Source organism: Lottia gigantea, assembly GCF_000327385.1.
Source record: "Lottia gigantea unplaced genomic scaffold LOTGIsca_183, whole genome shotgun sequence".
Lineage (NCBI taxonomy): Eukaryota > Metazoa > Mollusca > Gastropoda > Lottiidae > Lottia > Lottia gigantea.
This window is the reverse complement of record NW_008708332.1, coordinates 100,301-244,479: the sequence shown is the minus strand read 5'-3', so window position 1 is coordinate 244,479 and position 144,179 is coordinate 100,301. Positions and strand designations below refer to the sequence as shown.

The 144,179-nt window shown below is 34.4% G+C and overlaps 18 protein-coding genes across 18 annotated transcripts in view; 8 read left to right on the top strand and 10 right to left on the bottom strand.

Annotated features, from left to right (window-relative positions):
- Nucleotides 1–2,733, bottom strand: part of LOTGIDRAFT_174147 (hypothetical protein) — a gene marked incomplete at both ends in the record, with an annotated part of 3,949 nt that extends 1,216 nt beyond the window's left edge. Inside the window, one exon of the mRNA XM_009052473.1 lies at nucleotides 2,636–2,733. Coding sequence (XP_009050721.1) covers nucleotides 2,636–2,733 — 98 coding nt within the window. The remainder of the gene's footprint in view (nucleotides 1–2,635) is intronic.
- Nucleotides 2,734–12,554: 9,821 nt separating this feature from the next.
- On the bottom strand, nucleotides 12,555–18,487 carry LOTGIDRAFT_174145 (hypothetical protein; the record flags this gene model as incomplete). The annotated part of the gene is made up of 3 exons (XM_009052472.1): nucleotides 12,555–12,644; nucleotides 16,445–16,593; nucleotides 18,172–18,487. 3 exons carry the CDS (start codon nucleotides 18,485–18,487, stop codon nucleotides 12,555–12,557), a joined length of 555 nt encoding a protein of 184 aa, XP_009050720.1.
- Nucleotides 18,488–22,018: 3,531 nt separating this feature from the next.
- On the bottom strand, nucleotides 22,019–22,693 carry LOTGIDRAFT_174143 (hypothetical protein; the record flags this gene model as incomplete). The annotated part of the gene is made up of 2 exons (XM_009052471.1): nucleotides 22,019–22,443; nucleotides 22,549–22,693. The coding sequence occupies 2 exons, from the start codon at nucleotides 22,691–22,693 to the stop codon at nucleotides 22,019–22,021; spliced, it is 570 nt and encodes a 189-aa protein (XP_009050719.1).
- Nucleotides 22,694–27,406: 4,713 nt separating this feature from the next.
- Nucleotides 27,407–30,408, bottom strand: LOTGIDRAFT_174142 (hypothetical protein; the record flags this gene model as incomplete). The annotated part of the gene is made up of 4 exons (XM_009052470.1): nucleotides 27,407–27,418; nucleotides 27,881–28,032; nucleotides 28,770–28,967; nucleotides 30,117–30,408. 4 exons carry the CDS (start codon nucleotides 30,406–30,408, stop codon nucleotides 27,407–27,409), a joined length of 654 nt encoding a protein of 217 aa, XP_009050718.1.
- Nucleotides 30,409–33,536: 3,128 nt separating this feature from the next.
- On the bottom strand, nucleotides 33,537–35,528 carry LOTGIDRAFT_174141 (hypothetical protein; the record flags this gene model as incomplete). Its single annotated transcript, XM_009052469.1, has 4 exons — nucleotides 33,537–33,587; nucleotides 33,731–33,945; nucleotides 35,006–35,218; nucleotides 35,483–35,528. 4 exons carry the CDS (start codon nucleotides 35,526–35,528, stop codon nucleotides 33,537–33,539), a joined length of 525 nt encoding a protein of 174 aa, XP_009050717.1.
- A 3,421-nt stretch (nucleotides 35,529–38,949) lies between these two features.
- Nucleotides 38,950–39,813, top strand: LOTGIDRAFT_174140 (hypothetical protein; the record flags this gene model as incomplete). Its single annotated transcript, XM_009052468.1, has 1 exon — nucleotides 38,950–39,813. One exon carries the CDS (start codon nucleotides 38,950–38,952, stop codon nucleotides 39,811–39,813), a length of 864 nt encoding a protein of 287 aa, XP_009050716.1.
- Nucleotides 39,814–40,357: 544 nt separating this feature from the next.
- Nucleotides 40,358–43,394, top strand: LOTGIDRAFT_174139 (hypothetical protein; the record flags this gene model as incomplete). Its single annotated transcript, XM_009052467.1, has 2 exons — nucleotides 40,358–40,719; nucleotides 42,743–43,394. 2 exons carry the CDS (start codon nucleotides 40,358–40,360, stop codon nucleotides 43,392–43,394), a joined length of 1,014 nt encoding a protein of 337 aa, XP_009050715.1.
- An 11,677-nt stretch (nucleotides 43,395–55,071) lies between these two features.
- LOTGIDRAFT_174137 (hypothetical protein) lies at nucleotides 55,072–58,781 on the top strand (the record flags this gene model as incomplete). The annotated part of the gene is made up of 3 exons (XM_009052466.1): nucleotides 55,072–56,293; nucleotides 56,659–56,918; nucleotides 58,698–58,781. The coding sequence occupies 3 exons, from the start codon at nucleotides 55,072–55,074 to the stop codon at nucleotides 58,779–58,781; spliced, it is 1,566 nt and encodes a 521-aa protein (XP_009050714.1).
- Nucleotides 58,782–62,563: 3,782 nt separating this feature from the next.
- LOTGIDRAFT_174136 (hypothetical protein) lies at nucleotides 62,564–63,656 on the top strand (the record flags this gene model as incomplete). Its single annotated transcript, XM_009052465.1, has 4 exons — nucleotides 62,564–62,668; nucleotides 62,860–62,985; nucleotides 63,205–63,346; nucleotides 63,496–63,656. The coding sequence occupies 4 exons, from the start codon at nucleotides 62,564–62,566 to the stop codon at nucleotides 63,654–63,656; spliced, it is 534 nt and encodes a 177-aa protein (XP_009050713.1).
- A 9,234-nt stretch (nucleotides 63,657–72,890) lies between these two features.
- On the bottom strand, nucleotides 72,891–80,168 carry LOTGIDRAFT_174135 (hypothetical protein; the record flags this gene model as incomplete). Its single annotated transcript, XM_009052464.1, has 6 exons — nucleotides 72,891–72,916; nucleotides 74,655–74,897; nucleotides 75,309–75,455; nucleotides 77,879–77,906; nucleotides 78,579–78,794; nucleotides 80,130–80,168. The coding sequence occupies 6 exons, from the start codon at nucleotides 80,166–80,168 to the stop codon at nucleotides 72,891–72,893; spliced, it is 699 nt and encodes a 232-aa protein (XP_009050712.1).
- Nucleotides 80,169–92,166: 11,998 nt separating this feature from the next.
- Nucleotides 92,167–93,840, bottom strand: LOTGIDRAFT_239006 (hypothetical protein). The gene is made up of 3 exons (XM_009052463.1): nucleotides 93,748–93,840; nucleotides 92,685–92,857; nucleotides 92,167–92,467 (listed from the first exon to the last, which is right to left on the bottom strand). Exons 1-3 carry the CDS (start codon nucleotides 93,790–93,792, stop codon nucleotides 92,200–92,202), a joined length of 486 nt encoding a protein of 161 aa, XP_009050711.1. The 5' UTR covers nucleotides 93,793–93,840; the 3' UTR covers nucleotides 92,167–92,199.
- A 1,630-nt stretch (nucleotides 93,841–95,470) lies between these two features.
- On the bottom strand, nucleotides 95,471–98,530 carry LOTGIDRAFT_239005 (hypothetical protein). The gene is made up of 3 exons (XM_009052462.1): nucleotides 98,425–98,530; nucleotides 96,548–96,720; nucleotides 95,471–95,793 (listed from the first exon to the last, which is right to left on the bottom strand). Exons 1-3 carry the CDS (start codon nucleotides 98,467–98,469, stop codon nucleotides 95,526–95,528), a joined length of 486 nt encoding a protein of 161 aa, XP_009050710.1. The 5' UTR covers nucleotides 98,470–98,530; the 3' UTR covers nucleotides 95,471–95,525.
- Nucleotides 98,531–103,686: 5,156 nt separating this feature from the next.
- LOTGIDRAFT_201580 (hypothetical protein) lies at nucleotides 103,687–105,106 on the bottom strand. The gene is made up of 3 exons (XM_009052461.1): nucleotides 104,939–105,106; nucleotides 104,306–104,378; nucleotides 103,687–103,912 (listed from the first exon to the last, which is right to left on the bottom strand). The coding sequence occupies exons 1-3, from the start codon at nucleotides 105,005–105,007 to the stop codon at nucleotides 103,875–103,877; spliced, it is 180 nt and encodes a 59-aa protein (XP_009050709.1). The 5' UTR covers nucleotides 105,008–105,106; the 3' UTR covers nucleotides 103,687–103,874.
- A 226-nt stretch (nucleotides 105,107–105,332) lies between these two features.
- LOTGIDRAFT_239003 (hypothetical protein) lies at nucleotides 105,333–118,315 on the top strand. The gene is made up of 9 exons (XM_009052460.1): nucleotides 105,333–105,390; nucleotides 105,508–105,670; nucleotides 109,451–109,563; nucleotides 109,873–110,086; nucleotides 110,686–110,877; nucleotides 111,284–111,450; nucleotides 113,413–113,659; nucleotides 114,376–114,555; nucleotides 114,938–118,315. Exons 2-9 carry the CDS (start codon nucleotides 105,634–105,636, stop codon nucleotides 115,084–115,086), a joined length of 1,299 nt encoding a protein of 432 aa, XP_009050708.1. The 5' UTR covers nucleotides 105,333–105,390; nucleotides 105,508–105,633; the 3' UTR covers nucleotides 115,087–118,315.
- A 2,990-nt stretch (nucleotides 118,316–121,305) lies between these two features.
- LOTGIDRAFT_174130 (hypothetical protein) lies at nucleotides 121,306–122,914 on the top strand (the record flags this gene model as incomplete). The annotated part of the gene is made up of 2 exons (XM_009052459.1): nucleotides 121,306–121,530; nucleotides 122,315–122,914. The coding sequence occupies 2 exons, from the start codon at nucleotides 121,306–121,308 to the stop codon at nucleotides 122,912–122,914; spliced, it is 825 nt and encodes a 274-aa protein (XP_009050707.1).
- A 1,406-nt stretch (nucleotides 122,915–124,320) lies between these two features.
- On the top strand, nucleotides 124,321–125,568 carry LOTGIDRAFT_174129 (hypothetical protein; the record flags this gene model as incomplete). Its single annotated transcript, XM_009052458.1, has 1 exon — nucleotides 124,321–125,568. One exon carries the CDS (start codon nucleotides 124,321–124,323, stop codon nucleotides 125,566–125,568), a length of 1,248 nt encoding a protein of 415 aa, XP_009050706.1.
- Nucleotides 125,569–131,938: 6,370 nt separating this feature from the next.
- Nucleotides 131,939–132,634, bottom strand: LOTGIDRAFT_174128 (hypothetical protein; the record flags this gene model as incomplete). Its single annotated transcript, XM_009052457.1, has 1 exon — nucleotides 131,939–132,634. One exon carries the CDS (start codon nucleotides 132,632–132,634, stop codon nucleotides 131,939–131,941), a length of 696 nt encoding a protein of 231 aa, XP_009050705.1.
- A 5,015-nt stretch (nucleotides 132,635–137,649) lies between these two features.
- The window catches only part of LOTGIDRAFT_174127 (hypothetical protein), a gene marked incomplete at both ends in the record, with an annotated part of 8,883 nt that continues 2,353 nt past the window's right edge, over nucleotides 137,650–144,179 (top strand). The window contains 3 exons of the mRNA XM_009052456.1: nucleotides 137,650–137,725; nucleotides 141,976–142,195; nucleotides 143,183–143,298. Coding sequence (XP_009050704.1) covers nucleotides 137,650–137,725; nucleotides 141,976–142,195; nucleotides 143,183–143,298 — 412 coding nt within the window. The remainder of the gene's footprint in view (nucleotides 137,726–141,975; nucleotides 142,196–143,182; nucleotides 143,299–144,179) is intronic.

Sequence of the window (144,179 nt, the reverse complement as noted above, 5' to 3'; positions counted from 1 at the left end):
GTCTTTACTAGTGCGTAACATCTATCTACGCCACTATGACCATTATCGTCATGATATTGTTTGATGACCTTTTCTGTCAAGTGTGTCGGAATATAAAGTCGTAAATTAGGTTCACCATCCGGATCGGAAATATAATATACAATATCGTCTACCAGTAAATATCTATTATTTATTGTGGATTTCACTGTCCCCCTTTGTAAATCAGTTTTGAGCTTTTGTAATTGATCATCCTTCATTTGTTCGGCTATCATATCTAAATCTAACTGAAAGTCCTCATTGTCAGATGTATCGTCATGGTTATTAAGTTCACAGTCAGCATATTTACTAGTCTCAATCTGATTTGAATTTATAGCGTTTATCTCAAGTGAGTTATTATTTATACGGGGCTCAATTTCGTCATCATCTTCATTTAAATCGTCAAATGTTGCTTTTGGAACTCGCGATAAAAGATCAGCCATTGAATTTTTCTTACCCGGTATATATTCTATCTTAAAATTATAGCCTGAAATTCCTAATGCCCATAATTGAATTTGCTTATTCTGAATGGGTGACTCTAATAAATATTTTAATGATTGATGGTCTGTCCTAATTATGAATTCTGCATTATGCAAATAATAGTCGAGTTTTTGCAAACTGTAATGAATTGCAAAACATTCTTTTAGTACTGTCGAATATTTGACTTGTGTAGAATTCAATCTATGACTCAAAAAGTAAATAGGTGTTTCGACACCTTCAATAACTTGTGCTAAACATGCACCAATGCAAGTATCGCTTGCATCAGTGTAAAGTACATATGGTAAATTAGAATTTGGGTAGCCTAAAAATGGTATTGTCGTTAGACTTTCTTTTAAGAAATCAAACGCTCGTTGACACTCCTGTGTCCAATTAAACCTTGCAAATTTCTTCGTCAAATTAATAAGAGGCTCAGCAATTTTACTAAAATTAGGTATGAGTCTTCTATAGTAACTCATTCCACCAATGAATGAACGAGTTTCAGTGACAGTTGTAGGCGGAGTCATCGCCTTTAATGCTCTAACCTTATCCGGATCAGCTGATACACCCTGTGGTGATATGGTGAAACCTAAGTACTTAGTTTCCCTTGTCATAAAAGAACATTTACTGGCTTTTAACTTTAAATTGTGTTGTCTTAACCTATCAAATACTTGTTGCAAATGTTTTAGATGTTCTTCTTTTGTTCTAGAAAATATCAAAATGTCATCAAGATATGCTACAGCAAATTCGCTTAAACCTTGTAAGACTTGACCAACCAATTGCATAAAAACACCTGGTGCATTTACTAAACCGAACGGCATCACATTGAAATGAAACACTCTGTGACATACAAATGCAGTTTTCTCCTTGTCATCTGCATGCATCTGCACCTGCCAGTAACCTGCACGGAGATCAATTAGGCTATAGTAGGAAATTGCATTCAATTGTGCCAATAAATCATCAATCAAAGGAAGTGGATATGAGTTGATTTTGGTGATTTTATTGAGGGCACGATAGTCTACACAAAATCTCTTGGAACCATCTTTTTTATCCACAACTTCGATTGGAAAACTAAAGGGACTCGTAGAAGGTGCAATTATATCTGCACCTAGCATGTCATCAATAGCTTTGTCAACAATCTGCCTTTTGTTTAGTGGTGTTAGGTAAGGTCGTAGTTTTATAGGTGAGTGATCACCTATGTCAATTTTCATCTTAACAGTGTCCGTTTGTCCTAATTCCATATCATTTGTAGCAAATATGTCTCTATAATAAGTCAATATATCTATAACCTTTGACCTATGTATGTCTGGGACATCTATATCTTTAAAACAGTCGTCATTGTTAGTATACACTTTTGACACATTATTATTGCCAATAGAAACCTCTGAGATATTTTTAGTGGGTGGAGTTAAATCATGTACCTCATCATGTTCCACAGGCTCCACCTTTCCTACTAAACAACCCTTGTTTAACCTTATAGTTTGGTTAGTATTGTTAACAAATGAAATGGTATGACAAAGTGTTGTCGATATCCCCTTTTTGCGATCCAATGCTGGTGGTCCCCGTCCGTAAATAAGTTGAATAACAGTTTTCAAATATCTTTATATAAATATCAGACTTCACGTTGTGTTCTTAAAGTTGACATTCAATAGAATAACATCAAGAGAATAGCATCAAGAGAATAATTTAAAGTGTATTTCTAGTCGAGAATAATTTCGAATGCCTACTAGTCTTAAAGGTAGCCAAAGATAAGAATTTATGAGTAATAACGTTTCCTGTTAAGTACTGAAGACAGAGAGTAGTCTTCTCATATTTATACTCTCGACTGTATACGTCATATCGACAGGAATGATAATCTGTTAATCTTTTAATGTTGGTACTTAAAAAAAATTAGCCATTAAATTGTACCTTTTTGAATATGAATGACCATTATATAACGGCCACGAGTCCTACCACGAGTCCTAATTCATGGGCTATTAATTTCTATACCAATTTCATGATCCAAAACGCCGTAGGCAATAACACATTAACCTACTAACAAAAATCTGAATACGGGCGGATCTCAGTTTTGTTACATTCCTCCCTTTGCAGAGGGTCATGAAATTGGGGTACCAAAAGAAAACAGTTAAATCTATCCTCACACCTGTCGATTCTTAACACCATAATTATTAATAATACAAGTTGAAAAATACACATTATAAAAAACAATTCTTCAATATAATCAGAAATGACACAAGGCATGATTGTAAGTCTATATTGTTTATATGCACTACTACAAGCTACTACATCCACCATAAAAAGTTATATCCACCATTAAAGTTTCTTAAGGTGCTTGGGTTTGCGGTTGTCGATTCTACCATTTGGTGAGTAGGTTTCTCAGGTTACATCGTTTAATTCGCCATAGGTTATGAGATATTTTTAGTGGGTGGAGTTAAATCATGTACCTCATCATGTTCCACAGGCTCCACCTTTCCTACTAAACAACCCTTGTTTAACCTTATAGTTTGGTTAGTATTGTTAACGAATGAAATGGTATGACAAAGTGTTGTCGATATCCCCTTTTTGCGAACCAATGCTGGTGGTCCCCGTCCGTAAATAAGTTGAATAACAGTTTTCAAATATCTTTATATAAATATCAGACTTCACGTTGTGTTCTTAAAGTTGACATTCAATAGAATAACATCAAGAAAATAGCGTTAAGAGAATAATTTAAAGTGTATTTCTAGTCGAGAATAATTTCGAATGCCTACTAGTCTTAAAGGTAGCCAAAGATAAGACTTTATGAGTAATAAAGTTTCCTGTTAAGTACTGAAGACAGAGAGTAGTCTTCTCATATTTATACTCTCGACTGTATACGTCATATCGACAGGAATGATAATCTGTTAATCTTTTAATGTTGGTACTTAAAAAAATTAGCCATTAAATTGTACCTTTTTGAATATGAATGACCATTATATAACGGCCACGAGTCCTAATTCATGGGCTATTAATTTCTATACCAATTTCATGATCCAAAGCGCCGTAGGCAATAACACATTAACCTACTAACAAAAATCTGAATACGGGCGGATCTCAGTTTCCAGAATCCATACCTTGTACCTGCAGCATAGGTGCAGTCAGGCTGAAATGAAGTTGATGTGTAGTGAACTGTTGGTGATGGGTTGTTCTAGTGGGGTTACTATTTTCCCAGAGTTTCTCCAGTCAACCAACTTGTTGACTGGTCTCTCTACAATTTGGTATCTGATCTCTAATTCCCACTATTGTTTCCTTTTCTTTCCAAATAACTCAAAGTACTTGTGATATTCCACTTTCTTTATTCTTGGTCGGGGGTTGAAGCCAGCAATCCTTACTCCTTACTCACTACGATGTAAAGGTAAACCCAAAGATGATTTCCTCAATAATAACAGGGATATATATACCCTGGCTCACAAGCGTACATAAATATCATTAAATGGATATTCATGTACACTTGGTTAACCGGTCATGTTATTTGTGTATACTTAGTTTATAAGACAATAGCTAATAGGACTATACGTCAACTAAACATGACAGGTCACCTACTGAGTTAAGGGTTACATCCCTTAAGTACCCTATTAATTTATGTCTGACTTCAAACCCCTAAAATTAACATGATAAAATACAGATCTACAATTCATTAATAACAATACTACAAATATGTTCCCTCCCCAACGAAAAAAAAAAAAAACCAAAAATAGATAGATATATATGCTTTTTACAAAGATAGATAGATATAGATTTTTTTTTTTTTTTTTTTTTTTGATATATATATATATATATTATGGATATATATAAAGAAATTGTTCCTTTTCACAAAGTCACCATAATGTCACTCAATACTCAGGAAATTATTTCCACTGCCCGCATAAATAATGGGTCCACTGCAGTTGGTGGTGCGTCATCATCATCATCTATATCGTCTCTGTGTGGTTTTTCTCTTCGTTTTGGAATGGGTGGGGCTGAAATTGTTACTGTGTCATTTCTATAACTTATATTTGCCAACCTTTTCCTTTGTTTATAAAATTTTTTAAAACCTAATATAGGAGGAACAATTAACACAATTACAGCTACCAATGTAATTAAAATATAGTATACCCAATGGGTTTTAGAAGTAAAAGGGTTTGATAACATTGGGTTTTGAAATTTTATGTCCTGAATCTCTTTTATTAATTTTGACATTTTAGTTTTATTTGGCATGTTCGGAATATCCGAAATTAAATTGAATGTTGGAATCGAATTTGGTAAGCTTAAAGATTTTTGTTTTGTTAAATTAAACAAAAATTGTGAGATATCAATCATCTTCTTACTGGTTTGTCTTATAGTATATTTCCTTTCTTCTTGTAAATAATATGGTATGCTAAATGCAGCATTGTGGCCCGAACAACCACTTGGTAGATTTAAAATAGTGACTCCCACATTAATATCAATATTATGAAGCATATTTTTAGACGGATCCAAACACACAAGATCTAAAGTAGTCTGTATAGGACTAAATAAAAGCCAATGTCTCTTTGTAAGAGATTCCACAATTGGGAATTTTGGAACTTTAGAAATTTTGATTTTACATGTCTCAGAGACTAATTTGGAATTTCGTAAGAACAAAGAAGATACACATGGTGGTGCAAAATTACATGACAAAATAGGCTTATTAATAGAACAAAATGAAAAATCTGATTTATGACATAACTGACCTTCATGATCGGATAATAACATATAAACATTTCTATCTGGGGAAATTGCTAAAAATGAATGTGATATTTCATAATCTAATACCATAGAAGTATTTAACAAAGAAGGGACATGAACAATTTTATATAATTCAAAAATAGACGATTTCTTAATTAATGGAATAACAACTAAAATATGAAATGAATTTCTATCTGGAATAAGTGTAACTCTTAAAATTTCGTAATACTTGCGAAGCTCATGCTTAAATAATGGCAATGGCAATTCCAATGTGGCTGGAAGTTGTTGTTGTACTTCCTGTAATGCGCTCATCAATTGATCATCAGAAATCAAATCCGATGTCAAATGACCTTGAATTGCTTCAATAATTTGATTATGCAAAAATGAAATGGAATTTTGAAGATTATAAAAGGTTGAATGAATAATATTAAATACACCCGATAACTTCTGGGCTACTTGTAAAAATTGAATTTGAGGCTCAATACCATTTTGCAAATTATTGTACATTTTTGTCATCCATGTGGATAAGGCATTAGTTGAATTTACAAGTAGCTTAATTGAATTTCTATTTATGGCCACATTTTTATTAGTTGCGTTTAAAACGGTGAAGCCTTCTTCGACAACATGTATAATTCTTTCTTGAGATTTCTTGAGGAAATCCACTTTTTGTTTTAGTTTATCTACCGTCTCTTCGCTTACTGTTCCAAACAGAAAAGACATCAGACCACCTAACAGTAATAAACTTCTTTTTGACCGTTCTTTGGAAGACAAGGTGACTTGAAAAATTAAATTACCATATGTATTTTTAAGTTTTTTAAATTGATGGTCAAGAAGATCATATTCTGTGTTTAATACCTTATGCAAATTTTGATTTAGGGTTAAAAATGTTGGCCATGAGGAATAGTTTTTACCAGACTTAGATATCGTAGAAATTGACTTAACATCATTTGTATTAAAACCTTTTAACGAATTTCTAAATAAGCCAATTGATTTTTCCAATTCCTGAACTTGAATTGAAAATGGTTCCAAGTCTAAATTAAAATTCAGCAACCAAGTACTTATGAGGCATAAAATCGATTCTGCAGTACAAATTGGACATTGTGATTCTTAGGTTGGACTAGGAGGAGAAACCAACTTTAAAGCACACCAAAACCAATCAAACCCATGGCCTGAAAGTAGACACAAGGAACGAAAATTACCAAGAATTAAAAAACTTAAAAGAAAATAAATTAATATACATAATAAATTACACCATGACCTCTAGAACTAAGATCCTAAAATATAAACTATATAATCAATGTATTCAATCTATCCAATAACCAATTTACAACAGTGACTATTCAACTGTGCAAGATTCTCACTTACAAGATCCAATTGGTACAATATTCTATCAAAAGAACATAACATATTAACAAACTCGCTTACTCTGTGATATAAATCGTAATAATGATATACAAAAGTTAACACTAGGAAGATAACTGCCATTGTCATCACCTTACAACTATGCATCTAACTCAATCTTTTACTCTTCACACGACATATACTCCTCATCAGAAGTATTATCCAATCCAATCCAATTGTACTCTAAAACATTGTTAGTAGGTGGCAACATAGCCAAAGGGATATCATCCTCTGAATCAAAACTATCTGAACTGATATCATCACCCGAACCTTCCAAGTGACTAACTCTTTTAGTGACACCTTTATGAACGGCTTTAGTAGATCTAAAGGGCTGTCTGCGATACTCTTCTGCCGCGTCCTTGGCATCTTTAACCTTGTTTAAAATGTGGTCATGTCTTTCCCGATACTCATCCCAAGAAATGTTGGGATCTGCCAACCGTAAATTATCACTATGAACATTTTTGGTTTTTCCAGTCAATTGATGCTTGATTTTAAAGTTAACAGGGGAAAATTGTTCTATGATTCTAAAGTATGGTTTCCAATGATTCGTTAACTTGGATGAAGTTGCCAATTTTTAGTTGTCGGATCATAGTAATATACACTATCACCCACTTCATAATGATTTTTAACAATTTTATTATTTACTAGATCTCTATTTCGTTTGCGACTTTCTATCATGTTTTCTTTGACTTCCATATATGTTTTATGTAGCCGTTGTAATGTAGTTGGTACATACTCTTCTCCAAAGTATTTCAATTTGGGACCTAGCAAGGTATCCATTGGGAGGCAAATATCTCTACCATAATTGATAAAAAATGGTGAAAATTTTGAACTGCCATGCACTGAAGAACGATATGCCATGCAAATACCAGGAAGATATTCGTCCCAATTGCCTTGATCGCTGCGAATTAGTTTTGCCAGACTATTGTTTAGGAAACCATGAATATTCTCGGTTTTCCCATTTGATGCTGGATGGTAACTACTGGTTTTTTTATGATTAATGTTCATTTGTTTGGTTAACTGTCTTAATACATCCGAGTTATACTCCATACCTCTATCACTAATCATCAGCCTGGGGCAACCAAATCTAGGGATTATTTCTGTTAATAGAACTTTTGCAACTAATGCTGTGGTTTTGTTAGGTAAGGCAAAGAGTTCTACCCAAGAGCTAAAATGGTCGACTATTGATAAAATATATCGATTTCCATTATCTGAAATGGGCAATGGTCCCACGTGATCTATCCCAATAATTTCAAAAGGATATTCAGCTTGTGGCATGTCTTGGATTTCTGCTCGTTGCTTTTTAAGTTTTCTGGTTTTACATGTGACACAATTTTGTACATAATTAACTACATCCTTATACATATTTTTCCAAAAGTAACGGGTTCTATTCCAGTATGCGATCCAAATTGAGAGTCATGAAAATCATATAAAATTGTATCGGTAAAAGAATGTGGGACAACAAGTTGCAGACGATGTGTTTTGTCATTCTGGACGGGTTTAGCTATATGATACACAACTCCTGATAATAAAACATAATCCTCAGTTGCTTTATCTTGACTATTGTTCTCAAGGGCTGTTTTTAAATTGACTATTTCAGGATCTTGTTTTTGTAAGTGGCGTGGAAATTGTAGATTTAATCTAACTGATCTGTCATCATGTTCATCATCTGTATCAAACTCTGATTCTAAGGTGGATAAATGATCTATGACTTCATCTTGAAGATTTTTATCAGTATCTATTACTATTAGATCGTTAGTATCTTTTTCTGAATTCAATGGTTTACTTTTAATCCTAGAAAGAAAGTCTGCCTGACCATTTTGATTACCTGGAGTATATTGTATTTCACATTGCATTTCTTCGAGCATAATGCTCCAACGTTGAATTCTTGGGTTTTTATTTTCAGCGGTAAAGAGAGATTTTAATGGTTTATGATCAGTATAGATGGTGAATTTGGCTCCTACTAAATAATGTCGCAACTTATTAAGACAATGTATTATGCCTAACCCTTCTTTTTCAATAACTGGATAGTTTAATTGCGAGGAATTTAATTGCAGTGAAACATACTGAATGACCCTTTCTCCTTCGGGAAATTCCTGGGTCAACACACCACCCACAGCATATTTGGATGCATCCGTATACAACTTATATGGTCTATTTGGATCTGGATATGCCAAAATAGGAGCACTTATTAGTTTCTCTTTTAAAGTTTCAAAAGATTCTTGAGCTGTACCATCCCACTTAAACACAGCATTCTTTTTAGTTAATCTTAATAATGGTTGTGCTATTTCTGAGAAATTTTGTATAAATTTTCTATAATATGAAGCCATTCCTATAAAAGATCTAATTTGTTTGACATTTTTGGGTGGAAGCATATTTTGTATGGCACTGATCTTATCCGGATTAGGTCGAATTCCATCTTTTGATATTATATGTCCAAGATACACCACTTCTGGTTTTAAGAAATTACATTTGGATGGTTTCAATTTTAGACCTGCTTTTCTTAATCTATTGAACACTTCTTGAATATGCTGTAAATGTTCCTCAAACGTTTTAGAATGTATCATAATATCATCTATAAAAACTTTGACGAATTTATTTAACAAACCTGCCATAACGTTATCCATAGTATTTTGAAATATCCCTGGCGAATTACACAGACCAAATGGCAACCTATTAAATTCGAATAGTCCTTTGTAGCATGTAAATGCCGTTTTATGTTTTGATTCTTCATCGATTTCAATTGCCAATATCCACTTTTTAAATCAAGACATGTAAAATATTTGCAATCACCCATTGATGAGATCAAATCGTCCATATTTGGCAAAGGGTATGAGTTTTTTATTAACTGATTATTTAATTTTCTATAATCGATACAAAATCTATATGTATTATCGGACTTTGGAATTAAGACTATCGGGGATGCATATTGGCTTGTACTTGGTCTGATAACCCCGGCTTGCAGCATATCATTTACTTGCTCTTCCACAATTTGTTTTTGTAGAATTGGTAAGCGGTATGGTTTTTGTCTAACAGGTGGATTTGTACCTGTGTCTAGTTTTGCCTTAACCACATCGGTTTTTCCTAATGAAAAGTCATCTTTTGCAAATAAATCCTCATTTTGTTTCAATACTGTAAGCAGATTATATCTCTGACCAGGTTCAATATGTTCTAAAGATTTAGAGTCAAATAGGGGTTCATCTTTACGTCCTGGACTTAGTACTTTCTTAATAGAGCAAATTTCTTTGGTGGTTTCCATAACAATGTCATCTTCCGAGATGACTTCACCTACAGCTAAAATTTGTTTCTTTCGTATTTTAAAAGCAGTTCCTGTGTGATTAACTAAGCCTACTTTAACAGTTGCCGCTTTAGGACAGTGAATGCTGCTAGACATCAAGAGACCAGGTTGGTCAAAAAATACATTGCTATTATCTAAAGGTGAAATTAAAATACATTTATTTTTCATAACATTGGGAATTTTTAATTCAATTGAATTTACTGAACCAGGTGGAATGTGAACTGTTTTTTTAAGTGTTAATAAATGGACTTTCTTATACCCTACATTATGGTCTTTGGTATATAAAGGAATAAGTTCATTTTGAACGCGCATAGTATGTGCTTGGAAGTCTAATAGTACTCCATATGCCTGAAAGAAATCATTCCCTAATATCATTTCTTTTCCTAAGTTTTCTATCACATGGAACTGAAAACGACGATAAGACCTGCCAATTTTTAACTTTATGTTACATTTACCTTTGACTGATAATGCTGTTCCTGTTACACCTACCATTTTATGTAACATAGTTTGATCAGTTATATAATTAGATACAAATTGTTTAGGTAACTGTTTAAAACTATCAAAATCTATTGCTGAACCTTCAGCACCAGAGTCATTAAGTGCATAAATAGACATATTAAAAAATTGAATCTTACAAAAAGTGTTTCCTATTCTACTTTTGTTACTTTCACAACTATTGATACTCTTTTTATCAAGATAGATTGGTTTTCCATTGTTACCCAGGCTAGGCCTTTTAATATCTTGCACTACCCTGGGGCTACCTAGTTTTTTGAATACCTGTTTACACGGTGAAAATTTTGCTTACGACAAGTAAGTCGAGTATGTCCAGGTGTTGAGCAATTATAACAAATTGGACTACCATCAGGCGTCCATTGATAATGCCTTGCCTGAGGCTGTGAATAGGGTTGTCTGCTTTTAGGAACATGAGAGTTTGAATGTGTTTGAAAATTAGCTCCACTTGAATATTTATTATATCCTTTCCTATAATCCTTAGTATTATTCTTTGGTGGTTCCGTTTGTGCAATTGCTAAAACTTGGTCAATTTTCTGGCATAATTCCTTCATGGCATCCTTACTTTGAATGGCATCAACTTCCATCGGAACTTCCTCCCTACCTCGCCTTATGTCAAAAGTTTTGCCAACTTGTTGCTCGAATGCAGCAACTTTAATTGCCTCTTCAATCGTGTCTGGCTTATTTCGTATTAAACGCCTAGCTACTTTATCATCCGATAAGCCGTCCATAAAAATATCCACTAATTGAGATTGTATAAATGTGTTAGCAAATTCTTCATGAGAGTAAACTTCCTCAGCGAGCATGATTATTCTGTCTCCAAAAGCCTGCACCGACTCCTTAAGAAGCTGCTTGGTTTTTCTTAATTTCTGTAGAGCATATTGGCGACAAGAGCTATCACTGAACCTATTTGTCAAAATCTCCTTTAATGCCCTCCATGTAATAGTAGGATTTTCTTTAATTTTCCTCAATACAAAATTGCCTGCAACTCCAGAGCAAGTTTGCAATGCCAAACCAACTAGCCTACTATCATCTGCACTGACAAGCAAACCAGCCTTCTCAACATCCCTAAGCCACTCAGTAAACCTCCTATCACCTTCCCCCGAAAAAATTCCTAATTTGCTGAGGCAACCCTTGAGATCTTAACTCTAATTGAAGTTGTTGAAAATTTTCCGTTAAAACTTGAAATGCCATTTCGGAATTCATCTTAGGAAATGGAATACCAAAAATATTTTTTTTTTTTTTTTTTTGAGAGATTAAGTCAATTCTACTTTGAAATATAGATAACCGACTTATAACTTGTGATTGATGTCTTAAAATTAAACTCAATAAACTTGAGAAACTTGAAATTTAGATTGGTATCGCGATATTCTACTATTGTTAAACTACTAATTAAATGTGAGACAAACCAGTAATTTATTTCTTATTAGTGCTGTTAATTGTTTAATACTAAATGTGGTTGGCAAATATTTAATAGAAATGACTCACCCTTTTATATCCTCTGTTATTGTCTTATTTTCCTAACACGTATCTGCTTCTGTTTCTGCTTTGTTTTTTCCTTTGTTTATCCTCTTCTTCTGTGACTTAACTATCCTCTTCTTCTGTGGTTTAACTATCCTCTTCTTAAACAATTTCTAGCTTTCTATTGTTTGCTGCTTTAAACTTTTCGGACTTCCTTGTTGTGTTGTGATGTGACGACCTCTAATCAAAGATTTTGCAGGTTCGGCTAGTTCTCGGCACCAGTGAAATGAAGTTGATGTGTAGTGAACTGTTGGTGATGGGTTGTTCTGGTGGGGTTACTATTTTCCCAGAGTTTCTCCAGTCAACCAACTTGTTGACTGGTCTCTCTACAATTTGGTATCTGATCTCTAATTCCCACTATTGTTTCCTTTTCTTTCCAAATAACTCAAAGTACTTGTGATATTCCACTTTCTTTATTCTTGGTCGGGGGTTGAAGCCAGCAATCCTTACTCCTTACTCACTACGATGTAAAGGTAAACCCAAAGATGATTTCCTCAATAATAACAGGGATATATATACCCTGGCTCACAAGCGTACATAAATATCATTAAATGGATATTCATGTACACTTGGTTAACCGGTCATGTTATTTGTGTATACTTAGTTTATAAGACAATAGCTAATAGGACTATACGTCAACTAAACATGACAGGTCACCTACTGAGTTAAGGGTTACATCCCTTAAGTACCCTATTAATTTATGTCTGACTTCAAACCCCTAAAATTAACATGATAAAATACAGATCTACAATTCATTAATAACAATACTACAATACTAAAGGGAAATCTTAACGGACTGCTTACTAAATTGCCTAGACGATGGATACCTTCACCAAGAAGGGTATCTCTCTCTCCTGTAGTCTACATCCGGGAAGATCTTGTTAGCTTTTCTCTGCCCCTTTATCTTAAAGGAGAACAAAGGCCACATCCATCATTTGTGATGTACTATACACCCTTTGGGCACTTGTCTACTATATACTTGTCTTATAGGAACAATAAATGGCCCCATACAGCCACTACCTTATTAATGGCTATAGTGCTGTAATACTTGTCAGGTAGATTTATATGTTATGACCACTAATGTCATTTCATGAAAGATTGTGTTCTAAGGCAATTTAGCAGCATTCCTCATGACATCACTTTTATTAATCTTTAGCAAGATTACAACATTTTTATACTCTTAAAATGTTCAATAGTATTTCGCATAGAACTTCCATTTGCGGAATGGTCATGGTTTTCAAAAGTGCCACTCTTTGACTGTCAGATTTCTTTACAGTTAGAAATTTTAAAAATGTACTATGACGGTAGAGTCGAATCATACTGGTTGATAGATCGTTAGTGTTTCAAAGGGAAAAATATTTGTTCTCAACTGATAGGCCGTCTTTCCGTGTGGACTGAGGTCGACGAATAAATATCCGTATGGCGCAGATGTGGACTGAGCTCGACGAATGAATATCCGTATGACGCAGATGTTGCTTTCTCGTAGGAACTTAAAAAATAACTCAATCGACCAGGATACTTTTGTCATCCGATCGTCTTAATCCGTCTCGTCTGTTGAGAAAGAATACCATATAATGTGCGTTTAAAGAAATCGTTATAGCAACACAAATTAAAAAAAAAACACAAACGAGTGTAAGCGCCGGTTAACCGAGGCTGAATTTACTGATTCGTAACAGACGAACCATGGCCACGGTTTCTTGTCATTGACAGTAGTGACCCTGAAAGGTCTTTATCATCCTTATCGCCATTTGCAATCGCAAAAGATTTACAGGTCTTGCAAGTGAGCCCAAATCTACGAAAAAGCTGCGTAACGGCTCCTTGTTAGTTAAATGTGCTCGCAGAATTCATTCTGAACTCTTCCAAAGGGGTCATTCGACATCCAGAACTCTATGGATGTTCTGCTGAGGAATCCTGCTAATTACCGCCCTGTTGCATTAGCCAGCTGCATTTGTAAAACCATGGAACGAATGATCAATCGAAGGCTCGTTTGGCAACTTGAGTCAAACAATCTTCTAACCAACCTCCAATGTGGATTTCGGTCCCAAAGGAGCACTCTTGATCATCTCGTTAGATTTGAATCGTTTGTCAGGGATGCCTTCATCCAAAATCACCATTTAGTAGCCATATTCTTTGATTTGGAGAAGGCTTATGACACCACTTGGAGATATGGCATTCTTCGTGATCTCTTTGACTTGGATTTGGAGAAGGCTTTAATAAAATGTTTAATAAAATCCATTGTCTGATTTAAAAATGAGAAAGTTCTTAATTCAATATGATTGAGTCGGCAACTCCAGTGCGGCCCAGGAGTCGACTCTCGTTGTTTTCGTCGTGTGAACAACTGCCCCCGAGCCAACCCTTGGGAATTTCAAATGTGTGTAGCCAATGTTCCACAGCAAAATTAATTGTTTAGCCTTCATTGGTAAATATAACACCATAATTTATTCGATGTCGAACATGGCAATGAAGTTGTTGAAGGAGGTTAAAGAATACTATAGTTGATAAAATCCATGCACTGAATTTGCCTAGAAAAAAGGAAATTACTAGAGCCACACGTGGCACAGAGTGGGACTTTGCAAATGTAGCAAATTGCAAAAGACCATGAAAAAATCAACCTTCTACGATAATTACATCACGTGCAAAAACAGTCTAAAGTTGAGAAGTTTTGATTCTTTGGAAGATTGTTATACCGGAAGTAGACAGACCTCACCAATGAAAGTATCAGAAGATAGCCAAGGTCAATGACATTTGACATTAAAAAGGAGACGGTCCACAAAGGTCAAGGTTACGAGATAAAAGTCCTCAAAATTTAAAATATATACGGCTATAAAACCGGAAGTTGAGATAAGACAGCAAATATAAAAGTATAAAAAAAATAGCCAATGTGAATGACCTTTGATCCTACAAAAGTCAGGGTCAAAAAAGGTCAAAAATTGAACATTTTGAATTTTCAAAACCTGTTCCTTTTTTTGAACTATAGAGCTGAAACAATCGAACTTCTAAGACAACGTGGCTCAACAGATGAAATAAATGTATGCAAAGTTACATTTTGAACAAATGTATAATTTGTGAGTTTTGCCCCTGGCCAAAAATGTCAATAATGAGTAATTTAACCCGGATTTGCCACTCCCACCTCAATTCTTTGGCATAAGTTAATTGATATTCTGATTGTTATGTTGTGTTCCAAATTCAAAGCTTCTACATCATACAGGTCAAACGATATAGGTTAACAAATGTCAATAAAGGTCAAAATAGAAAATTGAAAATATGGAAATTACAAAACCCGTTCCTTTTTTTGAACTATAAAGCTGAAACAATTGACCTATTAACACAAACTGGCCAAAATAATGAGGTAATTGTGTGCAAAGTTCCTTTTTGAACAAACGTATCCTATGCGAGTTATGCCCCTTCCCCAAAATGTAAACAATTAGTTTCAAATTCAACCCGAATGTGCCACGCCCACCTCAACTTTGTTGTCATAGGTTAATTCATATTCAAATTATCTTGTTGTGTTTCAATGTTCTACATCAAATCAAGCTACACTAATGTTTGGTTATAAAGTACCATTAGACAAAGCAGTATTGGCATCAGGCGTCAATATAGAAATGTAGGAATTGTGGCCAAGCAGTAAGTACGCTGAGCAATTGTCACCCTTTAGAATTTGGTGTAGTTTCCATACATGAAAATATGGTACTTTTAGTGTCTGAGGAATTATTTAGGGTTTATGAGTGATGGTACTTACTACTTGGAAATTTGGCCAATTCAAAGATAAGGATGGAAAACATGAAAGAGATAACCGCAAATTGCTAATGAGTGATGGGTGGGTAATTGTCCAATGTGTGGGACAATGCCTTAAATTAATAATTGAAAATATAACACATTGTGAACCATTTGTAAATTCGAGAAGTATTTGAGTCTCTGCTCTTATTGACCTAAAGAATTTTGAAACTAGTATAATTAAATTAGAATTGCTAAAATGAATGTAAAAATGGGGAGTTGATCAGAAAATTGAATCGGGGAATTTTGTGTTTTTGGAGCCAAAGTAGTGAGAGGCTTATAAACTAAAGATGGTAATTCCTCCATAACATTGCCATTTGCTTTTAGAAGGAGCATCATCATTGCTGATAAAGTTCGGCATTTACACAGTAATAAAATGAAGACGATTAAGGATAAAACGGACAAAATCAAAGATATGATAATCAATAAAAAAAAAATGGATGTCATAAATTGAAAAATTGGAAGTTGTGATCTGATCATCATATAATAATTCAGATAGCGTTTTAAAAATAACTTTATCTTGTTTCGTCTGTTCTATGATCGTTTTTAAACTTAATGCTTAACTTTATCAACAGCGATTATTTTAGAAAATTTATGAGAATAAAATTTGAATTGTGGACTATTAGAAATATTTAATGGAGATTTGAAAATAAAATTGCCTGCAATAGCGGCAAGATCTTTTTCAGCAAAAAAATGTTGCACTAATGCCAAATTTATTGGATGTAGTTTTGTAATTTTACTGACCTGGCCATGTGCCTGACATGATCCTAGTGATCGAGGTACAACGATATCATCATTAAATATAGTACATTGGCATGGAATATTAACAAAATTACATCCTTCAATGACTTTCTCTTTATTTTCACAGTTAAATTCTATCTTAGATACATTACCTATTAAAAGAGAATTCTTTGTAAGTTGTTTAATATTTCGGATAAATTGAAAATTACATATTTAATTTGGTCTTTTACTTAAAAAAATAAAGCAGTTTCACATGTAAAAACTTTAATAGATCTGAAAGGTAATTTATAGAAGCATTGGTAATGAATTGAATTTAATTTAACATAATATTTATTTGACTTACTGACAGCTAAATATTTGTCTAAGTCCAATAATTGGGTGGTATGTTGTGAAGCATTATTAATAGGTACAGGAACAGTGTCAATTTTATATAATTTTATATATCTTGTAATAGGGAATTTTTATAGATAAATAGATTTATTAGATTTTCTTTGAACAATAAATTTAGCATGAGAATAATAATATGATTAGTATATAAGATTTTGAAAGTAGGATAATGTCCATCAATTAGAAAGCTCATATACTACTTCCATCTAATAATTTTTGAATACTATATATGGTACTCAATAGTCTTTTATGTGAAAGAATTAAAGGTGAAAGGGTATTTTCAGTTAACTGCTGTAAGCAAATTATAAAATCAGTTAACTGATGTTCGATCAAGGCTGAAATTTGAATTTGTTGTGATATTAATTTAGTCAAAGTCATAAATGTATCCTCTAGACTATCAAATGTTGATTCTAGGTTTTTTGAAGCAAGAATAATTGTTTTGTGGTTTTCTTTGATGCCATTAAGAGCGTTATTCATTCTTTCGTTAATTTTATTGGCAAAAGGAGAAAAATGGTCTGAATGTTTCACCAAGACATTTGATAATTTGCGATCTTCCTTGGTTAGTGCATTTATGTGCTTTGCCAGCAGATTGATATCATCTTCTGTAGCAGTGCCAAAAAGTGATTTAGCAAAAGAGCCAATGAAAGGTAATTATGAACGTTTAGATCTGCTTTCTAAATTAATTTTTCTCAAAGGAAATAAATGTTTGATAAAATCTATTATCTGATTTAAAAATGGGGAAGTTCTTTGTAGATGTTTCGAATAAATTGACACGTTTGATTATTAAAATTACAATGAACAATCTTATTTAATGGTTTTGTATTTGGTAATGCAATTTCGAATGTGTGAAGCCAATGTTCCACACCGAAATTTATAGTTTGACCTTCGTTAGTAAATATAACACCATAATTAATTCGTTGTCGTACGTCATGGCAATGAAGTTGTTGAACGAAGCTAAAGAATATTATGGTCGATAGGATCCATGTACTGAAATTGCCTATAAGAGAATGAAAATAAGATGTATGAGTAGCTTAGCGGGTTGAGTAATGGTTGGTTCCTAACCAAATACTTCTAGCACTAAAATTCAGTGAATAATTCACTTACAAATTTTGCCTTACTGACTGATATTATTTTTGATTAATTATATAATCAAATAATTTATAAAGAAATGGTTTTGAAAAATGTTTTCGTAATTGGACTTTTTCGTTTTCTTCCTGATTTTGTTTTTGATACATGATATGCAGTTTTGATATCTAGAGGTACTTGATCAAAAGATACCCATGATCTAGATTTATCTGACCATTGAACATAATATTCTTTATCCTTGTTAACGACAAACTTACATTTTATAATTTTCATAATTTTTACTTCATTTTCATCTGGCATATTTTGAGAACCAGCTAACTTTTTACTTTGTATGTTCTTATCGTTGTCATGCTTATCTTTCTTATTTGTATCTACATTATCATCACAGGTTTTATTATCAAGTTTATCATCATTATTATTTACATTATTATTTACATTATCAACATCATTTACATTATCATCTGCATCAGTAGTAGGTAGAACATAGTGTTTTAATTTCGATGCATTTATTAATGATTTACTAGTGATTTTATCTACACAACCTTGTAGTTTGTGTGTATATTTTGGTCCCATTTCGATTATTTCGTATGGGCCTTCATATTTAAGTTGCAGTTGAAATTTTAGCATATTCTTTATTTTTATTTTGCATGCTTTTAATATTTTCGGTAGCAATCTCTGCTGATACTTTAAGATTATCTATCAAATGTTGTAAATACACTTGTGTATTTTTACCTACCGTTTCCTTTGGGATTATTGAGGTATCAAATGGTAAATTCATGTCTCCTGAAAACAATAGTTTATATTGTGAAGATTGTGACACCGTCATCATTAAACGTCATCATTAAACGTCATCATAATTGAAGACAAGATGTCTGGCCAATTAGTTTGAGCTTTGTTGCAATAGGCTCGTAAAGCTTGCTCTATGGTAGCATTGCGTCTTTCATAAGTAGCATTAGTTTATGGGTGATAAGAACTTGTACAGTGATGCTTGACTTCAAATAACTCACAAATAGCTTTCACTAATTGTGACATAAAGGCTACACCTCCATCTGTAACTATAGTTCTTGTGGAAATCTGATGATACAATGCATTGCCTACTTCTTTGGCTTCTTGTGTCTTCGTTGGTATGGCTTCTGGCCATCCAGAAAACGAGTCACCATTCAACAATATATGTTTATAACCTTCTGGGCTTGTAGGGAGAGGACCCAAGAAATCCAAATGAATTCTTGAAAATGCCGTCTCAACTGGTAATGGACATAAAGGAACTTTACCTGGGTGTACTACATCGCAGTGAAGTATATAGTTTTTCACCTCTTGGTAAAGTCCTGGCCACCAGTATTTTTGTAAAAGTGCCTCACGAGTGGCGTCTCTACCTTTTTGACAACCACCTGCCATTGAATCATGATATGCTCTTAAAGCTTCCTTACGGCGGATCTTTGGTAATGCTAATTGCCTTACCTGGTCCGTTTGAAATGACCCATGCCTACGTCTAGGCTGATACATATGATAGAGAACTCCATCTAACATGTCATATTCGTAGCTTGCTTTATAAACTAGAGCTTTGGATTCCTTATCCGTTAATTCGTTTGGAATCTTATCATCTTCAATGTACTGAATTATGTTTTTAAAATCTGGACACTTTCTTTGCTCTTCAGCGATGGTTGGTAAATCATCGGCTTTTGTATCTAGAGCTAATATTTCAGTAACAATAGGAGGTTTCACATCACCTTCATAACAAAATGTTTTTTCTAGTGTTACTGAATCATTTGAACTGACCATGAATACAGAGGGAAGTTCGGCACTGTCTTCCAGTGTTGGTTGTTCTCTATAAACCGTACGTGATAAACAGTCAGCATTGGTATTTTTCTTACCTGGGCGATGTTCAATTTCAAAATCGTATTCTTGAACTAGGAGAGCCCAGCAAATTAACCTGCTTGTTGTATGCTTAACTGTTTTCAACCAAGTTAATGCTTTATGGTCAGTAAATACTTTAAATTTTGAATTAGCTAAATAAACTCTGAAATTTGTAATGCCTTCTATTACTGCAATACATTCTTGTTCAGTAACTGTCAATTTACGCTCAAAAGTATGTAATGAACGTCCTCTATAGTGGATTACTCTTTCCCTGTTCTTCTCATCTAATTGTGAAAGAATATAGCCAATTGAAAATCCTGAAGCATCTGAAGATAAAAGGTTTGTTAAACTTTGGATATGCCAATATTGGTGGTGAGGTCAAATGTAATTTTAAATCCTCAAATGATTTTTGACAATCTTCAGTCCAAGTGAATTTTTGATCTTTTTGTAACAACTGATTCAATGAATGAGCAATTTTTGAAAAAATTTGAACAAATTTTCTGTAATAATTACACAAGCCAAGAAATTGTCGAACTTCTTGTTGTGTTTTTGGAGGTTTCATTTCCTGAACAGCTTTTGTTTTAGTATTATCGGCTTGAATTCCGTCCTTCGTAAATACATGACCTAAATAATTAACTTGTTTAGCGGCCAATTTACACTTACTTGGTTTAAGAGTTATTCCATCATTTTTAAGTTTTTGGAACACATTATGGAGATGCTGTAGATGTTCTTTGAAATTTTTGCTAAATATGATTATTTCATCTACATACACTAAGGCATATTTCCAGTACATTTCTGTATAAATGTCAGTCATGACCAGTTGAAATGGCATTGGAGCATTCCTGAATCAAAATGGCATCCGGTTCCACTCAAAAATACCGTCTTGTGTGATAAAAGCAGATTTATGCTGAGTACGCTTATCCATTCCAAACTGCCAGAATCCTGAAGCACAGTCTAAGACTGTAAAGATCTGAGCATGACTTTCTCCAACTGAATCAATCACATCTTCCAGACGAATTAATGGAAAAAAGGTTGGTTTGGTGATCTGATTCAATTTTCTGTAATCAACTGCAAATCTCCAGTCACATGTTTTCTTTTTGACAAGAGCGCGAGCGCCAGTCTGATGTGCTGTGTTGAATAATATTTCATCAACAAGTCCTTTTGTTATTTTGTGCGTTTCAGGATTTTGTCTGTAATGAGACATTCTGATTTATTATCACCAGTATCTATATAATGCTCATAGCGATTTGTAGTTCCTAATTCTTTAAGATTAGTAGCAAAAACACTACGGTGATTGTTTAGAAAGGTAATTAATTTATCTTTCTCCTCATTAGACAAATCTGAATCACTTAAATCAAAATCTAATTTGTTGTTATCATTTGTACTTGTCGATGTTGACATAATGTTAACATTATTTAACGAGGACTCATTATCATTTATATCAACAGTTTTAGTGTTATCATCAATCTTTTGTGCTGTTGCTAATATTGCCCTATTAGGTATTCTTATTTCAACATTTGTAGGGTTTAATAATTGATATATAGCTTTAATTTTTACTAATCGTTTTGCACCTAATAAGTTTAAATTCTTAAGAAATTTACTTGGTTCTAATAATGCCGTGATATCTTGTGGAGTTTTACTTATTCTAACAGGAATTTCAGCATGAGATTTTGCTTTTATTTTTATTGATTTTGTTGACCTAACAAAACCTATGTCTTGTGTTATTAACATGACTTCAGCTAATCTGTCTTGTAAATTAACTATTCCTTGTCCAATATCTATTTGTACATTATATTGTTTCATAAAATCTAAAGCTATTATTAATGGGTAATGTAAATAGGGAATAACATGAAATTAAATTGAAATGTAAGTCCTTGAATTTTTATTGGCAATGATACAGTTCCTAATATTTTATGATATTGAAGCACCTGTATCTAATAAAGTATTAACCAATTTATTCCGAATTTTAACCAAAATAATATTTTTCTCAATAGTGGTTGATAAATTAATTTGTGGTATTTTTTTTTTCATAATCTTCTTCTTATCTTTTTCAGTTGGTTGCATGTTCAAAGATTTATTTGAAGCAGGCGCAACGTGCTAATGTGATTTGTTCCAATGGTTTGGTCTACTTGAAAAATTTTGTTTAGCCTGATTATTTCTATAAAAACACCTGTCTGCTGTATGGTTTGACCTTTTGCAAATTTGACAAACAATTTGTCCAGCTTGATAAGAACGATTATTTTGAAAGTACTAGTTGTTTCTTGTTCTGTAATGTGTAGGTCTGTAGTCTGAAGATCTGTAGTCAGTAGGTCTGTATTCAGTAGGTCTAGTTGCTTTGTCCAACATATTTATTTCTGCACTTTTCAATGCTAAAGCTGTAGCTTGTTCTGCAGCTTTTGATGCAATATCAGATATGGTTTTGGCATCTAATGCAGTTCCAGCTGTAGTTGTTTTAGGTATTGCTGATATCTTCTTTGATAGGAGTAAAACCTCTTTCAGGGTTGTTAAATCTTCCGGAGCTTTACTTAAAACAGTGATTCGAGTTTCTGGTAGCATACCTTGTATTGTTATGTCTACCAGCTGCTTTTCTGGAAGTTCTTTCAGTGCAGCCAAGGAACTTTGATTTATTTTGTAAATCAAATTGTCGATTGTGTCCGTTGTTTGTTGTTTAACGGCTGCCATGAATTCAGATAAGTCAAATTTGTAATGGAATGCACGTTTGAGACTGTCTGATAAAGCCTTAAAGTCATTTTTCACCTCTTAGTCTAGTGTGGCATTACCTTCCAAAAGGTGAGCTAGACAAGCTGCCTGTTGTTGCTTGTCGGTCACGTGTTGAATTATTAGATAGTTGTTGAATTCATCCAAATATTGACTAACAACTTCCGTGTTGCTGCCGAGGAATTTCTGCATAGTAATTCTTTGCATTTTGTAGGTTGTCTTTTGTAGTTGTTGTGTTGTTTTCTTCTGTATATTTTGATGGTTTGATGTTTTCTTCTGTAGTTGATTTTCTGGACACTTCTGCGCAGTATCGACTAGTCAGTAGTATCGACGGGGGTGATCGATACTGAACCGAAGATGTAGCAACGACTTGGAATAAGAGGGTTTCGCCTGTGTGGCTCTGGGGGTTGAAATGGTTTTCTAAGCCGAAGTGTCAGGACTGTCCTTGATGCTTGAGTTCGGGTTTTGGATTTAGCTTGTAAATAATAAGATCTGAAATGTTGTACAAGGTAATATGAATTAGTGACGACTGATGTTTGCTGGTCATATTTATATTGGTCATTGCATCATAGGCCTCAGGGATGTTTTTATCAGTCGCCATTCAATTCATATACATTGGGTAACTTAATGAGCTAACTATTTATATTAGCTGTCATATTATCTAAGATTATCAAAAACATGAAACACAGTTGATTAGCATTACTATATAATTGATATTCTTAGACAATATTACATGTTGTTATATAGGCTATTATAATATATTTACATTTCTACTATCACTCCCTTCAATAAACAAGTTAGCCAAACCGGCGTTTATTTTCCAATAACTGTAGTTTGTCACGTGACAATAAGGCGTATGAATACATCGAAAACGAAAACAAGGATTGACCAAAGTTTTTTTACCTAGAGTCTAATCTAATTTTACAATTTATTTAATTTTACAATTGTTGTTAATATTTCAATGGAATATTAAATATTTGATAATTCTATCATCCAAATAAGACTGTCTATTTATAGAACTATATTGTTAGGGGCGGATCGGTGAACTTGATTGACAGATATCGGTGAATTAAGCAACAACGGTTTCGGGTATTTTAACAATTAAAAAATAGAACATTTTAGCGTATTTTATCACAAAAGATAAACCAATGTAAATATAAGGAATGAATGTGGATCTTGTTATCGTTATGGGGAAATAAACGCCGGTTTATCATGTGACAAGACAAATGACCCGGCGAAATATACCGTTCGTGATAAACAGTCAGCATGGGTATGTTTCTTACCTGGGCGATGTTCACTATCAAAATCGTATTTCTGAACAATGAGAGCCCAGCGAATTAGCCTGCTATTTGTGTGCTTGACAGTTTTCAACCAAATTAATGCTTTATGGTCAGTAAATACTTGAATTTTGAATTGGCTATATTAACTCTGAAATTGTTTATTCCTTCCTCTACTGCAACACATTTCTGCACGGTTACTGTCCATTTACGTGCAAAAGTATGTAATGAACGTCCTCCGTAGTGGATTACTCTTTCTCTATTCATATCATCTAATTGTGAAAGAATATACCCGCTAGAAAATCCCGCAGCGTAGTAGTAGTTATAATAAAAGGTTTAAATGAAGCTTTCAAGTTTCAAATGATTTTTGACATTCTTCAGTCCAAGTGAATTTTTGATCTTTTTGTAACAATTGATTTAAAGGATGAGCAATTTTTTAACAAATTTCCTATAATAATTACATAAGCCAAGAAATTGTCTTACTTCTTGTTGTGTTTTTGCAGTATTGGCTTGAATTCCGTCTTTTGTACAAGCATGACCTAAATTATTTCGATGCAAATCTACAATTATTTGGATTAAGGGTTATTCCAGCACTTTTGAGTTTAAGGAATACATTTTTGAGATGCTGTAAATGATCTTTGAAATTATTGCAAAATGTAAATATATCATCTACATACTCCAAGGTATATTTCCAGTGCATTTCTGTCTAAATGTCAGTCATGACCAGTTGAAATGACATTGGGGCATTCCTGAATCCAAATGGCATCCGGTTCCACTCAAAAATACCGTCTTCTGTGATAAAGATTTATGCTGAGTACGCTTATCCATTCCGAATTGCCAGAATCCTGAAGCACAATCCAAAACTGTAAATATTTGAGCATGACTTTCTCTACCTGAATCAATCACACCTTCGATGCGGATTGATGGAAAGATGGTTGGTTTGGTGATCTGATTCAATTTTCTATAGTCAACTGCAAATCTCCAGTCACCTGATTTCTTCTTGACAAGAATAATCGGCGACCGCCATTTCATCCTTTAGTAATTTTACGTGTTTCTGGATTTTGTCTCTAATGAGGCATTATAATAGGTTTTATATCACCAGTGTCTATATAATGCTCATAGCGATTTGTAGTTCCTAAATCGATAAGATTAGTAGCAAATACACTACGGTGATTATTTAAGATACGTAATTGATCTTTTTCCTCATTAGACATATCATTATCAGTTAAATCAAAATCTAATTTGTTTTTATATGTGTCACTTGTTGATGTTGACATAATGTTAACACAAATCATTATCAGTTAAATCTACAATTTTTGTTAAATCATCAATTTGTTGTGCTGTAATACTGACCCGTTTCGGATTTGTATTTCAGTATTTGTTGGATTAAGCAATTGATAAATAGCTCTATAATTTTTTGTTTGAACTAGACACTCTGTGCTGAGTACCAGCCACATATTGTGTTTTTGCAAGTCGGTGAAACTGATATTACTAATAAAGGTATGTCAGAACAAAGAATAGCCTCTGATATTTTGAGCTTGGCATCATTTGTTGTGCAAGGGTTTGGTGACACCAACGGATTTTTTTTCTAGTCCTCTTGATTTATTATGACGACGGAGTCCATTTAAATGTTGTAGGACACCGAAAAAGTTTTTTTTCAAAAATATTCGTTTAGCTTTGAAAAAACATGTGAGAGAATTAATTCATCGATTGAGTGGTCTGGTTTTCTAGTTCAGAGATTATGACCCATGAGGTCAGGTCTAATGTAATGATACAAAGCCGAACTTATGGGTGAAGTCTATTGGTACGGTCAATATTTAGTAGTTCAAGGTTATGGGGAAGAGTTATCGTTGTAATATACGCCTATGTCAAGTAGTCAACGGCCATGGTGGAAAGTTTTCGTTGTAATTATATGCCAGCACTAAGTCAACTGGTCAGTATAATTAGTGTAAACCCTTCGACCGAATTCTTATATTTATATCTGGGGCTTTTAGTACTCACGTTCTTTCCATTATGAAAGTATAATATTGATGACACTCAGTTCATTGTGGGCAGATTGAAATATTTCAAACTTTGTGGCAAAATCTTGCATATCCCCACTCAAATTATTATTTGTAAATAATTTGTTTGCAAAATTATTGTTCAGTTGGTTGACATGTGTCCTATAGTTCCATTTTCATGTTTACACAGTTTATCGTCTAGGTCTTTTAATTAATGAATTTGATATATACATTAGATTAAGATAATAACATATAAAATTGCATTTGTTAAATATCACATTCTTGCTTTATTGTTACCGCGGAAAATTAATTTAATATTCAGTTTTACAATATAGTAGTTATGTTTTTTTTTGAACATTTACTTATGTATCACATTGATTTTCTTATTAATAAAGTGGTGACCATTTTCAATTCAAATCTGTTTTGGAGATGGTAATGGATTTATGGTGAGAATGGGTGTGAACAAGTACTCGCAGTACTGCTGCAGATGAATTTGATGCCTGTATATATGCTGTTTGATATCATACGTCCAGAGTGCGTTACGTCAACGAACGAAACTTACACGGAATGGGACGGTGATTATAATTGATTGGTAACTTCGGTTTGCTATATCTATCTGTGTACAAGGACTAGATGTCCCGGAAGGAAATATTTGTAGTGTCGGAACTTCCTCTCTTAGGTGCGAACTTTATGTATGTGATCAATAGAGACATTCATTGTTTATCAATTTTTTTTTTATATTTATCTTTGTTAATTTATTTTTGTATATATAAATGTGTTAACAACCTTTTTTTGTTTTCCTATTTGAGGGGGGAAATTAGGATCCGCTCATCTAGCTTGTGACAGTCATTCTCTATTGTTGTATTTACTAACTTAAATTTTCTGTAGCTGTGGCTAAATTTACTAAGACCGGACTAAGACTGTCGTTGCGTGTGGATCGCAGGTTTTCTCAGACCACCCAATTGTTGCATCCAGTCCAGATGGTTTGGTCAGGGGTAATTCCACTCTGGAGGTGAATTATCATGTAAGCCGAATGACCAAACCATATCCCCATTGTGTGTGTCATATTTAACCGGGGGTGATAATGAGAGGCCAAACTTGTTATTTTGGAGTGTTCACATAAATTGACATTAAAAAATTATGTGAACAATTAACAAAATTAAACAGACTATTTTCGAAGGAAAAAGTCTGGCATTGACGATTACAGTCCATTAGACTTGTCCCAAATATTAATAACATCACACATTTACATTGTTGGATTCACTCAATTATAAAGCAGAAGAAAAACGTATCTTACGGTGTGTTGCCTAAGAAATATAATCATCTGGCTGATAATGCAAGAGGAATTACACGGCGTCCACTGTTCTATACGAATGACGATAACCCACTTTCTTGCTAAACTCTGGGGAACGCGTGGCCACTCCTATTCGAATATTTAAGAGAGGACGACATCCTTCATTCGCAATATAATTTCAACAAAGTAATGTTTTTGCGTGCCGAAGTTGAAGGTTTACAAAATCAAGGGCCATAACTGCAAAAGATTCATCCGATACTAAGTTTTATCAGCATAAAAATTGGAACAAGTCATATGGAAGCATTTACACTCAATCAAGAGCAATGTCACATCTCAAGGGAGGTAACTGTTAAACATATTCCTGAAATAGGTCAACATCACAGTTCCCATGAGCATTTTAATCAATCGGCATTCTATTCATGTACAATTGTCTTATTATACAAATTTACTGGTACAAATTCATTAGTCTTGCTTCATAATTAACATTAATAATTTATGTTTAATATTGACCTCTTTCCATAGAGAAATTCGCATATGGTTTTAAAACTATAAAAGGTTTGAACACAATAGGTAAAAGTATATCTATGCAAAAAATCATAGATGGAAACAATATCACAGCAATACACCGCACTGTGGCACTAAAACCACAAAATACGAAAAATTAAACAGATAAAACAAATGACTTAAACATAAAACAACTTAACTAGTGTGGGGAGAGGGTATTGTAGTTCTTTGCAAGGTGTCCAAATACCACCATCTCTCTAAACTGCAAGAAATGTCCCGATATTGGACTGATGAATATAAATCTTGAAGTAAAACTGACGTTTGCCTGGTTACACGATGTTATATTGTAAACCTCAAGACTAGTTGGTTCAGTATCTTTGTAACATAACGTGGTTCCATGATACGTTTCTATAGTACATAGTCCAGTGTAGCTCAACCGTAACTCGAAACCTATTATTTGATCCATGTTCACTACAACATAATACAAAGATGACTTAAGACGAAATGTAACTTTATTACAGCTACCATTATAAGTACAGTTTATATATGAAATTCAAAGAAACGTTTACCATCATCATGAATTCAAGGTTGTTGCGGACGTCATTCGTCATATCAATACCATAAATATTATTATTATTATTATTAATGATGCAGCGCATTGAGAAATAATCCGTGAGTAAAACAGAATATTCTAAAACTAGAAGAGTAAATAGCAATCTCAATATAATATATATATATATACAAAATTCTGAAGAAAATATCGGTAAAGTAGACAAATAATACCTTCCTTAAGTGGCATTTAGTAATTGAGGTATGAATATACATTGCTTGATAAAGGCGTAAGTATCATCGTCGAAACGTCGCAAGTTATTTATTAAAGTAATTGTTATCCTTAAAATTGTGTTCATATAACCAATAATACCGTTTAAATAGTATATATTTGATGCCAACATGTTTCAATTACATATTTTCAAGACTATGATAGTAAATATTAACTTTCTTCATTCATATTGATCTACGTTAACTAATCTATCCAAATAAATGCATTCGGGAAAGAACACGCAATATATAAAGCAAGCGCTTGCGAAGAGATCATCAAAAGACTGGATTTCGTCTGAGAGAAAGCGTTAGCTTTACATATAGATTTTGTGTACTAATCCGAATGTATTTGTTTTGATATATATTATCACGAATTCATTGGGTCTTACCTGCGAATCCGTTATATACAAAAATAGACTGAAGATTATATATGCCCTCCATGTCTACACACCACCATTCTAGTGCAGACGATTGTGTTCGGGCGGCTCTAGATTGTGAACCGTCAACTCCTCTACAAGGTGTCCCTAAACCATCTTTACTGCTACTATTAACAGGCTTATGCAAGGCTATGTTCTCGATGAAGGCATCTGGAATAATCCATAATGGAGCTTTAAATAACTAACATAGTTTCTCAAAAGTGGCTCTAAACTTAGTTGCGTTCAGCCCGATACCCACCTGCGATGTCATCGGTCCGAACACAATCGTATCTGTGTACAACCTGTTTTGAATAGGAATAGTCGGCCGACGCGATTCATGGCGTATTATGTGATAACGTCTGTCAGCAAAATCGCGAGTGTGTCTGGTTAAGTTAAATGTGTTGCCGATCATCCGATAAGCGATGCTACGATGGCATCGGGCTTACGATAAATTATGCAACACGAAGGAGATAACAATTTTAATTGGGTCATGACAGGACAGTTGTTGCCCAACTGTTAACATCGATAGTCTTCTGAAAATTATTTCAACTAATGCTCTGATAAACACCTTTAAAAATGATCCGTTCTGAAAACGGAATTGCTGAAATTTGTGTAAGTCAACAGGCAAGTGAGAACTAATCCAATTAGAGTCCACTTTGAGGAGTATCCAATCATGCCTCCCTTATGTGAACTCCTATTGATTCAAAAGGAGCAATGAAGTTGTTTTGTGTCGCTCTCATCTCGGACGTACTTATCACACAACCTGTTATTTTCTCAAACAGTCTGTGAGAATTGCCTCGAGCTTTGTTTAACTCCTAGCTCGTATCTAGGTGTTCTTTAGTCCGTTTGGGTGCTGATGCTCCTTACCACATTTTATTTCATTTCGAGGAGCCGGCGATCTTGGCTTTGGGGAATTCATCACTCTTTAGTGTTCTGTTGCTTAATCCGGGTGACTACATTTAACGTCAAGAAGAATTCAACAGCTAAGTATGCCGAATACATTACAAGAACCAACCCCAAATCACTGTTTGTATCGCGACCTCGGTCGGACTCAGAACGGAACTTTTTAAAGCAGAGGAGTAATTTGGTATGAATATTTACACAATTAGAATATAATTGACTTTTGACCCCTTGTTATACCTTTTTTATTCGTGACTTTTTTTGTGGTTTGGTGCAGATGCACCTTAAAACATTTCATAACTTTTTTTTGCCCAAGGTGTAATTCTTGAGACTTTTTTTGGGGGATTCTAGAGGGTCACTACTTCAGAAAAATACCGGTAGACGATTACCTAATATTAAAGTTACAGTAAAAAGATTTACCTTTGGGTAATAGTGTTACCATTCCAACATCTATAACATTTAACTGTCCCACACAATACAGAATTTTATCATACAAATAACACATCTGTCGCGATGTATGATACGCCACACCAAAGCACTGATCATCAACAAAGCAGGAATAAACACACCCCGCTCGACTTGATACATTCCCGTGACTATAATATGCGGATGAAAGTTTATCTTTAGAATATTGAGTGAATATCGTTGAGGATATTTCAAAACTTTCAGAAATTAACAAAATAAACGAAAATATCTTGAGTGTTTCAAACATTTTGAAAATTACCTTTAAACCTGAAACTTGACAATTACAGTTTCTATCAAACGTTTTAGTCCGTAAATTGAACACAAAATGGTACCTGTAAAATTGAATGGTCGAATGGCACTTTGCTGAATATTGTTGAAAACATGGAAATTGAGAGACACTATCTTTGCTAGATCGTAAAATCACAAACCAATGATGAAAAAATACCACATCAATAGTATCGATTATAAACCAAATATTGATAACGACGTTTCTGTATGTATAGTTCCTTGACTAGGCTTGTCGACTTTATAGCACTCTGTCGAGATTCAATTGACCGAAAGCGTATTCACAAAAGGTTGAAATTGAGATCATAAATTCACTTTGAATAATTAATATCAGATAGAAGTTGAAAAACACAAGTACTAGCCACTTGGGAAATACAAGAAGTACGAATTAGATGCCATGTAATATTATTATTTTACTGTTTCTGCCTTCAGAAAACAACTCCTTAAAATGTACATTAACTTACAGGTCTGAAGGGGTCTATACACTTTCATTAAAACCATCAATATTATTGACTCAATACATTGACATATAAACTATTGATAGAAAATGCCCACTCACGATTCAATAGTGCTGTCATTAATACCATCAATACTTTGATGAGTGTTCATTGAAATTCTGAAAATATTGACACTCGGTCAATAATGTGTTTCAATAATTGACGCTCTATCACTATAATGATGAATCTTTAATAAAATTCAAATGTGAAATGCATAAATTTGCATAACAACCAAGATATATGCCAAATAGCATTCATATTATCTAAACTGGTATCACTCTTATGGGGAAATATGGTTAGAAACCAGTAAAAAATTAATGAATTTGGAGTTCATCGTCGATTTTGCGATTTCTACATTTTCATCATTTTTTCTCTTTATTTTCAAATCCATTCCTCATTATAACAAAACACTACATTTTAAAAATAAAATCACGTTTTTAAAACCCAAACCAAACCCCACCAGTCTTATATCGAGATTCTTGATGATGCTAGTACATGTATACCAAACCAAAGGAGAGGAACCCCACAAGACACGTCTCAACAAGTCCCTAGCTAAGGGAATCAAGGACATCTACAAACGGTTTACGGTTGAGCTGGTGTCGCCAGACAAGATACAGAATCCATGCAAGTCTTTGAACTGATGCATATGAAGTCCAAAGACTCGGTTCGCATCTCTGAAATCGGTAAAGACTGCAGCTGCCATTGTCATCGGGGGGTATAATAAGGGTTGCACCGCCCTTGAAGATGTCATTGATGATTTTGACGAGGGAACAATAAAGGCAGACAAGAAACGTGTATGATGCAGATAAGGGGGACTGGGGAGCAAAAGGTACAAGAGAGTTAAAGAGTACCTTTTGTCTGGCAAAAGAGGCTGATGAACAAAAGAAAAGTTAAGGAGTGACATAGCATAGTGGGCGATTGGAATTGGGGATACTGATGCTGACTCTCATGGTAAATAAGCTTTCTCAGAATGCACTTTTTGTATAGACAATACATTGTCAGCAGCTAATGAACTTTTTACTTGAGGAAGTATATCAATTTCTCCCTTAAAAGTGATATCGGGTGTCTAAAGAGTAAGCATATGTAGTCTGGCGAAATTGCACAAGAAATGCACAAGAGGTGAAAGCAAAACAAATCAGTAGACCGATACAACAAAGTCATAGAAAAAATGTCGAATACTTTGCAATATATTAAGTTAGGTATTAAGGGGTGAAAACCGACACTGGACAGACTTTATCTTACCTGAAGGAGGATTTGAACCGACGGCACCTAATCGCTAGGGTTAACTTACTGCTTTTTGGCAGTATATTAAAATAAATGGATTCACGATATTCTTACTCTTCTAGACATTTGATACCACACCACTTTTCATTATGACATACTTATCCACCTGTGATTGCCTGACAGTGAAACACATTCTGATTGAGTGCAAGTATCTCAAACCTTTGAGATCCCAGCACTACCGTGATGGATCTTTACAATTATTTGCGCAACCTTCTCTAGGTTGTGCCTTTTTTTAAAACAAGCAGGTCTTTATTTTAAATTTTAAATAGATTAGTCATTGTTTGTTTTACATATTTTGTTTGTTTTTAATACCACCATGTGGCATATTACCTGTCATATTGTTTTTAGTGTTTTTTTTGTAGTCATTAAATGACTTTTCCTGTGATAAGGTTTTCTCGTCTTGTTTTGTTCTGTGATTGTTTTTTGTTATATATTGTTTACTGTTTTAGTTTTGCTTTTATGACATGATATTTACACCGTATTCTGGAGTTATATAGCCCGTTTGGTGCTGATGCTCCTAAATGCATTTCATTTCTATTTCATGTCCACCTGTGATTGACATACTTCCTCAACGTTCATTAGCTGCTACTAATGTTTCACCAATAGGTTGTTAGGATTTCGGGTTTCGTTTTGCGGTTCTGATCGTTAGTATTTGCTTTATTTATTCAGAATAAAATAAAAATATAAAGCTAGCAATATTTTTATTAATAACATAAATATATAACAACTTATTTCTAGCATTGGAATTAGAATTGTATTTAAAAATATAATATATATTTCCTATCTAGCCTAGGTACTTTGAATAAAAAGTTTTGAAATTTTGGTATGTTGAACGTAGTTACTAAAACATGAACCGTCCAGGAAACCACTAAAGAAAACGTGAAATGAGCACTTATTTAAAATGGATATTTCTTAAAAATTAATTACTTGTTTGGCCTAATTAGCTTGCTTAAATTAATCTCTAAATAGTTTGAGTGTCGTTTCCTGGTTGTTTTTCTGCTCGATTATTGGTCGTTTCACGTTCTTTGGCCTTTTCATGAATTAGTGAGTACGCTTAATGAAAGTTAATTTGACTAATTAATAACGGAAATAAGTTACAATGCCAGAAAGAGATATATCAAGGCAGTTAGGTTATTAAAAGAGAACCAAGAATGTGCGCCACTCGATTGGCAAGTGCTGAACGTTAGCGATTCATGGAATCAACCAGACATTCAATAAAACCAGATGGAACAGAGTTCAGAACGCATTAATAGTAGATGAAGGCAGAATTCAATATCTCGGAGAAATGGATATAGGACAAATTTGAATGCTACTCGAGTATTTTTGTATTCAATTTATGATCTCCAGCAACAGCATTTTTCTAAAATATAATGAATTAATTTAAATTAGTTTTAACTTGAATTTCTTCTCAAATTTAGAATGCATTCAGAAACAATCAATTCGGTTGCTTGATTGTACTCGTACAAATGCAAAAACCCATATTTAGACAATGCGACCAAATACCACCAACTCCTCCAAGACGACGTAGGATCTTGGACTGATGAATATAAACCTTGAAGAGAAAGTGACGCCTGGATGGTTACACGATGTTATGTTGTACAAGGCAAGACCAATTGGTTCAATATCTTCATAACATAGCGTGGTTCCATGATACGATACTACAGAACATTGTCCATAGTTGCCCAAACGTAACTCGAAACCACTTATTTGATTCATGCCTGAAATATGTACATGGATGATTTGTTTAACAGCATAACATTTAAAGAAATGAAATCTATGCCTTAAGAAGCAGAATACGTTAAAATAATGAAAACAACTAAAACAATAAAACACCGATCAATATCACACAAAGGTCACATAGTGACAAAACAAAAAAACAAAAAAAAAAAAAAACGATAAAAACCATATCACAGAAACAGTCATTTAATGACTACAAAAAAAAACACTAAAAACAATATAACAGGTAATACACCACATGGTGGTATTAAAAACAAACAAAATATTTAAAACAAACAATGTCTAATCTATTTAAAATTTAAAATAAAGACCGGCTTGCATTATCTCATAAAGAGAAGGTTGCGCAAATAATTGATGTAAAGATCCAGCACCGTAGTGCTGGAATATGTAACAAAAAAAACAATATCACGGTAGTGCTGGGATCTCAAAGCTTTAACGTTTAAAGAGACCATCAAATTTGATAATTCATATGAAACATTTACGGCTCTAAAATGTAGAAAATGTAGTAAACGCTCACTAGCAGCTTTGATTTTGAATATAAAGATTTGGCAGTACAGTAACAATGACCAGTATGAAATATTTTCAGTCATACACTTCTTTTGAAATTGTTGTGGTCAAGCTGAACAATATTTGTCAAAATCTGACAAGAATATGCCTTGTGATGTTTACGAGCTAAATATTGAAAGTTCCTTCAAGAAAGAGATCAATAATTCATATAAAACATTTTCCATTGTTTGTTATTTTTGATAGGGTTCTTCCATAGGTGATTACAAACACTCTCACGAAATTTCGTTAGACGTTCACTTCCGACATAGGTCAGTGATGCAGGTCGGAAGGACTGACATCGAAAAGGCGTCTAGTCGTTCGGATGGGACAAAAAGAGCAAAGGCTAATGCCGCCGTCCTAGCAAATTTTCCCTCTTAGCATATTGTCTGGCGTCACCCGTCTTCATTCATCATCATCATCATAAGATGCAGAAAAGTAGGACGCAAACATTCTAATTTTTTAAATTATAATAAGATACTAGATATAGATACTTACTATATATCTCACTATTGCCATTGCTGTATATAACAATCGACTGGTAGATATATATTTTCCCCAGGTCAACACACCACCAATCTACTTGTTCTTCACTCTGTATTAGGATGAAACTATTGAGTGAACCGTCAACACCGTTACATGCTCCCTCTATATTTGAAACACTGCTCATATTAACAGGCTTTTTCAAAGCAATGCTTTGTATGAAGGAACCTGAAAAATCCAGAAGCTAGTATATGGAGCTTTAAATGATGCGATCTCTTTCAATCAAAACGTTGTCGCGTTAGTTAACTTCACATTAAAATGGGATAGGGCAATTACTGCTCAAGTTTCATTGTTGCTAGTCTTGTGATCTAATGGTAAGGGCACAGAAATATGTTTAACGCATTGCGTAGGATTTTGAAATCAAACCAGTTTGATATTTGTCGGTGATTTTTGTCATGCCAACGATTGTTTTCTTCGTGTGACTGCACTCACTGTGAGACAAGACTCCACAGAGTGTCAACATCACATCAAGATTCATTTTACCCTCAATTGCATGATTATCAATTGATTCTCGAGGGAAAATGTGTCAGTTGTTCATATCTCAACGTAATATTTCCCTACAATAAAAGTAAAAAGGTTTACCTTTGATTAAAATAGTTTCCATGCCAACATCTACAGCAGGTGTATCAATACAACTTGGGAATGTATCATAATAGTAACATTTTCGTCGCGATTTATGATACGCCACACCAAAGCACAGATCATCAACAAAGCAGGAATATACACACCCCGTTCGACCTATAAACTCCCCTTGACTATAATATCCGGATAAAAGTTCATCTTTTGAATATTGAGTAAAGATCTTTGAGGATATTTCAAAACTTTCAGAAATGAACAAAATAAAAGCGACTTTCTTGAGTAATTGGAGCATTTTTTGTCCTTTCAAACCCGAGATTTTTTTCATGAAAATCGAAAGTTAAAAGTGTAATATTTTATTCTGGACTTAGTGAGCATGACATTGAGATGGTACTCGTCAAATGCAAATGCTCATTTCTTGCGAACACTTGTCCCGTAAAAATTGTATTAGAGAAATCATCATATCATAAATCCTCAAGACCATTGTAAAAATACACTTTCCACACCCATTGTGTCAATAACGGAATCATATGTGAAAGCGATGTGTCTGAATTTATATTATTTTACTCCTTTCCCTGAATTCATAATTCAACAAGAATTGAAAGTACTTCACAATAATCTGAGATTGAGGTAATGAAAACATTGAATATTTGATACTATGTGGATGTAGAACAAAAACAATTGCTTGTCGCTTGGGAATTATATACTTCAAAAGCACGAAAGCTCATTTAATACAATAGTAGCCCAGTCACACCGGGCGGTGACCGTTTCCGATCTTACGGCGGAAAATGCGAAATATAGTCCCATACAATTGAAAAGTTACATATGGAACCATATTGCGTTCTAATAAAATCTATAGGTTTGATGCACTATAGCGTCCAAGACGTTTGCCTAAAGACATTCTAGATTCCGTGGCGATCCCAACAGCGATTATTGGCGAAAATACAGCCAACCAATATCTGACGTGCTAATACTACGCTTATGGCGACCTTTACCCGATCTTGGTTAATTTTCCGTCTCTGCTGCATCTCAGTAAAGAGGCATTTTCGGTGTGACGGGCCATTATAATTTTTAAATATATATGAAATTAATAATTTTGAAAATTGATATTTCTGAAATATCTAAAAGATCTTGATTATACCAGATTGTTGTTGAAAAGTTGAAAAAATTGCTGGTTAAAATTTGGACAAAAGTAGCAACACATCTTAATTGTTAAGAAAGAGGGGAGGGAGGTTTTCTGCACAGATGATTGCGGACACCCACCTTAAGCACAAGCTACAACAAACCAACATAAATTATAATCATATCATCTGTGCAATAAAACTAAGTACAAGCAAAACAATTCAGTGAATCAAAATCTCGTTCAAAGTATGGCAAATTCAAGATAAATTGTATAAAAGTGGACTCATCCAGAAAAGTACCACCAGGTGTAAGGTACCAATGAATTATTGAAGCACTTTACAAACTAAAATTACAAGATATCATTATGACGGTACTCGAAGTCCCTGGGTACTGAATCGTAGCAAAAAATCGAAATTCCAGATAGACCAATTATGCAGACAAATTTAATTTTATACGCCCACATGGAATTAAATATATAACCTGAACTCCGAAACTTTTCATTCGATTGTTACCAATTTCGAACTTCAATGAGATCTCAGTAATATATATATATGCATATTAAGTTTCATCAAGATCAGATAAAAACTGTAGTCTTTATCGTGCCTACTAGCCAAATTTGACGAGACAAAGGCAACAACTCTGACACTGTTCATCCGATTATTACTAATTACGAACTCGACTGCGATCCCATCATTATATACATTCATACCAATTTTCATCAAGATCGGATGTAACGAGTCGACAAATATGTCCATGTGGTCGTATACAAATTATTGATAAAAGCAATATAAAGGACGAATACCTCAGGTGGTGATAATAAACAATGATAAAACAAAGTAACACCAAAATGTGACATTCAAAAAATTAAACTTTAAAATCAACAATGGAATGGATTGGCTTATTTTCTCTTATTTCATCCCAGAACATGTCTGGTGAACATGAAATATTCTTTTGAAATTTAACACTTGCACTTAAACATTGTGATGTGATGCTAAAGCATCGTCAGGATCTTGAAATCATAATTAGTATTTGTATGAAGTTTTGCATTTCTAATGGAAGAGGTGAAGAGATATTTATTGAAGTGTGAATACCTGACGGGCGTTTTTTTCTTCATTCCTCTTTCCAAACTGGAAAAGGAGATAGAAAAATGTCAACGGATTGCGTGGCAAACACCGTAAGAGAAAAAACTTTTATTTGTGAGTTAACCGGATCCATTACCAGCTAATGCTACAACCTTCGAGATCGAATGTAAGTCGAAGAAAACGAAAATAAAAGCTCTAAACAATTTATAATGGGTTGCTCTTACTAATAGTACAAAGGACGAAAACGTAATAATACCTTTGAAAGTAAAACGAGATCGTAGTGTTCTGAATAGCTCTAATAGTTGTCAATATTTTTCGGTTCAGAATAGTCACGTTATTGCCTAACGTGGATAATATAACTGTGATCAGACCAGGAAGTTAGTAATCCGGCCAATGAGAACAGTTTTTAGTCCATCATCTTTCATTTGCATTCATAGTCGACAGAAAAAAGCACATGTCTTATGTAACAAAATACACTTCTACAGGATCAGTCCAAGGTCCGCCATGGGCTATTAACCTGGTATTTTGTTATTGTCCTTTATTGTTTTAGTATGGTCATAGAAATGATCGAAATATATAATACATCATAATTATATTGACGGACATTGAAAAGATAAAAGGTTTAATTTTTAAGTATCTCCTTAAATTATTTCGGGGGATGTCACACCTATCAATATGAGGTATGCAGCAAATGATATAAATATACATTAACAAATTAGAAGGATTAGTATTCACTTGGAAACTGTGGAACTCAGCCAGAACTAGACATTTGATACTCTCCTAGTTCTTAAAAGATCTTGATATAATTCATTTGCTACTGCCTCTACCTCAACTGTTTTGATGCTGATACTTATACTGTAAAAATACACAACGTGAAGAACTTTATTAATATATTTAAAAACCACTAGACGTTTTGATTTAACAACACGGAGAAAAAGGCCTGTACGTAACAAGAGCTTTGTTACATACCCAGCTTTTATGGTGCCGTGACCAGGATTCTGAACGGGTTACAAGTTAAAGAAGAGGAAACGTTCAAGAGGAAACGTATAGCACAACGAATAGGAGGATTCTCTAAAACAATAAGTTCCTTTTTGTTCATTTTTGTGAGTAATCGAAACAATGGAAGGTGAAAACGAGACTGCATTCTTTCAGACTATGTCAAATCAAATTAGTCGATTGACTAATTCCATTTCCACCAACGGTGTCGCTACAATCATCGAACCCTTCGATGGCGACCCTAAGAAATTCAGAGAATGGACCCGCTCTATTGAAAAGTACTCAATATTGGCTTCAATTACGGGCGACCGAATGAAACTAATTGCATACCAGACGAGTAAGGGTGTCGTTTCAAATTTCATAAGGCGTTACCTAGACGCTAATGGAGAGGCAACGTGGGGGGAGCTTAAGAATGAATTGTCGGCACGCTTCGCTAAGGTGACAGACCTACAATATGCGTTAGCTCTTCTTCGAAAATGTAAGCAAAACACGGGTGAAAATGTACAATGTTTTGGGGTAAGACTATTGGTTTTGGCTAGCGAGGCATACTCAGTGTCAAGTCTGGAAGTCGAAAGGCAACTTGTAGGTTTCTTTATTGACGGGTTAAAAGAAAATTACCTTAAAATGAAAATAATACGGGAAAACCCTACCACATTACAAGATGCGGTAACTAGGGCGATGACTGAACAAAATTTACGAAAAAGATTTGCCTTAAGAAGAAATTCGGAATATAGTCGGTCTTCCCAAAATTTTGACCAAATAGAAGACATGGAAGTCGATCATGTAAGACCCAAGAAATGTACGATATGCTATCGGCATGGTCATAGCTCAAGAGAGTGTCGTAATCGGCGACCAATGAGACATAGGGAAATAAACAGTGCTGAAGCCCATCGTCCACAATCACGACCTCCTTTTAAATGTTGGCGATGTGGTAAACTTGGGCACAGACAGGCCGATTGTAAAGTTCGGCTTTCCTCGGAAAACTAATACCCTCTCCTCGAAATTCGGCTGTCGGGGAGAGATCATTTAGGACAAAGAAAACAAAATATTTTAGAAAAACTTCAATTAAAAAAAAAAAGATATTTTTATAAATTTGGCAGGAAATCCAAGTACTTGTATTATGAGATTGGAGAAACAAAATTATAGATCTTTAATCGATACCGGAGCAGAGGTATCATTTATGCACCGTCGCATATATAATAGTCTTAAGTATAAGCCGAAACTTAGAAGGGAAAATGTCACTCTCCGATCGGTTAGTGGACAAGCATTGACAATTAGTGGCAGTGCTGTTTTTGAATTTAAAATTGGTAACAAAGATATAAAACATAAATTCTTCGTAGTAACTTCGATGAATAGGAATTTGATTTTGGGTAGAGATTTTCTATCCGAGAAAAATGTACGCATTTATTTTGATTTGAAATGTCTGAGGATATATGGAACGTATGTTCCCCTTCAGCAGGATGTTCATATTTCGTCGCTCGTAAGATTGACTGAAAGTGTTGTACTTAATCCTCAAAGTAGTTGTTTAGGCATGGCGAGAATTAAGAACCATAGCCTGACTGCACCTATGCTGCAGGTACAAGGTATGGATTCTGGATACCTTAGCAAACAACCAGGTGTAATGGTTGCTAATGCATTAATTGCGGGAATCCACGTGGAACAAAATAATGGACGTTTGCCCATTTCATTGGTTAACAATACTAACCAAACTATAAGGTTAAACAAGGGTTGTTTAGTAGGAAAGGTGGAGCCTGTTGAACATGATGAGGTACATGATTTAACTCCACCCACTAAAAATATCTCAGAGGTTTCTATTGGCAATAATAATGTGTCAAAAGTGTATACTAACAATGACGACTGTTTTAAAGATATAGATGTCCCAGACATACATAGGTCAAAGGTTATAGATATATTGACTAATTATAGAGACATATTTGCTACAAATGATATGGAATTAGGACAAAGATTGTTGACAAAGCTATTGATGACATGCTAGGTGCAGATATAATTGCACCTTCTACGAGTCCCTTTAGTTTTCCAATCGTAGTTGTGGATAAAAAAGATGGTTCCAAGAGATTTTGTGTAGACTATCGTGCCCTCAATAAAATCACCAAAATCAACTCATATCCACTTCCTTTGATTGATGATTTATTGGCACAATTGAATGCAACTTCCTACTATAGTCTAATTGATCTCCGTGCAGGTTACTGGCAGCTGCAGATGCATGCAGATGACAAGGAGAAAACTGCATTTGTATGTCATAGAGATCTGTTTCATTTCAATGTGATGCCGTTCGGTTTAGTAAATGCACCAGGTGTTTTTATGCAATTGGTTGGTCAAGTCTTACAAGGTTTAAGCGAATTTGCTGTAGCATATCTTGATGACATTTTGATATTTTCTAGAACAAAAGAAGAACATCTAAAACATTTGCAACAAGTATTTGATAGGTTAAGACAACACAATTTAAAGTTAAAAGCCAGTAAATGTTCTTTTATGACAAGGGAAACTAAGTACTTAGGTTTCACCATATCACCACAGGGTGTATCACTGATGCAAGCGATACTTGCATTGGTGCATATTTAGCACAAGTTATTGAAGGTGTCGAAACACCTTTTTACTTTTTGAGTCATAGATTGAATTCTACACAAGTCAAATATTCGACAGTACTAAAAGAATGGTTTGCAATTCATTACAGTTTGCAAAAACTCGACTATTATTTGCATAATGCAGAATTCATAATTAGGACAGACCATCAACCATTAAAATATTTATTAGAGTCACCCATTCAGAATAAGCAAATTCAATTATGGGCATTAGGAATTTCAGGCTATAATTGTAAGATAGAATATATACCGGGTAAGAAAAATTCAATGGCTGATCTTTTATCGCGAGTTCCAAAAGCAACTTTTAACAATTTAAATGAAGATGATGACGAAATTGAGCCCCGTATAAATAATAACTCACTTGAGATAAACGCTATAAATTCAAATCAGATTGAGACTAGTAAATATGCTGACTGTGAACTTAATAACCATGACGATACATCTGACAATGAGGACTTTCAGTTAGATTTAGATATGATAGCCGAACAAATGAAGGATGATCAATTACAAAAGCTCAAAACTGATTTACAAAGGGGGACAGTGAAATCCACAATAAATAATAGATATTTACTGGTAGACGATATTGTATATTATATTTCCGATCCGGATGGTGAACCTAATTTACGACTTTATATTCCGACACACTTGACAGAAAAGGTCATCAAACAATATCACGACGATAATGGTCATAGTGGCGTAGATAGATGTTACGCACTAGTAAAGACAAAATATTACTGGCCAGGTCTTTATAAACAACTCTATAAATATATAGGACAATGTATTTTATGTCAAGCAAGGTCAACTGTTAAGAACAAACCCGATTTAGTTGAGATAGGAATACCTCCTTATCCTATGGCAAAGGTATCTTTTGATTTATCTGGTCCATATCCGACAAGTTTGTCTGGAAACAAATATATTGCCAGTTTTGTCTGCATATACTCTGGCTGGATAGAGGCATTCCCCATTCCTGATAAATCTGCACAAAATGTTGCTCATTTGTTAATTGATGAATTCTTTCCCAGATTTGGTTGTCCTTTAGCTATGGTTACTGATAATGGTACCGAGAATGAGAATAGGGTTATGAAAGAAACTTTCCAAAGTTTAAACATTAAACATATTCTTACTTCTTATTATAGACCACAAAGTAACAGTGATGTCGAGCGAAGTCATCGAACGTTACATGATATTCTGTCTAAACGTCTAACAACGGATGTTACCACTTGGGATGTACACCTCAACCAAAGTCTTGCTGCTTTACGATTCAATGTCAACACTAGCACTAAACGATCTCCATTTACCATGTTGTATTCTAGAGATCCGGTGTTACCGCTTGATAATATTCTTAAGCCGAGACGTAAGTTCATGGGTGAAGGTGATTTCCATCAGGTGGCATTGGAGAATCAATACCGGCCATTCCTCCAAGTACATAAATACATGAAAAAAGCTAAGCAACGACAAGCCAAATACGCTAACAAGAATACTAAAAATATTGATTTTAAGACAGGTGACCCAGTATACTATAAGAATTTCTTACGTAAAAATAAACTAGAAGACAGATGGTCACCATACCATCGAATAGTTGAACAAACCTCACCAGTCTCATTCAAAATTAGGAATCAACTCACTAACAGAGTGATAAAGGCTCATGCTGAGCACTTAAGATTAGCTAATATTGATGAATGGGACATACCTAAAGACACAAATAAATTAAGAAAAGCCCAATATGTTGAACCTCCTTCAGAATCTAGTTCAGAAGGTTCCGATTCTGAGTATTCAGAAGATGACGAATTGCCTCTTAGTGAACTAATTAAGAAATACCATAGGGTACGAGGAAACTCGTCGAGTGAAGATGACATACCACTCATGGAAATGGCGCAACGAATTAGAGTAGAAAATGACAGCGCCAATGATGATGATGCTGGCAATCCAGATGATGCCTCATCAAATGATATGGTGGTTGCCTAGATGACTAAGTGTTGATTGGGTTTGATGGGAAAGGGCCCTTCTCAGATTACCATTACAATCAACTACTTTTAATCGAACGCATTATACCACTTAAAAATATTCTTGATATTTTTCATTAAGAACACATAAACGAGACTATCGTGTGTTGCAAATGAACAGATCAATGATGACCTTCTACGCGTTATTTCGCCGGTCATTATTTTGATCCATAGAAGTCATAGATTTCATAGATTTTATTTTTGTTTTGTTCTAAATAGGATTTTGTTTACAAATTTAGAATAGATTTGGATTAATTGATAGAATGATAGAACAAAGTATGCAATTTTAGATAGGGATGAAACAAAACGATGTGTAACAAAATACCCCTCTACAGGATCAGCCCGTGCTTCGCCCACTTATTAACCTAGTATTTTGTTGTGGTCCCTAATATTTTTGGTGTGGTCATAAAAAGGATCAAAAGTTAATAAACCATACTTGGAATTTAGTGGACCACATATATTACTAGTATATATAATAGTTCATATTTTTAGTGTCGGCTTAAACACAGCAGGACATTGAAAATATGAAAGGTTTCAAATTTAAGTATCTATATTAATATATTTGGATATCACACCTATCGACATGACGTTTGCAGCCAATAATATAAATATACCTTGACTGGTCCTTAGAGAGCAGTGTTCACTTGGAAACTGTGGCTCTCAGACAAAACTAGCTATTTTGGAATCTACTAGTTTAATTTTCACCTTGACTTTGGACCATAATATATTGGCTGCTAACTCACCTCGTATCTCTTATGTTTCCTTGTGAATTTTAATACACAACGTGAAGTAAATAAATTATTATAACCATCGAAAGTACTTTGAATCTATTAGTCACGGAATAGAATACAGACGATCACAGCAAAAAGCATACTACTTTGTAATATACGCTTTTCTGGTGCCGTGACCAGGATTCTTGAACGGGATCAAGTTAGAAGAGGAAAACAGGATTCATTAAGAAGAGGAAAACAACGAGGAGGATTTTCCAATCAGTAAGTTCACTTTATTTTTTCTTTCTTAGGAGTTGATTCGAAAGCATGGATACCGAAGCCGGGGCCACATTTTTTCAGTCGTTGTCAAACCAAATTGGTCAATTGACAAATTCCATTTCAACAAACGGTGTTGCTACTATCATCGAAGCATTCGATGGCGAGCCTAAGAAATTTAGGGAATGGACTCGTTCCATTGAAAAATATTCAATTTTGGCATCTGTTTCGGCTGACAGAATGAACTTGATTGCTTACCAAACGAGCAAGGGTGTAGTGTCTAATTTTATAAGGCGTTATATGGACTTGCATGGAGATGCAACATGGCCGGAACTTAAAAATGAACTTTCGGCTCGGTTTGCTGAGGTAACCGACCCTCAGCATGCTTTTGCGCTCTTGAGAAAATGTAGACAAAATCATGGAGAAAACGTCCAATGTTTCGGGGAACGTCTCTTGGTCCTCGCTAGTGAGGCATACACTGGTGAGGCCAGTTAAGAAATCGAGAGGCAATTGGTAGGGTTTTTCATAGACGGGTTAAAGGAAAATTATCTTAAATTTAAAATAATACGGGATAACCCCACAACATTACAAACTGCCGTAACAACGGCCATGAAAGAACAAAATTTGCGAAAAAGATTTGCTCTTAGGACAGGCCATGAGGTTCCTCGCGCAAATCCAAATTATGACGATGAACCAATGGAAATTGACCATGTCCGTCCTAAACGATGCAAAATTTGTTTCAAACACGGTCATTATGCAAATGAGTGTCGCAGTCAAAGGCACACAAGTAGAAATAGGCAAGTTAATAGTACGGAAAGTTACCCTAGAAATAATAATACAGATAGTTACCATAGAAATAATAATACAGAAGGTTATCGTAAGAGTAATCAAATTAAATGTTGGCGTTGTGGCAAACTTGGTCACAGACAAGCTGACTGTAAGGTTCGATTTTCGGAAAACTAATATCCTCTCCTCGAGGTTCGGCTATCGGGGAGAGTTCTAAATCTATGACTAATAAAAATAAAAAGACTTTTTCAATAAACATGGCAGGTAGTCCGAGCACCTGTTTTATCAAATTAGGAAAACAATATTTTAGAACACTAATTGACACCGGTGCAGAAGTGTCTTTAATGCACCGACGTGTTTATGATAATTTAAAATATAGGCCGAAACTCAGGAATCGAAAATGTCATATTAAGATCAGTAAGTGGACAGGCATTGATAATTAACGGCAGTGCCGAATTTGAATTCAAAATTGGAAATAAGGATGTTAAACATAAATTTTTCGTTGTCTCTTCTATGAATAGAAATTTGATACTTGGTAGAGATTTTTTGGCAGAAAAAAATGTTAGGATATATTTTGATTTGAAGTGCTTGAGGATTTATGGAACGTATGTTCCTCTTCAACAGGATGTTCATATTTCGTCTCTTTTACGGTTGACGGAAAATGTTATTTTGTGTCCTCAGAGCAGTTGTTTGAGCGTAGCTAGAGTCAAACACCTCAACTCTGGTGGCCCCATGCTGCAAGCGCAAGGTACTAATACTGGCTTTCTCAGCAGGCAACCAGGAGTCATGGTAGCTAACGCTTTAATTTCTCTTGTTCAGGTGGAACGAAATAATGGTCGTATGCCCATTACCTTGGTTAATAATACTAACCAAACTTTAAAGTTGAAAAGAGGTTGTTTGGTAGGTCAAGTGGAACCTGTCGAACATGATGACGTACACGAACTGGCTCCTTCTAAAGATTTAGGCGAGGTGTGTCATGTTGATTATGACGATGACTGTTTTAAAGATATTAACGTGCCTAACGTGCACAAGTCACGTGTGACTAACATATTAAATAACTATAGGGATATTTTTGCAGCAAATGACATGGAACTAGGTCAAACAGACACTGTGAAAATGAAAATCGACATAGGTGATCACTCACCTATAAAGTTAAGACCATATAGGACTCCACTTAATAAAAGGAAGATAGTGGATAAAGCTATTGATGACATGTTAGGTGCGGGGATAATTGCACATTCCACATCACCTTTTAGTTTCCCTATTGTGGTCGTAGATAAAAAAGATGGATCCAAAAGGTTTTGTGTTGACTTCCGCGCATTGAACAAAATCACTAAAATTAACTCCTACCCTCTCCCATTAATTGATGACCTATTAGCGCAACTAAATGCAACTTCCTACTACAGCCTCATTGACCTTCGAGCTGGATACTGGCAGGTGCAGATGCATGCAGATGACAAAGAAAAGACGGCATTTGTATGCCATAGAGGTTTGTTCCATTTTAATGTCATGCCCTTCGGTTTAGTAAATGCACCAGGAGTTTTCATGCAACTAGTTGGACGTGTCCTTGAGGGTTTAAGTGATTTTGCCGTTGCATACCTAGATGATATCTTGATATTCTCCAAGACTAAGGAAGACCATTTTAAGCACTTGCAACTCGTCTTTGATAGATTAAGACTGCATAATTTAAAACTTAAGGCAAGTAAATGTTCGTTCGTGCAAAACGAAACAAAATATTTAGGTTTTACTATTACACCTAATGGAGTTTCTGCTGACCCAGATAAAGTCAGGGCATTAAAAGCTATGACGCCTCCAACGACAGTGACAGAAACGAGGTCGTTTATAGGAGGAATGAGTTATTACAGACGCTTAATTCCAAATTTCAGTAAAATTGCGGAACCATTGATTCATTTAACAAAGAAATTCGCAAGGTTCAATTGGACAGATGAATGTCAACAAGCTTTCGACTTCTTAAAAGATAGTCTCACCACGATACCCTTTTTAGGTTATCCTAATTCAAATTTACCATACGTTCTTTATACTGATGCAAGCGATACTTGCATTGGTGCATGTTTAGCCCAAGTCATAGACGGAGTCGAAACTCCAATTTACTTTTTGAGTCATAAATTAAATTCTACACAAACTAAATATTCTACAGTATTGAAAGAATGCTATGCCATTCACTATAGTTTACAGAAATTAGATTATTATTTACATAATGCTGAATTCATAATCAGAACAGATAATCAACCTTTAAAGTATTTATTAGAATCACCTATTCAAAACAAACAAATTCAGCTATGGGCACTAGGGATTTCTGGATATAATTGCAAGATAGAATACATTCCTGGTAAGAGTAATTCAGTAGCTGACCTATTGTCGCGAGTACCTAAAGCAACTTTTGATAACATGACTGAGGACGAGGAAGAGATAGAGCCTCGGATTAATAATAACTCGTTTGAAATAAATGTTATAAACTCAAACAAGCATGACCTAAGTGAGTTTGCCGATTATAAAGAAGGTGATGATGACGGTTCAATAGACATTGAGGACAATCAGGTTGATTTAAATATGATAATAGAACAGGCAAAAGATGACGATTTACAAAAGATTAAGACTGATTTACAAAAAGGATTGTTAAAGCCGGCAACCAATAACAAGTATTTGTTAGTCAATGATGTTTTATATTATATATCTGATCAAGACGGGGATCCTAATTTGAGACTATATATCCCAAAGCATTTGACGGAAAAGGTAATTAGACAATACCATGACGATAATGGACATAGTGGTATAGACAGGTGTTACGCTCTGATTTGCACCAAATACTACTGGAAGGGACTTTATAAACAACTTTATAAATATATAGAAATATGTGTTACATGTCAATCAAGGTCAACAAGTAAGAATAAACCGGATTTAATAGAAACAGGCATACCACCGTACCCAATGGCTAAGATTGCTTTGGATCTTTCAGGTCCATATCCCACAAGCCTGTCAGGTAATAAATATATAGCCAGTTTTGTATGTATATATTCTGGTTGGGTAGAAGCCTTTGCAATTCCGGATAAGTCTGCTCAAAATGTTGCACATTTATTAATTGACGAATTCTTTCCTAGATATGGCTGTCCTTTGGCAATGGTTACTGATAACGGTACTGAAAATGAGAATAAAGTGATGAGAGAAACTCTACAACATTTTAATATTAAACACGCTAGCGCTAGCACAAAACAATCTCCTTTTACAATGCTTTATTCTAGAGATCCAGTGCTGCCGCTTGATAACATCCTCAAGCCAAGACGTAAGTTTTTAGGTGAAGGTGATTTCCATCAAATAGCATTGGAAAATCAGCACCGTTCTTTCTTGCAAGTTCATAAATACAAAACAAAGGCCAAGAAAAGACAAGCCAAGTACGCAAATAGGAAAACTAAGAATGTAGACTTTAAAGTAGGTGACCCAGTATATTATAAAAACTTTTTACGCAAGAATAAATTAGAAGACAGGTGGACACCTTATTATAGAATTGTTAAAAAAACCTCGCCAGTCTCATTTAGAATTCGAAGCCAACTCACAGGCCGATTAACTAAGGCTCATGCTGAGCACTTGCGATTGGCTAATATCGATGAATGGGACATTCCTAAAGATGACAATAAATTAAGGAAAGCCAAGTATGTCGAACCTCTTTCAGATTCTAGTTCAGACAATGATGAATCTGACATAGATGATAATGATTCTGAGTATTCAGAAGATGACGAAGTACCTCTTGCTAAGTTAGTAAAGAAAAATCGTCGAGTAAGGGAAAACTCCTCAAGTGAAAGCGATATACCACTTATGGAAATGGCTCAAAGGCTTAGAGCCCAAGATGAAAGCGCTAATGATAATGTTGATGAAAGCGCTAATGGAACTAATGATGATAATCATGATAAATCATCATTAAGTGACGTGCTGATTGCTTAGTTGAGTATTAGTTATGGGTTTGTTGGGATTGATGAGGAAAGGGCCCTTCTCTGAAATCTGTTGCAACATTCTACAAATTAATCAAAGAACTTTTAGTCACACGCAGTATTTTCATTATGAACACAATAGCGAGGATATCGTGTGTCGGAAATGAATAGATCAATGATGACCTGGTTACGGCGTTACCTTACGCTGGTCATCACTTTTGATCTGAGTATTGGATCCGTTTTTATATAAAGTACATGTACATAAGTCGACTTGGTTTATCTTTTATGTTGGTAAAGGTGTAAATAATTCCTTTATGTTTAATTATAATAATGTATGTTTCAGATACAATGAATCTTTTATTGGTGGTTACGTTCATAGTTATGTGTGAATCGAACAAGATTTTCCAGAATGTTCTGTTTCGCCCAGTGAACCAAATCTCCACCAGTCGTTCGAAATGGTTGTTAACGTTAGTACATGATGTGAATCCATTCTTGAGGTTTACCAGTGACCTCGCTACTGACGTAGGACGAACTCTCCTCGCCGTAGATGACATCATGTCTAACTATACCCATAGAAACGGCAGCACTGAGTACGCAAATACCTTTGGCAAACTAAAATTAGAAGTCACCACGTTAAGAGACGAAATTGAAGATCTCCTTGATGGCGTTAATGATTATAGAGCTTTATCAACGAAACACGATAGGCATAACAATAGGCATAAAAGAGCATTAATACCATTTGTAGGCAAAGCTTTGAGTTGGTTATTTGGCACAGTCAGCTCAGGGGATTTAGATTCAATTCGAAAGAACATTAATTTACTTGCAGCAAATCAGCATGCAATAACGCATGTAGTAGCTGAGAGTTTATCGATTTTGAATGTCTCCAGACTGCAAATATCGGAGAATAGACAACAGATTAATATATTGTCAAACAGTTCACGAAATTTAGATGTAAAAATTCAAACTGCGGTTAAGCAATTTCGAAAGAAACTTGTAAATTTAGAAGGTTTTCTTCATTTATACTTAAGAATGAAGTTAGTTTTAGATGATATCAAACAAATGTTTTTAAGGGCCGATCTCTAGTGTGAAACTTCCAAAAGTCCAAAGAAAAATTTGTTGGCATTATTATCGGTATTTTAACATGCATATCATTTATTGAGGACAATAAAATAATAGTAGTAGTGAATATTCCTCTTTTGGATCATGACGGCATTTTCGAAATTTATAAAATTCATAATTTACCTTTACCAATGACAAATAAAATGATACTTTCAAAATCAAAAGCTACATTTAAAATGGTTGCCTCTTATCGAATTGAAGCCGACGTCATTGCTGTTAATAAAGATAGAACACAATATGCCATTTTAGATTATGACGAAGCAAAAATGTGTTCAAATCCCTTAATTGGATTCTGTCAAATTCGAAGTCCAATTTACCCTATCAATTTGTCTCAACTTTGCGTGATGGTTTTGTTTACGGAAAATAAGAAAAAAATTGCTCAATTGTGCAAAGTATATATTAAACCCAATTGTATTTTGCCTATGGCAACATACATTGCAAACGGTATTTGGATGGTCGTTTCTCAAAGACCAACTCGATTTTCAATTATATGTCATCAAACAAGTTTTTTACACCGATCCGTCATAGTGCAACCACCCATGCAATCCATTCAACTTCCACCCACTTGTAAAGCTCAGAATGACTATTTGGAACTTCCGGCTCATTTTTCGAACGAAAGTACCTATTTTGATACCACATCATTTGATAGTTTAACATTGGCTTTTAATGAGTCAATGCTTGATATTTGGAAACCATTCGTGGATCAATTTCAAAATTATACTCTTACAGAGTTACCTCCAAAATTACAAAATATTGAGAAAATTCCTCTAAATGAGCTAACATACGAAATTAGACACTTGCAGCAAATTAAAAACGATAAGTCCCATGATTGGCATCTTTGGCAATTAATTCTCTTTGGCATTGGCATAGTAGCGACAGTGTTAGTTGTCCATTTTCTAGTCATAAGGTATGTCAAGACTGGAATCTTGCGACGGGGGGTTCGGTCCATCCTACGCAGTAGAGCAACTCCTGAGAAGGAGAATGAAGCGCCTACTGAATTGGAAATGACTCCAATCAACAACAACAACATTGCCTCTGAACCTGCTTTCGCAAGTGCACCACTTTTGCCAGAAAACGAAAACATATACCCGGCCATTCCAGAACCGACAAGTCAACCTAGATTTCCACCTCAAGGTCAATTACTATATGACCGATTACTCCGGTTGAGTCAACCCCAAGGTCAAAACAATGACGACCCGGGAAGATAATTAATTAACTTTTGTTTTGAGCAAGTATTTGTAGGCTAATGGTTACGTGGATATGGTAATGATTTAATGGTAGATAAGATATATATTTTTAATTGGTGGAAACATTTTAATTGGTGGATATATTTTAATTGGTGGATATATTTTAATTGGTGGATATATTTTAATTGGTGGATATTCCATTGGTGGATACATTTACAGTGACCTATATATAAACTTTGGCTATGAAGCCTTGTTCTTTTCAAAACTCTCTTATCCTTGATGAATTACTTTTGTAATGTGTGTTTTTAATTTCTTATTGTTGATTTTGTTGTATTGGAGGGTCGATAGGTGTGAAGATCGTTTAGAGCCCTGGGATTAGGGGGAATTTTCGATACTTGTAGCATACCTGTTTTTATTTTACGATTAGCATATGATTTTTATGACCAAATAGCATGGGGAGGAATGTAACAAAATACCCCTCTACAGGATCAGCCCGTGCTTCGCCCACTTATTAACCTAGTATTTTGTTGTGGTCCCTAATATTTTTGGTGTGGTCATAAAAAGGATCAAAAGTTAATAAACCATACTTGGAATTTAGTGGACCACATATATTACTAGTATATATAATAGTTCATATTTTTAGTGTCGGCTTAAACACAGCAGGACATTGAAAATATGAAAGGTTTCAAATTTAAGTATCTATATTAATATAATTTTGGGATATCACACCTATCGACATGACGTTTGCAGCCAATAATATAAATATACCTTGACTGGTCCTTAGAGAGCAGTGTTCACTTGGAAACTGTGGCTCTCAGACAAAACTAGCTATTTTGGAATCTACTAGTTTAATTTTCACCTTGACTTTGGACCATAATATATTGGCTGCTAACTCACCTCGTATCTCTTATGTTTCCTTGTGAATTTTAATACACAACGTGAAGTAAATAAATTATTATAACCATCGAAAGTACTTTGAATCTATTAGTCACGGAATAGAATACAGACGATCACAGCAAAAAAGCATACTACTTTGTAATAGATGTTCTGACCCATTAATTGGATTTTGTCAAATACGTAGTCCGATCTACCCCATTAATTTATCGCAATTATGCATTGTAGTTTTATTCACAAATAATAAAGAGAAAATTTCACAATTATGTCACAGTGCGGCCGCCAATTCAATCTACTCAGTTATCGCCTACGTGTAAAGCTCAGAATGATTATTTAGAACTACCAGCCCATTACTCGAATGAGAGTACTTACTTTGATCCAACTTCTTTTGAAAAATTAACATCAGCATTTAATCAATCAATGACTGATCTTTGGAAACCTTTTGTCGATCAATTTCAAAATTATAAATTAACAAAATTACCCCCTAAATTAGAAAACATTGAGAATTTTCCTTTAGACGAACTGGCTCGCTTTAACTAATACCACTAATCGACCCTTTTATTTGCGTAAAGGATGTAAAGTAGGTCGTGTCGAAAATGTTGAATCCGGTTGTGTTAAGTCCATAAATGAAATCTCCTCTATGGATCACCAGTCAACCCCAAATAATAATTTTGATCACATTAATGTCCCCGAGGAACATCGCTCCACCATGCAAGATTTTCTTTCAAACAATGACGACTTATTTGCAAAAACGGATTTAGATTTAACTCAAACGGAGACTGTCAAAATGCAAATCAATACTGGTTCTCATCCACCGATTAAAATGCGACCATATCGAACCCCAATTAACCAGCGAGCCACTGTCGATACCGCCATTGACGAGATGCTCGAGGCAAATGTCATACGCCCATCTCAATCGCCATGGAGTTTTCCAGTTGTCATCGTAGGAAAAAAAGACGGTTCCAAACGTTTCTGTGTCGATTTCCGGAAACTCAATCAAATCACTAAACCCAACTCCTACCCGCTACCTTTGATTGAAGACATTCTCTCCCAGCTCCATAATAAATCTTATTTTTCCACATTGGATATAAAATCGGGTTATTGGCAAATCCTTATGGATGAAAACGATCGCGAAAAGACCGCGTTTACTTGTCACCGTGGATTATTTGAATTTAACACAATGCCTTTTGGAATTGCTAACGCTCCAGGTTTTTTCCAGAATTTAATGCAGGTCGTTCTTCAAGACCTCAACGCTTTCGCAATAGCTTATCTTGATGATATTTTAATTTTTTCTTCTTCTTTAGAAGAACATCTTTCTCATATAAACCAAGTTTTTAATCGCCTTCGAGAGCATAACCTAAAATTAAAATTGTCGAAATGTAACTTCCTCCAAAAGGAAACAAACTATCTCGGATTCATCATTACTCCAAACGGTATCAAGCCCGACCCCGAAAAAGTCCGTGCGATAAATGACTTGCAGGAACCACGCACAGTTAAAGATATTCGCAGTTTCATTGGGATGTGTGGATATTATCGCCGGTTCATTCCAAATTTTTCAAAAATCGCGGAACCCTTAATCAACCTAACGAGAAAACATGTTAAATTCGAATGGAATGCGGCACGTAGTTTAGCGTTTCAGAAATTAAAAGATCATCTTACCTCTATACCTCTGTTAATCTACCCAGACCCTAACAAACCATATGGGCATTTTTCAATAAAAGCGAAAATTCTTGTCCTGAAAAGATTTTGTGAATTTATGTTTAAATAAACAAGTCAATTTTAGTGGGAGAAGTATATTATGTGTCAATGTACAAAATAAAGTAGGAAGCAAAAGCTGTCCATCGTTATCATTGAACAAAATTAATTTGAATGGTCGGAATTGCCATATTTTGCATGTCCCTAATACAAGTAAAGGTAAAACAGACTTTGAATTTGATAAAATTTTGGATTCCAAAGTAAACAATATATAATTTCTAATCATAACAACATACTCAAGATTAATTTCCATAAACTAGTTGATCAGTTTATATATAATAATTCATGTAAAATAGCATTTTGTAGTTGTCCCTAAAAATTTGTCAACTACGAAACGATTTTCTTTTTTTGCTGGCAGTCAAGGTGAGTTACATCCCTTGTTTCCTAGGAAGTGTCTTGCTACTTACACTACATCCTTGTAACAAAATGGCAGCATCTTGGAAGTGAGCATAAACCTTTGAAGAAGAATTTCGAAATTTGGTAAGTTAAGATACCAAATATTTTTGTACTTGTCCACTTGGTAACAGTGATTCTGACATACATGCACTTGCTAAAATTTCACAGAATTTTCTGATTTGAAACCTAATTGGTTGCTTTCATCAAAGCATATGAAAAAATTCTGTAAGTTGTGATAGTGGCTGAATCTCCCGCCCTTTTCTGCAAATATGTCAACTGCGAAACGATAGTTGTGATTTCGTTGTTGACAAATTGTTTCGTAGTGGAATTTATTGCAGAAATGTTACTATTATACATAATATATGTAATTTGATATGTATTTCCTTTCAAAAATAAGATCGTATATGACACTAAAAAAATTATTTCGTAAAAGTAGTATGTTTATGTCTTTTCAGGTGCGATAACATAGCCATGCCGCTAACCTACTTCTGATAGCTTCTGTACTGTTTGGCCTGAGCGGCAGTTTTCATATTTATGAAAATGTCATATTTAGACCTATTAGTGAGTTTAGTATGTCACGATCCCGTTGGCTCGTAACATTTGTCATTGATTTGAAACCCTCCCAAAATTTCATCTCCTCCCTTAAGTTAGACGCGACGCACGCTTTTACCTCGTTATATACAGTTATTAATAATTATTCTTCTAAAACAAATGATATCTTCTTTGATAAATTGTTATCGAATAATTTACAACAGACCCGCATTGTCCACAACCAATATAATGAGTTGATGCTTCGCGCTTCGCAGTTCACCTTGTTAAAGAAAAAACGTCCACGTAGAGCTCTTCTTCCCATTGTAGGCAAAGCTTTGAGTTTTCTCTTCGGTACAGTTTCTACATCAGATTTAAAAGTCATTAATACTAATATTGATAAATTAGCTGCGAAACAAACGGATATTATTCATGTTCTCGATAAAAGTCTATCTATTTTAAATACTTCTCGAATTGAAATTGCAAAGAATAGAGTATCAATTAACGCATTAGTTTACAACTTAAAGGCTTTTGAACCTCAAGTTACTCAACTTTTAACTGACGTTACCAAAGAAGTAAATAAAGTTAAGGGATTTCTACAATTAACCTCTAAAATTAACTTCATCATAAAAGAATTACAAAATATCATATTTCAAGGATTAAAATATTTCGATCACCTTAATCTCCAATTAAATATGCTATCTCTCGGACACATTTCTCCAAGTACTATTTCTCCTTCGGATCTTAAATCCTTGTTAGGTACGATTAATGGACACTTACCTACTTCAGTCCATTTACCTGTTGACCCAGATGACCATCTTTGGAAATATTATAAATTTTTAACGTGTTCTGCTGTGTTATCAAGCGACACCTTATTAATCATTTTTAATTTACCCTTACTAGATTCAAATAGGAAACTAGAAATTTTTCAAGCCCATAATTTACCCGTGCCGTTTACTTCTAAACGTATAATAAACGACACGCATGATCTTCAAACAATGGTAGCAGTTCATGAACTTGAAAGTGAATATCTGGCAGTTAACGCTGAACGCACTCAATTCGCTCTTTTACAACCCAGCGAGGTTGACCGTTGTTCTCATGCAATCATCCATTTCTGTTCTATCCATAGTCCCCTTTACCCGATAAATTTGAGTAAATTATGTATTACGGCCCTGTTCATGAAAAATCAGAAATTGTCCAAACAAGTAGGCAAAGTTAATATTCAGACCAAATCAGTTTTTCCTATGGCCACTTATTTAATGGACGGTATCTGGGCTATTAGTTCACATGAGTCCATCCACTTTACCTTGGTTTGTTATAACAAACACTACTCTAATAATCAAATTACTGCCCATCCCCCTCTTGAATTAATCAAACTCAACATGACCTGTTCAGCTTCAAATGCACACCTCACTCTTTCGCCTTATTTTCAAAGAGAAAGTCGTTTCCATTCTCAACACGCATTTCAAAATCTAAAAAATTTAAACTATCAACGATTCATTTATGGAAACCATTGCGCTCCGCGTTGCCAAATACTTCAATCCCGTCTCTACCGGACCATCTTCGCGGACTAAAGAAAGTACCAATCAAATCTCTTATTAACCAACTCCATAAACTCAATGATGTTTCAGTTAAGGACAAACCATGGGCACATTGGCATCTTTTGTCAACAGGGATAGGCAGTTTCATTGGGGTGGCTTTTATTTTAATGTTAATCGTTTATTGTATCAAATCTAAACTCCAAAACTCAGCCAAACGGTACATGAACAAAGAAGGTGACGCTATTAAGTATGAGGTCATACGTAAGAGGGTGTCAGCTAAAACTGTAAGCGGAAATACGCAAGACAGGGAGAACACTACCCCTACACCTTTAATACTAGAGGAAGAAATGGTAAAAGAAGGAATGGTGAAACATATTTACTCGACTCTACAATTAACCACGTGATGTTATTGGTTAATTTTACTAAATGTTCCAGTTTTAAAATGTTCCAGTTTTCATGTTCCAGTTATGATTGGTTAATTTTACCAAGTGTTGCAGTTTTAATGTTCCAGTTTTCATGTTCCAGTTATGATTGGTTAATTTTACCAAATGTTCCAGTTTTCGTGTTCCAGTTATGATTGGTTAATTTTACCAAATGTTTCAGTTTTTATGTTCCAGTTATGATTGGTTAATTTTACCAAATGTTTCAGTTTTTATGTTCCAGTAAACAATGTTCCAGTTAAACAATGTTCCAGTTATTCAATATGGAATTATAAGGATGTGTTATTATTCGAATTGTGTGAGTTTATTCATGTTCCAGTTTTTCAATTTGGAATTATATGGATGTGGTGTTTTATACGGACAGTACGATTATGGATATTGTGTATTTTTAATTTTGTGTATATACGTTAACTCATAATGAGACAATTCAATAGACATTTTTTTTATATTTTTATATACATATATATATATTATATTTACATCGGTGGTTGTACAACTCGTCTAACCCAATTTTTAAGTCATTAATTTAAGCTGTTTTGCAGCTTAAATTGGTAAAGAATAGAAGGAATGTTGCAAAATGCATTAGGAATGACAATACGTGTCAAACTTATTAATTAACATTCCAGCCACTTGAAGTTAAATGTCCATTGTCATTGTTTAGACAGCTCCTAGATCAAAGGGATTCATATTAAGTAATATTTCACAGCCTTGAGCAACTTTTGTCTTTGACAGCAATAACTCTTTGTCCAGATATAACTCATTAATTAAGTTACTAGTAATTGTTATAAAAGATTATACATTATGTCAACAATGTCACATGGTCAGTCCTTTGGCCAAATAAGTCTTATCATCCAATCAGGTTCCTAGATTAGGGACGCTTACGTGTTGACCAATAAGAAACCAGGATTATCCCTGAAGCTTAATAAAACCAGGAGACCCCTTTGAATAGACGAGGTTCCAGCTCAACAACCAAGGAGGTGGTTTACCTTTACACCACACGGCCAAGTTAATTTATGTATTCTATGTTTTAATCAACCATTACCATGCCAATAAACCTTTCATACCAACAATAGTCTTATGTGTTACATATGAGATGAAAAATTTACAACGAATGAAAAATGAAAAACATGGTCTCTCTGGAAATTAGTTCTTATTGGTCTCGGAATTTTAATTACTATATTAATAATATATGTTTTGGCTCTAAAATATTGTAAGTCTGGAGGACTGCGGCGACTGCATATGAGCAGATCAGAGACGACAAATTATCTGCTTCATATTACGAAACACCAGCCTACTACATAGTCCATTCTATATCGATATTGTTAGGGATTCTGGGATCTTTACGTCAGTCATACATGTATTTATAAATACTTTATGAAGTGACAGTAAGGAAGTCTTTGCAGAGGAAATTCTATACCATATGTAGGAATACCGTTGTAGGAATTTATAACTTGCTGTCAGAGGACACATTAGATGATGTGGTACAAATGGACGTGATGTCAATCTACATAATTGTCGACTTGCAATACACGAAGCAATGTGCTTTGATAATGAGTTTGGTCGCAGCTATGGTCTCGGTACGATTGTATTTGTTAAATTCGGTCGGTAGTTTAAACTATGGATATGAGTGCATTGTAAGGGTCTTAATATTTATATAATCCAATTTATACATGTATTTTCATATTCTAGGCTGAGGAAACGGACTCTCAGCCACCGATGTTTAAGCTGAAAAGACCAATAAATCAAGGACCGGGAAAAATCCAAAACAGATAGTGTTCAACGCTTAAAATCTTAAGTAAGGTCACTAGACGTTAGGCTAGACAATTATCCTGTGTTTATTATTAATACAATATCTTTTTATAATAAAAAATAATGATTCATAACATAAAGTAGTATCTAAAAAATGGCATCATCATTTGTGTTCAGTTTTATTGGATCAATTTTTAGAACCAGTTCAATAAAAAGGAGGAAAATGATATTGACATGAATTATTAAGATGTTTAGATATTTTACTGCTATCAATCTCACTGCTAAATGCTGCAGTATTTGTGTAGCTAAAGGAAGAACATTTGTTCAAACATTTAAATCTCTAGTGTTTACCAAGATTTGCAGATACAAATGGATGTATGTTAACAAGTGTGCTTGAGAAAAAAAACTGAAACCTTTCTTCGTGAATCCACGTCTATGCTGAAAATCCATGATGGGGAATGTTATACTTACACACCAGGGTCCAAACAAATGGAATTTAATGTAGGAAAGAATTGAGGATATGACTGCTTAACCAATTACACCTCTAAAAAACCTCCAATTTGGATTGGATCAAACTCATTAAGAGAAATCGTGTTGGCACACAACAACTGAATGAGTTGGCAAGCTTTCAAAAGTTCACGACACTTACTGAGTTGTCGATACAAGTAACTGGAATTTAAATTAGCATTTTACTGTCCCACCTCAGTGGTTTTAAAATCGCATTTATTCCGACCTGGGGAAATAATTCCCAAAGTAATAATTTTTGTTTTATTTGAAAGTACAAATAGACCCAATAGACTTCCCAGGAAAAAGTTTCAAAAAATCCGGCTTTGGGAAAAAACATTTTGGCGGATTGACATTCAAAAAGGCACTCCTATTGACTGGAAAATCAGAATTTTCTCATCTGACGTCTGACCTGGGAACAAAATTTCCAAAAGAATGTTTTAGATCATAGTAATGTTTCTGAAGTCATGAAGATACACCATCCTCATGCTGATCTGGCAGTTTGCAAACTCATTAAAAGAAATCGTGTTGGCACACTTTAACAACTGGATGAGTTGGCAAGCTTTCAAAAGGTCAAGACACTGACCGATTTTTCGATACAAGTAACTGAAATTTAAATGAGCATTTTACTGTCTCACCTCTGGTTTTAAAATCGCCTTTTGTCTCTTTATGACTTGGAATATCTGCTCAAATCTGTATTTGGTTCTTTTTTTTTAGGTTGGCATCGGATTCATGGAGACTACATTGTAGTCATCTGCCAAGAGTTTTTGGATGGAAAATGTTTTGTTAAACCTTATATCTGTATGGATTTTATTATAAATATGTTATAAATAACAGTAAGAAAATGTTAACAAAAAGTGAGGGAAGTCTATACTATACGTTACACAGATAGTGTTCAACGCTTGAAATCTAAATTCACTAGCTTTGCAGCAAGGAGCCCTTGATTTTACTCATGCTCGACTATGGTGAAACTTTGGAATGTTACCCTGGTAGACGAATCCGCATTTATCTTTATATTTATATTGGTTTTTGTTTTATTTGAAAGTACAAACAGACCCCAGAACAAAGTTTCAAAAAATCCGGCTTTGGGAAAAAAATTTTGGCGGATTGAAATTCCCAAAGAAAAGATTTGTTAAGATCTGTTTCTGAAGTCATGAAGATGCACCACCCCCTGTTGATCTGGCAATGTGCAGTGGCCATAGATGCGCTGAAGGTAATAAACCCAACAATAAATAACTCTTGTTCATGTTCAGATATATTTTGGTGGAGAAATTGCAGACCACTATTGCAAAGCCGTTCAGAAGTGGGAAGGTTGCCACTGTTGTTTCCATCCATTGCCAGTTTGTTCTTGTGAGAATTATCGAGATTCTGACCACTTCAGACTACAACAAACTACTCCTCGGCGCTGGCTTATTTATGAAAAAGATCAAGAACGTACTAGACAAGCAAAGATAATTATGTACTTGGAAGGGGCCACAACAACATCCTACAGAGTGTCCAGGACATCCGTATTACTTTACGTTAGAAGAGTTGCAACATTCATCGTCTGCATAATTTTGCCTCCACAGGACTCCTGAATGCAAATTGTTTAATTTTTACTGTTCTGTTGTTTGGTTCCATACAAAAAAAAATATTTGTCAATTTGATTATCAATATATACAGATAAAGGATGATTTCCGAAAATAGCACCCTATTACCCGAAAAAAACATCACGTGACCATTATGTTATGGTTTGCTATCCAAATAATAAGTGTCAACATAGTATCAATATAATTATTTTTTTTATGCCATCTACTTGAATGCTTTGTTGAAACGATTTTGGACAGGGATCTATCACTTTTTTTTTAATGCCGTAAAAAAATTCTATTAATGTAGGGATAGACATTTGTGTATTGGTTTTTCGGAAATTTAATCGACCTTCTAGAGACATTGTAAACGGTTGGCTTCAATCATACAATCTGGATGTCAGTGGTGTGGTCAACTGTTTCAACACCAACTAGGAAAAAAGGCTAGCCGCTGTGACAGTTATATGTGATGGTGGATGGAGCAAGAGGAGCCATAAGCACTCTTGGAGGTGTTGGCATCATAATTGGACAAGTGGCCCGAAAGCTGCCCCATATTGGCATTCGGAACAAATACTGCTACACATGTTCCTTAGCAGAGAGCCGAAAAAAGATCCCGAGCAACATCAGTGTTTTAAGAATTGGGATGAGTCGATTCAAGCTATGGAGGCAGATATTTTTGTGGAAGGCTTTATGAATGCTGAGAAAGATTATGGTGTTCGCTACATGCGCCTTGTTGCAGATGGTGATAGTTCTGTATATGCACGAATACAGGAGACAGTACCAATTTGGGGTCCTCATGTAACTAAGCTGGAATGTGCAAATCATACATGTAAATGCCTCAGAAGATTGGAAAAACTGGTTGACATACTACCAAAACTAAAATAAGAGGAAAGTTGACCTTCCTTCTGAAGAAAACCGATCCTTGGCTTGCAAGAAATTAATTCATGGCATTAAGAACTGCATTTAACATGTTTTTGGCGACCATACCAGGTGTTCTGACTTCCGCCACAAACCGCAATTCCAAGTACAGAAAATAATCCTACCTCAACCTGTGAAGATGAATAATCTGAATCCGTTATATCAGTTATGGGAGACCAGCAAGACTTTTAGACTGATGGTACTTTTTTGAAAGATCAGCAAGATTCCAGCTTAGCGGTACCAAGAAGAAGATTGTCTGCAGCTAACATATTCGAAGTTTGCCCACTATTGAACCGCATTGCATCCAAAGCTGAAAGATTACTTGGTAACTTCACCACAAATCTAACTGAGGTCTGGATGAATATTCGTGCCAAGTTTGATGGTGGAAAATTTTTTCAACAGATGCTCATGAGGGTCTTGGCAAGATTTGGGAACCAAGTGGTCACCTATGGTTTGGAAAAAGGTGACGCACACAGAACCAACCAGTTCCTTTCGATGTTAGTATGATAACAGAGAGAAGCATCTCCAACTTAGTGCTCGACCTGTGTACAAAGCAAATCGCTGGAAAAGACGGATGACTGGGAGAAAACAAAGCGATTCCATAAAAGCTAGACAGGAATATGGTCCAGATGCCATCGAGGTTGTTGCTGATCATTCTTCTCACCAGCTTTCAATTTTGAAAGCGAAATTTAACAAAGATTTCGTACAGCTGTTCAAAGAGCGGGTGAAGAAGTTTTTGAAGCAACCATCTCCCAGGATTCAGACATATGGCATGATGAAAGACGGAAAAGACTTACTTCATCTAACTTTGGAGACATAATGGCACGGACTCTGGAAATCGCAGTTACACGATTCATCAAGAGGTTACTATATTCCACTTTCAAAGGAAACAGGTTTACGAAGATTGGATTAGCTGCAGTGAAGGTAACAGTTTTGTGCAAAGAAAGCTACAGATGGTGACCCCGTTACAGTAAAGCATACAGGCTTACAGATTCTTCACAGTCATCCATTTCTTGCTGCAAGCACAGAATTGTGTCATCATGTTCTCATGAACAAACAGTTGACATTCTCGGAGGCAGCAAAATCTCCACATCAGCTCCATATTTTAATAATAGTTATTGAACTTGTGGGTGAATAAGATGTTACCAAAGCTGACAGCATTCTACTACGCTTGTCAACTACCTGAACTGTGTGCACAAAGATATGGGAGAAGTCCTAGCATCAGAGAACCTGGTGTCTGCGTAAGTAATATATATATTTTTTTTCAACTGTTAACAATTAAATTTAACTTCACTGTTGTTTTTTGGCCCATCCCAGTATACTTATAGAAACAAATGGAATGTAAGAAATGACCAGGTAAGTCTTATTGATAATAAAATACATTAACAATAATGACAATGACATCTTAGCTATTAATAATTGAGATTTTCTGATTCTTATATTCTAAAATTATTTAACAGTATTTACAGAAGGATGCCAAACCAAAACAAGGACGTTGTAAGCCTAGTTGTAGTGGCACCAAACTACCTCCAGATCTACCAACAAGGCAACGTTTTGTGGGTCGGGAAATTTCCCACAGGTGGATAGTTTATGAGTCATCAGGTAAATTGAGCATTTCATTTATTTCTCTGGATGCTACAAGTAGTGTCTATTAGATGGCATAAAAGACAATTTCTATATTTCATACAGTACATCTTATATTTTACCTGGTTAAACAAAACAATTTGTTTTTCTTTATATATTATTTGTAGACAATTGCAAATGGTACCGTGGCAGTGTTTTAGATGTTACCTCTGGTCTTGATGGTAACCCTGATGCTGACATTTATTACCATTCAGAAGATGAAACATATTCCATCAACCATCTAGTGCAGGATTTCAAAGAGGATTCGGTCAAATTTATTGATGCATAATATGCATGTGTGAGTAGACACATTACTCCTTTTGGAGAAAGAAGATGTGCTGTGTGATTCATACAACTTAAGATGTGTTGTGTCTTCATTGTAAAGGGTCGATCATTCGGACCATTGGCTTGAATTGGATTCAAATTTTTGTTTTAAGAATGAAACTAAATAGAAAGTTAAAAACATGTTAAAATCACTTAAAATTCATTTGATAGTCGATAAAAATAATCGCATAGATGGACAGTTCTAAGAGTATTTGAAAGCCAATTGCAGGTAAAAGCTATCATACTCATTCTTAAAAAAAGTAGTCCAAAAACAAAATGGCTTACTTTCTAACAAATTGAGTCTATGTTCTGAAAGGTTTTGTGATAAATTGGATTTCTTTTGCAGATTCTAAGCCTCGGCTAATTTCCCTTAGTTATATAAGGTTTGGTTCAATGACAAAGTAATACTGAATTAATCAAGGTTTTATTGGAGTGAAATACCCTAATTTTGACAAATAATTGGTTAGTACATTTTTCTAAACTTTTCTTAACCTTTTTTTTTTTATCGTTTTTAGTGATTATTGAGCTTATGACACGTCCTGATACCTTGACAAGTAACTTTTAAGAATGTGTAATCTTCTCGACAATTCACTTCAAGGGAGGTAACTAATAAAAACAAGCTAATTCTTGCCAGCATTTCATTTATGCACTGAAATCAGGACAAATGGTAAATGTTTCAGTATATATGTGTTTATTTTTACAATTTAAATCATAATACTAGTAAAGTGGGATAGCATTTTAACAGGAAACCAAATGTAGGTTATTGTTTCGATTGTTATGTCAAGGGAGGTAACTACGGGCATGGAATACAACTGATCTTAAGCTTCGTCAATAACATTTAGGTTATTAGTATAACGAAGTAAAAGTGGATGATAACAGCAAAAGCTATATAAAATATAGGAGAAAGAATAACATAAACCACCGATGACAACTGCGATTTCAGCACCTAGATATGATGTCAAAACGAAGGTTTCATTATGAAAATATCTATACTGAATCAAATTGAATTGCAAAATACAGTTGTACTCTGTTAATACTTAGAAATTTAATCAACTATAATTGAACGATTCATATGGTGCCTATATTAAGTAATGTGATATTTTATAAGTCAATCTATATCGTCGTGATTTTCAGTACATATACTTAAGATATTATACTAAGTGGCGAATAACTGATGAAGATCGCCTTAGAGGAAGCTAATGGGTGTCTATATATATTTTTGCATAGGCGCTAGATTTCCAGCGACCCATCTGTTGCATGTGAGAATCAGTGTAGGCTTGGGAGGGTTCTGTGGTGGCAGCGCCAATTTGAAAGCTATGAGCTTTATACGTGTATAAGCTTAATCCGTTACCATTAAACATGAATACAGTGTGGATGTGAATTCGTGACTATCAATTAAAAAAATCCCCTTTACAAAATATTGGATCGTGCTTATTGCCAAGTGTCTGAATAAACGACCATAATGCTCTTACTGAATCTGCATTTCCCAATTTCGTTGAAAACCCGAGACGAAGTGACGCTAGGAAACGCCCTTAGAGTTAAGTATAGTAACAATGGATTTGCCTCCCTTTGTACTTAAATAAATCTAAGCTGTATTAATCTTTAGCCCAGACAAAATTAATATCTTGGTTCTCATACAATCCATCTTAAAATATAGACGAGGAAAGGCGGTTTTTATTGTATTGTTTTTATTTTCAATGAAAATTTCAATTATAGTAAATAATATTCTGAAAAAGATTTAACCTGTTTCATTCAATGTAACTAAATGTGTAAGCCATGTTTCCTACATGTAATAGTAATTTCACTGCTTAATACAGTGCACTTTCAGAATAATAAAGTAATAATTTCAAAATAAATGAAATCTGACTTTATGTTTGTCATCTGTCAAATTTAACGATCATCCTCGAGCTGTTTTCTAATCATTCTTGTACCATGAACTTAATAATTAAAATCCCGGTGTCCTTAAACGACGATAGCAGGTGTGGATTTTTGGGCGCAAAGTGGTACCGTATCCATTGTGTACAATCCGCCAGGGAGACTGTCTCTGGCCGTGAATACCGAGGGATTGAGCTGGCTGTGGGTATTTTAAAGTTCAAAACCGTATTCAACTAAATCTTTATTTATCGGGCTTGTCTCTACAGGCTTTTAATTTACATCAAGGGAGAATACAACCATGCCTTGGATAAATTATGTTGAAATATGGGAAAACTATGCCATACCCAACTACACACACTTTTCAAGTCATGGCTTTAAAGTTGTCACTTCATGTGTCGATGAAGTCATTTGGTTCACACTGTAGACAAGTAACTACAGTGCACTGAAATTAGGTCACAGTCAACTGGCACCAGTAGACACAAGAACATCAGTACAACATGGATAGGGAAATGGCATTGAGTGTGGTTATCATTGCACTTATAATTAAAAAGAAGAAAAGAAATCGACGAAAAAAATGCGTTTGGGTTAGACCATGGATCAGTAGAAGATTAGATCATGCTGAGCGAAGATATGGACAGTTACATAAACTTTCTACGTATGAGCAAGGATGAATTCGATCCAATCCTGGCTAAGATAGATCCATATATTAGAAAGGAAGATACACACTTGAGGAGAGCAATCCCACCAGGCGAGAGACTGGCAATTACACTGCGATTCGTAGCCACAGGTAAGAAATAGAATAAAAACCGAACAACTTATATTTAAGAACATTTTTCAATTTTTTAAAGAAAATTACACAATATTATAGAAAACATTAATGTACTTATAATTGTATTATAATTAACAGACAGATAAAAAAATACTAATATCGCAATAATATTAATACCAATTTCAATGAACTTAATCCTATTTCCCACAGGTGAAACATATCAGTCTTTACAATAGAGTTTTAGAATTCCAAAGAACACAATCTCATCAATTGTTCCTGAAGTTTGTGGAGCTATCTACTTGGCATTGAAAGATTAACACTTACAGGTAAAAAAATAAAAACATGTATACATTATTACAAAGGGGCAGGCATTAAAATATCTTGAAACATGAGTAATGAAATAAATTCAGTGAAGTTGGGTGTAATATTGATCATTTTGATTTTGACTAAAATGTGATGGCATAAGAGGCATAGAGGATGGATATTCGTTTTAATTAACACAAATATTCAAGTAGGAAATAATTAAACAATCTAAAAATAACTGAATGTTCACACGTTCTAGTATTCTACAGTACTTGGCACCTCACGAATCATTCGTATATGAGTCCATCATAGAAGGGATGGACGTGTTTGGGCATAACCTTTTTCATCATTTGAAGATCATCATACTTTCTTTTAGTGATGGATTTTTTTACTATCAAACAGTGGTATCAAATCGGAATCGGGACATCAAAAGTCTTGATTCGTACAGGTAAAGGTTGCCAATCAACATCATCATCATTTCTCAATTTATACATCACCGAACCATCTGGACCATACATCGACATGCTTATCATGCTTACCGTTGAATCACCAACCTTTTTTGTAGGTCTTATGGAATTAAAATAAAAGTCACTCATTTGCTTGAAATCTGTATATTCCATTTGCTTGACAATGTATGGGCGTGGGTTCCGACGAGCAGTTTGCATAACTATTACTAGATCATGTGGTGTGAAGATGTCAGCGACTAGATTCCTCTCCATGACACTATGTTCTGGAGCTATATAGCCCGTTTGGTGCTGATTCTCCTTAATGCATTTCATTTCATTTCATTTCGATGACACATTCCATGTTGGTGTGACCAGGTACTAAATAATTTTGGAAAATCACGACACCGGTTTCCTTAGATAAACGGAGATATGCGTTCGCAAGATTACAGTTTTTATTTTGGTAGCCGCAACCATCTGACCATATTACAATTTCTTTTGTTTTCAGACGATGCTATCAACTGCTTAAAATGCTGTATTGAAGATACACAAACACCCACTTGTTAATTTGCCATCTGTTTCGTCCCATACGTAACAGTAGCCATCATTTGTATTCATATTATGCAAAGTGAAATTATGCACTTGTAATTTGATGCGATAATAGAGAGCACTAGCTTCACTTTGAGTACAAAGCTGAACAGCACTGAACATCTAACAATGCTCGCTCCTTGTCAACAGTCTTTTGACTTCTTGCTTTGTCTTTGTAACCATGTGAATTTTGTGATTTTCGGGTGAAATCGTTCCCATTTTGATAGCAATGCATGTATTGCATTGGTCTTTTCGTGGCATGAAAATGGACATGTTAAAATTTCTGAATATAGTCTTGAAGTATGTATATCCTACAATTCTTTGTTCTGCTGTAACTGCGTCTTCCTTATAAGCTGGTATTTTACGACAGTAGTGGGAATCAACGCACGGAATATTGATAAGCCATTTCTTAAGATAATAAACAATATCATTAGACATTTTCTGAGTAGGTCCTGATCTTGTTTTCTCCTTACATGGTATATCAGCAACATCATGTACATCATTGGAACCATCTTTAACTTTTAGACTTAACCAATCTGATATTGTTCTTTCAGCAATATCCAAAGTCGGACAGAACATTGATTTACATACCTGAAGTATGGTCCCATTTTGCATCCTTAGAGTGTATCGATAGCTGGTAGCCCTCTTATTGGAAGCTGATTTTTTTCTGTTTTATATCAATCGATGCTGCCAGTGCCCTTACAACAGACTATCTTTCAGTCCATGATGTCATTTCCCAAAATGATGCAAAAAGTCTGTCTGTCTACTCCAGAAAATTTATTACAGTTTCTCAAGTATGATTTTCTACAAAAGTTTGATTCGCATCTAGGTCCCATTTTCATGACTTCATTCTCTATGCCTCGTCTGCTTGTATTTTGCTCTCCTTTCAGCCGTTTAACCTTTGACATATTTAGTTTCCATATTTCTCGTTGTGCTGTTTTGTTTCTTTTCGCTTTGGTTTCTCCCCTGTTTCTATAATTTCGTCTGATTTAGAACTTTCGGCTTCCGATTCTGAGGGTTCATAATCTATATCTCGTGTATCATCTAAAGGCTCATCGTTTGGTTGTTGATGGCAGACTCAATGTCCAGTGGAGATGTTAGTGCTGGAACGGGGGCAATGTTAACAGGTAAAGATGCAGGTGTATCTGTTTTATCTAATACCTCGATTTCCGAATCCAGCTTCTCTGGCATCTGGTGTAGAAGTTGATGAGTATCAGTTTCCATAAAATATACCTTAATATCACGTTTATTCGTTGGAAACAGTGATATCTACAAAAAACATAGGCTCTTGTGACTAACGTTGGCAGTAGTGGATGGTGATTATTGAGAATTTCAAAGAATTCCTAAAACTGCTCTATCTAGTATGTCCATACCCTGAAAATATCATCAAGAAAACGACCATAAAACCATGGGTCAAAAGGACAAGGGGGAAATATTTATATTTTTATCACGTCCTCTGTTATTTTATTATTATATTTTTAAAGTTCCATGTTGTATCCTTCATTACCTGCAATCTGTTGTAGCCTTCATTACCTGCTATCTGTTGTAGCCTTCATTACCTGCAATCTGTTGTAGCCTTCATTACCTGCAATCTGTTGTAGCCTTCATTACCTGCTATCTGTTGTAGCCTTCATTACCTGCAATCTGTTCGGTTTAGCCCGATGCTAGACTTTATTGATTGTTCCAATTTGTAGTGTATGGCTTCTTTGATAAAAATAGTGAAATATACACATTGGTCAGCTTAATTTCTTAATTAATCTGACATTAGTTTTGATATATCCACAATGGTCGTCTTGGCCTTAATATTTGATCCTTTGTTACATGTCTGTAAGTTCAGCCAAAACATTTTGGTTTGATCTTCTATCGAAATATTTCCTTAGTCATTTCTTGTAATTTTATAAAATTTCAATTGTTGGACTTTGTGATTATTTCCAAATCTCCAATTTCCGTTTTTTTCTTCTTCTTGATTTAACCAATTGCTTTGATATTTTACCATAGCAATTATTTTGTTTCTTCATTTTCCATTTATACATTTATATTTTGTGATTATTATTATTTAATCAATTTGATCCCAAGTTTTCTTAACCCAATAGAGTTGCTTATTATTTTACTTCACCCTTGTTAGAGTTATAATCATTTAATTCAGTTCGGTTGCTATCATCTCATCTTGCTTGGGTTAGGTTTCCAGATGCCACTCTCGTTGTTCTTGTTAGACAGCTTGTAAGGTTTTAACCCAAAGCTAAATTTTATCGATTGTTCCAATTGTATCCATTATGATATATTTATCACGTCCTTTGATATTTTAATTATTATATTTTATTTACAGTTCCATATTCTATCCTTCATTACATGTCCTCTGTAAAATGCTAGCATCATTTAAAGCATATAGTAATGTAATATTTTTGTTTATTGTTGAAAGACAACCTGTATTAAGAATCTTGAAAATCAAGCCCCCATATTTATTAAAAATGTCAGTTTTTGATGGCCTATAAAACCAGAAATACGCCACTCTCAGGTAACGGCACATGCGTCACTTCGGGTTTGAATTTTGTCTTCTTAGGTGATGCATATTATTTATCATTGATAATCTGTACGGTTCGGGTCTACATATGTGTATTACATCTGAAGCAGGGTCACCAATCGTGATACGGAGAAACCGGAAGTTCCAACGCCAAAACCGGAAGTGATTTTAAATTTTGATGAGGCAGTTATATTTGTATTGACATTCTGTCTATATCCTGTACATTTCAGAGAGAGATGCCTGGTAAGATTTTTCTATTGCGTTCAAACATCTTATTACAAAGAACTTAAAAAAGAAAACGCGAGGTAAATCGGTCCAAAAATATCCTCTCAACCTCCAAACTAACCTTTTGCATACATCATAATATGTACCTTTCGGGCGAACAAAAATTTTATTTTGGATCTTCGTTTTTATTCCAGTCGATTTAAACATCTTTGGTTCAAACAGAAATACTTCACCATTTTCGGTTTGTGCTTAAGACGTTCCCGAAAGAAAAAACGAAGAACGAAAACAAAGCGTGACCAATTACGATTTGGCACGCATAAATTTTAAAAAAGAATGTTCGTGATATTTTCTTTTAAATGTGTTCTACTTTTTAAAAGAAAATCTGATTCTATTGATGATCTTTTTAAAAAAACAATATATTTAAATCGTATAATCACAATAAATTACAAGAAAAACGATACAGAAATACGCGCAAGGCTCATTTTAATCTGCTAGTAAAACACAATTCAAAAATAGTGAAATGATTAATTATAACAACAGAGTTGTGGATACATTAGACTTGAAATAGGTGCAGAGGGATCGGATCAGGGACCAGTAAGATAAAGGTGATGGTCTTGTCACCGCATACCAATTGAAGAAAATAAAAGATATCAAGAGTTGTTGGCATTCCTAACTCACAGAATGGTGGGGCCTCAGCTGATACAAAACTAAGCGCCAGAGAATATTATCAGTATCAAGATTACCGTTTTCCTGGTGTTTGTAATTTATAGTCAGATCTAGTTCAACAGTTTAAAAATTCCCTTATAGTTAGTCTGATATGCTGTAACCACAAACTTCAAGCCATCAAGCCACTCTTAGGAGATCGGTCAACCTCCTATTGTGCCAACAGGAGAAATGAAGTTGTTTTGTGTCGCTCTCATCTTGGACATACTCACCTTACCAATTATTTGCCTCAATCAGTCTGTGATTACTGTCGTGCTGGATCTTTGTTTCAGCTTTTTGCACAACCTTATCTTTATGAGTAGTTTGTCACGTATTTGAAAGATGCCAATTTGTATTTCAAATTTTAAATGTATATGTTTACATTGTTTTGTTTTACTTGTTGTTTTTGAGTTTTTATTGTGTTTTGATGCCCCTTATTGTTCTTATTTATTTATTATTGTCGTAATGTGTTAGCTTTCCATTCAATTTTTTCTGTGTTTGGATCATACTAAAACAAGAGACGGTGAATGGGTATATGATTATAATTAGACACTAACCGTCGACTCTTTGGAAGTCTTCTGGAGAGCAACGACCTTATCAGGGACAAAGAAAAAAAGACACGATAATAGTTTACGTATTTACATCTATTTTATTCAATTTTAAACTGAGGTTAGCTAAGTGCATCAAAGAGTAGTGACAAGAACAACAAACTTCATTGTATGCCAATTTATGCGATAACAAAGATCAAAACAAAGGAAACGAAAGAAATAGTGCTTATATCTGCGATGTCCCGATACACATAATGTTCGCTAGAAAGCAAATTTCTTCACAATCCTTATTTAAATAATGACGTAAAGTCAATTAACAAAATTTGCACTTATGCTTTACGAACATAAACGATGCAGAAATAAGTAGTTATCTCCCTTAAACCATAAATTGACGGTTTATAAGTATATTGATGAGGTCTATAACCGTTGTAAGAATAGCGGTTCAAATTCCTGTTGCATTTGGTATGACTACGAGGAATCCTCAACAGAAGCAAATAAATCATTGAAATAAGTCTGGAGACATTTTTATTTGAATAAAACATACAATCAACAGTAATAATGCGAACAATTTTATGTTAACAATTATAAGATATTTCAAAAATTCAACTTGTTAAGTTCATCCTGCTTCGACATAAAACAAACACGTCTCTGATAACTTAAGTTCCGATTTAATTGATAAATCATAATATTGCGATAATTCAAGAGCATTCAGTCGTGACCCTAATTCAACCTACATTTTTACTTCAGTGAAATCTAACAGTAGATGACACTTCATTCTCTTGGTTCGTTTCACAGGCGCAATAAGTATTATATAATTTCAATAGATCTATACAAATTTCTAATTTTCACAAACAAAGCGAAAGGCTATTTTTCTGTAAATTATATTGCAGACTTGACGGTTTCGTTAAAAACGTTGCATGGGACATATAAACCAAAATGTTTCGATCGAGCGACACACGTGACCGAAATGCAATTTAAACGTAGTAGTGAGCATTATCTTGCATTGATTATTGTGTAGTAAAACCACATGCTCAACAGAGTGCGCCTCAAACGTTTATAATTATTCAAACTCTATACATAGATGGCGTTTTCTTGAGACAATACCCTCAATAAATAAATTAAATAACCTCAAATATGACGGATTAGTTTACAAAGTATTTAACAATATAAATAACAGTACTATCACCAGAATTCTCCTCTTGGTTGAACTCCCGATTTCCAGACATTAAGGGCTGTATAGAGCTCGATATTCTGAAATATAATAGGTAATACATGTAGAATAATATTACAGTTGAAACAGAAGCAACTGACGGTAACTGCGAATTTGTCAGTTTGTCAACGATTGTCGGAAATCGAATTGATATTAGATTGTTGTTTAACAACTGCTTTTATCGTAGTGATTCAGAGACTAAAACACCTCAGTTTCTCATGTCCTAGCAAAAGTCGTATGTGTCGCCAATCTGAGTAGTTGGAATCTGTGACCATCCAGTTGATCGCTTTAACTAGTCTCGCTCACCTGTAGCTCAATAAATCTGGCCCTACTCTGATAGGATTTTCCCTTCGTCGTATAACGTTAAGTTTACACCTCGACTGTATTTAGGTACCGTGTGGTCCAAAGGGACATTGAAGAATATCCGACAATGTCTTGATGGACTCAATAATGGTTCGTCATTGTATAGATACCACAATTTATGCGAAATCGTACTTTTAACTTGGAATGAATCGGAGCAGTTCCCATAAAATGTGACCTAAGTATATATAGTTTGCGGCAGATTTGTCAGACTACGGATATGATAACATACTTTCAATTGACATGTGTCCATCTATTACACGTGTGGACGATTTTTAAAGGCATATTATGTCAATGTCAGAGTCTTTGAATGTCAATTTACAAGATGTTGACCAAAAGGACATGAACTTATTAAATATTCTTTTTAATGACTTTCCGATGGCTTCCAGTTATACTCTGAAGACTTGCGAATATCTTGGAAGTAAAGTTCAACGTGATGATTTACTTGTAAAATGCTTGCAGCACTGTTTTAATTTCATTATTTTAATGAATCAATCCCACAATGAAGCCTACAATTAATTTAGCACCCTATTAATTTTTATCTTTAGATGATGAGGGCCTTAAGGTCAAATTTATCAGACAAATTATCTACTATTTCTAGAACTGAGGTCATTGGTGATACTTGGTTTACAAACTTAACGACCTTAACGTGGGCGCTTTTTTGTGTGTGATAATTATAGTGAAACCAAAATAAGTATCGTGTGTTTATTTTGAAAAGAAAGCCCGCGGAAAGTAATGAAGGAAACGTCACATGGAACCTTCACTTTTACTGCATTTGACTAACTGTTACATACATTCAAATTTGGATTGAGGTCAAATTCAAATCTGAAACTTTCCTTCTAAAAACAATTCCTCAAATTGTGGGAACATATAGTTTTCGAATCGTTAAAATGCCAAGATCAGAAATCAGGATCCTTTGTGGGTGTATCTGTCGCAAGAATTGACCAATGTGCACTTCCTCCACTTAAACACTTCGCTTACAATAGCGAAAAACGAGGAGGAATATACCACGGTTTTATTTGGTAATGAGGATAGACCCCCGTACTGCAAGACAATGATAGCCTCGAGTCACTTCAATGTAGCCTTTTTAAGACAATGACCTTAAAGGTTGAAAAAGTGAAATAAAATACCAGCGCTTGCAGCCATCACCAGAATGTTTTCATAGTAATAATGACATTGATGGAAGGTCAAATCGTTAATCATGTTGTGACCTTTGTGAGAAATACTTCTCTGTATACCCTGAGTATGTTAGATTAAATACAAACACCGTACGTGTAAATGGAAATGCAGGGAATATGGCAAAAGACGAAATCGAACCCATGACGTTATTTATCCATGTTGCAAGTTTTCAACGCTCAAAGCAGTTGAGCTACAATCCGAATACTGATGCATGTGTTGTGATAAAGATATTCTACCTACCATTCCAGCTCAGGCTATCGTCACCATCTCTATCCATCGTCATATAATAGGTATCTACTGTGAACTCAGCCTCCTGTCTTGACATACCAACATTCTGGGCTATCGTCTCTAGTTCTTGCCTCGATACCTTCCCGTCGCCATTACTATCTTCAAGATTAAACCATTCTTTGGCGCCACCTAGCGTATAATCAGGGGTGGTAATATCTAAAATATATTCTGGTATTAACTCAATGACACCATTACCTACAAATAAATGACCAATTTGTACGATTATACATCAATATTTAAACATCATTGAGAATAACCAACATCTTGCCACAATCAGCGCGTGAATACAGACGAAACATATCTTTTGTTTTATAAAGCAAAGAACTGTTTCAAACCCTCAAACTGTCCCTAAAACAGATTCAAAGGGATTGTTGTCGGAAATAGACGAGGTTCGATGTTCGATGCAGTGTAGGAAGTGGGATTATTGGAAATTGAAAATAAACGCGAATACTAAGGTCCAGAAACCAGGGTTGATCCCATACCTCACTTATCATTTGTGCATATAAATATGGTTTCTACCATAATTTCATTGTGTGATTTTCGTAACAACAGGTTTATTGAAATTTATTAAAATAAATAGATAAATAACATGACCAACAAGCTTACCGTTCAAATCTCTACGTTCAATAAATTTATTGATCGTCTCTGGACTAACGTCACTATGATAATGGCGAAGAAATTGCCTAATTTCATCAAAGGTGGCTTTACCGTCGTCGTTAGGATCAATCCGACTTTGGAACTGATTTTTTAAAACTGAAAATAGTAAAATATTCTGAAGGTCATACTAATGTCTTCTCACTTTCTTCGGTAAATCGAATTTGAGGGATTATTTTATATAGTGAATTTGATTACCAGTTTTAAAATAGCACTGGTTTGTCGGTTAATAAAATTTTACGGTTTATTTTAATGTGAATTGGAAAATCAGTTTCAAAACAGTACTGATAGTCTTAGAATGACTTTGCGGTGATAAAAGTTTCGTAAGTGTTCATTGTATAGAATTTCTTTCCACCAGAACTGTCGTTTATTCCATTTTCTGGTATACTACTGTGATATTGTTTTTATTATTGTTTATATCACTACTGTGTGGTGTTTTTCTCTGATATTGTTTTTAATATCTTGCATCACTGTATTGATCTATTGTGTTGTTACTTTGTTGGTTTTCATTTGACTTGTGTTTTCTTTTTTTTATCATATTCAGGTGCTATATAGCTAGTTTTGGTGCTGATGCACCTTAATACATTTCATTTCCTAAAATGTCAACCGAAAATATCTCAAATGTTGGTCGAAAATTAGAAGATGGAATAATGGTCCCGTATCTACGCATAGTCATTCTTAGAATATGTAGTGTTTTAAAACAAAATAAAAACAAATAGACAATGATACAAGATGATGAACCCATGTCCTCGATACACATAAAAGGGTACATTATATTTACAACTGAAATAGAATTGATACCTCAATGATGGTCAATAACAAAAATAGTTAATAATGGCCCTCGCAAATGAAATTATTGAGAAAATGGAAATAATTCAAATAAAGTAATATTTGACAAAGAATGTCTTGGTAATTTCATTATCAACAAATAATAACTTTTCAATAATACTTTTATTACGTTTTATCATTGCTTGGTTAGCAGTATATTGGGCATTTTTTTTTATTGTATTTTGTGTTTATTTTACAGTAATGCCAAGCCAAATTCTGATATTTTTAAAATATGTACATTCCGAATAAAGTCCGACCCTAACGCACTACTCTTCACCACGTCGACGTTTTTTAGCAGGTAAATCTGGTATTTTGGACCAAGATAAAAAAAAATATTCATGATGTCACGTGACCAATCAACACACTTGCACTTAGCATTGTTACATTTTGTAATATTGAACACACACAAACAACTCTGTACGGTGAAAAGTACTGCCTCATATTAAGATTTTCAGACAAATTAACCACGGTGTCTTATCTAGTTTCTTGCATCATTTTTTAAAGGTTCAAGAAAGGTAGTCAGAAAACATATTTCAAGATTTAACAAAGTTTAAGAAGATTTTTCTTACTTAATATATGACGCATTTTTCTGAGTAGCGTACCAGACAATGTGACATTTGCATCCTAAAGGGTACGAGACAAATTAAGTTGTTTTGATACAGATCTGTAATTATCAGGTTATTCATTAAATTTTAATTCAGTAATTTGGAGTCTCGATATATTGGACTCAATGATTAATACACGGTTAATTGTGTCTGGATAGATCACGTCTATAATTAAACAAGAATATTCATGGAAAAGTAAAGGAAAAGGAAATGAAAATGGAATATAAAAGGGTGAAATACAACTGACTTTTAAATATGTTGTTAACAACCTGATTACGATACGGAGAAAGAAATTAGATAAGAGACGGGGGAGGATTTGTTTTGTAGATGACTCAACTATATATAGGTACAACTGAATGGAATATGCAAATGAAGGACTTCAAGGTCTGGCAATATTTTGGTTGAATTCTTTGCCGCTTTGTTGTGGTCAGTTAAATTCTCCCAGACTCTATGATCGGCCAAACAATAGAACATCAAAATATAGACACAGCTTTATGGAACAACAATCACTGGTTAAAGTTTTATGCAACGTTTCGACGTGTTTCCCTCAGGCACATATTTACATTTCTATTATCACTCCCTTCAATAAATCAATTAGCCAAACCGGCGTTTATTTTCCAATAACTGTAATTTGTCACGTGACAATAAGGCGTATGAATACATCGAAAACGAAAACAATGATTGACCCAAGTTTTTACCTAGAGTTGGCGTATTTTATCAGAAAAGATAAACCAATGTAAATATATGGAATAAACGTTGATCGTGTTATCGTTATGGCAAGACAAATGACCGGGCGAAATACGCGGTGATCCGGCTTCCGGTTCCGTTTTGAATAGGAACACATTATCAAATTGTACTTGGGGCTTGACAAGACATCAGTGGCATCTGTTGTCTTAGAGATTAGAGATTACCGCACGTTAACACAGGCGTTTGATCAGAATTATTTCCCAACCTACATTGTGTATTTAAACCTTCTAAAGACGAGATTGTCTGTGTTTGAGCAAGAAGTCAATAATAACTTCGAAACGCAATGGATATGACAATTCATGGAAATAATTTATGAAGGATCGATCAATCTAGGGTACTTACCCATGAGGTAATGTATAGATATACAGGGCTGAAAAAATAAGTAAAGCATTGATAATGACCTGTATAAGAACTTAACCTAAAACAGATTGCGTGCAAAGACACACCAATAAAATTTTATGAAACATCCACCTCTGCATTTCAGTACAGGAAAGAAGAAAGTTTTCTTTCCATTACGTTTCAGTAAGTAAAGCGTCTACATTCAATCAACAAATTGAAATGAATGCATTAATTAAGGTGACAGGTTGGCCATATTTTTGACCAATCATACCTTAGTCTCACAAACGGGAATGTTTTTGCAGGGCTAATCAGTAATAGTGTTCACAGCTCACCGTCGAAAGTTGAACATTCAAATCCATGTGTGTCCAGAGTTATCCGCGTTTGAGATTCTGCCACATTTGGAAAAGACGTATATAGAAATAGAATGTTAAATTCCTAATTTGAGATATTTTTTGAAGGAATTATGAGTACATTTTTAGTACTTTTGAAGACTATTTACGTATATATTCAAGACCCAAATCCACTCCTAAAAATGGCGAACCTGTTCCTCAAAGATTTATATGCTGCGACTTCAGTTATTTACTCCTTATTTTTATCGTGTGAAGTTGCTATATAGCCCGTTCTGATTCTGATACTCCTTAAAGCATTTCATTTCATATTCAACCCTAAGCTGTGAAAATAGGAAATCGGTTATAGTACGAACCTGAGCCCTTTCTGGCATCTGTTCACCCTGCTGTTCTCTTGGATGTGTGACCGATTCCACTGGATTGTTGGAATTTTCTATTTCTTCAAATAACCTAGAAATGGGTTCACTGTCTCGTTTTTTATGTATTAGTAATTGGTGGAAGGGTAGAGCTGCTAGTAGTGAGAATTGAAAGACAAGGAGGAGTAGGTATATGTTGTTGGCTAACATCGTCATCTGAAATATATTATAGGATAAATATTTAGATTATAATCGAGCAAAGATATTTTGCACATGCGCCTCTGAAATGAAATAAATGGAATTTTACGCCCTACTGCACCAAACGGGCAACGCCGTGCAGTGTGCAATGAGGAAAATTTTGCTAGGACAGAGAAATAAGCCTGCTCTTTTTCGATTTCCAACTATCTAGGGATCTTTTTTTAATGTTTTTTTTTGTCCCATCCAATTAACTAGACGCCTTTTCAAACACATCTTACTTGCATCACCAATAGGGGGATACCGGGTTGGAATATCCGAAGGTATTATCTTGACTTATATCGGGATTGAATCCTGGACCTTCAGGTTAGCGTGCAAGCTTCTAACACACATCTGGATCTGAATCAAACCATATAAATGCGGAATTGAAAGTCTGACACTATTGTGTGCATGTGGTGCATTCTGATTATATAATACTGTCATTGTGCCTAAATCAGTCCACTATCTGCCAGTCATATGTTATTTTTGGCCGCGTTGGGGAATTCTTTCAGGCATCAACGCTCTCGACAATGTATTAAAATCTTATGAAGATCATGCTCTTGTTAAATAATTAAATTCCTTGTATATAACTTTCAGTAACTGGAGCACTTGGAGTATTCTCTGATGACTGCTGGTATATCCAGCGCTGATGAAATATTCAAAACTGTGATCAAGACAAGAGTGTGACTGACATAACAATTCAACATTATGCAACCCGATGGTTTCTGGATGTTGTGAACTTTAAAGAACATGTTTCACTGAACTTCATCAAGGATAGAGGGAAACCTATTGAAGATAAGTTACGGTGGTTAAACCCACGACCCGTATTCGGGCAGTAAACGTATTTCTAGCTAGGTCAATAATGCTGAAAATTAAAGGTAAGGATATATCATCACTGTAAGCTACTTCTGATTGAAGTCTATACAGTGATTTCCTGATTCTGAAAGACATTCTGGAGCCATTTACTTGATAACCTAACCACAATGTCTCTGGTTAACAGTGGCACTAAGCAATGAATCCATACAAAGACAATCTAAAGTAAATACCATACTAGGAATAACTTCTTTGATTCAACAGTGTGATGGGGTTTCTTTCAAGTTACAGGCTTCTTGAAACAATTTCATTAGGAAAAAATAAATCCCACGATTACGTACAAACAGTAGGTAAAAATTCGATACGTTTCGAGGATAATCCCTTTACCAAGCGAAAAAAACAAATATCAAAAGTAGACGAGAAAGGTGCTATCTCTATGAAGAACAACAATAATGTAACAATTTCATTATTTGTTTTTATAAACCACATTCGGAACACGCTTACTTGAACTGACATCTTACTGATATCTTTCTGATATCTCATATTAGTAATATTTTTACAAGAATATCACTGTCAACTCGAGTATAAGTTTGGTTTAAAAGCCAGTCATATGCAACTCCTTTTCGTTAGTCATGGTTTCATGAAAGACCAATAACAATCGCATAGTTTCAGAAACATATTTATTCATTTTGAGCTCAAGTTGGTATTACGTTTAAAACGCTGCTGTAGTTTTCGGGAAAGGCTCTTTTTATCCAAGACGAAACAATACTTATCTTTGTTCCTTTATCAAGGAGATTGAAATAGCAAAGCCTATTTGCTGTCCCATTAAAGCAGAAATAAAACAGAATGTTAGATTAGAGAAAGAAATTGGAATATACACTGTTTTTGTAAATGTTTTAAACAAATGAAGTTATGATATAACAAGGATCACTCAAGTTATTAAAATATTAACAAAAATTGATAAATCTGTGTACAAAAGGATGTTATGTCAAAGCTATCGCAAATTCCTATTTTAAACTAACGTTTATAAATTCATTTATCAATAAATCATCTTCACAATGCCAAGGTATTACTCCGTATATTACCTTGACATAATAAGACACCTGTTATTTTATATTATTTTTTTCGCCTGACAGTGAAACACATTCTGATTGCGAGCAAGCATGCATCTCAAAACTCTGCGATCACAGTAATACCGTGGTAGATCTTAGTTTCAGCTATTTGCGCAGCCATCTCTTTATGAGAGACTTTTCATAGTATTTTTTTTTTATCGTATTCAGGTGCTATATAACAAGTTTTGGTGCTAATGCACCTTAATGCATTTCATTTCATTTCTATTATATTTTATATACAATAAGTCATTGTTTGTCTGTAAATCAAAACATTAATTCACATCGCAGACTTGTAGTCACTGTTGCGGGCCCAGATTGGCTGTATTCGCTTTCGGGCTTAGGCCAACTTCTGTGATACAAGAAAAGTTCCTGTTTATTATACTTTGACAGTGTAAAGATGACATTAAAGCTACATTAACACCTTATTCAGTACTGCAATTATGTGCACAAAATTGGGACGTATTATTTCATTTCATTTCGCAATTTCACACTTTTAATTCGCGATACATCAGTTCTATGTCTTAGTAAGAAAATGTCATGTTGTATTAGTTGTTCGTGTGCCTTTATCTGTCACCATTTAGACATTTATCTCAAATGTCAATTAACAATCGTCACCATTCATGTCATATTAACAGGTCTTCAATACTCTACGCCAAATAATACACTACTGATTCCCGCCAAATAATATCATTAGCCAATGGAAAGGTCAGTATCTGGAAATATTGTCCATTATTTCCAATATAATTATATATCTTTTCATCCACAACACAATGATTATTCTTTCAGATTCCTGACAATAATTCTGATTAAAATGTTACTCGCCTGATTTGTGCGCTGGGGGGGAGTGCTGGAGTTAAGTCCAGTTCAAGTCATTTGGGTATGTTCACCCAGTTACCTTTTTCAATGATGCAGGTACAGTAAGTGGGGTTTTGTGGAATAAGCGTATAGTTGATAGGATTGCCAACATGTCTTCGATGTCTTCACAGTGTTCGTGATGCCGCTGCCTCTTGTATTTACCTATACTCACGACTGGGGTAAAATGTCGAAACTTACTCACAGCCCCTTGTAATCATCAACCAAACGCACCATCGTTCGTCAGTGTGGGAGGATTAGCTCTTATCGTCTTGGTTTCTGTCAAGCATTTACAAAATGTTTGTAGAATACATTAAGCCAGTGGAGAATTCTAAATTTGTAAGTCCAAGTGTCGAATCACGACTAAATGCGAGTTAAAAAGTACACAAAGTTAGTTACAATCTATAAACGAAACCAGTAAGAGTGTTCAACTTTCGATTTTTCACTGTTTGGGTCCTTCAAGTCCTAAATAATTTACTTTATGTAACTTTTAATTCTATTTCCTACCCACTACAATATAATTGTTATTGATTCCGAGGATGGCCACTAGTCAACATACAGTGAAGTAGGACGTAAAACTCCGATTCATTTACATTCATGCTCAAATCCTTATCCATTATGGGTGACTTCGATTGAACCCCCGTGATCGAGTTAGAGTTGATGGAGAATTGACGTAATTATCTTCAGCGAGCAATCCGAGTGAGGGTCGCAATCGAATTTGATCGAGTTAAGGCAATATCGCGGGACTTTTGACCATATATAGATATTCCATGCCACGATGTTAACTCGTGTTTGACTCTCCAAATAGTGAGTGTCGGAACCGAGCTTCTAACTAGGTCCAATATTACGTCACACGAGTCCCAACTCTACAAAATATTACAGTTGGGTTGTGACTCGAATGACTCTAGTCTAACCCGGGCTCCGATCGAACTCACCCTATGTTACAGCCTAAAGCCCTGAAAAGTCCTCATATTGACATCCATATGTCAATTTGATGTCAGTGTTATTAATCTGTTTTCTGAAGTTTTCAATGGCATTGGCATGACTTTTGATCAGGTGTTAATGTTGTCTATGTCTATTGTTAATGGAACAATTTGTCATCGGATTTGTTAATTCTCGCTTTATTTTCTTATATTTTTCCTAATTTTATTGCGTCTGACGTTTAATTTCTGGCCATTTTCAGACTCTACTTGCTATTTCCAGTTTTATATTCATAGGATTGATAAAAACGTCTATATCCGCGTCTAAATATAGTTCCTATTATACAGTGTAATCCCAAGCCTTGTATTTAATAAAGATTAATCCGCCCTCAATCGGAACTAGATTATATTTAGCTGGTTTCAAATGAAAGAACGTAAGCCACGGTCTTGTTTGAAACCACAAAATTATCTCAGAAATTTGATACTAGCTTTGTCTCGACGGGGATGGGAAGAACTTCAAGAAAGTAGTTGAGTTCATGACTAAGTTCTGATATCAGGCGTACAACATGGTAACACGGTTGAGTATGGTCTGTCTAGGGACTAGCGACTCTGTGTTTTCAACCTGGACCTTCTTCCCGAAAACTTCACTTAAAGCGTTAGAAACGTTTGTATACACCCACATGAAAATTTCAATCATCAAAATGGGTTTGTGAGCTCATAGACACGACAGTTTTCACCCGATTTGAATTTTGAGTGATGATTTATGTTCATGAGATCTCATTCAAGTTCGAATAAGATGATACCTCGATGAACAAGTTTTGAGTTATTGCCCTTGACTTAGGAAAAACTTATACTGAACACCGAACTAAACACAATAGAGACTACAGTTTTCAATTGATTTTAATGAGTTTGAATTGATAAGAAGGGCTTTTGGGTTATCGCTATTGATTTAAAATAAAGGAAGAAATATAATAAATAACTACAATGTATTATTAAGATCTTTAAAATAATAAAATTCATATTTAAGTGACCAAAGACTGCTCTTATTTCTGACAGCTCGCAGTTGACGTATGCTACCTAGCCTGGCAAGCTATCTTTCAACAATTATAGATAATAGAGGTCATATTCTTTAGTTATGACACCTGATATAATAAGGATAATAAGGCCTCTGTTATGTTAAATTTAAAATCGATTTAGTTACAAAAATGTCCTTGAGATACATTTTGGAGAGATAGGCGACAGAATAGGTTGTGATAATTGGTGAATATGCCATGAATAATAATATCTCCTTCCAGATGTACTAGCTAGTTAAGTTCTGCAGTAATGGAATTGGTCGGTGACATATTTTTTTTTCAGGGAGAAATCCATTTTTCATTGCTGTCCTGTGGCTTCTAGCCTGACTTGTTCTGTAGAACAAAGATCTTCTCAAGAGACGTTTATTATGTTAGTGACATGCGAAAAGCTACTTGGAAAATTAAAAATAGGGTACATGCTTAAAATCAGAGATTAATTGTATCTTTCTGGAAAACCACATGCGCTACATTGCCTTCAATATATTGTTCTCTGCTACAACACAAAAAATCTTACATTTCAATGACATAATCTGATACCCTCTGCAATTGCCTTGGTGTAAATACACTCAAGTCTACCTGTTTTGGGTATTTTGAGAATTGTCCTGAATAAACTGTAATGACAAACTTACTTAATATACTGTTGCTGCCCCCTATCTTTAAATTTACTAACGACTGTTTCTCCACTGGTGTGAAGGCAATACGTAAGTCCAGTGTAACGCACTTGCGGCTGTCTGGAGTTTTCCAGGGTTACTTCTGTTTTATTACGTAGTTTGTTATATAAACAGCATGATAATACTTTAATAAGTGTCATCATGCAATTACCAGCAACACCCCATGTGAGAATAATCGTCTAACAGTTTTATTCTAAATGCCCCACTTTGTTATAGAATTGTACCGCAACTGTGAACGAAGCTGGTAATCAATGTATCAAAATAAGAAATATAGTGGGTTATAGAAGACTCTCTACTTGAGAAGCACCGGCCTTAGAACTAAACCATATTGCTTCCGTGATGTACTACTTATACTTGAGAATTTAAAAGGATTCAGAAGAAAGGGTAACCAGTGTATGTAGAGATGTATTTATAGATTACCGGCAATATACTGCATCAAGTAATTATCTAGCGAGATAAAGGTATGAATATTTGATTGTTGTGTTATTAAAATGATGACCTTATGATATCACCACTCTACCAGCTAGTAGATTATTAACAACATTTATGGACCGCAAAATGTCAGAAGCTAAATACTATAAAAATCGTTCGTAAAACGTAAATTAGAGATGAGAGGTTATGTTGAATTGGTGTTTATGCTTTATGGATTAACACACAAATAAGGTGGCGACAAGGAACACAGAAAATTATTAGCAATATAACTTTATGATAAAGTTAAAGGGATTGTAAAGAGGTTTTCTTAACTTTATGGGTATCGAGGACATTGACATAAGGCATTTGCGGGAATGACGTCATAAAACACTTAGTTTTGGTAGAATTTTCGAACAATTCATGCTATCATTGTCCCCGATACACATGCACAATTTAGAAATCCTCTTTACAATCCCTTTAACGGTAATGGGTCACAGCTTAAGAACCCTTCCGAGCTTATTTGATGGATCTAGTTCTCGGAAGTGTGACTAGATTTTCGAATGACAACCTATTATGTCCTATATAAGACATTAATGTAAACCTTTGCCCTTCTATTCATTGGACGTAACATAAAACCCACATCTTACACGGTAAAAACTTTTGTATTGTATCAAAATTAAGGGTATTGTTCAGATAAGTAAATGAAATGGAAATTAATCTTCTTTTCTAAACCTAGTGCAACTAGTTCTCGAATATGGGGAATATTTTGATTCGTTAATAGTGATATCATTCGGCAATCGTTGGCAGTTTCCGTAAAGCTGAACCTTTGTAGGAAATTAATGGTAGATTTCGTTGTGTCTTTGTGGGCGAGACTCTTTGCTTCCGTTAGTTAGAATTGATTTGTCAAGTGGTAGCTACTTGTGCATTTAATATGAGCATTGGTTGTCTATGATACCTTATATTATCAGTTTTGATTGTCTTTGTTTGCGAACACTTGTATTCCTGAACAACCAGCCGATGATATTTATATAACAAGAATCACGTGACCACGTGACAATATTGGCATAGTTCCGGTATACTATTGCTGCCATTCATTTCCTTGATATGTTGCAAATGAAACTTTTCTGCACTATGTGGGCTAATGAGGACGGGCAACGCCATTCAACTCATTCGATTTCCAACTGTCGATGAATCTTTAACGTACACAGCCTGTAGCACACAGGGCCTCGGTTTATTGTTCCATACGAAGGACTAGACGCTTTTTCCATGTCATCCACTTTTACCCGCTGTGATATGTTGAAGAGCGCTAGCGAAACTTTCTCGGCTTTCCGTTTGTAGTGATACATCAATAAATGCTTTTTTGAAGAACGGGTATATAAAGTGAATTTCTGTTCTTTAATTCTATTAAATTTTAAGTATAGAATAATGGCCGAGGTTTTACCAAGAAAGAGAAAGGCGGCCCGTAGAAAACCCGAAGGCACAGTCTGGGGGTATTTGACCTGACCTTTCTCTTTCGAGGTCTTTTAAGTCCAAGCATGATAACCACGAGATCCATCTATATACCAATCCATTAAAACGCATATCCTAATTCCCCAGTTTTGTGGTACAGTCGAATGGTCATTTCGTAGAAATTACCTAAATGTTTTCGAATTGACCAAATGTAAAATATTAAATATCAAATCCATTTTTTAACAAGCCATATGGATGACACAATTTAATATTATTTTTTTAAATAAACTACAAAGATTAAGCATGCTTTTTGTAATTGAGCAGGTTTTATAAAATCATATTAAAGATTGCATTCACTTTTCGTAAAAAAAAAGCAACGTTCACACAACTCTCGCCATAAGATGTTTATCGATTAGTGTTTTAAGATGCTATTTCACCGAATAAACGTATTTCGAAAGTTTTATTTTACATATGACAATTTCTGGACTAGTTCTAATAATCAAGATCAAGCATGCTTTTTTGTACTTGAGCAGGTTTTAATAAAAGTTGTATGAAGCAATATCGAATATTGTATTCATGTAATACCTTAATATTTTTATATTTAATCATACTTAGCCTTAAATAAGAAAATAAATCCCATAGAAAAGTCCATAGAAATATCTTGTTTAATGATTTTACAATTAAAATAGAAACACTCCCCCCTCCCCCCTTCACAATTCACGTGAAATGATCCACTTTTCGGACGGAAAATGACCCTTTGTAAAATCATTTTTACAATTAATATTTTTTCAGTGGTTAACATTTTCAACCCAAAGGCACTCTAAGACTCTCAGTAGTATTTTGTAGTTGATGTTTCAGTTCAGATGAAAATGATTGTCAAAATTCAATTCAGAAAACAATGTAGTCATAGAGTAATGCAAATTGTAACGAAAACATTAACATTAAAGATCCTTCGACAATATTGGATATTGAAAAATACTAGAATAATTTTTGTAAATGCACACTGCATGGCGTTTCCCGTCTTCATTAGCCCAATTGGGTGCAGAAGAGTAGAACGTAAAATTCCATTCATTTGAAAACATTTCTAAATCGTACACTAGGCGAGACTAATCCAAACAAATCTCGATCATGACCAGAAACGACGAGAAAGTCACTTCCCCTGTACAACTGTCACTGAATTCTCAGTGGGTATCGTGGAGCAGAACGTTCTTACTCATCTTTTACCTCATGCCTGATTTTGTCCTTTTGTGAATTTTAAATGATCCAGGATAGTTGTTGATCTCCTTCCTAGATTACCCTTCCTAACCCGAGGACGACAGTCGAAAATTGGGAAATAGATTGCGATTGCTGCATGGAACACTATTGAATGCGAAACATTTACTTAGAGAATTAAAATTGATTAGGGGGAAGGATAGATAATTGTTTTTATTCTGTTGCACGTTTTCTGACCCAAATCGTAGTTATTCCAACATTTTATGTGTGATTTGCTGGGTTACTTGTTGTCTAAAATCAATCTTAATCGTTGGTTACTCGTGCTAAATGTAAAGTTTAAAAACTTGACCGATTGTAGTTCGCTATATATGTTTCATTAGTTCTGTCTAAACTTCTCACAATGCTGTGGCAGTAGGAATGAATATTACAAAAAATGAAAATATATCGTACCGATTATCTAAAGAAAAGTTATCTATAAAGTATCATATAATAACCTTTTAATGTGAAATATAATTGAACTTATCATCCGGATCATTGTCATAGTGCTTTATAACTGCTTAATAACTTGTAAAAAAGTTTCAAAACCTTGGCGATTTTAGATTGTGAAATATAAATTACAAGCTTACCTTTTATGATGATACTAATCTATTGAGGTCTAAAGTAAGAAAGTTTTCGAAGTCAGACGTTTGTAGAATGCCTCATTACCAAGTTTCTATTGACAGAAGCCAACTACCTAGTTTTACTTGTACTTATTGACAATATCATCCCACGCGTCAGTCCTCCTGTATCACTCAACATCGTATTCCAGGCTTCAGTCGCGTGCAGTCCATTCCTGAATATATACGCCTACCACTTCTGTACCTCCACCCAGAGATTCCCCATTGCTAACAATGATTTTGATAAGACTACCACAAAGTACCTTCTTTCAGAGAGCAAGTAACTTTTATTAATGTATATTTGGTTGATGTATTTGATTTTTATACGTCACCTCGGTAGCTCATAGTCCAAATAGCTTATATTGTTTATGTATGTTACCTCATTCCAGAAAGTCTACACTGCTTATAATGTTTATATGGCATATTTCTTTTTTCACCCCTGCCATATTCGTACTTGTTCAAGGCAGTCCACAGAGTTAATAATGGTATTTATTACAAGTATTCGATTTTTATACGCCTACCACTTAAAACCCATTTTCATAGAATCAAATACTATGTTTCGCGTATTTGGCTTTAAAAACCTGTTTTCCTAGAGTCAAATACTATGTTTCGCGCAGTGGCGGTGACAGTTTTATGACGGGGATGCCCGAAATTTTAACCAAGTTATGTTATGCTGTCCTTTCTGCGTATTTGTTTTTATACGCCTACCACTTAAAACCCGTTTTCTGAAGAGTTGACATAGCTACTTTGTTTCACGTTTATGGTTTTTATACACCTACCACTTTATACCTAAAGTCTCCCAAATTTTACCTACTTTCAGAGGGGTGACATTGCTTTTAATGGTTATGTGCGTGTTATAAAAATGTATTTGATTTTCATACGTCTTCTACTAGAGTCAGATAGTCCAAATAACTAATAATGTTTGTGTTGGACTTTTTATTCATTTACCACTTACTATCTTCACACTCTTGTCAGTAAATGGAAATTTATCGATTAAGCGAATTGGAATATAATATTATATTCTATAATAGTAGACTTACTGATATAGCACTGTGTCCAATGGTTTGCTGTTTTGGAAAAATAAGGGTAGTGACAGAAACTCTTCCATAATCACAGGGAGCGAGGCTTGGGTGGGATCAGTGGTGGCAAAAGGCTCCATGTAAACAAGGATTGTCACCATAGGAACATTCGCTCTGTGAACTTTTTTATCTCTGGTCGATTTGGTGTAGTCAAGCGGAAGATGGCATCAACTTCGTACATGCGCTCAATTACTGTAGCTGTAGCACTATTCCATCGGGTTGCTCTTCAACTACTGTATCCGTCTGATCAGTTTTGGGGAAAAAGGGGGGGGGGGGGTTACAGGGTATATCTAAGGCCCATCCATTGATTGTAACCAAATATCTGCCCAACACTGATATACCCTTGTGCTTCCCTTAAAGACTAATGGTCTCACAAATAGACCGTCACGATTACATTAAGGTTTATTACATGTATAGACATTGTAAACAAAAATGGGGTTGGCGTTATTTTATATTCATAACCCTATTTCACGATTTGAATAGCCGACATATTACTGTCACTTAAGGAAAAACCAATTTCAGTTGAGAATAATCAACAGTGTTATTGAATATTGCCTCATACTGGTCCGAATTCGATACATTCTCTGCCAATTTATTTGCAACTTTTATACCGTCTCTCATTGACCCAGCTCTCTTCTTGGTCATACTCACCTCACCAACTGCTATTTGCTCAAGCGAGAGCCTCAACCAGTCCCGCCTGACAGTGAAACACATTCTGATTGAGTGCAACCATCTCAAACCTATAAAATCACAGCACTTCCGTGCTGGTTCTTTATTTCAGCTTTTTGCGCAACCTTATCTTTATGAGAAGGTTGTCGCATTTTTGAAACAAGTAAATTTTTAATTTAAATTTATTAGTCATTGTGGTGTATAACCTGTGATATTGTTTTTATAGATGTGTTTTGAAGTCATTGATTAACTTTTTCTGTGATATTTTCTTGTTTTGTTCTGTGATATTGTTTTTTGTTATATATTGTTTACTGTTTTAGTTTTGTTTTCTATGACATGATATTTACACCGTGTTCTGGAGCTATATAGCCCGTTTGGTGCTGATTTCAAATGCATTTCATTTCTCAAGTATAATATTTAACGCTCTTTTCCGAGAACCATCGCCAATGAATCAAAATCTGTCTAGCATAGCGCTAACGTAAGAGCACAACCGCTCCTGAGGCTGTAAGGGGTTTCTTCTTCCCATATTCCCATACAAACCATTTAACAGCATTAAGAGAATAATACATTGGCTAATCAAGTACCAACCCAGAATCTGATAAGATACGAAATAGGAAGTCCCTAGTGATATCAACTCTCAATGCCCTACAACTTGCTACATACTTTTCTGTTGACAATACAGGACAGATCAGCTGCTTCTCGCATCGCTTAATAACAAACTATTTTCTTAGCCTTTAACTCTCTGATGGTTTTGACTAAAAACTAACAACTGGTCCGACTGACAACATGTGCTAAATCCCCAGTACGATCCCAAGCGAAAAATTGGTTTAGTCTCTTCTTCCGTAATCAATTGCAAGCACTTCCTCACCAAGCCTCACATTCTCTTAGAATATGATACCTTCAACAGTACCTGAGGCTGATCTGACTGGGCATGAACACAACCTCGTTTTGACACCTCAAACCCGTTTGATGTTTTTCTGTGATGATGTTTTTATTTTCTTGCATCTTTGTATTCTTATCTATTGCTTTATACCTTTTTCGTTTCATGTAGAAGTTTTATCGTATTCAGGTGCTATATAACTCGTTTTGGAGATGGTGCAGCTTCATACATTTCATTACATTTGGTTTGACACCATGATTTCATGTTTCTTACTTCTGTCAATTTTATCTTCTTAAATCATCAGCTGATGAACATGTAGATAGAGTAGGGAATATTGCAATTGACTATTCATTCTTCTTGTAGACTTTAAAGAAGGAAATCTACTGCCTAACTGTGCGAGGCGCCTGAATAGTAAGCGCCTAAAAAATATGGACGTACAACGAAAATTAAGCAAACGAAACTCTGAAGGCCAGAAGTGTCCACAGAAGTCTTCTCTTATAGGGTACCAAGCCTTTTGTACATAGTACACTACGTATAGAAAAGAGGCTGATGACATTAACTTCCGACATGAAAGAATGATTTGCGTTGATAAAATATATAATATAAAAAATGAAACTTGTTCTTGTATGAAAGGAAAGTGATACCCATTATTATATATTTATCAAAGACTCACGCTAGTTGTGGATGCTTAAATTCCAATTAGCATAAAAGAGAAACGGTAAAATTCGATTTATCAATTACAGTAAAAACTGATCGGCACAATTCAATTAACTGACAAAAGTACGAATACATTAGACATCTTTTCACGATCACCATAGAACAATGAACCTCGTAAGGGTTTGTATTGAATCCAACCTTAAGTACACTTTTGGGTGAAATGTGCTATTAACTGTGGTGCTGATTGGTTGTTAATAGTATCATGGATGATGGATTGTCATAAATCTGAATCAGATGAATATGTATAAATAAACTAAGCAATAACGGTTCCAACCGCAAAGCGAAACATATTGGCGAAACATCGTCATAAGTGAGTAAAAATTTTATAATGAAAAGTGGTATCGGGTGTCTAGAAGAGTAAGCATTTCCTGCATTGTGCCACACCCGTCATTGCTGCTCAATATACACAACACACACGAAGGCTAAACACAATTTGGATTCGAGTGGTTATAGGTGTTATAAGTGAGTCATTGAATTTTTCATGCCAATGAAGTCGCTACATTCAGTTTCAAATGCTTCTCGGAATACATTTTTTGTTCGAGTCACTAAATCCCAGCGTGGCGTTTGGTCTAAGTTTGATAAGACTGCTGACTCAAATTCTAATGACTTTACTGACGACAATATACGAAATCCTGTCATATGTATTAGGAAAACTAACCCGACAAATCTAGTCTTACCGTTCCTCGGGCTTAAGGGACGGGATATGCTCACCCTCATGATACCACGGATGCCAAATCAACAACCCTTTCAGAAAGTCCACATACTAAGCTAATATTAATGTGTTCGTGCTAAATCGTCATAATTTAGAACATGGTATAAATATCAAAATAACAACTGTACAGAACCTTAAACCTTTTATTAATAAATAATAATCTAACAAGTATATCTCCAATAGGCATAATTATTGGATGCAGCACCAGAGCCGGAACTTCTAAAACCCCAACTATTTTTAACAATTTTATCCGATCTTGCACTGGTAGTTGTTCTGTACCCGGTATAGAAAGCCACATGGACACCATCACCCATAACATCACCGATAGATGGACTGCCAACATTCCTCCAACAATTATCGCCTGAAAGGTAGCTAGAGTGGGGATTTCCCCATTCACCGGCGCCAATTGGACTATGTCGCCACCACGATCTGAAAGCAAATCACATTTTAGTTTAATCGAACGTTGTAAGTAGGGAGGTATTGGGTCGACAATTTTGGTGTTGATTATAAAATACTTTCAATGAATTGTTCAGTATATTGTGTTGAATTTCGGGTTTATTTATACTGCCCCTTGTATCCATAACTGATCTTTATTCTACTCTGTACAATGGGTCAAAATTAAGTTGATAATTTATGAATAACTTACCTCTGAGGGACACTACCGCCAACCTCTTCCATCACATCATTGACAAAGATGTTGCATTTGTTGGTATTGCGGCCTGTATCATGACTTGAGGCATAACTCCATTTGGTACTACCCACGTGACTGTCAGCTTTATTGGCTATAGTAGAACCGGATATAGCTTCAACACTGGAAACCTGAAATCACAATTTATTATTATATATGTCATCTTAATATGTCTGAATTCGTGGGTAGTAGTCCAATAAAACTCAGTGCAAGTAGTCTTTATCTATACACATATCTTGTCTGAAGTTCTTATTCTCCAATTTCATCAAGGATTGTTTTTCCCAATCAGAGCGATCAGATTGTCCCGTATAAATCCATTTACTTGATCGACCCGATTACCATCATAAATCTTCCATTGTGAGGATGTGGGTGGGGTAGAGGCGGTGCAAAACACTGAATGTATAGTGCAGTTCTCTATCCCTCGCAGGTTCCCGACAATTTTTGCAAAAATGCGACCAATCGACCCAACAAAGGATTGCGTGCTATCGGGACCCAAAATAATCCATTCACTGTCGGATGAGCTTTATTAAGATAAGTAATGTAAGTGGATGGGTGGGTGAGGCATGTTAACCCTAGCCTAAACACTTCGCTCAGGGTATCCAGTAGGCAAGCTAAATTGCTATGTGGAGTATAAGGTATCTTGGGTCGTACTCATAGAAGTTATAAGAGCATATCCTATAATCGGACAGACAACCAATGTGGCATTAGCAGACGACCGGAAGTTATCATGCACGAATTCTATTACGAATAGAAGTATCGTAACATATGTCAATGGTTTATTGTCCGATTGTAGAATATTCTCGTATAGTTATATGATCATATTACTCGAATCAAATGACCATGGTCATATGTAAGTACAAAAGTAGTTTTATGCAGTGTTACAATGGGCAAATATTTCATCTATCGTAATGCCCAGCACTATTTGAAAAGAATGTCTATTGCTTAGTTTCCCCAAGTGGCATCAAGTGGTCTCATATAAGCTTGCATTTTCCAGCAAAAATAGAAAATAAACGTAACTTACATAATAGAGACAAAACACCGAAGCAAAGATTACAAATTTCAACATCTTGTATAGCTGCCTGACAACTTAAAAAAAGTAATATGTAGAAACGTTGCTGTATTAGAACTGAACTATGAGTTTAGAGAGCCCGTATTTATATTCATATCAACCAGGATATGGGATCTAGGAGTTTGAAAACAATTAGGTTTTTTAATTCTGTATATTTTTAACGTTAGAGAAGATCCGGGAGCTTAACCCTGTTTAATTTAAAACACCCTGACTTTTATAAGCACGCAAACAACTGCACTATACTAAAACAGATGTGTTGACGACGAAATGTTGACCCACTTAATTTTTATTTAAACTATTACGTAGACAAATAATTACAAACTTCAATAACCTTGTTTTCTCGTAGACTTTCATTTATCAAGATGTAACCCAAATTTTCGAATTCCTCTGTTATTTGTCACATAAGTGAGACTTCATTCAACCATTTGTTCCGTTATGTAAGTTTTTATCACTGCAGCAATTGTATCGGGGGAACAATGTTGAATTGAAAGTACTTTTACCAAGTACACAGTGGCATGATCTCAAATGAAAAATTAAAAAACTAAGGTACAGTTTTCTAAGGACCATTGGGGGAGGGGCCGAGTCGACTACAGAAAGTCAAGGGGGGGAGGGGGGGGGGGGGGAAGAGGCAGTTCTTGATAAGAAAGTTAAAAGTGGCGGCGGAGGGGGCATAGCCTGGCCAGCCTCTTTTCGATTATCTTTAAAACCAATAAAACAGAGTGCCTCATAAACGACAAAATCCAGCTACATCCACAGTTTTTTTAAAGGAACATGTGTCGTAGATGGGGCCTCAATAAAGACAAGACAAAACTTCTGAAGAGGCGGACCAGAACCAGGACAGGTTTATGTACCTGAAATGAAATGGTTATTCACGTAACCAAGCTTTTGCGGCACAAAGTGACATGCAGTGTGCAAAGAAAAAAAGACGAAAGAGTTCAACGTCTTGTTTCTGTTAAGTTAAGTTAACGATATCACGAGTATGACGTAAAAATGGACGCTCACAGCTTAATAAAATATACGAGTTATCGGTAATAAGAATATTGAGTTTTAACAACTTCAAATTGTAGATCAGTCCTGTTTTTGTCGTAAGGCTGTAGTGGACCAACTTACACTATCATCTGCGTCAAAATATCGGTCAACTCCTGATTTGACTAAACATTCAAGCAACTCTATGCTGTGCACAATGAGACCAACACTTTAAAGAAAAATTCTCACTGTTAAATTGGTGCTCAATAAATCAATTGTAGAGCCATATAGAAATAGAAATATTAAAACAGAACAGAGTTTCACGCTATGCGATCTTCATGTCAGTTGTAACAACAACATGTTTTTTTTTAAGTTCTGTTTTAATATTTGTAGTCAACACTTTAGATATATTTAGTTCCCAAGCATCGCACCACTTTTCAGTGTCCGTCAATCGAGCATCTAATGGTTTGTGCCATCCTTGCTTCCTATATATTTCCCCCGGGTAAACAATGTAATATGTACTAAGTTGTCTTCAACATCATATTGAATTGGAGAGTTTCTTTATGGTGTGATGCGATGCATCTCAACTACTTTAGGGGCTGGTTGAACCAAGTCTACAGACCCGAACCCCAGAAACAAAATGAGCAGGAGAACATGTCGTTAATTTGCACAAGATGAAAGGGGGAGTAAGGGCATAATGAAATAAAATACAATTCAGGAATTGTTAATACTCCTTAATGCATTTCATAAACAAAATAACAATCTTAACAAATATATCTCCAATAGGCATAAGTATTGGATTCGGCACCAGAGCCGGAACTTCTAAAACCCCAACTATTTTTAACAATTTTATCATATCTGGCACTGGTAGTTGTTCTATATCCGGTATAAAAAGCCACGTGGACACCATCACCCATAACATCACCGATAGATGGACTGCCAACATTTCTCCAACAATTATCGTCTGAAAGGTAGCTAGAGTGGGGATTTCCCCATTCACCGGCGCCAATTGGACTATGTCGCCACCACGATCTGAAAGCAAATCACATTTTAGTTTAATCGAACTAGGTTTACGCGAACGTCGCAAAATATGGAATATCTCTTAACATATCCAGTGAAACTCTGACTCTGTCTGGGCGCTCACAAAGAGGTTCCGTGGGTACCAGGCAAATAGTCACTTGCAAGACCCCCCTCCCCCCGGGAATAAAATTGGCCTCTTTTGAGGTAGTGATAGTAAAATTATGATGCTCCAGGAAATCTTATACTCCTTCCCCCCCCCCCCCACACACACATATTGCCAGTTCGCATATATTACTTGCATCTATACTGCATATTAATACGCCCACATCAAATGTTTTTTTTTTAACGAACCCCCGCCCGTCCGTTGGTCCGTCTACAATTGCTCGTAAACACTCTACAAGGCACAACGCTTTCAACTTTTAGCTCGCAAACGCTCTTGAAGGTTTAATTATTGACAGATTTTTACGAAACTTGGTGTGAGTTTTTGTTTGCACCTAAGGATGAACCCTATTGAAAAACAGAAAAATTTATTTAAAAAAAAAAGTTATTGTCCTTGTTCTTGAAAATGTGTTCAATTTTTAGCCCATAAACACTCTAGATTGAACAATTCTTGACAGATTTTGACGAAAAGAAGTGTATGACTAAAGGTTGAATATTTCATGCTGGTAATTGTAACTGTGCTGTCAAATATTTTTATTTTAAATCAAAGCTACCAGTGGGCATATATTTGCCTGGCAAGCTATCTTATAGTCTATGATTCTCTTACCTTTGAGGGACGCTACCGCCAACCTCTTTCATCACATCATTGATAAAGATGTTGCATTTGTTTGTATTGCGGCCTGTATCATGACTTGAGGCTTTACTCCATTTTGTACTCTCCACGTGACTGTCAGCTTTATTGGCTATAGTAGTACCAGATATAGCTTCTACACTGGAAACCTGAAATCACAATTTATTATAAGCTATGTCAGCTAAATGTGTTTGTTAGAGGATCAGGTTAAAGAAATTGTGTTAAAATTATCAAAATTTAAAAAAAAATTCGATCTACAAAAGTAACGGATTGTCCCTTCAAGAATAATAAAAATATGTTGGTCCATATTAGGTCGGCGTTGGAGCCACGGTTTAGAGCGTTCGCGGCTGACCGTGTCTACGTCATTCTCGACCCGTCCTGAAACACGAACCAAAGAGACTAACTTTATTGCGAATCACAGGGATAACATCCCAATGGTGCGCACCGAAAGCAATGTGGTTTAATCCTCTCGCGGGTGAGGGTTGGGCGGTGGACCGTCAGGATATCTGGCCCTCCCCTAGGCAGTTTCTGGCAAGAGTCCCGGTTTCCGTCCAAATGTACTAGTGGGCCACTATTAGTAAGCAGAACTGGCCCTGGAGGATAAACCAAACGACGGGCTAAGGCGCCCGATGCTCACTAGAACCCACAAAAGGCGTCCATCGGTAAAGACAGCAGGACGGTGACCATGATCAGTATCCGACAATGAGTGTGTAACAACTCCTGAAAATAGATGGCGCTGTAGTATGCAGTCTAAACCCGTCTCGGCAATTTTCTCCGACCTGCCAGTAAAGACTGGCCGAAGCTGAGACGAGTAGGAGGGTAGCCGCGGTCAGCGCTGGGGCCTTAGACGCAAGTCTTGGTGTAGCGGCCGCGGGTGCCGATCTTGGTGCTAGTAGCAAATAGCCGAGCGAAAAAGTCGAAGCGGAGAAGGGTTTCGAGTTACTCCTTCGACCTGCCGCAGCTTTGTCGCTTTTAAGGCCTGAAAACAATCTTACAGGAAGCGGGTCGTTTTTTAATCATACAAAAGTCAGTCTCACTAAATGTTTGGGCAGAAAGGAAAACGGGTTAGGATTCTCGCTCTCGTAATGAGCCGTACCTCAATCCGCTGCAGGTCTCGAAGATACGCAGCCTCTAGATGATAATTATTTTCACCTAGGTGAAAATTAGGTGATACTTCAAAATTAAAAGTAAAATATCTCGTATGTGAGCCACCGTAGACAATGTATTTTACCCAACACTTCTCGGAAAGGGATACCTGATCCCGCTGACAATTCAGTAACTAGTGGCTTCAAGTAATAATAATAATAATAAAGCGCTGAAATTCACTCTACATGGGCACATGTCTTTCACAAGCTTTATTCACAGTAAGTATAATCGTAACGACCAAACACGTGTGTTTTCAATTTGGATTTAAAGTCTTCTATATTTGAAGATGATCTAATGGATATGTTGAGGGAATTCCATAATTGTGCAGCAGCATATGCAAATGTTCTAGCACCAAATGATTTTAAATTAAATGATGGTTTCACAAGTTGAAATTTAGCGGAGATTTCTAGAAGGAACATATGGTTGAACAAGATCTTGAATGTAGGAAGGACCAACGTTATTAACTGCTTGAAAACACAAACATAGTATTTTGAAATCAATACGCTCTTCGGTGCGTAGCCAGTGCAAGTTGTTTAAGACAGGGGTAATGTGCGCAGTAGTTTTAGTACGTGTTACTAGTCTGGCAGCTCGATTTTGTATCTTCGACTGAGGATGAGACATCTAACAAGTGTGGCACGCGTATCTCTGTTCTTATATGAAACTGCATTTCTCTTGATATATAAAATCTAAACTTAAACATTACTTACATAATACAGACAAAGCACCGAAGCAAAGATTACAAATTTCAACATCTTGAATAGCTGCCTGACAACTTGAACAAAGTAATATGTAGAAACGTTGCTGTATTAGAAATGAACTATGAGTTTAGAGAGCTCATATTTATATTCATATCAACCATTTAAAAAAAAAGTTTTTTTTTAATTCAATATATTTTTATCACACGAGAAGATCGAGGAGCTGACACGTTTACTTTGTCGAGTTTAGATCACTTGACATTTATGAGCTCGATTAAACATCTACTAAAACAGGTGTGTTGAAAAAGGCAGTGATGATTTAGTCCTATCTACCTAAAAATTATCGGACATTTGTCGAGCTGAGATAAGTTTTTGACAGGTGAGCCATTTTTGGGGGTTGATTTTAGTCTTGAATATATGTAAATAGTATACAGAAGTACTAAAAATGTACGAAAAAATCGTTATTCCTTAAACAATACTTCAAACTAGGAATTTTACTCACTATTTCTTTTCTATATATCACAGAGTATCTACTGTTGACGAGTCGTCAGTTTAAAATTCACATGCAGATAATTCTGGATACACATGGATTTGAAGGCTGAAATTTCAACGGTAAGGTATGAAAAAATGGCCCACCTGACCCTTTAAAGAAATCAATTTTCATGGTGTATGGGAAGGATGCTCCATAATATTCAACCAACAAACATGGTCAGGTTTTAGTCCGGCGGTTGAGAACTGAAACGGCTAGCCCTGGACAATCCACAGTACACAGAGCCACTGTCCCATCGCAACGATCAGAAGCATTGTCAAACGATAGAAAGACTACAGGTCTTTTATGTTGTGAAACAGGGCAAGATTTAATTTTTCGCTGATTGACGCCCATTTGGCCTGGCTGAAATCTAGACTGCACAATTTTCCGATGGGATATTTTTTACCAAATTCTTCCGAAGTTTTCTTTCGTTTTCTATTCTGGTTTTCCCCCAAAATGTAAAATGTTATAGTGAATGATCATATGCATTTCGTGTTTCGTGATTTTTTTTCTTATATTTTTTGGCGTAATAAATTCACCACTGTGGTAGCGAACGATAATCAGTTATCGGAAACTGGAAGAATGCGTGTGGAGCAATGACTCCCATCAGAATATACACGTAACAATGAATTGCCGGCAAAGATGGCCATTTCTGGAGCAGCACGACTAAGAAATGGAAAACGATATGTTGCAGATTTGGTATTTAAAAAAATGTAAAGGAAATTTTTTGTGGACGAGGCCTTAGTGAAGGCGATACAGAACATCTTTGAAACTGTTTGATAAAGGCGGATAATTAAACTAAAAAATCTTTGGATAAAAATCTGTCAACAGAAAAAAAAGGTGAGATTGTTTGTCAATTGTGATCAAAGCCAGTTCAACTTGATTAAAATGAAAACGAAATTCAAGTAGCCTAGTGTGACATGCATAGTGAAAAGAGGTAGAAACAATTTGAGATATGACGGGTTTTTGATATATATTTTGTGCAAACAGGATATTGTAGCTAAAATATTGTGTCACACTAGAGCTGCAGGCTGATACTTTTACACTGCAAATATATAACGCAACTGATTTATATTGATGTGCCACTTCCAAACTAGTTTTTTTCTTCGAAAATTCGTTTTTCGCTACTAGCTACAATAACCATACTTGACTCAATCACTTTTTTATGAAGTGAGAAGTCTACAAATTGAAAGATATACATGTTATACAAATGAAGTGGAACTCCTATTTTGTATAGATTGGGCTAAAAACATGAACAATGACATGTACCGTGCAGTGAGTGAATGAAGATAGACAGCGAGAAGTACCGTGCAGTTAGGAAATGAACATAGACAGCGACATGACCCGTGTAGTGAGGAAAGGAAGATAGACAGCGACATGATTAAGGCATTGAGGAAAGGAAGATAGACAGCGACATGTACCGTGTAGTGAGGAAATGAAGATAGACAGCGACATGTACCGTGTAGTGAGGAAAGGAAGATAGACAGCGACATGTACCGTGTAGTGAGGAAAGGAAGATAGACAGCGACATGTACCGTGTAGTGAGGAAATGAAGATAGACAGTGACATGACGTAGTGTCCATCTTCATTTCCGTCAATAAGCATAACAAACTTAAAAAACTTTTAAAATAATTAATGTGAGCAAAATATAATGAATTTTAGAAAACAAAATGCCCCTTTCATATTTCGACAACGAACGAGATTTATCCAAGTGCTAGATAAGAAACATCGGATATCGGAAATATTTTATTGAAACAAGATTTTAGCAAACATATCTCCAATAGGCATAAGTATTGGATGCGGCACCAGAGCCAGAGCTTCTAAAGCCCCAATTATTGATGACAATTTTATCGGATCGTGCACTGGTTGTTGTTCTATATCCGGTATAAAAAGCCACGTGGACACCATCGCCCATAACATCGCCGACGCTTGGACTGTTTACGTTCCTCCAGCATTTGTCGTTAGTTAAATAAGTCGATCGGGGGTTTCCCCATTCACCGGCACCGATAGGACTACGCCGCCACCACGATCTGAAAACCAGTATGGTTGAATTAGACTGAATCCATTTGAGAATATTGCAGGGGCTTACAATGGGACTCGAAAGGTTTTATATCGAGGTGTTTGGTGATGATGCTCTTCGATGCATTGCATTTCATTTCAGTTCCAAAAAAAAAAGATTTCTGTTACATAACCAGTAATATTTGCAACAATATGAACAGAAAAAAGACTTATCATAAAAACCTATCCAGAGCCTTAAATAATAATAATAATAATGATAAACTCTTTAGTTTACATGGGTCAGAAATTAGGCCCAATACACAAGGACATGGTAGGTAGGTAGGTAGATGAGTTAACGTTCGCTTCCAGCGAATGCTGATATCGCAAACTAGGTAGTTGTTGGTAGTCGTAGTAGTTGGTAGTTGGATTGGATCAAATTGGATGATTCGGTGTTGTTGGTTTGGTTGTTGATTCTTCGTTAGATCTGGTCGGGTCGAACGACATGGCGGTGAAACTCGGCCCTGGAACAAGGACATGGCTCCAAGGTCCAGTCTCATACTAACTACGTATGGTTCTTACATTGAAATAGAACCATGCCTAATTTTTATATGGATTCTGTCTTATATTCAGCTATGGGGGGAGGACTGAAATTAACAGGTTTCATGACATACAGATAGGAACATATTCAATTGTTGTCACCTTTTCAACTTACTCCATTCTGATAGTAACTGTTCTTGGTAATCTGAAAATGGAGGGTGATGGTGGACTGGCGATACAGGGTATCTCAGCGGATCATATTGAACAACAGCTGAGGTATTGCTGATCATCTCAGATTCCGCTAAGGTCAATTGCAAGATCCAGTGTTATGAACATTATGTGGTAGGTTACTTCACATGTTAAGGATTTATATAAAAGTGATAACGAAGGTTTTTTTTTTGAACTACATGTATATTATATTTCTGGGGTGAAACATCCCCGACACATGAACGAAAAGACGAACTTTATGAAGGGCATTTGTCGGTGGATATAGAGTGGACTTAAATCTGTAATAACACTCCATAAGGTAAGTATCAGAACATCAGAACAAATGGATCATTTTATAGCGTGGCAGAACTTTCCGAAAACATCCCAAACACAGATGGGTTTCAAGTGATATTAGAGTATTATCATGACTATGATAACCACATCCACCACAATATTTGCAACTCGACTAAGGATACACAAACTTGTTAGGACAAACAAAAATACATGCCGAGACGTGAAGACAAATCCGATCACAAACGGGCATCAATTGGTTTGAAATTATTACAATTGCCTATCCAACCATTTACGCACGTTAGGTTATTGGCAGGAAAAGCTGTATGTTACTTACATAGTAGAGGCAGGCCACTGCAGCAAAGATAACATATTTCAACATCTTGCACTACTAAATACAGTAATCTATCGAAGCGTGGTTTGTTAGATGTAAACCGTTACACAATAATATGCCGAATAGTTTTACAGCTGGGTCGTTGAATTAGTAACAAGTTTTTATATACTGTTGCTAGAAGGAAATGCGATGAAAAATGGTGTCTGTCAATGTCCCGGATCTGTCAACCCAATAAATCAAGGGTGAAATAATTTTCAATTTAGACTCAGCTTCACGGAAATCGTCGAGAGTTGTCGAATGATTGCAGACATTATCCTATTTTCCAAGCTTTGTATTCGTTTCCGCCTCAACGAACTGGCGTCTTAACACTTTTAAGAATTAAAATCTAGCATCTGACTTGTCTATAATTCATGTACAAAGACAATTTAAACACATTTCTGACTCCAGCAATTAGTTGTTACCAATTTTACCGACGTGAGAACACCAATAATAACGATCTGAAAGTGACGATAGTTTTTGTGCAATTGTAGAATCGCGTCTCGAATTTTATGCAGTAAATATTTAGGCGACTGTATCCCTTTATTATCAGAGTTATATAAGATAAGTGACGTCAACCAATTGCGAAAAGTAATAACTTATTATATGCCAAGCAACTACAGTATACCCGGACCTGGCATGTGATTAATAGAAAAGATCATTAGGATGAGGGATGACTAAAAAGTTTTGAAAGACTAGTACTTAGCTATTTCATTCATTCAAACATTGTTGGCATAAGCCTTTGTCGTTTATACCACTTCACTGTATCAATTAAAATTGAAAGTACTGCAGTTCACTAAGTCAATATGATGCGTGTGGATGATAATAATGTGCGTCCAGTGGCATTTCTTAGACTCAGTAGGTATGTGTATGGGGAAGGATTGGGGGTGGAGGGGGAGTAGGGACCCACAGTAAAATTTATTATTATGTTAAATTATAAGAAATATAACAGTTTTGTGCTAAAGCCAGATCAGGTCAGCCACTTTTCTTGGGTACTTAATTTGAATATATTTGACTATGATCTCTGATGCAAACTTAAATTGACCACAATGCAACAATTTCAGACTTGTTGTAGAGACAATGTTTTATATTTCTGTATAGTTATTGGATGCTCCAGAGTCAGAATCATAAGACACCAATTTTAGCATATGAACTTGTACTAAGAGTGTGGAGGTTCCTATATAAAGCACTGGCCGAGGTCGGAACTTGTTTAATGGTTACACACATCTACTTGTGGCATAAAAACTTTTCTTCTTACACTCCTAATAATCACCACAAATCTAGTCATTGAAAAAATGTGACACAAGTAAAAAAGCTGTTTTTAGACTGACAACTTCATAAATATTAAAAACCACATTTATTAACATTATTTATTACAAAAATCTAGCTAGGACACAGTTACATACAGTTAATATAATGTACAGTCCCTGAAGAGTTATGTCCCTTGATTTAAAGAGTTTTTCATGGCATCTTTCAGAGTTTTCACCCTTCTTAAAATATATATACATAGCTTCTACTTATTACTACACCTCAATTTAAATCTTCATCATCAAACAGGTCTTCAAAATCTAAAAAAGGAAAGATTAAATTACAAAATATAATGCCAGTAAATATAAACCTTCACTTGACTAAAATCTACACTTAGCTCAGTTAACATCAAAATGGGTGAGCAAGCAAACCCAATTGCAGAATTACATTAAGCATTTTGAAGGGTAGGAATGAGAATGCTCTTTCTCACTGACCATACCTACATGGCAACCAAAATTAGAACCAATAACCCTCATTGGCTCATCTATGTTATTTCTATGTAACTAACCAAGACTAAGACACCAACTTCCCTACCAACACTCTTTCTGACTGTCTTACGTCAACAGTTGAAGCGACCATTACAATATATAATAGGATACTCCTATCCGAAAGTCAGAGTTGATAAAAAAGTGAAGAAGGACATTAATGCTTACCATTAAAGAAATCAGAATGGACAGATTTTTCATTAGCAGCCAAGTCCATTAATAGAGCACTAGAACCACCAGCCTGAAATAAAGGATTAGAAACAGTCTATGTAATGGATTAGTATAACGTTCAGGATGGGGTAGTCTAAAACAATTGCCTCTATTCAAGCTGAAGATAGTTATTGTGAAAGTTGCTGGCTGGAGTAGATCTAGGGTCAGGAAAACTTGGCCCTGGTTTAGCTGGATTTTGAACTTTTAAGTTACCTCGAATCCATCAAACCCTGAGACGTATTCAGTAAGGAAATTCCCAATAAATCATATTTGATTATTATTTCTCTACACCAGCTGTAAATAGCTATTATTATGGCCATTAGTATCATCAACTCTGGCACCTCTAGTGTGAGTTAGCCTGAAGCCGTGAAGGATATCTTGGTCTTTACTTTTTAAGGGTAGACCATAGAAATATAAAGGGACGGAATTTACGAGGTAAAAGTCAGCATGTTTCTTACAACATTAGTGACTGTCCATGACACTGACGGACTGATGAGTGGTCTGTCATGTCATGTCATTCTGTTGTTCAGGCTGAACTTTCCTGACTTCCAGACATTAGTTTAGTTTAAATATTCAATAACTTTTTAGAACCTCTTCTATGTCCATATAAGGACCAGCACCCTCGGGGAACATCTCATCGGCAACAATTGCAGGCTTCATTGTTTCAAGTCCTTTTCCTTCTCAATATTTTTATTTTCCTTCCTGAAACCAAACAGAGTTATCTCTCGAACCGGAAGTTTCCGGATGCGAGATATTTCGTACCAAGATGTTTCGTCTTAAAACCTGTTTATACGAAATGGCAAATTAATTTATTTTTCATTCTAAACATTAGTTTCTAAAGTATTTCATGATATTCACAAAATTGTAATTTTTATCCCTTTTTAGAAATTTTGCAGGATATTTTAACGCACTGTCCAAAAATATAAGGAAATTATATAAGATACGAAACTGCATGTGATAAAGTCATATGACTGGCTATTCCATCATTTATACTCACCGGCACGTGAATGGCTGACTAGTGGGAGTTGATTTCATCTGATTTTGTAAGTTGTTTTCTCCATTAATTACGTTCGATTGAAATAATGATTACAATAAATAACAACTCAGAAATTCTGGGTTATCGAAGCCATTGATCGTTATTCATTTGATTGTAATTGTAGATTTATTTCTGTTGTCATTCCATCGTCAAATCGAAGCTAAAAAGTAAAGTTGAGTGACTTGACAAGAAGGAAGCTATTACACAACACGGCTCAGACTTCAAGCAGATCTGAAACTATATCAACAAAATGAAGATTTTAATATTTTGCCTAGCTGTTGCTCTTGGTAAGTATTCCTTCCCGTTCAATTATAAATTATGCATGTCTTAGCCTATGTCATATGATTGAATTGAAATTTGTCAATGCATAGGTGCCTGTCAATTCAATGATCTATGATTTATTCACTATAATTGAATGGAGTTTCGTTTCTGATTGCGCCTTTGTGAGTTGGGTTGGTTTGGTGTGATTGAATGAAATTTAGCTGCAGATTTATTTGGTGGTTCAAGTAGTTACCCATGGCCAATGAAGCAATAAAATCTTCTGCTGTCTGAAGAATTTTAATTGGTCTTGATATTAAACAGGTCAAACTGAATGTGTTCTGATTGTTGGATAAACACATATTATAGGCTCATATCAGAGAATAAGATCTTGTTATAAGAATGAACATATAGGTCTAATGAACCTACAATTATGTTGGTTGGTTTGTTAGCTAGATACTCTATCTGCTGGGATGTCCTTTACTAGGAAAATTTATATATTGGGTACTTTCAGACTACACTGATCGTTGAATTGAATGTTTTGTCTTCTTTTGTAATTAAGAGGCTAGCCTTAGTGATTTACAGTAACTGTACTAATGATACTACACAGCTAGCCTTTGATAACATAATGTTTCATTCTTCCATTGATCACAAGTTATGGCATTCACCTATATGCCTTCATTTAGATAATCTTATCTAATAGGATAATGCCACTCTATTAATTTGTTATCATTTTGTCATGCAATTTTATATCTTTTTTTTACTAATAATAGTCAATACTATTCATTGTGGATTATTTATTATGTATGATTTGAAAAAATTGCATTTTTCGTAGAATGTCTTGGATCATTGTTTAGAATTAAGAGATGAAAAAGGAATTGAAGAATGTGCTTGCAGCCATTTCACCTATACAAAAAAAAACTTCCATCATGTCTATGCCCATACACCTAAATTTTTATTTGCTCATGTTTTTTTTCATTTTCGCTCTTTATTTTCACTATTGCTTTCTGTTTGAAATCATTCTACTGCGAAAGTGTTTTCAATAATATTTCAGTGTGTACTAAATTGATGATAGACATAATATATAATAAATGTAAAAATATAAAGTTATAATATCTAGTTCATGGCTTCAGTCATGTGTATATTATTATTTAAAACTTGAATATACTCTAGTCTACAGAATACATGATATTGTTATTTAACATAACTATATAGTCTGAAACTCTTACCTTATCTGAAATATATATCTTAACAGATGTCAACCAGACACGTTAGAAAAACTACCTCATTTTTTTTTCTATATTTATGTACCATATTTTATTTGGCATTTGATGAAGATTACAGTACTAGGAGAGGTTATGTCAAGCATATTTTGTTAATCAATTTTAATATCTCAAATTGTCAGAATTGTTAAAATTTTCAAACTTAGGTAATAATAGTATGCAAAATTGCTATTAATTATTATAAAGGATTCAAAATATGATCTTTTTAGTCATTAAAAATATACACAGGTAAAGGATTAAATAAAGAAATAGCAGGTATATCCGATCATTTCGCACTTAGACTTCAGAAATAGGTAAGACAATAAAACCATTTACTAATAATCTTAATGGGCTAGAAAAAACCGGACTAGTTTTGGACTACCTAGTATTACCGGTACTATAAATAATAAATGGTGTTATAATAGTAATATTTGTGACCTAGCATGCGGCATCAATAATGTTGATAATAAAGAATGGGCAGTAAGATACATGTGTTAAATATTTACTACAAACTCTTGAAAACTGGGTCATTGTGACACACTTTACCTTTCTAGGTTAAATTCAAAATTGGAACTCTACCATAAAACAAACAATACTAAAAATGTAATGTATCTTTTTAACTAAAAAAATTGCAAATGCCAAATCATGTACAGTTTCCTAAAATTATTTTTCTGACACAGGGCTTGAAGTGAAAATATTTTCCGAAATTCAGTTTCCTTGATGTTGGCAAAAGAATTAGTTAAACCTAATGCTATTGATTGACTTGATATTGGGTTGTTTACATTAAAGATTCATCAATATCTATTTTTATTGAAAAAGAGAATGCAGAAAAAAGTAGGGGTTAAGATGAAGTGTATGATTTGTTTGTTGATATAGAAATTCATTGCTTGGAATCAAATTGATTTGAATGTCACTTTGAGTTCTTCTTTTCTTTTAGACTAAGTTTTGTGTAGCTCACGTCTCCTGCAAGCATGATCCCTGAACATGCACAGAAAAGTAAATGGTATTCCTTGATATACAAAATTAGGTTTATTAGATTACTATTGTATCACTGTAGCGCAATTCTTTCAAGCTCATGTCATCAGATAAGATAATAATAACAAGATCGTCATATTATTAGACACTGGTGAACTCAGTTGCTGAATTTATCACTTACCATTAAGACTGTTTGAATATCAAGCCTTGTAAATAACAGACTTTTATTCATTGAAGTTTTGAAAATATACCAAAGAAGAATAAATGTCACATTCATTAAAAAATTATGATTTTCATTCAATTTTTTTTTACCTCCATGACAATGTCCAAGACACTACAGAGAATTTTACAATGTCTTGTTTAGGTGAAACTAATTTGTTGAGAATAAAATGATAATTTATAATTCATCATTTGAAATTCATTTGCTGCAACCAATGTATTTTGGATTTCGAGTTCCGTTTTGCAGTTTGGGTCATTAGGCCTACTTGTTCTTTTTGTTCATGCATTGAGAGCTTTAAAGTGTTAGAGTAATGTACCAAATATGATTGACAAACCCATTGACCTTGTTCGAACATGAGTGCACAATTAATGTTTTGAATTTTTTTGCGTAGTTATTATTGAGCTGTTAATATGATTATGGTATCTATCATGTTGGTTTAGCACCTAAAAAAAACTGTTAAACAAAACGGCAAACATTTTGAGGGTGATATATATATATATATATATATATATATAGTGGTAAGCTTATACCTACCTGTGATATAATTTGTGGTTATGTTTGTTAATGCATAGCACAATGATTTTTGCATAATTTTGGGTTACACTATTGGCTTATTGGTGCTGGTTTTTCACCATCTCCTGATGATTATGTAGCAAATCAAACTTGATGTGATATACTATTGGATCTTAAAACAACTGTGTATGTCAGTAAAAAGGATAACAACCACTTGATAATGAGGTCAATTATAACAGTGTGAAATGATAATAGGCTGATATTTCCTCTCATAGATTATTGACTCACTCACATTTTAATCCTGATTTCCCTGTATTTATAATTTATGTTAATTTTGCCCTATAAAAGGTTTCATTTAATTACATTTTGAAACAAGTTCAATAATATGTTCTATGTTAACTTCGCATTATCTTAATTAGTAGATCTCTTTATTTGTGACCTTGGCCAGTGCTTTACATAGTAGTTTTTATGAACTTCCTCTTTCTTAATACAAGTCCAATGGCTTACTGTCACTTGGTTCTCTTTAGTGTGAATGGGGTTGAGGGAAAGTACAAGAAATATTCAGAAATAAAAGATAAAGTTACATTATTGAGAAAGTGTTATTCTATTAGTGTTTATATCAATTGAAGTAATAAATGTATTAAAATTGGCTAACTCATCTGACTTATTTCATTTCAACTCATCGTGCAATGATTTGCCTAACTGTTCAATAGATCAAGAATAATTAGTTTCTTAATTTAATTATTTTTTGAATATTAACATTCAATTATTATTATTTTATAATTAGTTTTGGAATTTGAGTGTTGAATTGTTAGTATTTTATTTTTGGTATATTACAGTTCATGGTGCTGAATACAGATTCCCCACCAATGAATCGGAACCAGCCTGTAAATTAATGAAGATCACAGCTGTTATGGAATTGATGCAGACAAGTCAAGATCAAAATGATACAGTAAGTATTATAATCTGTACCATGACAATAACAATTGCCAGAAATTCTTATACTAAAACTAAGCTTTTTAGGACATCACTATCGCAAAAAATATTTTTTTAGCAGTTTTAACCAAAGTTATGCCATAAAGCTTTAGTTGTAGTGGAATTGCAGGATACACAAACATGTGACTGAATATTGGATTGGTACAAATTGATGCTATCAGTGTCCCTGATACATAAAAAACCTCTCTATAATCTCTATGAGATGTAGGCCGTATATTTTTTGTAACTGTTATTAGTTGAACTAATATTTTATGTATATTTACAGAAGACAGTGACTGTTAAACTTGCCGAGTTACCAGTAAAAGTTGAAGATGGAGCCTGTCTTGAACCCAACCAAACTTCCACCAATCTAGATCTCAATATTAAAGATGGTGCTGCTGCCTGGGGATTCCTGTTTACGATTGATGCCAAGAAGAATTTGTTTATGGCCAGCACCTTTAGTTTTACTCCTAATGATTTTTTTTCGAATGATGAAAATGGTGAGTGTCCCTTGCTCCTCTCTACTATTATATCAATTTAACTGTGTCATCTACATTTTTAAACCTTGAATTTGAATTTCACTGTTACCAAATCATAAAGCATTATTTTGTAAATGATATTGGCTGATGTGAGACATATTCTAAATGGTTCAAGTTATATCTACTGGAGATGTACAGAATATCGTCCATTGCCCACTGCATCTCTTCATTAGTTCACTTCATTATCTGCTCTGTTGATTTAAATTTTTGGAGCGCCCCAACCTACCTTTGAAGATTTCTGAGGGCACCAGTTATGTGGGGGTGGTGGGGGAGGATATTGTTTAATGTGGGAAGCCAGAGAAGACATCTAAATGTGGATTTATACTTCTGACGCCATGCGCTGACGAACGCTAGAAACCACTAATCACGAGTCTATGCTAGTGTTTTACGGCGGGTGACGGCATCTGAAGTCTAAATCAACCTTAACATGATTTTGGAAGTGAAAGTAGAATAGAATTTTCTTTTTTTATGGCGTGAGAGGGGGGGCCATGACCCAAATATTACTGCTTAAATCACACCATTCTATTTTCTGCTATTGAATTTCGTATTGATGTTTTCAGAAACTGTCAGTGTGAATATTCCATCAGAACAATTATCAGAATATACTAAATCTTATATCTGTGATGCTGCCATCACTTCCATGTTCAATGCAACTCCAGTGGAAAATAGTACCTACTTTTACAGTCTTAGCCTGACAGTCAGTGACTTCCAGGTACAGATTGATGGCATTGAGAATAGCACTTTCTCTGAGGGTAAGTTATTCCTTACTCCTATTAGTGACTTTGCACATCCTTGACAGCTGGAATTGAAAAGTAGGCTAGCACAGCTGTCTTCATCACACACATTTTATTATTTTTTTTTTAAACAATATTTTATTCACAATTATAAGATAAGGATTGGGGAACAGGCTTTGTCTATATATCCCCTCTCCTTGTTCACACAAATGTTGTTGGTTTTCCATCAAGAAATAGTTCTATTAGGGTCTCAATGACTGCACTGTCCTGGGTCACAGAGTGTCTTAGACCAGTAATGGCCAAGGGAAACAACCCTTTTAAACATGATACATACTTGCCACCAATTATTTTTATAATTTTAAGATTTTGAGTTTTGTAATGAAGTTCGGCTTGTTAGTACTTTGGTTTTTTTATTCATATTTAGGTGACCACTGCCAAGAAGATACAAAGACAACAACAGCAATGCCAGTTACTACCACCGAAAACCCTGGCCCTGGAAAACCTCCAGTGAATAACTTCACCATTCCTGGTAATTGTATCCTGATCAAATCCGCTCTAGCTGTAGAACTTCCATACCAGACTGCTTCACAGGTTAGTAAATACTTATTGCTCCAGAACACTAAGCATCTCCATCAACCCAAGATCTTCTAAAGAACTTATTTTGTTTAAATTATCTTGACTATGATATCAGGTTCAATTCCTTATGATAGTATAATTATACATAGTTATTACTCTTAATTCAAAATAAACATAAGATACAGTAGAGATAGAGATGTTTACATAAAGGACAAGACATTCTCAGGAAAGGATGATTAACACAAAGTTCACAAAATCTGAATGCATATTAAAACATTAATAAAAATATATTTATTCTTGTTTCAAGAACACAAAACTATCAATGTATATGTTGTATTCCTAGAACACAAGTACAACTGTCAATGTACTTGTTGTATTCCTAGAACACAAGTAAAACTATCAATGTATCTGTTGTATTTCTAGAACACAAGTAAAACTATCAATGTATCTGTTGTATTTCTAGAACACAAGTAAAACTATCAATGTATCTGTTGTATTTCTAGAACACAAGTAAAACTATCAATGTACTTGTTGTATTTCTAGAACACAAGTAAAACTATCAATGTATCTGTTGTATTTCTAGAACACAAGTAAAACTATCAATGTACTTGTTGTATTTCTAGAACACAAGTAAAACTATCAATGTACCTGTTGTATTCCTAGAACACAAGTAAAACTATCAATGCATCTGTTGTATTTCTAGAACACAAGTAAAACTATCAATGTACCTGTTGTATTTCTAGGACACAAGTAAAACTATCAATGCATCTGTTGTATTTCTAGAACACAAGTAAAACTATCAATGTATCTGTTGTATTCCTAGAACACAAGTAAAACTATCAATGTAGTTGTTGTATTATTAGAACACAAGTAAAACTATCAATGTATCTGTTGTATTTCTAGAACACAAGTAAAACTATCAATGAACTTTTCGAATTCTTAGAACACAAGTAAAACTATCAATGTACCTGTTGTATTTCTAGAACACAAGTAAAACTATCAATGTATCTGTTGTATTTCTAGAACACAAGTAAAACTTGAATTCTTAGAACACAAGTAAAACTATCAATGTATCTGTTGTATTTCTAGAACACAAGTTAACGATCAATGTATCTGTTGTATTTCTAGAACACAAGTAAAACTATCAATGTATCTGTTGTATTTCTAGAACACAAGTAAAACTATCAATGAACTTTTTGAATTCTTAGAACACAAGTAAAACTATCAATGTACCTGTTGTATTTCTAGAACACAAGTAAAACTTGAATTCTTAGAAGACAAGTAAAACTATCAATGTATCTGTTGTATTTCTAGAACACAAGTTAACGATCAATGTATCTGTTGTATTTCTAGAACACAAGTAAAACTATCAATGTATCTGTTGTATTCCTAAAACACAAGTAAAACTATCAATGTATCTGTTGTATTTCAAGAACACAAGTAAAACTGTCAATGTATCTGTTGTATTTCAAGAACACAAGTAAAACTATCAATGTATCTGCTGTATTTCAAGAACACAAGTAAAACTATCAATGTATCTGCTGTATTTCAAGAACATAAGTAAAACTATCAATGTACCTGTTGTATTTCTAGAACACAAGTAAAACTATCAATGTATCTGTTGTATTTCTAGAACACAAGTAAAACTATCAATGAACTTTTTGAATTCTTAGAACACAAGTAAAACTATCAATGTACCTGTTGTATTTCTAGAACACAAGTAAAACTATCAATGTATCTGGTGTATTTCTAGAACACAAGTTAATGATCAATGTATCTGTTGTATTTCTAGAACATAAGTAAAACTTGAATTCTTAGAACACAAGTAAAACTATCAATGTATCTGTTGTATTTCTAGAACACAAGTTAACGATCAATGTATCTGTTGTATTTCTAGAACACAAGTCAAACTATCAATGTACCTGTTGTATTTCTAGAACACAAGTAAAACTATCAATGTATCTGTTGTATTTCTAGAACACAAGTAAAACTATCAATGTACCTGTGGTACCAGCCAAGGATGTAAAAGGTAACTGTAACCTGACTAGTAACTCCCAGATGCTGTCGTTTAAGTTCTTTGACACCTGGGTTATGTCGTTCATCTTCACTGCTGATGGAGACAGTCTACAGGCCAGTGTTGATGATTCCAGAGCCTACCATCTTAGTAATGTAAGCTTGGTGTACACTGAAGATCCCAAACATTTTCCCAATACTTCTAATCCAGGTAAGTGATGACATTTTTTCTCTGAATATTAAAGTCCACCATTTTGGGTGGTTGATTTGAGACTTGAATACATATGTTTAAGTAAATGGTCTTCACAAATTACATAATTCCTTCAAAATATATCAAACTAGGAATTCCTTTTCCTATTTCTATAGACTCATCTTTTTGACATTCAAACACAGATAATTCGGGACATCTTTTCTTTTAAAGAAACATTGTGATAGGTTGGGAAAGTTAAGTGCTTGAATTAATTGAAAATGTGGATCAAAATCTAGAGAAATGTGTCCCTATAGGAAAGGTTTAACAAAAAAACTAAACTCATCCTATTATTGATTTTAGAATACAGTAGTATATGACCTTTCCGATTGGACGCATTTAGGACTAAAAACCCTAAATTTTCACGTTTTTCATGTCAAAATGACATAAAAAAAACGATCAATTTCACGTTTTTAGGCCTAAATGCATCCAATATGAAAGGTCCCACACATTTCCATCATAAATATACCCTCTCATATTCAAAAGCATTTTGAGATGAAAAATGTGAAAAAAGGGTTTTAAGGCCTAAATGCTTCCAATCAGAAAGGTCAAGGTTTCAAGCTGTCACCCATGATATATTGAATACAGTATTAAACTCTTTACCTATATGTCAAAATCTTTTATTGAGTTATATAATACCTTATAGTGAATACCTGTATGAACTGATTGTGTATTTCTAGGGGCTGCGAAGACAGTATCAGCTAATGGATTGGATCAGTTTAAAGTGGAAGGGGATCAAAGTTCATTTAAATGTAATTCAGAAACTGATTTGGACTTGGGTAATGGAGCCAAGTTAGACATCAGTAATTTCCAGTACCGTGCCTTTGCAAATGATAATTCTACTGATTTTGGTAGTAGTGGTAAGTGGTTGATGAATATTCATGACCCTAATGCATATTTATCATTTTGATGAATATTCATAGCCCATTACAATAACCTTAACTATTCTTCAACCAAATACATAGTTCACCTTATTCAAAAGAGTGTTGTAAAGGAGATCAATTCTTTTTTATACATAGGCTATCGGAAGGAAAGGCGACCAAAAACTAATTAATATTCATATCAGCAAATGATTTAGTATTCCTTAGCAAACTTTAGCAGAGTTGCAGACTGTAATAGATCAGCAGTCTGAAGATTGTTCAGTGTGAATCTCTAAGTATCATCATGTTTCAGGTTCCGTTTTGAAAAGGATCAATCATAAAACTCAGTATCGGTATTTCATGAATGTAACTCTATTTTCAGGTGTTAATGAATGTTCCGCTGATTCTGATTCTAACAGTGTCGTACCAATAGCAGTAGGAGCAGCTCTGGCTGGATTGGTTGTTATAGTTCTTATTGCCTATTTGATTGGTCGACGACGTAGTAAACGTACTGGATATGAATCCGTGTAAAACTCTGTTTAATTGTGATGAATGATAGAGCAAATGATATTTTGTGATAAATCGTTTCGTATTGGTCGGGGGAAAGATATTTATTCATATCAAGGGGATTTACATCGAGTGGAACTGACTTCGGGGCTTGAATGATTTCATTTTTCTATCCTTGATCACTATAAAATAAAATGAAATCAAGCTTGTCCCTCAACACAATATGAGTCTGACTTTAAATTGATAATTTGAACCTGATTTCAAAGTGAACTGCTAGTGTTTACGTTTGTAAATATTCTTAGATGTGGATGAATATCTTTGAAAGGCTAAAATTGAAAATTAACCTTATGAAAGAAAGAAAATTAGTTCAAAGGAAAAATGTATTAAAATCCATCTTATTTGTTGACCCTGCCTAGCTTAACTCTTTATTATGACAATGTAATGCGCTTTGATTCCGTTTAAATGATATTGTTAACAAACAATTGTTCTTGAAACAAGGTCTAGTTGTTGAAGTAAAGAATTAAGCCATGGCATTAGTTTTTCTTCCCCAGCCAATGCTTTTGTGAGAGTTACATCCAGATTGAGTAGACTATCAATGTAATTCCAAAATCCAATAAACATTGATCACTTGTATGTTCTTTATGTTGCATGTTATAGTGTCAGTATTTTTTGAAGTTATTTATACACCAATTGAAGGCTGTAAATGGTGTATCTGTCATCAAATTCACATCCCTTAAACTGTGATGGATTCATCCACACACATGCTTTTCCTATGTGTATGTTAACAATTTTATGGGCTTTAGGAAGAGTTCATTTGCTAAATAAGGGTGTTTTTTTTATGTCAGTCAAATTATTTTTAGCCTTGTACATAAATATATATATCAATGAGAATATTTCGATATCACTCTGTAATTACTGCACTATATTATAAATGAAAATTCGAATTTCACCCAGCCATTAATACATTGAGCTCTATTTTACAAATTAAGATATTTCTTGTTACCGGTAAAGGTATTTCTTGTATTATTATAGTCTATTTTATAGGAATATTTCTATATCACTCTGTAATTAATACATTGAGCTCTTTATAACCAGAATAAAAAAAAAATTATTGTATATATGAGTTTTGGTAATTAATTTATGTATATTATATATGTTTATGCACATTCAGGGACAAACAATCACTAACAGCCTCTTTTATTTTGTGGTAACGAAAATAGTATTGTGTTTTTCACCAAAAGAAAAGACCACTATTCCATTCTCTAAGGCAGTATAAAGTAATTGAAACTAGACAATAAAGACTGTCGTGTTTAATACGCCCACACTCACGATAAGTTATATGGTATCCCTGAAGTGCATAAATATCTTGGCTAACCTGTAGTTAGTTTGTTTTCTAGAGTATTGAAATATTGTTGCTTTGCTTGGTGCATTGACATTCATGTAAAATAAGTCATCGAATATGTGAAACCAGGGTTGCTATTTATGGACCCATCTATAATACTATGTTATATAGAAAATTTATCCATTTCTTCATTCTTAAAAGTAGTACGAGAAACTCTGAACCTATGTATTGGCTCAAACAGATAAATTTAATCGATTATCGTGAGGGTAAAAAAGAAATGACATGGAAAACAGCCACAGCTCTTTGAGCGTCTGGGTTTCTTGAGAACTTAAGTCATTTAAAACAACCTCAACAATACAGGCTAAATTGACTATGTCTAGGTACTTCAGTCAGATATGGCTGACAAATACCGTATATTTGCCTGTATAGTCCGCATTTTTTTTACCATTGTGGTGATGCTAAAATAGTCATGAATGCTGCTTTGTATGCTGTGATAAATTGTATTGACCTGATTGAATTCATTGTCAGATGTCACCAAGGCATGTTATAATCTGATTAAGATATGAATGCACATCCAGGGAGTGATTCAAACTCTGAACTTGTCAGTCTATTAAGTTTTAGGTAGAATAAATAGTAACAAAACAGACTATATATTTCTGACTTTTATTATGTTGGTTTAAACTACCAAAACGTATTGCAAGAGTATACCCTAGTATCACCATTGTAAGAATTGTTGAAAAAATCTTGCCACTCAATTATTTGCCAATCTATAAAAGGAATAATCATTGTTTTATGTCTCATATGCTTACAGCTTTTTGAAAGAAATAATCTGTTTTCCCAAATCTTTCACCATAACATCCAATCTATGCTTCAAAATATAAAATTGTTGAATAATCCCACTTTCTGTGGACATATGGTTACTTAAAATTGTCCCTTGATGTGTATATCTATCTTTGCTGAAGATATGTATTAAGATATAGTTTGTTTTAGACCATAGTAAGAACATGAATAATGCAAAAGATCATGATACTTGATTAAGTGAAATTCCAATGTAATTATTCCATATATATATATATTCTATCTGGAAACCTGGACAAAAAACGGTAACTTTCCAAGACTAGGCCAGTCACTCTATGACACATCACAACCTTAAGTGGACTCTCTCACACGCATGCTTTCACCAAAGTGTATTTGCTAGTATCAGCGAGGACTTTTTGTTGTCAGTCAAATTATTTTCAGTCCAGCATCAGCATAGCTAATTATAGAGATGGGTACAAAATGGTATAATGACTGAAACGTTATATTGTCCCACTTCTGATTATAACTGACATCCTATTAGGGTTAAACAGAAAGTAACAATTTATTTTTACAATTTTATTTTTATAACCAAAAGTTTGTATTCATAAATGTATTTTGTTGAAGTTTTTTTAGGTTTAAAGCATTATGTAACTTAGTATAGCAAAGTGCTTGTGAATGAATTACGCAGTATTTTTTCTTCCTTTATAGTGAAAGGGGTTAATTGTGGACACCAGGCTGGCCAATGGCGTTTTCTTTTCTTGAGAAGGATTCGAAGCCACTGAATCTAATTACAATCCAGCTTGCTGCCTACTTGGTTTTTACAAAGCAGTTATTATTTTCTTGTTGCTGAAATTCATTCAATACGCAAAGACTTTGCTTACGGTATTTTTTGTTAAGTTATATTTAGATCTATTAGTGCTATTAAAACAACTACAGAATGGAAACAGCCTAGGAACTGTTAAGTTCCCAGATATTAATCATCTGAACATTTCACAGTTACTCCATCATACTTGTCTTGTAATTCCGATTGAAAATTTATTGTGTAAAATATTATGTAAAATTTGAAATTATCTTAGAAATTGAAATAAAATGCTTATAGAAATCTAAAACATTTAACTTTAGCCTGTATCTATACCTACATAGTTGAAATTTTTTAGTTATGTATATGTGCCGATGAGCACCCGTATCTTTTCGTAAACAAATTAAAGAATTGTCCTATATTCGTCCAACACAAAATATTCAATCCATAGATTCATCCTAGTGACACAGTCTAATTAGAGTACAATGCTCTAAAAAGGCATAATTTAATAATAACAAATAACGTTTCTACTAACATCAGGCTCAATAATACATCATTTACTTGTCTTATATTTTACAAACCCTCCAAAATATTCTTGAATGTAAAAATACCAACAAGTCAAGGTTATAGATAAAAGGCATTGTTTGTTCAAAATGAAATCTTACATACACGATTATATTACAGAGGAGTACCTAAACAGTGGCAGAATGATGTTAAAACGTAACCAACCTACTGAAAGCTGTCAATCATCACAACCAGATTTAAAAAGACAGCAGTTTCATTTGATGTTTCAATTTGAAATATTGTATTCAACCATCCATATCATATCGTTATTAAGAGGATAAAAAGTACATTATAATAATGGAAATCACATCTGTGGTATAAATAAACTGATGGCCAAAACATCCTAGATAAAACAATACAAAATAAATGATTGGTTCGAAATATTTTTAACAGATTGAAAGACAACGAAACCAGCACAACAGCTCACCGATGACGTCAGTAGTACTAGAGCTTACAGATTGGTCGCACGGGGATTCCCCATTTCATTTCATAGGGAAAATGCGACCAATCTGTAAGCTCCCAAAAAAGACCTAAACACCCTACATTCCATCAATTCCCTCCCAAAAAAAACCTAAACACCCTACATTTCATAAATTCTTACACTAAAAAAAGACCTAAACCCCCTATAAATTCTTTCACCTAAACTCCCTATATTTCTTACACCAAAAAACACCTTCAATTAATTTCCTACATTCCATCACAAAAGCATATTAAAAATACCCTTATATAAAAATAACATAACATTTTTAATAGCCTCGTTTTAAGTAATGTTATTTTTAGTCCAAAAACTTCTAGAAAAGGGAGATAACTCTTTTTTGGAAACACAATTTCTTCGTTAAATTAACTCATTTAAAAATAGGATGAGTTTAATTCTAAAACACGAACAACACAGATTTGAAGATTATTCGTCGAAGATTATTCGGGCGACGGTATCTTTTCTTCATTATTTTCTCTAGGTAAAACAATAATTCCAAAAGTAGCTAGCTTTGTTTCAAACAACAAATCACTCATTTCAACCGGAGCGAAAGCCGTTGGCTCAATCGCGCAAGCGGGAAAGAGTTTAAACGACGCGGTGAAACAATCTGACGAGTTGAAAGAATTACAACTAATAGGAGAACTGCGAAACAGGAGATTAGAAGAAAGGAAAGGAAAAGGTTTTAAAGTTATAGGATAAAAAATGATTATCGCTCACGCTCCAAAAACTTATTTTGGTTCACATATACAAAAATCATTGGGTTCTCTTCCTGGCAAAATATCCCGGAGAAAAACATCTTCCCGGTCATAATTACACCGGTCCAGGTACCAGGTTAGATCTGCGATTAGACGAAAATGATAAACCCAAACCGGGCGAAGAACCAGTCAATAGAGTTGACGCCGCTGCGCTTAAGCACGACAAACTATACAGAAACAAAGACATAAACTTCAGACACGAAGCAGACAGACAAATAATAATCGAACTTGAAAATATTCCAAATCAAACTTTCAAAGAGAGAATGCAAAGGGCTCTGATCATAAAACTGTTACAAGCAAAGATGAAATGAGGCATGGGATTAGCGGATGAAATTCATAAAGAATTTAGAAGAACTAAAAACTTTTTAAAAGTTAAAGTGTTTGAAAAAGATGAAATATGGTCAGCCGATTTAATTCATATGCCAGTCGAAAGAGGATTTAAATATTGCTTAACAGTTATAGATATGCTTGGGTTATTCCTTTGAAAATCAAAACAGGATTATCAGTCAAACACGCATTTGAAACGATTATGAAACAATCTAATCGTCATCCAAAAAAACTGTGGGTAGATAAAGGAAGTGAATTTTATAACAAAAATATGAAATCACCTGGATTTGAAATTTACAGCACGCATAATGAAAGTAAAGCTGTAGTAATAGAAAGATTTAACAGGACTCTAAAAAATAAATTATTCAAAAAGTTCACGGAATTGAAATCTCAAAAATGGCTTAAAATATTACCAGCGGTTGTAGATGAATACAATAATAAAATTCATTCATCTATAGGTGTCACACCAATACAAGCCTCCAGTAATCCAAATATTATAAAGTCAATTAACGCACAACATAACTACGAAAATGAAATAAAGAATTTAAATATCAAACCCAAATTTAAAGTCGGAGATCGAGTTCGTAATTTCAAATATAAAAGCAAATTCGAAAAAGGTTACGTTGGATACTGGACAAACGAAATATTCATCGTTGATAAAGTAAACACCACATCTCCTCCGACATATGAATTAATCGATCAAGACAAAGAACAAATCATAGGTAGGTTTTATCAAAACGAACTTCAAAAAACCGACTTTTAAAAATGAATGAATTTCTCGATAAATATGGAACCGACACAACCACAAACTTTCAACTTATGAGATGGGCGAATGAGTTAAATATATCACCGTTTTATTATTGTATGAGAGATGAAATAAATGATCTGAAATATAAGAACGGTAAATTTTATGCTATAACAAATATACATACTTCCGATCAAAAAGGATTTCATCATTCTGTTTGTACAAAGACTCTTCAAATGACTTATATTTCTTCGATTCTTATGGATTAGAACCCACTGAAGAGATAATGAAATTGACTAATCAACCAATCAAATGTTCTACCTTTCAAATTCAATTACCGGGACAAAAGTTTTGTGGACAGCTTTCACTTTGGGTTTTATATCAATTAAGTTTAGGAAAACAGTTCGAAGAAATTGTAATAAATTAAACTTAATAAAAATGGCGAACAAGTTTGGATTGGGTTCTTTATCTTTAGAAACTAAAAAACCTAACATTACAGCATGGATAAATAAAGCGAAACCTTACTTTGTGGATCAAATCGGAGACACTCTTCAAGGTGATTTAGATACGAACAATTTCAAAGTAACTAATTTAAAGTCTCCGGAAAACGATAATGACGCCGTTCACAAGAAATATTTACGGGAACAAATAAATTCAATTGAAGTAAATAAAAACCATTTAGAAGATAAAATAAGTAATGTGAAAAGATTTTTCAAACGTCAACTAAATAATAAAAAATTTTGTTAATGAAACTAAACTACAACAAGAGGTAAAAGGTTTAATAAGTTTTATTCAAAAAGAATTGGTCAACGTAGTGAACAAAACTGAGTTACAAAATTTAATTTCATTAATATCTAAATTAGAGGATAAGATTGCAAAACAAAAATTAGATATTCAACAATTAATAGACAACATTCCTTATGAAAATGAAGATACGTTTCAACAGGAATTAAATGCTCTGGAAACCAAACAGTGAATTACTAAAAGAACTAAGAAATATTAAACAACAAATACAAAACATAGATGATAGCGAAATCAAAACCTATATTCAACAACAAATACAAAATATTGATGATAGTGAAATCAAAACCTATATTCAACAACAAATACAGAACATTGATGATAGTCTTATTCAACAAAAGATAACCACTATTAATAACCTAGTTTTAAAACAGGACAAAAATATAGTTGCATTAGAAAAGCAACAAGGAAGAAAATAAATCATATTATTTTAGTCTTCCATTTGGAAGTTTGAGTGATCGTGGTTATTCTACTACTAATATTGATAGATCAAAAGACTATGAATATAAAAAATATGGATTTAAAGTAAATATGAGTATTTTCTACTTCAAATTTTCTTCGCCCCTATAATATATTTAATAGTGATTATCCACTAGATTTTACTTTTAAAGGAAAACTTGTAATTGAAATTAATTTTCCCATCCAGGTAAAAGTTGATTCATTATTCTTCAAACAAGTCTCACTTTCATCTAATAAAAAATTTAACGCTCAAAAAGTTCTTCAGTTTATCAATGGTAGAGACAATGTAGAAATTAAGGAATATGAAAGTATCGACGAAAACAACAAGGTTAATCACTTATATGAAATTAAAACGAGTGGAAAATATATAGATAGGTTTAGAATGTTAATCATACCAGATAATAAAGAAGATGGACTTTCATTAAGTGATTTTGATAAGATAGTGGAGACGAAAACTTCACCATCAATGAATATCATTAAAAATCCAGAACCACAAAAAGGAGCAAGTAGTTATCAGTTTTTACGAACGACAGACTATGAATACGTAAAACTATATTTTGTTGATAATGATATATTTACCTCAATTGATATTCATAAAAGTCAACAAAAACAATTTATTTTAATACCAGCAATAAGAGATATATCAATCTCTATTGAAAAACCAAAATTTTCAATTAATCTAAACAAGATTAATGATTCGAAAGAACAAATATCATTAATAACTGTAAAAGTTGTTATTGATGATGGTAAACACATAGCAGCTTTATCAGAAGTTCACTTAATTTAATTACCTAAAAAATGGAACTAGAACGCAGACAAAACTACATGATAGAAAAACAAAACAAACTAAAAGAAAAACTAAAACACTTCAACAAATGTAGAAAAACTTGGAGTAGAATTGATTCTGTTTTCAAAACATTAAGTACAGTTTTAACAATAGGGATAACGGTGGCAACAGCCGTAACCAGTGGATTAATGCTTCCAATAATTGTCCCAACTGTATTAGCCGCGTTCACTGCCGTTCAAACTTCATCTTGTGGATTTATTACTTTAGGTTTTACATCAAAACAGAAAGCTCATTATAAAAAGAAAACAGAAATTTTAAATACATATCTTAATAAATTATTCATTTTTTTCGAAAGATCGAGAGAAGATAAGAACATAACCATTGAAGAATTATAAAAATTCAATGAAATTTTGAAAAATTTTATGTAGAAATATCATCAATAAAAGTTAAAAATTCCTAGTTAAAAATAGTTGCTTTAAAAGTATGAATAAAATTGAAATTTTAGACGATGAAACATTCATATCAAATGAACTTTTTTCCAGTATTATTTACCTTATCTCTGATAAATTCATAATATTTAAAGGGCAAATTGAATTAGATGGAGAGATACTTCTTGATAGTGAACACAAACAAAACATGCAATTTGTAGGCTTTAATGCCAAAACTTTTCACAATTTCTTCGCAACAGTGGATGTAAAATCGGATGCTTCTGATTGGTATTTCTCAGGAAAAATCATTTAACGTAAAAACAATTTCAAAGGAATAAAAAGATCAAAAAAGGGTAGTGGTGTTACCCTACTCAAAAAGATCAATGAATATAGCGGTATAAATTGTTATATACCGAGCGATGGATACTGCTTTGTAAAGTGCGTAAATCGTGTTTTAAACGAAGACTACACGAGAGGATTTCAAGATTTCATCAACAGTTTTTCAAAATCAAACAGAAAAGGAGTGATGACAATTGCTAGAATCTGAATTAAATAAGAAATTTAATACTTATTTTCAAATTTATATGCCCAAACATAGATATTTTCAACCAAAGAAAGTATCCGAGGAATTAGATTGGGTATTTTACTTACATAAATCACATTTCTGTCTCATTAGAAGAAATAACAAAACCTTAGACATAAAAGAAATAGAAGATAATTACGATGAAAACGTATGGAGAACTCGTAGAGATGATAATACGGTAACGCAAGTTTCACCCCTAAAACTAAACGTTTTTCCAACCATACACGATGATTGTTTATACGCATGGGATTGCGAAACCTATAGCGAAAAAGAAACGAAAAAAGCCATTCCTTATTCTTGCATGTTAATTAATTTAGAAAAACTAAGAAAATGTTAGACAAAATAATACATAACTTTCCAGATTTAAATCCCACTGATAGTGTTCCAGAAGAATAATGAGTAAAGATTGCATCGATCAAATGTTACAACGTTTAGGAAAAATAGATCAAAAAAGAATAACATTAATTGCTCATAACGGTAGCGGTTTTGATAACTGGATCGTGATCAAAAACGTAAAAAAAATAACACAATGCCCTTTAAAAATACCCAGAGGAATTCTGTCTCTACCTTTAACTAATTCATTCACCGATGAAGATTTACAGAAAAAATGGAAAAGACAAAAACAAATAATGGGCAACTCTAATTATTTGCAAAATGTTAATTTCATATGTTCTTTTCAACATGAAACATCTAGTTTAGCGGCATGGGGTAATTCATCTAATCTACCAATGAATTTGAGAAAGATCACCGATATTAATATTGCAAAATACACCGAAGATAATTGGGAATCTTTAAGACACGAATGGGAACCTTACGCTAAAAGAGATACGTTATGTCTCGGAGCTTGTTTGATAAAATACAATCAAGCAATGAAGGAAGTTGTATTTCAGAATATTTCCAATAATCTAACGGCTCCTTCTTTATCTTTAAAGGGTTGGTATTATTTATATCATTACGATAAAGAAATGGTTGAAGAAGAATGGTATGAAAGTACTAGAATGGTTCCGAAACACACCGAAAAAGAAAACGTAGAAAAAGTTTACTCACATACACACCCTTTTATAAGATATTTTATCAGACAAAGTATTAAAGGACGAAGAGTTTCGGCAAATCGAAAATCATTTAAAACGAATACAATGGATGAAATATGTAATGTATTAAGTGAATACACAGAAACGCTAAGTGATAATATAATTGATTTATTTAAAGAATATAGTGCCAACCCAAAAGATAAAACGGAGGTTCATTCGAGACTTAAAGAAATAAAATGTGCTAAACTAATGGCCTTTGATGATAACGGTTTGTACGCTTCCGCCATGTCGGATTTAGACAGCGAATATCCGAGAGCGGAAAGTGGTAGACCATTTCTACAAGAAGAAAATAAAGAATTTGTTAAGCTCTTTAATGAGCAGAAATTCAGACCTAGAACTGCTATTTTAAAAGTCTGGTTTAAATATCCTACCAACATGTTCTTCCAACCCATACAAGCTAAAGATAAAATCAGTTTTACGAATAGAATAGGTAAAAAGGAAACTGGCACTAAAATCAGGTTCAGAAATGGTTTCTGTTCAGATGTTTTAACATCGGTTGATATTCAAGAAATAGTGAAAGACGGTGGACGAATTATTAACTCCACACTATAGAGATTATATTTTAATTTTGAGAGATCTAAGAAATAAGTATAAACGAGAAGGTAATATTGTGGGTAGTAATTGCATGAAATTATTAGGCAATTCATTGTATGATAAATCTATTCAGAGGGATATAACTACATTGAGACATTTATGGAGTGAAGCGACTTTAAAAGCCAACTTCGATTCACATGTTAAAAACTATGAAAAAGTAAATGAGAGTCAATATATAGTTGAGATAAATGAAGAAGAAAAAGAATTTTACTGTACACCTCCTAAATCTACACGAGTAACACCTAGTCATTTGGGATCATTCGTTTTATTTCACAGTAAAAAAATAATGAATAATTTATTCGCGTCATAGATGGATTTTATAAGCCTGAAATATACTATACGGATACTGTAATGACATTCGAACATTCAATTTGTCATTTGAGGGGTAGGCTTTACAAGATCAGGACATCAAGAATTACAATATCATCATATCTTTTATTCTTTCTATCATATCTTATCATATCTTATCATATCTTATCATATCTTAAAATACCATAACCCATGAATCCATTACAATCCGTAAAAACTGAAAGTATACAATACAATCATCTTAATCTTACTTATACTTAATGAATTTTCTTACTAATTTATGACCTTTTACTGTAGGGGATACCGAATTTCATAGGGAAGCTAAATTTCATAGCATGAGACACTGCATAGTACACAAGTGCAAACTCTACACCGCTTATAACAAAGCCAGACTTAAACATAAGGAATGAAATTTCCATTGACACCGCTTGTGGAAGAAAACGTGCTCACAGAAATAAATGTGAAACATGCTGAGTAAATAACTTATGCAATATCCTAAACGTTATAGAAATGTCGATCGATATATTAATAACTAGATTATTATTAATAAAAAGATTATAAACCTCGTTCCCCTGTATTTCTGTCTATCTTTCAATATTCTAAGCTAACAGTCAGCAGTACGCCCAAGAAACCGGAAGTTATCGAAAAAGGGAGATAAGTTACGTATAAAGGAAATAAATGGATTTTTGAAGCGTCTAAAATTAGAACTTGGAAATACAACGATTCTTACATGGCTTCCCTAAATTGTGAAATTAACACAAAATGAACAATTTAAATGCTTCACATTAATTAATACTTAATAAATTAACGGAACATAGAGGACCCTATGTATGATGTGAACCTTAATATGACATATGAACCTTAACGTGACATGTGAACCTTAATATAATATGTAAGCCTGAATATGACATGTGTAACTTAATATATAACGTGACAATCTTAATATAGAACATGTCAATTTTAATATAACGTATTTACTATAACATATCAGTCTTAAACTAACGTATGAACATGAGAGGATAAACATAACATGAACAATTAACTTTTATACATCTAATGGCTTCTCGTTGGGGATACCCGGTCTTAATCTGCTTGCATCAATATGTTTCTGTACAGGTCTTTCTAAGAATTTAGTAGCGGCTGTTCGCCTTCCCTTTTTATCAATTGAATTGTCAGCTAATATTAATTTGACCTTGCGGACTAAACCGTCAGCTTCACTTGGGAATACTTCACAAATTCTACCTAATTTCCAATTGCATCTAACAACATTTGGAGCCTTAATCAAAACTATATTATGACTTTAAGATTTGGAACAGATTTATGCCACTTTTGCCTAATTTGTAAATTTTGCACATAGTCTTCTTTCCATTTTTTCCAAAATTCGTTTGACAGAAATTGCACTCTCCGCCATCTCTTTTTTAAATAAACATCTTCGCGAACAAATTCACCTGGAGGCGGTAGGAGAACTTGAGCCTTAAGAGTCAAAATATGATTAGGAGTCAATGAACAAGTATAATTAGGGTCATTATTATCATCTAAGGCTAAAGGACGACTATTAACAATACATTCTGCCTCTGCAAAAAATGTTCTTAAAACTTCATCATTTAGAGCATTTTTATGAGTTTCTAATAGAGCACTTAACACTGAACGTACTGACCGAATCAATCTTTCCCAAGATCACACCAAAGCGTTTTGAATCGCGTCTGCCATCTTTGACATGCCAAGGACCAAAGTAGTCTACTGCTGCATAGGTGAATGGAGCTTCAGTCTCAAATCTGTCTTTGGGTAGAGGGCACATTTTTTGTTCTTGTGTAGGACTGTATAACTTCTTACAGGTTACACACTTGCTAATGATGCTTGATGTTATGTTGCGGCCTCCAATAATCCAAAAACCGTTTTCTCTAATGGCATTGTGGGTAATACTTCTTCCTTGGTGCTTCATTTTGGTGTGGAAATGTCTTATAAGAATTTCAGTTACATGATTTCTTTTTGGAACTACTGCTGGATGTTTACATTCAGTTGGTATATTAGCATTCTGAATTCTGCCACCAATACGAAGAATACCATTATCATCAATAAAGGGATCTAACTTATATAAGGCACTTGATTTCTTTAAATACAATTTCTCTTCTTTCTCATTCTGCCTATTTACCTTACTTTCCTTCTTTTTCACCTTTAAAGATTCTAAAATTTTAATTTCTTCAATGAAATATTCTTTCTGTACTTCTTTAATAATTTCCATTTCTGCTTTCTTTATTTCTTCTACAGTTGACATTTTTAATACACCATTTTCAAACATATCAGATGCATCAGTTTTCTTGATCCTTTTTTGCATTCTCAGGCAAACTGAAATAGCTTTCTTCGACTTGGTCCAATTGGAAAATCTTTCAAAGTAGTTAACCATTGTGTGACTTTCTGTTGCTGCAGTAGCAAACGTTACTATTTTCCTAACCTCTGGATCACCCAACATCAAAACCCTTTCATCTTCAATTTGGTCCAGTTTCTCTTCAATATTCTCTCTTCTCAGGAAATCTGGTCCTTTCCACCATATGTCGGAGTTTAGCAGGTCCATTGCTTGTAAACCTCTAGATGCAATATCTGCAGGATTTTCAGAACTTTCAACATAATTTCACTGTTTAGGACTTGATAGGTTCCGAATCTGTTCGACTCTATTTGCTACATATATGTGAAATCTTTTGGAATCATTTGAGACATACCCAAAAACCACTTTACTATCAGTCCAAAAATATTCCTTCACTGGTTGATATTCAAGTTCTCTTTTAAGCATGTCTGCAACTTTAACTGAGGTCACGGCTGCAGTTAATTCCAACATTGGTACTGTTACAGGTTTTGAAGGAGTTAAGTGAAGGAGATTTGGCTAAAACTAGAGATGTTGTTATTACATCTGCTTCATCTATTAATTTGATATAAGAACACTGTCCATAACCCATTAAATAGGCATCAGAAAAGTGGTGAAGTTCGACAGATTTGGTTTCTCCAAAATGCTCTGGTTTAAATGCCCTGTTGATCTTCAATTCTGCCAAGTGTCAATTCTTCTCTCCATCTAGCCCATCTAAACCGAATACTATCTGGTACTTCCTTATCCCAATCTGTACAGTCCTTACAGAGTTCCTGCAGAATGCAGAATTCTTTTACCAGCTAATATGACAGGTGAGACCAGTCCTAGTGGGTCGAAAACTGAACTAACAGTAGAGAGTATACCTCGTCTGGTTAATGGTTTGTCTTGAATATTTATTCTGAATTGGAATACATCATTCTCCACACACCATTGAACGCCAAGTGTGCGCTCTATTGGTAGTGGATCTTTATCTATATCAAGATTCATTACATCCTTGGATCTTTCTTCTAAAGGGATAGACTGTAGAACTTCTCTTCGATTTGAAAGAATTTTATGAAGTCTAAAACCTCCTCGTCTACAAATTTCTCTACTCCTTTCAATGAGATCTGCAGCTTCTGGAATAGTTAAAACTGAATTTAAACCATCGTCTACATAAAAGTTGTTTCTGATGAAATTTGCTGCATCTTTGCCAAATTGATCTTCGTATAAGTCTGCTGTTGCCTTCAAGCCATAATTTGCACACCCTGGGGACGAGGTTGCACCAAACAGATGTACAGTCATAGGTAACAGGATCTTTAGTGAAGTCGTCATCTTCCCACCAATAAAAGCGGAGATAATCCCTATGTTCAGTATTAACTTTCAGCTGATAGAACATCGATTCAATGTCGCATGTAAATGCAACTTTATTCTGTCTAAATCTGCAAAGAACACCAACCAAGTTATTCTTCAGATCAGGACCTGGTAACAGATTACTGTTTAATGATTCTCTATTATATGTGTGACTACAATCGAATACTACTCTAATCTTCGTAGGTTTTTTAGGGTAATAAACGCCATGATGTGGTATGTACCAACTGGTTCCTTCTGCAGTGTCAATCTCATCTTCAGGTACACACTCTGCAAAGCCTTTCTTTATGATACCAATCATAAATTCACTATATATATATATAAAGTCATCTTTATATTTCTGATCTCTCTCAAACCTTTTTACTAATCCTCTCAATCTTTTGAGAACAGCAACTCTATTATTTGGTAAATTTAAAATGGTATCTTCATTTCTAAATGGCAATGGAAGCTCAAAATGCCCATCTTTCAATTGGTGAATTCCCTTTCTCAATTTATCCATGAATCTATTGTCGTCTTGGGAAATATATTCTTCTTTAGTTCCTTCATTGAAGTCTTGTTGGAACATTTGAACTATTTGTCTAGGTGCAATAACCTCTTTCACTTGAGTTCTGAAGGAGAAATGACAGTGTCTGTCAACAATATCTTTCTTGCATATGAATACGGATCTAGTGTGTTCTTCGTTTTTACCATTTTGTATGACTTCTCCAATAACACCCGAACCCAAGGCAGTTCTCATTGCATATGGTTGATTGTCTATGCCAGGTATTACTTCTAGTGGTCTTATGGCCTTTATTGTGTCAGTACCAATCAGCATACCTATCTTCAAGTCTTTCTCATATGGCATTAGCTTACTTGACATTTTCCTGAGATTGTCCCTATCTGGAGGCTGTTTCCTGTCTTGGAATTTGACTATGTCTGGCTGGAATTCTTCCTCGGGTACAGGTAATAGGTAGACTTATTTCTTCCTTACATCCATACCCAACAATTTGCAGCCCAGACATTTTCTTGCACGATATTGTGGAAGTGGCTAATACTCTTGATAATTTCAATTCAGTTTTGGGTCCATCAATATGTAATTCTTCAACTAAATCATTTATTATGAAACCAGCATCTGACTGCTCATCTAAGACGGCATACGTTATCTTCATGGCTTACGTATATTGGTACAATCATGGAATGAGATATACATTAAGTTGAACCATGAGTTATCTTGTTGCTGCTTATGCAATTAGCGACAGATTGTTGACGACTTGGTTTATTCTTAAACTCATCTTTCTTAGGTGGGATATTCCTCTCCTTTCTGTGTTTGAAGTATTCATCATGCAGTGCTGTTGGGTGAAATCCATGGCATGTTTTGCAGGTTTTCTTTCGACGACAATCATTTTTCATATGTCCATACTTGAGACATCCCCGCATAAGGATTTGTTTCTTGTAAAATTTAGCCTATCGATGAGAGACATCTTCTTGAATTTTTCGCATTCATCTATTTCATGGTTTCCATTACAATGGATGCAGATCAGTTTCTTCTCTTCTGATGAATTGGTATCAGGAACGTGTTCCTCAGCCATAGTGGACATAGTTCTTTTGTCATACCGATTTCTTTGTTTCTTGACAGCGTAACGTGAAGATGTAACTGGATTACAGGCTATTCGTGCTTCTTTCTCTATGAATTTACAGAACCTTGCAAATGGTGGGAATTTATTCTTTGACGTCAGTTCTGGATCTTCATTTTCATCATAAGTAAAATCATCCACAATTCTGCCCCATCGCTGAACAATGTAATGCGGAAACTTTGCTAGGAGACTTTGGTTTTCATCTGGTTCATTCAAAGAATTGAGGTAAGGTGTTGAATCCATGGCAACATGACAGCTTTGAAGAAAGTCTGATAACTTTTGGAGAGCTTGTCCATCATTACTTTTAATTTCTGGCCATTCTTCTATCTTCTTCCCGAATCTTGTTGAAATGAGAAATGGATCTCCAAACCTTTTATTTAAGATAGATTTAGCTTTGGAAAAAGCTTCTTTGGTATCCAGTGATTGTAGTCCACTTATAGCTTCTTTTGCATTTCCAGATGTGTATCTTCCCAGATAGTACAAGAGTTCAGCTGGTTCTTTAGTTCTTCTTTCAATTAAAGCTGTAAACGATTTCGACCATGTAGGGTATTTAAGAACATCACCATCAAAAACATCCGGTTCCGGTCTTGGTAATGCATCGCGATCTTGTTTTTGAGATAGAAGATCTGCCAATAATGAAATAGGATCGGAACTAAGTGTGATAATTTAACTTGCATGGCATGGCGTACGTGACCTATCATTACATGGAACAAAATCTCCAGTATTTTACATTAGGAATAAAGTTTGAGGTATCTAAATTTCTAACATTAGAATTTGAAACACTTAAACTGCGTACATTTGAATTACGTTCATTTAAATTAGAAGTATCTAAATTAACTTTACATTCATTTAAATTTGGAGTATCTAAATTAGCTTTACATTCATTTAAATTTGCCTTAGACTTACATTCATTAATATCTACAGAATTATGAACATTTAAATCATCCTTTGCAATTATTTTAGGTACCGTTTTATCAAAGGGCAATGAATCAGCTGTAATTGGATCTGCCGATCCAGTACTGTCAATTGTTACTAAGTCACCATTCACAGAAGCATTGCTATATTTAGCTTGGTCTCTCAAATAACGATGTAAAACTTGTCGACGACCACTCAAAGATCCATGACTGGAACGACTAGGAATGGATCTACTGGAATTACTGCATTCATCTATGGCTACCATCTCAGCCTTGGCTACTGCTAGCTCTTTCTTCAGCTTAAGTTTCTTCAAATTTAATTCCTGTGTAGCTTCTTCATCACAGAATAAAAGTTCTGTAGCAATACGAGCTGCTCTAGTCGCAGTCTCAACACTCTTTTCAGAAGTTTTAGACTGTGAAGTTGTTGTTGATGAAATTGTTTTGGGCGTACCACTGACTGTACCATTCTCTATATCCATCATCTTCTATCACTCAATCATCTACCATTCAATCTTTACTCTATCCTTAAAAACTATGATGATGGAAAGTTACTTCTTTCAGGATCGCTCTAACTGTAATGACATTCAAACATTCAATTTGTCATTTGAGGGGTAGGCTTTACAGGATCAGGACTTATGCAATATCCTAAAGGTTATAGAAATGTCGATCGATATATTAATAACTAGATAATAAAAAGATTATAAACCTCGTTCCCCTGTATTTCTGTCTATCTTTCAATATTCTAAGCTAACAGTCAGCAGTACGCCCAAGAAACCGAAAAAGGGAGATAAGTTACGTATAAAGGAAATACACGGATTTGTGAAGCGTCTAAAATCAGAACTTGGAAATACAACAATTCTTACAGATACCGGTAGTTTATACATTTCGTCTAGCAATTGGGATAAACTAAACGAAGCTGGGTTGGTGTCCGAAAATGAGTATTGTAAAGGAAAGAATGATTACGATGATGGTGGAATTATATTTGGCGCCAAAAGTTAAATACAATATCATTCTAACTTCCGACGGTATTCTAAAAGAAAAGAAAACGTTTCAGGGTTACTCTAAAGATAAGATAGCTGTAGAAGATTATATTCGATTAGCTAATGGACACGATGTAACGAATGAATTTGAAATACCAATGGAGTATTTAATCCAAAGGATGATGATAAACAAAAGAAAGTTTTTAGAAGTTATCTAAATCTCGTTAAGAGAAAAGCACCGGATGATGAAGGAATCATGTATCCTTACAACGACGGAAAAGAATTGAACATGGATGAAAACTACGAATTTGATGATTTCGATTATCTAACTTTACTTTACCATCTTTTATTTCCTTTAATCATAAAGGAATTAAGTGGTAAATACGTCGTTTGAAATGGTTTCTCTATAATTTATGTCCTATCGGTACAGTGAATGTTGGAAGAATGTAAATAATCTGACGTTTGTATTTATTGAAAAATCCACCGTTTATCAAATTGCAATGTATATTTATCACATCGATATCATTCTCGATATTAGCTTTGTGTGGTGCTAAAGTGGATTGGGTGTATATTTGTTTATCAAATCCTAGTAACGTATTCAATGAATTTTCTACGTTGAAATCAACTTGACTATTAATTCTTAATATCAATTTTATTTTGTTCAGATTCAAATTACCTTCGAATTCAATATTGTTTTTACCATTGACACTTCCTCCATATTTAGATAGGTATTCGTTAATGGCTATGTATTCGTGGCTTCCTACTATTATATACTATAAAGTACAAAGACAATGAAAATGAGAATATTAAATTCTGTTAGATCACTCTACATCATCGGTGGGGTCAAGTCGACCACGAACAACTATATCCTATAGATTTGTATTTTTCGAATAAGCTATGACTAATTTTTTGTAAAAAATAGTGGGAAATTTATTTTGTAACTCTGTGTAGTATCTTTTGATAATTCGGGATGCTTGACAAGAAATGTTATTGAATGGAGCAACAAATGGGATTATTTGAGAATCAAACTGTATATTTAGTCCACAGGGTGAAATAGTTTTTAGTTGATTCATCCAAAAGCTCTCCCTGTATAGTCTTGAACGTTTAGGGTTGGTGTCTTCTTCTGCGATGACCTTTTCAATGGGCGCCACCTTCATATCTGCGAGGGAATGGTTGGGAGAGTTGAAATGGTTCCCAATAGGTTTATCCAGATGATGGGAAATGTCGAAACGATGGCCGTTAATTCTTTTTTTTCTCAAAGAGTTTTTAGTTTCGCCTACGTATTGTAAATGACATTTGTCGCATGAAATTAGGTAAATGATATTTGTGCTGGTACAAGAAAGCTCACCGTTAATAGGGAATTGTTTCCCGTTATGCTTATTAGAGAAAGAATTGGATGTAAAATATGCTCGCAGGTTCTACATCTTGTAGATCTGCACGGCCGTGATCCGAAAGATTGATTAGAGTTTACCGGAACGAGGATTGTGTTCCGATTCTCATTTCCTGAAAGAGTTTTTCTTTTAATGCTGCGGAGATATCGTTTTGAATATCCCCGCTCTCGCAATTTCTTAAAGATTAATTGACACGCATCATCAAAATCAGTGGGTTTGAAAAATACTTTAATATCAGTCTTCCTAGTTTCATTAAAATCCGGTCCTTTGAATACTGTTGTGTCGAGAAAGTCCATGCTGTGATCACTTATATTTGCTGTTAATTTGATTGATGGGTGATGGTTATTTAGAATTTCGAAGTATTGCCAGAATTCCTGAATAGTATGTTGCCAAATTAAAAATATGTCATCAAAAAAACGTCCGTAGAAAAGTGGTTTGAAAGGAGAGATCAAATCAATTTCGCGTTCCCATTCAGCCATGAATATATTGGCATAGCTTGGGGCAAATCTCTTACCCATTGCTGTTCCTGAAGTCTGAAGATAAACCTTACCGTTAAGATAAAAATCATTCCGTTTTAAACAAATTTCGAGTAATTTAAGAATTTCAGAATCGTCCGTTTTGGGTCAGGAGTTCTCTCAAAGCATTTTTTTTACAGCGTTCAAACCGGCTTTGTTGTCAATATTGGTATACATGCTACTAACGTCCATTGATATGAAGAAGGCATTTCCCGGGATTTCTAAACTCTTTATTTTTTCAACAAAATCGGATGTGTCTTTTAGATATGATTGATGTTGGCACGCTAAAGGTAACAAAAAATGGTCAATGTATTCTGAGACTCGATAAGATTCGCCGGAGCAGTCTGGTGGAGTCCACTCAGATTTTTCCACAGACTTCTTCCGGGTTCCTCTACCAAGGGTTTTTCTGTAAAAATAGGCCAGTTTTATTAAACGTTCGAATTTGCAAGTGGCATCTAAAATTTTGTCAATGGATGAAGGCACTGCCGTGGGTATAAATTTAAGTCCTTTGTCCAATAGACTTTCTTCCATTACAGATAATGATCTTCAGCTCAGATTCACTACTGTTTATCCAGTTTCGGTCCACCCCCGCATCTAGTTTAAATGGGCCATCCAGGGAGAAAATACATTCTTGGCTGTCATCTCTGTCCAATCAATATTGTCGTTTTGAACTTTAATGAATCCAAAGTATTCTGGAATGGTAGTGGTATTCGTTAGTGGTTTAGCTGTGATAAGTTCATTGAATTTTGATAGGTTCTTAAAGGCTCCAGGACATGCTCGTTTTAAAGATGTTTGGAAATTTGGATGTGGATGAAATTACCATCCTCTTGTTTATCATCTAAACCTACATGTACTATTACTTTATTTTGTACTTGACTGGCTTCTGCTTTAGTGATGATAGACTTCAAATGACAGATTCTTGCGCCTGGAAAGCTCTCTATTTGGGTTTCTGAGGTGCCTTCTGGGATACGGCCTAAATTTGACGATCCAATGATGAGAATAGGTTTGGTTGGTTTTGGTAGATTGAATTTGGATTCATCACTCTGTCGGGTATGAACGTGTGGTTTAGTAGAGGGTCTAGATGATGCTGGCTGGTTGGTGACAGAAGAAGTTGATGATGAAGAAGATGGGGTGAGTGTCTTATGTAAGAATTTATGACATGTAGGGTGTTTAGGTTTTTTTGGGAGGGAATTGATGGAATGTAGGGTGTTTAGGTCTTTTTTGGGAGCTTACAGATCGGTCGCATTTTCCCTATGAAATGAAATGGAATAGGGAATCACCGTGCGACCAATCTGTAAGCTCTAGTACTACTGACGTCCCTGCCTGTAACGTTGCATCAATGTTGTTACAGCAACCCCTAGGCTTTTCCGATGTGAACATGGGTGTCTCCAACCCTTTCCTTTCCCAGAGCCATTCAACCCGTTTTTATACCCCCAGTGCACGTACATTTTTGTGTATTCATAGATCACGGGATTTTTTGTTTTTTTGGATTTTTCCTTTTTTTCTTAATACATTTTATTACATATAGATTATATGACAGGATACATAAGATAAATATGCAATAAGGAAAAAATATGCAATATTTAACAAAACAAAAAAAAAACAAAAAAAATGAAATTAACATAAATAGGCTTATTATACAATATTATATTGGTGAATTGAAAAAAAAAAAAAAAAACTGAAACAAAAAAACAAAAAGAAATACCAATAATTTCCCCTTTATGAGGGATCTCTGCGAAAGAGAAGCCTTAAGGGTTTTTTTTTTTCGGGTGGTCCTTAAAATCATTGATCTTTTTCATATGGTCTTTCTGGCGAATATGCTGGGGGTATGTATTATTATTATTTACTCTAAAAAGAATTTCTGGTTTTTTAAAAACAAAACTGCAACTCCTTTGAAATTAGTCTTTGCTGGTTAAGATATTTGTGAAAGCTTATGGAGGAGGGTACACTATTTTCAATTTTGGTTTTATTTATTTAATATTTGGTTATCAAAAAAAGGTGATTTGTTAATTTCCAATCGTTCACATTTCTGAATTTATCAGTTGAGATGATCCCAATATATTTATTCTATAAATAAATGTTTCAGAGTTTTAATACTTGAATTACAGAAAGTACATAAACTGGATTCTTTAATTTTCATCTAAAATTTAGGATTTTTCCGACCCAATGAGCAGTGATCGTGTATAACTTGGGTACAATGTATTTAAAAGTGGACTAGGAATTTGTCACATGTTTGTTAAACTTCACTTTTACAGTAGGTCAAATCACCCGTCGAACAGAATATGCTATGTCATAAATATCAGTTTTGTTTGGATGGCTAATGAACCAGAAAGTAATGTTTGTCAACCAATATGTGTGTAACTTACGGAACAAGGAAATTTTACATTGGAAAGTCTGGCCTTACTGGTATTGTAATTGTAAATGTGATATGATGTTTAAGAACTGCGAACAAGCGAGCAATTAAAACTAAGTCAGACTATGTTTCATTTTTGATAACCATAGAAAATATTATAATTATGATATGATTGCTTTGATTCTTATTAAATTGAATTTTTAATGATGTAAGGTAAGCTCACCAGTACTGAAATCTAAATCGTATTCATTTACCAAGATGACTGCCACTGATGTCGCAAGAATTATAATGGTTGTGCAGTTTTTAATTTTTGGATTATATAGCGTTGCTTCAGGTAGTTTGGCATTTTCTTCGATTTTATTGTCAAGTTTGACCGCAGTCTTATAAGTGAAACACACCAAGTAATAATGTTCAATGTTCTGAAAGACTGGGGACAAGACATTACAAAACTGCTTTTGCATGATGAGGAACTTGAAACAAATAATTCGTGGGATAAAATAGAATTACGCACAATATCGACTTTCATAGCATTCTAAACAAGATAGTATTCACTTGCCTGATTTCAGAGGAACAAACAGTTTTCACAAAATGCTTTAGTTACTAATTGATGTATATGGTTCTTTGGGTAGAAAACAATAAATCTGTAAGAAGCGTATTGCATTTTCGAAAGCAGGGTATGTTCCGAAGATCAAGTTTACCCCTTTCTTTCGTAAAATTATCAATTGAGGAATCATATGCGTTAAATAATGGCTAGAGATTGAAGGCAGTCATCGAATGTGCTCAAGAATGTGTTAAATAATTGATGTGTTGGGGTATTGTATATATATTTATACTATTGTATTTTGTGTACAAAATAAATCATATTTTTAATATCATAACGGCTAGAGATTGTCTACAATGGTCCAATGGGAAGATATTCCAATATTTAAAAGATTACAATAAATAAATAAACTAACGAACTCACTAACGAATTATATTTTCAGAAGGACCGCTGTTTTTTAATTCTTCCCTGAATTCTGACGACATAACAATTTGTAAAGATAAACAATGGCAACAATATCAAAATGGCTCAGATGGACCTATCCAATTCGTTACAGCCGATGTGAAACAACGTATCCTTTACTGGGTCACACCGAACGGGTTTTTCTCACTCGATGTAGACGACAACAAGACTAGTGTGAATCTGTCGAAGAAATTTAAAAACGGATTAGTGTTCCAAAGTAGGATATACTTTTTTTAAATTTTGGGAAAGGGACTGGTCCGTCATCCTTTTCACAAAATTCATACCTTACTCTCATAAATTGGAATGTGTTAGTTTATCAGTAATTGTGTAGAGCTCACCGTCAAAATCGATTTTTCAAGTCCAAATGTATCCAATTATCCGTGTTTCAAGTTAAAATACAGACTCATCTTTTCTTGAGACTTGAAATGGAAAGTGAAATGTTAAGTTTGAAGTCTAACTGATATTCAATATTCAAATTCAATCTATCAATATTCGTGCAGTTCTAGTAGTGCTGAAGACCTTACATCTAAGGGCTAAATACGGGCGATTTAACCTTAAAAGACCCAGAAGGTTTCAATGAATTAGAAGGTTTCAATGAATTATGACTATGACAGATATTGAAAAACTGTCGGTAAGCTGGTACAGATCGATTGGGTGTGGCCCTTAGGGTATGTCAAAAAACCCTTGAAATTAATACAGTATAAGAATCATTTCATATGAAGTTAAAAAAACCAAATATCTCAGCGATAAACAGGGGTCAGTTGGCCCCTCAAATCACCCCTTTTCGTGCCATAGGGGTAAAATATTTGTACCCCAAAAGATACCTATTCCAAATTTCTGTGACATTCATGACCAACTTGAATCATAATGGGATAAAAATATTCTAGTGGAACGATGGAGTCAGCTTCCCCTCAAAATTTGTCCCTTTTCCCGACAGACTGAAAAAAAACTGAACATGACCTATACGTTGTATAAGTATGGTGAACACAGTTTATGTCAAACGTATTACAAAAAGCTGACTATATCTGACTAGGATAGATAGGTGATATACCGTTGATGAGTTGTTTTGGAAATATTAACTTTGTCAAAAAAGTACAAATATGAAATATTATATTATATTTCTTTATTTATTAAGTAACAAAAATTCATCACTGTTAAAATAGAGCTCAATACATCAACTGTAGAGCGATATAGAAATATCTATTTCTATTTAATTTTACAATTTATACATATACACGTACATCACATAAAAACATACTACCAGTACTATCAAATCATCAATTATACAGGTACCATTGCTTACAAGCGGTAAATTGGCTGCTGCTCTCGCAGGTGGTTCCAGCCATATTTTATCGGAGCTTCGAGTTACTAGTTCACTGAAGAAATACAGCAGTAGTATACTTTTAGGGTTAGTTAATTGCATTGACCTTAAGGACCTCTGTTGTTATGATAGTTTCTTGTAGCGTGTGGGGCCAGTTAATTCCATTGACCTTTAAATAATGACCTTAATGCCATCTGGAAGTTTTTCGTAGCGCGTGGGGTTAATAAATTCCATTAACCTTCAATGGTCACTGGAATTTAATAACACGCTACGAGAAACTTTAAAAAAACGATTGTAATAATCAAGTACATTAAGAACCCTCTAGGTTAATTAGGTTACGTCCTAGGTTGCGAATTTGGCTGTTTTCGGAGGTCGGAGGTTAAATGTCAAAGTATCAACAGATAGCCAAGGTCAATGCCCTTTAACCTTATAAAGTCCAAGGGCATCAAAGGTCAAGGTCACGAGATAAAAATTGAAAAAATTAACTTCAACCGGAAGTTGTAAAAAGCAAAAACGAAATTAAAAATCGGCTCCCACATTTTTTTTTCGCAATCGAGGGAAGTTTAAATATACACCAAAATTACGCACATCAACTTTTACCTCGAAGCCGCATTTTAAGTTTTATAAAAGTCGGTCATATCAATATGGCGGCCTAAGTATTATTTCCGGTCTGAATGTTTTTCTTCGTTTTTTTTGTCTTTAAAAAAGACATTAAGAAGTTTAAATGTCTAAACCGGAAGTTAAGCAAATAATTTGAATGTACCGTACATAATGTTTACTTAAGTGATCTTTCTTAGCACCCAAAATTTCAGATTAATCAAAAAAAATCACAAACTTGTCCCAAAAAATTAGTGTTACGAATTTTGAATTTTTAAAGTGCTATCATATCAGATATTGCGAGTAGATTCTAAAAATGAAAACCCGAAACAGATTGACCCTAAAATACGACTTATAGAGTCGATTTTCTATTTTTTGCACGTATTGAACTGTGGCACTTCCGGTTTTGCAAAAAAGTTCCAATTGACAATATGACTATAAAACCAAACCTTGTTTCAGCTGACAAGCTTTCCATCGTAAATATCAATAAGCACACTTCTTTGAACAAACGTTCCGAACTCTTCTACTTATCTTACTTCAGAAGGGGCGCAGGCTGAAATAGCTCAGTTGTTTAAAGATAGCATAGCGTGAAACTCTGAGTAACAACAACATATTATTAAAAGTTTTAATTCTGTTTTAATAGTTCTATATCGCTCTATATTTGATGTTATGAGCACTATTTCAATAGTGAAATTTGTGTTTGTTATTGTACAGTGGTGTAACCTATTTTCGTGGATATAAGGATTCAACACCGAATTTCGTCAAAGTTAAAAAAAAATTTTTTTTATGTCTTAGATGTTTCCTCAGATATTCTACAAAATAATTAAAATTGGTTTGTTTCGATTGTACAGAAAACCCATGTTTATCAAAACAAGCAAATGCGGAGGTCACGCGAGGTCGCACATGTAAATTATTAATCCTTCCGGAAAACCACGAAAAATAGGTTACCACGAAATTAGGTTACTTGACTGTATATGTTGACCTATATAGTAGTATTACTCTATTCGAAAACCAAATGGCAATTCTCTTTGGGGGAGTCCACTACTAAAATTTTTAATCTTTATTTTGCCATACTTTGGCTGAGGTTTTGATCAACCGAATTGTCTTGCTTGGCGGATTTTTATCCAAGACCAAAATTGACAATCAAAAATGCTTAACCATGAGGTATTTACCACACTCAAAACTTCCCTTAAGAAATTTTGCGGTCGTTTTCATGACGTAATCGGAAAATGACATTTTTGCTATCATCGCTGTCATTTTGTTTAAGGACCAAGTATACTGTCGGCACACCTGTCCGTCCGTCCGTCCGTCAACATTTGCTAGTAAACGCTCTAAAAACTAGATTTTTTGATGGAATCAAATGAAATTCGGAATGTGTATACATATTCATAAAACGAAGATCAAATTTGAATTTGAGCTAATTTCGACCGTTAGAAGCAGAGTTATTGCCCTTGCCCCAAAATCTTAAATATTTACCATCCGCATGCCGTTGTGGGCGTATATGGCTGTGGTTCACTATCTTTCATATCATGTTATCAATATTTCGCCAATATGTTGTTTTGAGTTTCAGTATCGATTTGTGGTTTGGATAGTTGACAATTGGTTTATTTATTTCGACAGAAATGTCCAATGGAAAATATACTGATTTACTTTTTTCTTTTAGAATTACTTCAGCGTGCTGTGGCTGTGGCTGAGAAAACAACAGATAGGATGGTCTTCAGAGTACACGATGGTCAGATAATATTTGCTGAAATGAATTGGGGTTTAATGAAATTTGATGTTAAGACAAACAGACAACTCTTCAATTACAAAGTTGTATATGTAAAGAAATTTAACCCTTCAAATTCAATTCTAAGTATTGATCATTATGGTAACGAAGCCAGGTAAGTGCTTTGCAATTTGTTAATCGTATCAGTTGTTCAACTGGTCTACAAGAAAAATTTCCGCTCCTCTATCATAAAGCTATCGATCAAAGATCATATATATGGACGGTGTTCTGCGACATAATCAAAGCCTTTGATAGTGTTTGGTAAGATGGAACTCTGTCTTAAGCTTAGTGCAGCTGGAATTATCTGCAACACTGAAACACTAGCAGACTACTAAATAATAGTTTTTCCTACTCTTAAAAAAGATCATCTGCCAATAAAAAATGCAATCAAATTCTACATTGCCTCCTAGGTGTTTCTTGTTGCCCCTTTTGTCCTTCTTGTTGCAAACCAAAATGAAAGGAGCATCAGCATCAAACAGGACTATAAAGAACCAGCGACACAGACACACGATCATTGAGAACCAAAGTGGACACGAATTTCTCGAAACGTTTCGAACAACCCCACTTGCATTTAAGGTCACTAATTCGAGGATTCGGAACATAATTGAACCAGAAGTCAATTGGAACTTGATTGGCTAATGTTAACATAAAGGCCGTTGTCAAGGTTATATAACAACAGACTCGTTTATGACGAACTTACATTGTTAAAGGACACGATTACTTCTATATATCTGCCTTGATTAAAGTGATACTACGTCTTAGAATGAACATAAAATTTAAGTTCTGGAAATGGTCAATATGAGTATATTTACATCAGTGAACTTACCTGGTGTCATAAAGTTACAACAGAATCCGTGTAAAATCTGGAAAATTGGAAAATTCATAAAACTAAGTTCATGATATTTAGCGTTTTTCAATAGTTACTTGCATTTTTATGGATAATTACTAAGTTTTTTAAGTGTCCTGTTATATTATTTATGACACGAGGTATATCTACTGGCTCTTATTCGCCAAGTTTAAAATTCTTCAATTTTATGTTAATTCTAAGACGTAGTATCACTTTAAGAAGCTTATAATACTATCTTGAACTATTGTTTTCCAGTTTGTATTGGTCAGGTCCAAGAAATAACCAAATAAGCAGATATCTAATAAACTCTAATATAAATCAGATTGTTGTTCGAGAATATCCTTCAATGTGGGTCCCGCTGAATGTACAACGTAAGTAGGTATTGATAAAAGGAATTAAAGGATAAACTAAATTACTGAAACTAAATGACATACAGCAGTAAAATAGATCATGTTACTCTTTGATAAGCTTGATAAACCAATTCAGCAGTGTTACACCACGAAAATCCGCACTGAAAGTTTCAGCGTACTATATTTAATAGTTTTGGTATCGATATATTTAGACTAACAATTATCTTTAGGTAAGTAAGTGTGTTTAAAGATGTTGTTTGAATGCCTCATCCTATGGACCTCAATAGCTTGCGATTTTACCATCTTCCAAATAACTACCCATATTCTTACACATATGCATCTATCCAGGGGTAAGGATTAAAGGAAAGGTTCACAATTCGTTTGATTAATCGTACCTTAGTCTCAAAAATGGGGAATGTTTATTGTTTGTCATCGAAATGTCAATTCTTTAATTTTTTTTTCGATTTTTCCACAGGGCCCACAGCCTAGGCTTCGTCAGCAACATTTCTACATGTGTAGACCTTCTGTAGTGACAACTGTGTTGCAAAGCCAGTATTTGCACATTACCAAATTCGGAATTTCATTTTTGGAATCTACATATAATAAAATATAATAATGATAGCATTTTACAAATTTCAAAAATTAAAAATTCGTCGCACACATTTTCGGTCGAATTTTGTAATTTTTGACAAAAAAAAAGTTTTTTGCTTTTTATCCGATTGATCTTAAATGTTTTGTGCAAAGATAGATTTTTAAAGTAAACAAAATGGCAAAAGTCAAATTTTTAACTTCACTTCCGATTTAAACAGGAAACGGATTTTAACTTCCGGTGTCAACCAAATTTAGCCATCGTTATTCTACAGCCGATTTCAAAATAAAATCTATTCCGGAAGTGATACTTT

Bases quoted from the DNA above. Each gene is read 5' to 3' on its own strand.
- LOTGIDRAFT_239006 (XM_009052463.1), bottom strand. From the start codon at position 93,792: ATGTTGAAATTTGTAATCTTTGCTTCGGTGTTTTGTCTCTATTAT. The intron at 92,858-93,747 runs GTAAGTTACGTT...TTGTGATTTCAG, and splicing joins CGGTGTTTTGTCTCTATTAT to GTTTCCAGTGTTGAAGCTAT. The intron at 92,468-92,684 runs GTAAGTTATTCA...ATTTGCTTTCAG, and splicing joins GGCGGTAGTGTCCCTCAGAG to ATCGTGGTGGCGACATAGTC.
- LOTGIDRAFT_239005 (XM_009052462.1), bottom strand. From the start codon at position 98,469: ATGTTGAAATTTGTAATCTTTGCTTCGGTGCTTTGTCTGTATTAT. The intron at 96,721-98,424 runs GTAAGTAATGTT...TTGTGATTTCAG, and splicing joins CGGTGCTTTGTCTGTATTAT to GTTTCCAGTGTAGAAGCTAT. The intron at 95,794-96,547 runs GTAAGAGAATCA...ATTTGCTTTCAG, and splicing joins GGCGGTAGCGTCCCTCAAAG to ATCGTGGTGGCGACATAGTC.
- LOTGIDRAFT_201580 (XM_009052461.1), bottom strand. From the start codon at position 105,007: ATGAAGCCTGCAATTGTTGCCGATGAGATGTTCCCCGAGGGTGCTGGT. The intron at 104,379-104,938 runs GTTCTAAAAAGT...CCTTTATTTCAG, and splicing joins CTTATATGGACATAGAAGAG to GCTGGTGGTTCTAGTGCTCT. The intron at 103,913-104,305 runs GTAAGCATTAAT...TTCCTTTTTTAG, and splicing joins CCATTCTGATTTCTTTAATG to ATTTTGAAGACCTGTTTGAT.
- LOTGIDRAFT_239003 (XM_009052460.1), top strand. From the start codon at position 105,634: ATGAAGATTTTAATATTTTGCCTAGCTGTTGCTCTTG. The intron at 110,087-110,685 runs GTGAGTGTCCCT...TGATGTTTTCAG, and splicing joins TTTTTCGAATGATGAAAATG to AAACTGTCAGTGTGAATATT. The intron at 110,878-111,283 runs GTAAGTTATTCC...ATTCATATTTAG, and splicing joins GAATAGCACTTTCTCTGAGG to GTGACCACTGCCAAGAAGAT.